This window comes from Loxodonta africana, chromosome 5 (assembly GCF_030014295.1).
Source record: "Loxodonta africana isolate mLoxAfr1 chromosome 5, mLoxAfr1.hap2, whole genome shotgun sequence".
Lineage (NCBI taxonomy): Eukaryota > Metazoa > Chordata > Mammalia > Proboscidea > Elephantidae > Loxodonta > Loxodonta africana.
Genome location: NC_087346.1, coordinates 70,471,319 through 70,601,039, shown reverse-complemented (window position 1 = coordinate 70,601,039; position 129,721 = coordinate 70,471,319). Strand labels below are relative to the sequence as shown.

The window sequence follows — 129,721 nt, the reverse complement described above, 5'->3', positions numbered from 1 at the left end:
GATGTGGTTTCATTGCTTGAGCAAATTAAGACATCTCCTGGTACCTGGTATGCAGCTATTGATCTGGCTAATGCCTTTTTCTCCATACTTGTTTTGAAGGACCATCAGAAGCAGTTTGCTGTCAACTGGCAAGGCCAGCAATATACCTTCAGTTGCCTACCTCAGGGCTACATCAACTCTCCAGCCCTATGTCATAATTTAGTTTGCAGAGACCTTGATCGCCTTTCCCTTCCACAAGACATCACACTGGTCCATTACATTGATGACATTATGTGGACTGGACCTAGTAAGGAAGAAGTGTCCCTGACTCTGAACTTATTGATAAAACATTTTCATGCTAGTGATTGGGAAATTAATCCCACAAAAACTCAGGTGTCTTCTGCCTCAGTGAAATTTCTTGGGGTTCAGTGGTGTGGAGCATGTTCAGATATTCCTTCTAAAGTGAGGGGTAAGTTATTGTATCTTGTTGCTCCCGCAATTAAAAAGGGGGCACCATGCCTAGTGGGCCTCTGGATTTTTAAGGCAGCATATCCCTAATTTAGGTGTGCACTGTGGCCTATTTATCAAGTGACTTGAAAATATGCTAGTTTTGAATTGTAGCCAGACCAAGAGAAGGCTCTGCAACAGGTTCAGGCTGCTGTGCAAGCCACTCTGCCACTTGGGCCATATGATCCAGCTGACCCAATGGTGCTTGAAGTGTCAGTGGAAGGTATAGATGCTGTCTGGAGTCTTTGGCGGGTCCCTATTGGTGAATCAGAATGCAGACCTTTAGGATTTTGCAGCAAAGCCCTGCCATCTTCTGCAGATAACTATTCTCCTTTCGTGAAACAGTTTTTGGCTTGTTACTGGGTCTTAGAAGAGACTGAATGCTTAATAATGTGCCACCAAGTCATGATGCAGCCTGAACTGCCCATTAGGAACTATCTGTTGTCTGACCCATAGAGTCATAAAGTTGGATTGCACAACAGCACTCCATCATTAAATGGAAGTGGTATATACAAGATTAAGCTTGAGCAGGACTTGAAAGATAAAGTAAGTTGCACGAAGAAGTAGCTCAAATGCCCATGGTGCCCTAGCCCAAGTATGCACCTTTGGCCTCATGGAGCGTTCCTTAAGGTCACTTGACTGAGGAAGAGAAAACTCATGCATGGTTTACAGATGGCTCTGTGCAATATGCCAGCACCACTTGAAACTGGACAGCAGCAGCACTACAACACCTTTCTGGGACCTCCTTGAACAACAGTAATGGATGGAAATCCCCCCAATGGGCAGAACTTAGAGCAGTGCACCTGATTGTCCACTTTGCTTGGAAGGAGAAATGGTCACATGTGTGATTGTATACAGATTCATGGGCTGTGGCCAATGGTTTTGGCTGGATGGTCAGGGACTTGGAAGGAATATGACTGGAAAATTGGTAACAAGGAGGTATGGGGAAGAGGTATGTGGATAGACCTCTCTGAACTGGTCAAAAAAGTGAAGATATTTGTGTCTCATGTGAATGCTCATCAAAGCGTGTCCTCAAGGAGGATTTTGACAATCAAGTGAACAGGATAATGCCTTCTGTGGAAGTCAGTCATCCTCTGTCTCCAGCCACTCCCATCATCACCCTATGGCTCATGAATAGTATCCACAATGGCAGGGATTGAGGTTATGCATGGTGTCTTAGTCATCTAGTGCTCCTATTACAGAAATACCACAAGTGGATGGCTTCAACAAACAGAATTTTATTCTCTCACAGTCTTGTAGGCTAGAAGTCCAAATTCAGGGCACCTGCTCCAGGCATAAAGCTTTTCTCTCTCTGTCAACCCTGGAGGAATGTCCTTGTCATCAATCTTCTGTGGTCTAGGAGCTTCTCTGCATGGGAACCTTGGGTCCAAAAGACATGCTCTGCTCCTAGGACTGCTTTTGTGGTGGTATGAGGTCCCCATGTCTCTCTGCTCACATCTGCCTTTTATATCTCAAAAGAGATTGGTTTAAGACACTCTAATCTTGTAGATATCATCAATATAACTGCCACTAATCCATCTCATTACATCATAGTGATGGGATTTCCAATGCATAGGGAAATCTCATCAGATAACAAAATGGTAGACAATCATACAATACTGGGAATCATGGCCTAGCCAAGTTGACAGATATTTTGGGGGGGCACAATACCATCTATGACCCATGGGTTCAGCAACATGAACTTCCACTCACCAAGGACTACTTGGCTACAGCCACTGATAACTGCCCAATCTGCCAGCAGCAGAGACCAATATTGAGTCTCTAATACAGCACCATTACTCAAGGTGATCAGCCAGCTACCTGGTGGTAGGTTGATTACACTGAACCCTTTCCATCATGGAAAGGGCAGTGTTTTGTTCTTACTGGAATAGACACTTACTCTGGATAAGGATTTTACTTCCCTGAATGCAATGTTTCTGCCAAAACTACCATGCATGGGCTTAAAGAATGCCTCATCCATCATCATGGTATCCCACACAGCATTGCTTTGGATCAAGGAATTCACTTCACATCAAATGAAGTGCAGAAATGGGCCCGTGCTCATGGAATTCAGTGGTCTTATCATATTCCCCATCACCCTGAAGCAGCTGGCTTGATAGAACGATGGAATGGCCTTCTAAAGATACAATTATGGCACCAGCTAGGTGGCCATACCTTGTTGTGTTGGGGCAGTGTTCTCCTAGGCTGTATATACTCTAAACCAGCCTCCGATATATGGTGCTGTTTCCCTCATAATCAGGATTCATGGATGGGGCCAGGAATCAAGGGATGGAAATGGGAGTGGCACCACTCACTATTACCCCTAGTGTCCCATTCACAAAATTTTTCTTCCTGTCCCCACAACCCTATGCTATGTGGCTGTAGAGGCCTTAGTTCCACCGGGAAGAATGCTTCCACCAGGAGACACAACACTGATACCATTGAACTGAAAGTTAAGAATGCCACCTGGCTACTTTGGGCTCTTCATGCCTCTGTATCCATGGGCAAAGAAGGGAGTTACTGTATTGGTTGGTGTGATTGATCCTGATTACTTAGAGGAAATAAGATTGATATTACATAATGGAGGTAGAGAAGAATATGTCTGAAATACAGGAGATCTCTTAGGACATTTCTTAGTACTACCATACCCTGTGATTAAAGTCAATGGAAAACTACAGCAACCCAATTTTGACATGACTACTAATGTTTTATGCTCTTCAGGAATGGAGGTTTGGGTCACCCCACCAGGCAAAAACCATGACCAGCTAATGTGCTTGCTGAGGGTAAAGGGCATATGGAATGAGTGGTGGAAGAAGGTAGTTCTAAATACCAACTACAACCACATGAGCAGTTGCAGAAATGAGAAGTATAATTGTTATGAATATTTCTTCCTTGTGTGTGTGAATCAAATATTTTTGTTTTCTTCACTTTTAATATATAAGATTTAAACAGGGCTAGAGCATTTTTGGTTGCATGTTAGTTGTATCATGTTAGGCACAAGTATGACTTTATAATTGTCTTTATTTAGAGATGTGTATGGTTTTTTTTTTTAAAGTTGCCAAGTTGACAAGGGGTAGACTGCAATGGTTAAGGTCATGTGAATTTGGTTGGGCTGTGATTCCCAGTGGTTTGGCAGTTTTGATGCATTTTGGCAACTTTGTAGTGAAGAACCACCTCCACCTCCATGATGAGATCTGTTATAAGCAGTGAATCAGTTGAAAAGGAGTTTCCTTGGGGGTGTGGCCTGCATCCAATATAGGTGGACTTTCTGGGGAAGCTCATGGGCTCTTGCTCACTCTGGATCCTCTGTCTGGCTCCTGTTCATCTCAACCCTGGTTCTTGGGTCTTGAGTAGCAGCTTACCTGACAGTTTTGGAATTTGTCAGCCTTAGCACCCTGTGAGCCAGTGGCCTAGCAGCTTACCTTCTGATCTTGGGGTTATCAGACTTCCACCACCTGTGAGCCAGCAGCCTGCCAACTTACCTGCTGATCTTGGGTTTGTCAGCCGCTGCAGCTACAGCTACGTGAGACAGGAGAAGCCTCCAGACTGACCCATGAACTTGGAACTTTCCATCCACTAGAAGCACATGAGCCATTTCCTTGATATAAATCTCTCTCTGTCTCTACATATGTGCTTCAATGGTTTTGTTTCTCTAGAAAACCCAGTGTAAGACAATGTATAATCTCAAATATCTTTGTTTTCTTCTCTCTCTTATAGTATAACGTAAGATGTATTAACTTTATATCATATTATTTAAGCAGTTTTAACTTTATATCATAGTATTTAAGTTACAGTATATCAAAGGCAAAGAGTGAACGTCACCCAAGGACTCTGTAGCCTTTTATGGGGAAAGGGTTAGTGCATTTCAGTTGTATGCAAAATGGATGTATCATGTTAGGTGGAAGTATAACTTTTGTTATTGACTTTATTTGGAGATTAAGTATGGTTTAAGAAGACGTGAATGGGTGCCAAGTTGACAAGGGTGAACTGTGGTGGTTAATTTTATGTGTCAGCTTGGCTAGGCTATGGTGCCCAACTGTTTGTTTAAGCACTGGTCTAGATGTTGCTGTGAATGTATTTCGTTGATGTGATTAACGTTTATAATCAATAGACTCTAAGTAACGGAGATTACCCTTAATATGTGAATGGGTCTGATCCAATCAGTTGAAGGCCTTAAGAGCAAAAATGGAGGTTTCTGAGAGGAGAAGGATTCTACTTTAAGACTGTAGCATAGGTATTCTGCTGGAGTTTCCAGGCTGCCTGGCCCACAGATTTTGGATTTGCCAGATTCTACAATTGTGTGAGTCAATTTCTTCAAATCTTTCTCTCTCTGTCTCTCTCTCCTGTTGGTTCTATTTCTGTGGATAATCCTGACTAATAAACTTGCCAAATATAAAAAAATAAGAAGAAGAAAAATGAGAAAAGAAGGATAAAAGAAAGCAAGGGAGATATAAATCGCTGGCATTGGACTTCTCATGTGCAGTCCTGGAAGCTAGAAAAGTGTGAAGTAATATTTACAGGTCGCAGAGAGAAAAGAACAGCAGCTCAGTTAAAATCCCATTAAACTGTAAGAGTGATAGAAAAATGTTTGTGGAGATGTGCAGATTCACAAATGTTGCCTGTGTATAGCATCTGAAGTATCACTTGAGAGCAAATCCTACCAAACAATAAACTAATCAAAAGAAAGACCTCATATCAAAACAGGGAAAATGAAGATAAGATGAATTTGTGGTGAGTAATGAATCTTGAATTTATATGAATCTTGAATTTATATAGTTATGTAAATGAATAATGGTAATGTAACTAGGGATGAATGTGTAATGCAAACAGTAAATAAAGGTTCTCAAAATAGAAGAGACATACTGCAAAGGGAAGCCAAATTATTACTGGAATGGAACAAAAAGTACCAATTATCTCAGTGAAACCTATGAATTAGGGTAGAAGGAGCAGAAGTAAATATATTCTAAATGTTTTAATTGGGGGTGAAGAGTTCGAAGTAGAAATATTTTAAATGTCTCATTTATTGAGATGGAATAAAGAAATGGTGAGGGAGTAAAGTGTTCAGAAGGGAGGAAATAATTGATCACTTATTCCCATGTAACAGAGGAAAGTGTTTAATAATGAATGTTAGAAAAAGAAAGGTGATCAATATTTAAGTAGAACACTAGTTAAAGTGAAAAGAAAAGTATACAGAGGAGTGACAGGACTCAGGAATGACTTAGGAATAAAAATATCACTTTAGAAATGAAGACTAAACTAGAAGGAAACCAAGGGTGAATAAGATAATATCTTAGATGAAATAGGAGGGAAAAAGTAGAAATTTTTTAAAATCAAAAAGAAATAAAAGAATGTTGAGGACAAGTGACTAATATTGAAGTTAGGCAAAGAAGATCTAACATATAGATAACAGTAATCTCTGATGAAGAAAACCAAAGGAATAGAATACATATGAAAAATTATAAAGAAAATGTTATTGAAAACATTGAAGCTACATACTGTAAAAGAACACTAAACTATATACTTGAGAATATTGACCCAGAATGACCAACATCAACTTGAGAATATTGACCCAGAATGACCAGCATCAACACATAGTCTAGTAAAATTATTGGACTTTAAAGAAAAAGAATCTTTTGAGCATCTTGGCCAGAAGAGTGAATGACTTATAAGGGAAAAAAATTAGACTATCATTAGATATTTTTCAGCAATGCTTCATGCCACAAGAAATTGCAGTAACAAACTTGATTCTCAAAAAAAATGAATCGAGAGTTATTACATGTAACAAGACTGATTTTCTACACATAAAAGTCACAATCTGTTACCAACATACATGTACGCAGAGAATATTATTTCCATGACCTTCCTGAGAAAATGTATAAAGAACTAGCTTCAGACAACGAAAACTACTACAGAGATATCAGTATAAGAACTAATTGTTATTGTTATTGTTGTTGTTAGATGTTGTTGAGTCAGTTCCAACTTATAGTGACCCTATAGGACAGAGCAGAACTGCCCAATAGGATTTCCAAGGAGTGGCTGGTGGATTTGAACTGCTGACCTTTCGGTTGGCAGCCAAGCTCTTAACCACTATGCTACCAGGGCTCCATAAGAACTAATGGTGATAAAGGGACAACATACCAGGAGGATATAACCATATTAAATAATTACGCACCTCATGACAGGGCTTCAAGATAACATAAAACAAACTCTAACAGCATTGAAAAGTGAGATAGACAGCTCCACAATAACAGTAGGAGACTTCCAGACACCACTTTCGGTGAAGGACTGAACATCCAGAAAGAAGCTCGATAAAGACACAGAAGGTCTAAATGCCACAATCAACCAACTTGACCTCATAGACATATACAGAACACACCATCCAACAGTAGCCAAGTATACTTTTTTTTCTAGCGCACATGAAACATTCTCTAGAATAGACCACATATTAGGTCATGAAGCAAGCCTTAACAGAATCCAAAAACATCGAAATATTACAAAGAACTAATGGTGAGCATTAAATATTACTTGTAGAACTAAAACTAAATGAGAACCAAAAGGGAGAAAGTATAGCTTGTAAGGGCTATATGTGCTGACAATATATAGAACAATTATAAAAAACGAGGGACAGTGGGGAGAGGAAATGCAGAAAAATATTCCGCTGTTTTCATTAATCATATCAGGGTGTTAGTATGGTTATTCTGAGGCTGTTGTGTGTGTCATGTGGGATGAAGAAAATGAGTAATTCGGGATACTGTCATTCTATCATCCCCTATGTACCTGTGAACCAGAATTCTGAATGAGGAAATACATAGATAAAGATGTAATATAGAAAATGTTAAGTAAAACCACTCTAGTCCTAAACTGGAATTGGAATGATCAGTATGAACTCATGAAGTATTTGATCCTTAAAATATGTATATATTTTCTGGCTCTCTCCTTTGAAGAGGCCCCAGTATGACTGATACGGTAGGAATGTACATGACTATCACTCAGATTATGGTCTTTAAATATCATTCCTCACTACAAGGAACTAGAGCTTCTCGGAGAAATGGCTTATTTGTTGTCTAGTTCAGAAAACACTCAAGATGAACCCACAGCCAATTGCCACCTAGCTCTAGCAACATAGAGTGTGTTAGTTTCCTTGGTTGCTGTAACAAAGTACCAAAACTGGGTGGCTTAAAACAGAAATTTATTCTCTCAGAGATCTGGAGGATAGAAGTCCAAAATCAGCAGGGTTATGCTCTCGCTGAAGGCTCTTGGAGAGAGAGAAATCCTTGCTTGCCTATTCTACCTTCTGGTGACCCCAGATATTCCTTGGCTTATGGCCGCGTTGACGCCAATCTCTGCTTTCATCTTTACATGGCCAGCTTTACATCTGTCTCTGCATCTGTGGCTCTTCTCCCTTTATAAGGACACAAGTCCTATTGGATTAGTGTCCGCCCTACTCCAGTACAACTTCGTGTTAACCGGTTACATCTACAAACACCCTATTTTCAAGTAAGGTCACGTTCACATGGTGAGGGCAGCTAGGACTTCTATATATATTTTTTGGAGATAAAATTCAACTCATAACTTGAAGAAAAATGTAGAGTAAGGATTTGTTGACAATGAAACAGCAGAATATGTACAATCACCCATGCTCTTCTTCCCGCACAGGGATATATTTGGGCTGGGCATAGGGGACAAAAGTGGAAGATGCTCCAGCAAAAGACCACATGATGACTTCTTATGGGGAAGTTGTGAGGAGACAGGCGCCATCTAGTTGAGTATGTAACAGCAGGAAAATCCCTAGTCAGGGAAATGGCCTTATTAGACCAGAGTTTAGGTGTTGTTGGGTGCCATCAAGTCAATTCTGACTCACAGCGTCCCCATGTGACAGAGTAGAGCTGACCTATAGGGTTTTCTAGGCTGTAATCTTCACAGAAGCAGATCACAAGGTCTTCCTCCAGGGCAGCCACTAGGTGGGTGTGAACTGCCCACCTTTCAATTAGTAGCCTTTGTGCCACCAGGAGTCCTTAGAATTTAGCTAAAGGAGTTAATATACCAATGGGGTTGGCATCTGCTGGAACAATGCTTCTTAAACAAAATTACTTGGGGATTTTTTTAACATACAGATTTTGATCCAGTAGGTCTGGGCTGGGGCCAAAGGTTTTGCATAGTAAAAATTAGCTAGAATTTGTGCATTTTCTTTAAATTTATTCAGATGTGCCTAGATAAGTCCTTGTTAAATAACTCAAAGGAGGGAGATAATAATCCTCCACTGCCTTCAGGTTTGTTTTTCCTCACTGCTATAACTAAAACCTAAAAATATGTGGTATTCTCTTAGAGGTTGGGCAGCGGGAATGAGCAGGCTAGAAAGAGGAAGCCTTGTTAAAATTGCTGCCTACGAAAACTAGGAGGGCAGAAAGCCTTCCTCTTTAGCTTGTAGCACTAGTGCAATTATCTGGAAAGAGCTAGTTTGTATGTGTGACTGCTTTTTGCTGCTTTTAGCAAGGTATTATAAGTCAAGTTTGAAGTCAGGGTGAGATGGAAATAAAATATCCAGAAAATCTAGGGCTTCACCAAATTGAAAAAGCCACCTGCTTGTACAATCTTTTTTTTTTTTTTTTTAAATTTTGTTGTGCTTTAGGTGAAAGTTTACAGCTCAAGTTAATTTCTCATTCAAAAATTTATACATCTATTGTTTTGTGAAATTGGTTGCAATCCCTACAATAATGACAGCACGTTCCCCTTTTCCATCCCGGGTTGCCTGTGTCCATTTGTCCAGTTCCTGTCCCTTCCTGCCTTCTCCTCTTGCTTTTGGGCAGGAGCTGCCCATTTGGTCTTGTGTATTTGATTGAACTAAGAAGTACATTCCTCATGTGTGTTATTTTTTATTTAATCTTTTGTCTAATCTTTGTCTGAAAAGTGGGCTTTGGGAATGGTTTCAGTTCTGGGTTAGCAGAGTGTCTGGGGGCCACGGTCTTGGGGGTTCCTCCAGTCTCTGTCAGACCAGTTAGTCTTGTCTTTTTTCGTGAATTAGAATTCTGCTCCACATTTTTCTCCCATTCTCTCTGGAACTCTCTGTTGTGATCCCTGTCAGAGCAGTCATTGGTAGTAGCCAGGCACCATCTAGTTTCTCTGGTCTCAGCCTGGTGGAGTCTCTGGTTCATGTGGTCCCTTAGTCCTTTGGGTTAATATTTGCCTTGTGTCTTTGGTTTTCCTCATTCTCCTTTGCTCTGGACTTAATGAGACCAATAGATGTATCTTAGATGGTCACTTGCAAGCTCTTAAGACCCAAACGCTACTCACCAAAGTGGGATGTAGAACATCTTTATGAACTATGTTATGCCAATTGATCTAGGTATCTCCTAAGACTATGGTCCCCAACCCCCGACCCCAGCTACTTGGTCCCTCAAAGTATTAGGATATGTCCAGGAAACTTCTATGCTTTTGCTTTGGTCCAGTTGTGCTGACTTCCCTACATTGCATGTTGTCCTTCCCTTCACTGAGGTTGACACTTGTCTATTATCTAGTTAGTGGTTTCCCTTCCACATCCTCTCCACCCCTGTAACCATCAAAGAATGTTTTTTTCTGTGTGTAAACCTTTTCTTGAGCTCTTATAATAGTGGCCTCATACAATATTTGACTGACTTTTTTCAGTCAGCATAAGCCTCTCCAGATTCATCTGTGTTGTGAGATGTTCCCCAGATTCATTGTTGTTCTTTACCATTGCATAACATTTCATGTATGTGTATGTACCAAATTTATTTATCCATTCATCTGTTGATGGGCATTCAGGTTGTTTTCATCTTTTTGCTATTGTGAATAGTGCTGCAATGAACATTGGTATGCGTATGTCTATTCACACTGTGGCTCTTATTTCTCTAGAGTATATTCCTAGGAGTGGGATTGCTGGATCGTATGGGAAAAATTTTTGACTACGACATATCTGACAAGGGTCTAATCTCTAAAATCTACAAAATGCTTCAAAGGTTATGAACAGACACTCACCAAAGAAGACATTCAGGTAGCCAACAGATACATGAGGAAACGCTCGTGATCATTAATCATTAAACCAAAAAACCAAACCCATTGCCATCGAGTCGATTCTGATTCATAGAGGCCCTAAAAGACAGAGTAGAACTGCCCCATAGAGTTTCCAAGGAGCACTTGGTGAATTTGAACTACTGACCTTTTGGTTAGCAGCTGTAGCTCTTAACCATTATGCACCAGGGTTTCCCAGTAGCCATTAGAGAGATGCAAATCAAAACTACAATGAGATACCATCTCACCCCAACAATACTGGCAATAATAGAAAAAATAAAATAAATAAATGTTGGTGAGGTTTCAGGGAAATTGAAACTTTTTTTTCCCCCAAAAATTCTATAATCTGTGTTGTCTAGTAAAATAGCCACTAATCACATGTGGCTGTAAACACTTGAAATGTGGCTAGTATGACTGAGGAAGTACATTTTTTAAATTGTACTTTAGATGAAGGTTTACAGAACAAACCAGCCTCTCATTAAACAACTAGTACACATATTGCTCTGTGACATTGGTTGCCAACCCCACGACATGTCAACACTCTCCCCCTCTCAGCCTTGGGCTTCCCAATCCCAGCTTTCCTGTCCCCACCTGCCCCTGCCCCTAGGCTGATGTCCCCCTTCAGTCTCTCTTTTTTTTTTTTATTTTTTATTGTGCTTTGAATGAAAGTTTACGAATCAAGTCAGTCCCTCATATAAAAACTTATACACAATTTGCTATCTTCTTGTAGTGAGACAGCACACTCCTCCTCTCCACCCTGTATTCCCCATGTCCATTCAACCAGCTCTTGTCCCACTCTGGCTTCTCATCTCGCCTCCAGACAGGAGCTGCTCACATAGACTCATGTGTCTACTTGAGCCAAAAACCTCACTCCTTACCAGTATCATTTTCTGTCTTATAGTCCAGTTCAATCCCTGTCTGAAGAGTTGGCTTTGGGAATGGTTCCAATCTTGGGCTAACAGAGGGTCTGGGGACCGTGACCTCCGGGGTCCCTCTAGTCTCATTCAGACCATTAAGTCTAGTCTTTTAATGAGAATTTGAGATCTGTATCCCGCTGTTCCCCTGCTCCATCAGGGATTCACTGTTGTGTTCCCTGTCATGACAGTCACCCATTGTAGCCAGGCACCATCTAGTTCTTCTGGTCTCAGGCTGGTGTAGTCTCTGGTTTATGTGGCTCTTTCTGTCTCTTAGGGTCATCTTTACCTTACGTCTTTGGTGTTCTTCATTCTCTTTTGCTCCAGGTGAGTTGAGACCAATTGATGCATCTTAAATGGCTGCTTGCTAGTGTTTAAGACCCCAGATGCCATTCACCAAAGGGGGATGCAGAACGTTTTGTTAATACATTGAGAAAGTACATTTTAATTTTAATTAAAATTAAATGATCATGTGCCTAGTGGCTACTGTACTGAATGGCACAGCTATGGAAACTTGGTTTTAGGTATTGTTTGGGTGTGTCTGTTTGGGTTTTGCCCTAATTCCTAGGGTATAGCCTTTCGTCCTGGAATGTGGTCCTTACTGCAGCGTTGGCTGCTGATCTTGGTATTCATCGATCTTTGAAGCCTATGAGCAAAAGCCCTGCTCTCTGGCCTGCAGATCTTGGGTTTGCCAGCCTCTGCTGCTTTGTGAATCAGGAGAAGCCTCTATGATAATCCACAGACTTGGGACATTCTAGCCTCTACATCTGTGTGAGCTATTTCCTTGATATAAATCTCTCTCTCTTTTTTTTTTTTATATATATTTATACACTTTACTGGTTTTGCTTCTCTAGGGAACCCGGCCTAAGACATTTACAAATTTGAATGCCCTTTATTTCTTTTTCTTGCCTATTGCTCTAGCTGGAAACCCTGGTGGTGTAGTGGTTAAGTGTTACGGCTGCTAACCAAAAGGTCAACAGTTTGAGTCCACCAGGCGCTCCTTGGAAACTCTCTAGGGCAGTTCTACTCTGTCCTATAGGGTCGCTATGAGTCAGAATTGACTCAACAGCAATGGGGTTTTTTTATTGCTCTGGCTAGGACTTCTAGCACAATGTTGATAAGAGTGGTGATAAAGGGAATGCTTGTCTGGTTCCCATTCTCAAGGGGAATGCTTTCAGTCTCTCTCCCTTTAGAATGATGTTGGCTGTTGGTTTTGTATAAATGCCCTTTACTATATCATGGAATTTCCCTTCTATTCTGATTTTGCTGAGAGTTTTTGTCAGGAATGGGTACTAGACTTTGTCAAATGCCTTTTCTGTGTCGATTCATAAGATCATGTGGTTCTTTTCTTTTGTTTTATTTATGTGATGGATTATGATGATTGATTTTCTAATGTTGAACCATCCCTGCATACCTGGTATGAATCCCACTTGGTCTTGATGTATTTTTTTTTTTTTTGATGTGTTGGACTCTACTGGCTAGAATTTTGTTAAGAGTTTTTGCACCTATGTTCATGAGGGTTATTGTGATGTCTTTGCCTGACTTTGGTATCAGGTTATGCTGGCTTCATAGAATGAGTTCAGGAGTATTCCTTCCTTTTCTACACTCTGAAATAGCTTGAGTAGTACTGGTGTTAGCTCTTCTCTGAAAGTTTGGTAGAATTCTCCAGTGGAGCCATCTGGACCAGGGCTTTTTTTGGGGGGGGGGGAGTTTATTAAACTACTTCTTCAATCTCTTCGTTATGACTCTGTTTAATTTTTCTACCTCATTTGTGTTAGTTAGGTAGGTAGTGTGTTTCTAGAAATTTGTCCATTTCCTCAGGGTTTTCAAATTTGTTGGAGTACAGTTTTTCATAGTATTCTGTTATGATCCGTTTTATTTCAGTTGAGTCTGTTTATGCAGTCTTAAGCAGCAGGAGAGAAGGCTTAGTTTAAACCATTTCTCATGGCCCATTAAGACTTCTGTAACCACAAACAAAAAATAATAGAAAACAAAGATAAGCAAGCTTGCAGCAAAAATAAAATTAATAAAGTTCTCAGAAGCCTCTCGTTTTAGATGGTTCAAGGTTTCCTCCATTAAAACGAGAGCAATAAGGATAGGTTGAGCTATGGAAGCAAAGAAATTCCACAGGTTGAAGAACTATACCTAGAAAGAACTTCAGTGTGGTTACTGGCACATGAAACTATCTGGAAGCAAACAGTCAGATCATACTACATGTTCAATGGAATAGTATTAAAACACAACAAAAAATGGACAAGCCTGGCTTACAACATTCCTCAGTTGATCAAGTTCTAAGGCATTACCCAAAGAGGGCATACTCTGCAACATACAGCTAACTTGTAAAAGGAAAGCAAAGCTTGAGCCCACAGAATAAAATGGGCAATGGAGATCTTCAGAGAGCAAAACCAGGGACTAACCAAAGAATTTATTCCACTACCAGGGCACTGTTGTTGTTAGGTGCCATCAAGTTGATTTCGACTCATAGCAACGCCGTATGACAGAGTAGAGCTGCTGGGTAGGGTTTTCTAGGCTGTAATCTTTATGGTAACAGGTTAGTATTCTACCACTGCTATGGACCAGTAACTACCATGTTTCTCATTCAGTAACTGTGGTTATCCTCTTCCTACCCCACTATTGTATTATATTGTGTTGTATGTGTGTGGGCATGGGGCAGACAGCTTTTTTTTTTTTTTAGTGTACAAGTCTCTAGACCATGAAAAAGTCATAACACAACTTCATAGAAAGGATTGTGCATCACCAGATATCCTAGATTTTAAGCTGGATATAGAAACCGAATAGGAAATTGAGCATCTTTCCTTAGTCAGGGAGAATAAGGATGTTCTGCTGTGAGAAGGATATACACAGATACTTGTCAGAGGGAAGATTGTGGTAGAGACTGCAGATTGTCCATCCAAATTCACTCATTCTTTCCTTCTTGGGCACAAGGCTGCCCAATTGGAAGCTAAATTTCCAGTTTTACTGTTGCTTGGCATAGTGATGTGACTAAATTCTTGCCAACAGAATGTGACCTGAATTGGTATGTGCAGTCTCCCCATTACTTGCTTAAAAGGAAATCCTTGTTTCGGTCAAGCAATGCATTGCATTGGGCAAATCTGCTGCAAGAGACCTGTTTAAAGGGTTAAAAAGCAAAGATGTCACCTTGAGGACTAAGGTGCGCCTAACCCAATCCGTGGTACTTTTCAGTCGCCTCATACGCGTGTGAAAACTGGACAATGAATAAGGAAGTCTGATGAAGGATTGATGCCTTTGAATTATGGTGTTGGCAAAGAATATTGCATATACCATGGACTGACAGAAGAACAAATAAATCTGTCTTGGAGGAAGTACTATCAGAATGCTCCTTAAAAAGGAGGATGGCAAGACTTGGTCTTATGTACTTTAGACATGTTATTAGGAGGGACCAGTCCCTGGAGAAAGACATCATATTCGGTAAAGTAAAGGGTCAGCGAAAAATACGAAGACCCTCGACAAAATGCACTGACACACTGGCTACAATAATGGGCTCAAACAGCAGCGATTCTGAGGATGGCGCAAGACTGGGCAGTGTTCTGGTATACATAGGTCGGTATGAGTCGAATTGACTCCAGGGCGCCTAACAGCAACAAAAGTAGCAGTCTGCGATGAATTTTAAACAAAAATAACTCGTTCTTTACCAGAAGTGGTTTAAGAATCGCTGCCTTAAAGACCAAGGAACAGTAAATCACAGATACAAAGACACAGAATTTAGCGATGCGGGCACTCGGTGAGTTGCACAAGCGGCACACTCCTTTGGAGTTCATCAGCCAATCCGAAGTCGAGGAGGACGGCGTCGCCCGGGTCTGTGGGCGAGGCCTGGGCGGGTCCCTACCGTGAGGCTTGGAGTTTCGCTTTACTCAACTCTGAGGGCTAAGCTAGCGCAGGCTGCCGCACGCATTCACTTCCGGCGCTCTGGCCGACTCGCGCGCTACTCTGTGGCCTCTCGGGTTCCCTCTAGCTGCATTCTGGAGGACCGCGCTCGGTTTCTTTTTGGCGGCGGGAGGCCCCGCAGCCGCGGCTGAGCTGGAGGAAAGATGGCGGCAGCGGTGCGGCAGGATTTGGCCCAGCTCATGAATTCGAGTGGCTCTCATAAAGATCTGGCGGGCAAGTGAGTGTTTCCCAGGGGCACGGGAGTAGAGGTGGCAAGGGAAGCCACACGACTTGTTGTCCTTGTACTGACGGCGGCTCTTGAGTGTCAGGCTAGGAGCCGGCCTGAAGACCGAGGGGGCGGGCCTGAGGTCGGTTAGAGAGGCAAATGTTGGGAGCAGCAGAAAGCTGGAGGGGACCTTGTGCAGGAGCCCTCGGGGCCGTAGTCCTGGGGTGATTGTCAATTTATTCAGTCCTTGATAGCACCGTTACAGGCCTCTTGGAATCCTGGAAGCCTGGTCTGCAGAACGGTTACTTCCAAGGCCTTCTCAGCCTCTTCTTTTCGCTGGCCGGCCTCTCACACCGAATTCTGGCTTCTCTTTGGAACTCCCCCCACCCCCCCTTTTTTTTTAAATTGAGGAAAATTCGTATTTTGGAGCCTTGCTTAAGAATTTCTCGGGGAAATAGCTTCTTCGGGTTGACTGAGGCTGAGGAGGTATGGCCGCTATCATGTCGCCCAAAATCACTCGGAACATCTGTGAGTTCTTGTATTTTTGGTGCTCTCTCTGCCACCAGCTCTGAAGAAGAGGGAATATATTTCTGTCACATAGGCGGAGTGCCCTCATAACGTGGGTCTGGATGTCTAGTGTAGTGATATTTGCGGGAATCTGGATTGTTAGAATTCTGTCGGAATTTGTGTAGAAGGCTTTGGTCCACTCCAAGTTAGAATATAAAAATTGTGACAGGTGTTTGCCCCTCACTGCCCTACAGTCAGTTGTTAAACAGTATACATATATCTACTCATTCCCTGTTTCCCTTGTGGATTTCACAGTACTGCTCTTCTGTAATAAACACGCATTCTGTAAGAAGTATGCCTCTCAAGTTGACCCTAAAATTTACATCCTGACAACTGAGATCACTTCGATTTATATTAATGATATACACCTGCCCTAACCTGGATATTGAGATCTTTTTTATGTACCTAGTCTGTGCTGCCTTTCCTCTGGTGGTAAATACCTGCTTTTATCAGTAGAAACTTAGCTGTGTATCTTGGGCTTAACTACTTTGTGCCCCTATTTTCCCATCAGGGAAATGGAGATAATTATAGGACTTATTCATAGGATTGTTGGAGGATAAAGTGAGTGTGTGTGTATCACTTAAAATCAGTACCTGACAGAAAGCGCCATAAGATTAGTACTATTGTTAATTAAGCAATCAGTACATACATACTGACTTACTCTGTAGGTTGGAAATATGTTGAATATTGTCTTCATGGCTCAATCCTTTTCGAACGTAATTTTTATAGATTCAGATAAAAGTAAAACTAGCTTATATTTTTCTCCATGCTTGCTTGGTTTTTATTTTGTTGAAGAAAAATATGTGCACTAGTTATCAAAAGAGATACTGCTTTTCAAGAATTTGCAGATTTCTTGAATTAAGCATTTACTTCCAAAGCTTTGAAATGGAGGTAACAACAGTACTGATCTCATTAGGGTACTTCAGTTATTTATTGCTTTGTAGCAAGCCAAAATGTACTAGTATAAGGCAACTATTTAATATTTCTCAGGATTCTGTGGGCTGAATAAGTGTTCTGGTCTCTGCTGGACTCATATAGATGCAGTCAGTTGGCAGCTCAGCTGGGGCTTGGAGGGTCTAAAATGGACTGATATCTGGCTGTTGACTGGGTCATTGTGTATGTGTCTCTCTCTTTTCTTCTTCTCCTCTTTACATGTTCTGTCCTTTAGTGATTTAACTGAGACTTTCTTACACGGCCAAGGTAGCATTCCTAGAGGATGAGTGGGAGCTGCAAGATCTTAAGGCTAGCCTTGGAAGTTTTACATCAGTTCTCCAGTAGTGGTCAAAGTAAGTCACAAGACCAGCCTAGATTCAAGAGGAGGAGAAATGGAGTCTGCCTCTTCTGGTAGGAGCAGCAGGGTTACTTTGCAAAAGAGCATGAACAGAAGGAGACGTTTTGAAGGCCATTACTGTAACAATTTACCATGTGGGGTTATTGTGCAGATTAAATAAAATAATGCATATAGAGCTTTTAGCCCTTTCGTTGTTGTTATTTGCTGCCAGTCACATAAGTGCTTGGTAACTGGTAGTGCACTGCTAGCTAGCAACTCCTTCAGAGTTTCTTTATTTTCAGCAGGTACATATTCTGTCCACCTTCCAGCAGGAATGAAATGTCTTCCTATTTGAGCAAGAATGTGTCAAGATCTTTATCTTTGTAACAGAACAGTTTTGTGGGATACATGCTTTATGAGAGAAACACTTTTGAAATAGAACAGTTGTTTTAGGGTTTATGCTAGGAGCTAGACAGCAAAGGATTCTGTATTAGTGAATAATAGAGTAAGTTGGTTTTCTACTTCTCTGCTGGGTTCAATAATTCATTGCAGTGGCTGTATAGAACTCACAGACCATACTTAAATTAATGGGGCTTGTTAGGGAAGTGACATGTTACAGTTCAGGATCAGGATAAACTTAGAGGTAACAGGAGCATTGCTCCAGCCGGGCCCTGTTTGGCTTCTTTTTGGCTGTGCCTGCAGGCAGGCCTCTGGCCATCTCCAGTGTTACGCTGTCTGTCTCCTGGGGCTAGGAGGTTCTCAGTGCAGGGACCCAGTTCCAAAGGACATGCTCTGCTCCTAGCTCTTCATCTTGATGGTAGTGAGGTCCCCCTCAACCTCTGGGATTGGTTCTTTTTAAGCCTAGAGGGATGACAAAACTGACCAATCCCCTTGGTGAGTGGCAGGCACCTTATTTGCATATGAAGCCAATCCCAGCAAGAGTTTTACATACCTTATTTGCATAGCTCCACCCAGTCATTTTGGGGGAGTTATAAGACCATGGCCAGAAAGGCCGTACAAAAAGAGAAACTCATTGCCCTGCAGAAAGAATTTGAGTATTTTTAAAAGGGAGTTATATTAGGTTGAACCATATGAATATTAGGATTTTTTCCATAGTTCAACCTAATAGAATATAGAAAACTTATTTACCTAAGGTAATACACTAATGTTGTTTAGAAAAGTAGAATTCATAGATAAGATTAAGTATGGTTTCCAAAAACCAAACCCAGTGCTGTTGAATCAATTCTGACTCATAGTGACCCTATAGGACAGAATAGAACTGCCACCCAGAGTTTTCCAAGGAGTGCATGGCAGATTTGAACTGCCGACCCTTTGGTTAGCAGCCGTAGCACTTAACCACTACGCCACCAGGGTTTCCTAAGTATGGTTTATTCACCCTTTTTTTCCCCCTAAATTTTATTGTGGTCAAATATACATAACATAAAATTTGCAATTTTAAACATTTTTAAGTGTACAATTCAGTGGCATTAATTAAATTCACAATGTTTTCATTTATTTACCTTTTGATGATTATCTTATTATTTTTTTAAACCATAGTTTTCTAGAATTAACTTTCATGACTTTTTTTTTTTTGTTTTAATGGTAGGGAATTTTGTCATTGCTGCAGCCTCAGATTCAGATTCACTTCTCTCTTGGTAGGCTGCTTTAGTTGGTAGAAAGCAAATTGCCTACTATTGCTTAAAGAGGCACACTTCATTTATAGCTTATGGTAGCCACTAGGGAACCCTGGTGGCACAGTGATTTAAGAGCCCGGCTGCTAACCAAAAGGTCAGCAGCTCGAATCTACCAGCTGCTCCTTAGAAACCCTATGGAGTGGTTCTGCTCTGTCCTAAGGGGTCACTGTGAGTTGGAATCTACTCGATGGCAGTGGGTTTGGTTTGGTAGCTACTAGGAAATGATCTCTGATCCTCTTACTTACTTTGAAACGTGCAAGCAGAGTCTCTGCAGAGCACAGGCTGGCCATCAAGTGAACCCTGTGGAAAACCCCACTCTTCAGGCTTAATTTAATTTTCCTGCTTCCCTATTCTCCCAGATTGCTAAGGACAAGTAACCAAGATTAATTATTAGCCCTACGCAAGTGCTTTACCTGAAGAGGAATGGGATAGTAGAAAACCAGAATTCTTTACATAGCAGTCCTCTTATGTAGGAAGCTCTAGCCACTTTAGAAGGAGAGATCTGTTATCTTTATTAATTTTTAATAAATTGGAGTCAGCGAGGAATGGGACTGGTGGTGGAGCTAGTGTTTGGAAACCAATATATTTCCACTGGGGAGAAGATGGTAGCTGGAAATTAGCTCCAGTGTGTGTCTTTTTTTCACTCTTTGCCATACTTCTGGAAGTATCTGTAAGACATAGAGAAGCTAGAGGCATGTAATATTCTCCGGCCACTTTTCCTTTTCCACTTGGAATATTCTTACCTCAGGAGAATTGCTGGGTGAAAAAAGGCTGTAAAGTTTTTAAAGGCTTGTGCAGTGCAATGAATTGCTTAATATGGCCTTTTTAGCCATAGTATTTGTAACTCCCACCAAGTGACTGGGTGGGACTATGCAATTGAGGTGTTCGTGGCCCACCACTGGGATTGGATAGCTATCTAATAATGTAAATAAGGTGCATGGCACCCTTGTGGGGGTGGGTCCATGCCAACGAGGTATTTGGAACCCTATCAAGGGGATTGGCCAGTTTTGCCATCCTGCTAGGCTTAAAATGAGCCATTCCAGAAGTGGGAAGAGAGGATCTCAACACCACCAAGAAGGAAGAGCCAGGGGTGGAGTATGTCCTTTGAACCCAGAACCTTATGTTGAGAACCTCCTAGATCCAGAAGGCAGAGAGAAGAGCTGTAACACAGAAGACAGCAAGAGATGGCATCATGAGATGGCAGGAATCAGGAGATCAGCACCAGACAGCTGTGGTGGGGCTTCCTGGCACACAGAGTGTGAAAATCGAGTGCCTTCAGGTTTGCGGCTTAGTGGTAGAGTGGGATGCCTTGGGGCACTTATTGGCAGAGCCAAAAGACTGTTGTAACACTTGCTTGAGCAGGACAGAGGCCGGGCCGAGGGGCCAGAAAGAGGTGTGCCTGAGGGCACAGCTGAGAACATGCTGTCCTGATTGAAGAAGTGTATCCTGAGCATTCTTGAACCTGAATTATAACCTGTTCCTGCCCCAGTAAACTCCATAATCGTGAGTGTGGTATGTGAGTCTTGTGTGGCCATTGTAGCAAATTATTGAACACGGTAAAGAATTAGAGAGTGCCATCGGAGGGATGGTTGGTGTCAGAATTGGTAAAAAAGATTGGAGATTGGAGGCATGCCTGATCTCTACCACTTAAGAATCATCTTTGGGCTGTTGCTGATGATTCTCTCCTTCCTTGTGAAGTTAGAGGAAGTCAGATGCACCCACCACACCACTTTTGTAGCTTGGTACGTATTGCCGTATTGCATGTCTTGTGTCATCACACTGTAGCCAGTATCAAGTCTTATTTAAAAAGGAAGAAAAAAAGCTTTGTCATTATGGAAGGCAATGAATAAATAAACAAGGATATCTTATTCCTAAATAAATAATTTTTAAAACTAAATTACTCCTTCCTGTGGTATAGGAGTAGAGTTCCTTGAGAAAAGAACTTTGTTTAAACAATAAACATTGAAGTATGAAAATAAACTGTTTTCTGTAGTTACTATAGGAAATCAAATATATTGTGCTATTAGCAAACTGGTAGGAAATTCCACTAGCTTTTAAAAAGTAGAGGTAACTGAAAATAGGTAATGTACTTTGGTGAAGCATGAAGAAATAAAATACTAAGATGGTTGATTATTTGCGTATTTATTAAAATTCTTAAGGTTTACATTTAGATCTGACCGGTTAAGATAATATAGATATAAGAAAACATAGGTAGGTCAGGATGATGTCATATAATGTATGTGTAGAAGTTTCTGGTAATTTCTTGTAGTTATCATCGGCTGAATCATTGCTCCTGAATAGAATCTTAAAATACTTGAAAGAGCCTTTCGAAGCCTGCCTTAAAACATCAGGAGAGGAGAAGAGCCTTGAGAGGGAGGATTTGTGTAGATAGCTGTAGTGATAGCCTGTCTATTTACCTGGTGAAAACCTACTTGGTTCTTCAGAACTTCAGTTCAGATATTTGTTTTTCCAGAAAGCCTTCTCTGAATAACCTCCAGTACACACCCACCAACACAAGACCTGATTAGTTTGTACTTCTCAGGCCAATGATGGCCTGTATTTACCTCTGTCATAGCACTTAATTGTTAACTTGTCACCTCCAACTAGAATGTGATCTCTCTGAGGACAGGTACTGACTAGGTCATGGATAATAGGTCTTTGATGAGTTAATCTTATGAAAATATAACCTTTTTTTTCCTTTATCTTTCAGTTCTAGGGTATGGAGGGTACCAAGAGGAGGGAGGCCCTTAGAGTCTTGACAAGACTCTGTTATCCTGGAGAAAAGAGAGTGATAGATTCCTCTTAGCTGCCTTTGAATATCAGAAAAGCTGTTTTGTAGAAAAGGAAATAGACTCTTCTCTGTTCCACACAGAAAGATTTTGGATTGTTGTTGTTGTTGATAGGTGCCATCAGGTTGGTTCCAACTTATAGCAACCCTGTGTACAACAGAACGAAACACTGCCCACTCCTGTGCCATCCTCACAATTGGTGGAACGTTTGAGCTCATTGTTGCAGCCACTGTGTCAATCCATCCCATTGAGGGTCTTCCTCTTTTTTGATGACCCTCTACTTTAGCAAGCATGATGTCCTCTAGGGGCTAGTCCCTCCTGATAATGTGTCCAAAGTACATGAGACAAGGTGTCACCACTTGTGTTTCTAAAGAGCATTTTGGCTGTACTTCTTTCAAGACAGATTTGTTCATTCTTCTGGCAGTCCATGGTGTATTTAATATTCTTCACCAACACCATAATCCAAAAGCATCAATTCGTCTTCAGCCTTCCTTATTCATTGTCCCGCTTTCGCATGTATATGAGGCAGTTGAAAATACCATGGCTTGGGTCAGGTGCACCTTAGTCCTCAAAGTGACATCTTTGCTTTTTAACACTTTAAACAGGTCTTTTGCAGCAGATTTGCTCAGTGCAGTGCATCGCTTGATTTCTTGACTGCTGCTTCCATGGATGTTGATTGTGGGTGCAAGTAAAATGAAATCCTTGACAACTTCAATATTTTCTCTTTGTATCCTGATGTTGCTTATTGGTCCAGTTGTGAGGATTTTTGTTTTCTTTGTTTTGAGGTGTAAGCCATACTAAAGGCTGTAATCTTTGGCCTTCATCAGTAAGTGCTTCAAGTTCTCTTTGCTTTTAGCAAACAAGGTTGTGACATCTGTATATTACAGCTTGTCTTCCTCCAACCCTGATGCCATGTTTTTCTTCATATAGTTCAGCTTCTCAGATAATTTGCTCAGCTTACAGATTGAATAAGTATGGTGAAAGGATACAAACCTGATGCACACCTTTCCTGATTTTAAAACACGCAGTATCCCCTTGTTCTGTTTGAACGACTACTTCTTGGTCTATGTACAGTTTCCTCATGAACACAATTAGCTGTTCGGGAATTCTCATTCTTTGCAGTGTTATCCATAACTTGTTAGGAACCACACAGTTGAATACCTTTGCATAGTCAATAAAACATAGGTAAACATCTTATATTCTCTGGGTTAGACATTCTCATAATAGAGTGGAATGTTGTTAGGTGTTGGTGAATTGGTTCCCACTCACAGGAACCCCATGTGACAGAATAGAACTGCTCCATAGGGTTTTCTTGCCTGTAATGTTTATGGAAGCAGATCACCAGGTCTTTCTCCTGCATAGCTGCTGGTTAAGCTATAGCAGTTAAACCGCTGCTACACCATAGATCCTTAATAGAGTGAAAATAGAGCTGTCCAAAAACTGAATGGGCTGTTGATTAGGTATGGAGCTCCATCTCTTTGCTCATTAGTCAAGTAGATGGTTACCAGTTAGAGATGTTATAACAGGGATTCCTCTCTTTAATAGGAGGCTAGACCATATAACCTCAAAAAGCCATTGTAACTGAAATTCTCTGATTCTCTGTTAACCCTGCAAGCAACAGTTTTAGTGGTTTCTGTCTCTCGAGTACGGGTAGATAGCATAATGTAACATAAATTACATTTAAAAATCCTAAGCAGGTAGATAATATTATTTCCACTGCATATGAGAAAACTGAAGTGCAGAAGTGAAATACCTTGCCCTTAGGTCACCCAACTAGTGGCAAGCCAAAATACAGCATGTGTGTGCTTGAATTAGAGCCTTAAACTCTAAACAAATATACCTTTTTGGCCTTAGATTATTTTCTCCAAACTGAACTACATTTCAGATAGTAATTTTTTTGCCTAGAATGTCTGTCTTCCCCCATTCTTTCCTACTTTCCCCAAATTGACATATTTACCATGCTTAAAGGTCAACTTCATTTGGAAATTATTTCTCTCCTACACATTATAGTAGTATTTACCTGCTTTTAAGATTTTCACTGTCTTTAATTTTCTGCAGCTTCATTAAGATGTATCTTTTTTTTTTTTAACTTATCTGTATCAGTTAGTTTTTTTGCTGTGAAACAAACCACCCCAAAACATGTTGTTAGGTGCTCTTGAGTTGATTCTGACTCATAGTAACTTCATATGACAGAGTAGAATTGCCCCATGAGGTTTTCTTGGCTATAATCTTTACAGCCTGTGAAGCCACTGGGTGGGTTTGAGCTGCCAACTTTTCGGTTAGCAGCTGAGTGCTTAACTGTTGTGCCACCAGGGCTCCTTTAAAACAACAGTCATTTATTTACCTCAAAATTATGTTGGTTGGCAGTTTGGTCTGGGATCAGCAGGATGGTTTTTCTCTACTACACATGGTTTTGGCTTCGTGTGGGCTCCCATATGTGTCCATAGTCAGCTCTGATTCTGTGGGTTGGTTGGTTGTGGGCTGGGGCTGTGAAAATGACTGGCCTACATAGCCCGTTATCCAGCAGGTTCGCCTGGGCTTGTTCATGTGGCAGCAGCAGGGTTCCAAGAGACAGAGAAGAAGCATACAAGTGCTGTTGAGGTCTAGGCTTAGGACTGGTACTTCACTTTCACTGCTTCCTGTTGGTCAAATCAAGCCCAGATTCAGGGCGTAGGGAAATAAACTATTTTTTTTTTGTACTTTAGATGGTTTACAGAACAAATTAGTTTCTCATTAAACAATGCACATACTGTTTTGTGAAATTGGTTGCCGGCCTTGCGTTATGTCAGCACTCTCCGCTTCATGATCTTGAGTTCCCCGTTACCATCTTTCCTGTCCCCTCCTGCCTTCTTGTCCTTGCCCCTGGGCTCATTTTGTTTTATGGGCCTGTCTAATCTTTGGCTGAAGGGTGAACCTCAGGAGTGACTTCAGTACTGAGTTAAAAGGTTGTCTGGGGACCATACTCCCAAGTTTTCTCTAGTCTTTGTCAGGCCAGTAAATCTGGTATTTTTTTTTTTTGTGAGTTAAAATTTTGTCCTACATTTTTCTCCTGCTTTGTCTGGGACCCTCGATTGTGATCACTGTCAGAGTAGTCAGTGGTAGTAGCCGGCTACCATCTAGTTGTGCTGGACTCAGTCTGGTGGAGGCTGTGGTAGTCGTGGTCCGTTAGTCCTTTGGACTAATCTTTCCCTTGTGTCTTGGTTTTCTTCATTCTCCCTTACTCCAGACAGGGTGGGACCGGCAAAGTATTTTAGATGGCCGCGCAAGCTTTTAAGACCCCAGACGCTACTCACCGAAGTATAAATTCTACTTCTTGATTTGAGGAGCTACAAAGTCACATTGCAAAGGGATGTAGATATAGGGAATGAAAAAATGGTTCATTTTTTGTAAATAGCCTACCACATTTTCCTAGTTGAGCTTCACTGGAATGCTTGAATCAATGGATTGGATTCCTTCATCTGTGCTGAGAAGTTATCTTCAGACGTTACCTCTGTCTCATTCTATTTTCTATTCTACAACTCCAGTTTTAGGCCCTGTTACTGTCTCCTCTGTGTCTCTTACCTCTTTCCTGAACTTTCTATTTCAATGCTTTATTCTCTATAGGTTTTTTGGACCTATTTTCTAGTTTACATTTTTTTTTAATTTTAATTTTGGTGACAGTATATATAACAAAATATATGCCCTTTCAACAGTTTTTACATACATAGTTCATTGACAGTGGTTATATACTTCATATTGTGTCATTATTTTTCTGTCCATATTATTTTTAGTACCCTTAACTTAGACTCTCTGTCCCTTAAGTTTCCATCTGTGTTTTAGAGTTACCATTGTCCGTTTAATCTCAGATATTTTTTTGAAAGAGTGCAGTGCTCAAGGTGACCATTCCTTATTAAATGAAGTAAATTGTCGTTTAGTTTAAAGATGACATTATGCGTTAGTTTCTGTTCAAGACTCAGAAGTTGTTTCCAGGCAGTACATTCATGGGTTCCTCCAGTCTCAGTGTATCCAGTAAGTCTGGTTTCCAAATAGAATTTGAAGTTCTGTTACACATTTTTTCCTTCTTGATCAAAATCCAGCTGTTGGGTCCTTGAGCAAAACATTCAGTAATGTTTTCCACTTCTTCTGGTCTCATGACAAAGGAGGTTGTAATTCTTGAAGGCAATTAGACCTGCAGTCTATTTGCTTCTTAGAGGCTGTGGTCTATTGAATAGAGACCAATTGTTGTATGTTGGGTGGCTGCTCACAAGCTTTTAAGACCCTCTTCCCCAGGCACTACTCACTGAACTAGGAGGTAGAGCAGATAGTTCATCATTTCTGTAACTGTGTCTAATCTGCTGTTGGAGCTGTGGTGGTGCAGTGGTTAAGAGCCTAGCTGCTGTCTTATTTATCCAGTGCTGCTATAGCAGAAATACCACAAATGGATGGCTTTAACAAAGAGAAATTTATTCTCTCACAGTCTAGGAGGCTAGAAGTCTGATTTCAGGGTACCAGCTACAGGGAAAGCCTTTCTGTTTCTATCGGCTCTGGGGGAAGTCCTTGTCATCAATCTTCCCTGGTCGAGGAGCTTCTCAGTGCAGGGTCCCTGGGTCCAAAGGATGTGCTATTCTCCTAGCTCTTGTTTCTTGATTGTATGAGGTCCCCATGTCACTCTGCTTGCATCTCTCTTTTATATTTCAAAAGAGATTGGGTCAAGACACAATCCAGTCTTGTAGATTGAGTCCTGCCTCATTAGCATAACTGTCTCTAATCCCACCTCATCAACATCCTAGAGATAGGTTTTATAACACATAGGAAAATCACCAGATGACGAAATGGTGGACAATCACACAATACTGGGAGTCATGGCCTAGCCAAATTGACGCACATTTTTGGCGGACACAACTCAATCCATGACAGCTGCTAACCAAAAGGCTGGCAGTTTGAATCCACCAGCCACTTCTTGGAAACCCTATGTGGGCAGTTCTACTCTGTCCTATAGGGTCACTGTAAGTCGGAATCAGCTTGACAGCGATGGGTTAATCTGCTTTTAAAAACTCTACTGAGTTTTTAAGTTTGGTTTTATTAATTTTTAGTTTTATAATTTTTTTTCCCCCAAAATGCTACTTTTCAGTTCCTTGCTGAAACTTTAAAACTTGTCTTTATCGCCATGAATATGTAAATATAATTGTGTTACAGTCTGTTTGTGATAACTCCAGTATCTGGAGTCTCTCTGTTTTTGTCAGCTTTTGCTTTTGTTGATTCTAGCTCATACTGTCACATGCCTTCTAATCTTTGTTGAGAAAATTATTTGAAAATGTGTATTTAGGAACAATTGGATACTCAGAATGTTATCTTTCGGAGAAGATTTTTATTTCCATCTGCCAGGCACTTGAGGGTGCTAGCAGCCTAGGGTTATGGCTTCAGAACTTTTAAATTTACGTAGACGATCCTTGGATTGTAACCCTACTTCCAAAGTGCTAGTGTTTCCTCCCTGGCAAGCAAGAAACTTGGATCCTCATTCTAATAGCTTTCAGTTGGCCAGAAATTGCAGCTTGCCTCTCAGTGTTTCCGGCCAATTGGCAGAGTGCCCCAGGGCAGAGCCTACTCCCTCCTCCCCACCAGAAGTGCCAGTCTACCTCCCAGCTGTCTTTCCAAGTCAGCAAATGCCCTCAGACACAGCTGTGATTTAAAACCTTCGTGCTTTTATTCTCTTTTTCTTGTTAGGATGTTATGCTATTTAAATTTTTATTTTTGTTACATTTCTTTCAGCTCTTTATGTTGTTTTTGGAGGGACAGTTGGTCCAATCATCTAGTTCACCATTACTGTAAGTGGACTAACACCATTCATTCTGATCCTAAATAGTGACTGTGGTATGTCTTCTAAAGTATGTTGTACTTACCTCCATATTCCCTTCAGGTGCTGATATTAGGAATCAACATACTAAACTTTGGTTCATATATAGCTGATGGTCCTTTTCGAAGTAGACATGTTCTATAAAGTCACTGTGAACAATGAATTAATGAATACTGAGCCGATAGCACAGGGTTTTTACAGGAGCCATTGTTTCGAGAGGAAATACAGGGTTAGGTTTCTGTGAGCCTCATAAAATTTTCATCAACCGATCAATATATAACCTTGTTTTACGTGTGTTTTGTTTAAAAACACCTTTTAAAATATGTATTGCTGATTCATTAAGGTCAGATTCATGGCCAATAGCACCATAACTCATACCTGAACAAAGCTTATCTAATACACAATTTTCTCCGTAAAACACATCACAGCCTTACTGTGCTTAGAAACGCTAGATAGCACTTCAGCATTATGCTTCGGAGACATTTAAAGTGTTGAAATCACCAACAAAAGTCCCAAAAATGTGGCACTAAGTAGACTGAGAAAAAGACATTTGTTTATAGTATGAGCATTAAAACCAGAAGGCAGCATATCGCCTTGTTTGATCTCAGCTGGAAACATGGGTCTCAGATGACTCAGATTTTTGCTGCTCTGTCCATATCTGCCAATGACCACAAAAGCATCTCGAGTATCGATTTTGGGGTTAGAAATAAATTTTAACAAATAGGCATTCATTTGCAAGATGGAATCCACAAATAATGAGGCTCAAGTGTGTGTAGTAGGTGCTCAATAAACATTTGATGATAAAGCATGGGACAGATGCAAGGTGCCTTAATGTTAATTGATAAGAAATGAATTGTGTCCCCCCAAAACATGTATGGGGGTCCTGACCCTTGTACCTGTGGATGTAATCCTGTTTGGAAATTGGGCTTTTTGTTATGTTAATGAGCTCATAACAGTGTAGGGTGGATCCTAAACCTGATCACTTCTGAGTTTTAAAAAGACCAGCATAGACACAGAGGCACACACAGGGGAAGACAGACCCCATGTGAGAATGGTCTGTAAGCTGAGGAACACCAAGAAACCAAGGAACAAGCTACTGAGAAAGAAGGAATAGACACAGCTGAGACCCTCATTTGGACTTTTTAGCCTCCAGAACTGTGAGAAAATAACCTTCTGTTCTCGAAAGCCACCCACTTGTGGTATTTGTGTTATGGCAGCAGTAGGTAACTAAGACATTAATGATGTTTATCTTCCTCTAATGTAAGGAAAAAAATATTTGGTCCTTGTCATGTTCTCCACATAAATCACTGGTCCATCTTTTCCATTGAATGTTTATCAATTGCTCATTAAAAAGCTATTATTATCCGTGAACCCTTCTTTGACCAGTCTAACCCATTTTGGTCTAAGCCTTCTCTCAATTAATATATTATCTCTTCACTTTTGATACCTTCTGTGTTGTTTGGTTTTGCAATTTTTGTTCTTGACTTCTTGCAATTAATACTTGATATATTATTTAATTTTTTAAAAAAGCTTTCCCAGGTATACAGTCTTCAAAGGCCAAGGTCATTTTCAAATATTTTAGTATCATACACAGAACTTTATACAGCATTTTATAAAGCTTAACTGCTTAACATTTGGGGATGAATTTCTATGGCAATATTTATTAAATTACTATTTAAATTCCAGATTAAAATAAGCTTATTAGTCATACTGTTATTGTGAAAAAGTAAGTTCTTATTCTTAGATATTAGAATTTATACACTGGAGAAGGAATAAGGCAGCATCTAGTTCAAAACTACACTTTACTTTCTTCGTCTGTAAAGTTGAGTGTTTGAGGAGGCATTTCTAAGGCTCCTGCAAGGTATATAATTTGGTTAGTATAAAACTTTTATCATTTTTTAGGACTTTTTGTGTTCCCAGTACAGATTAGTTTATTTATACGTTATGCAATTGTTTGCTAAAACTTAGTTATCAACAAATTTATATGTGAGATACTGCATGTTTGAATATAATATTATTAGTTTGAAGTAATCTATGGGGATGTAAAGGTCCCTGGTGGTGCAAATGGTTTGTACTCAATGACCTGAAGGTTGGCAGTTTGAAGCCACCCAGCTATTCCACAGAAGAAAGGTCTGATGTCCTGCTTCCATGAAGATTACAGTCAAGGACATGATGGAACAGTTCTACTGTGTAACGCGTGGAGTCACCATGAGTTGGAATTGACTTGACAGCAAGGGGTTTATCCATAAGCCTTGATTTAATAAATATAGAAAATAAACTAATAATAAAAAAAAGAAATGATAATCCAGTGAGTGTATTAACTTTTCTGAAGGCACCTAGGGCAATAAAGAACATGTTTAGTTGCAGATTCAGGGAAAATGTTAATTTGTTTGTACGCATGTGTGTGTATGTGTAGAGAGAGGGAAATTCCGCATAAATATATTTCCAGATAACTGAATTTTATCCCTTTAAGAATCCCCAAATGTAGCAATTTTAAAAATATTTTTTAAAAAGCTTTAAAAATATTTCCTTGCTTTCTTAGAATTGTTTGCTCTTTGCTTTGAGTTTGTTATCTTTTCTGTTAGTATACCTGTTTTCTTAAAGTTAGTTTGAGTCACTGTGGTTTTGTGAAATCATGTAACCAAGGCTGTGAAAATTTTGTATGATTTGAGAATCAATAAGTGCTGAATGATAGCTTGAGGGTGTATCCTACAAAATGTAAGCCATAAAATTAAATGAGTTTGGGCCCTATTTGTGTATTTCTATTTCTTGAATATATTCTGGATGACTTTCTGAATAACTGTGATGTTATTAGGTTTGTAAAATGCATTTAAATAATGCTTTCAAAAAGTATTATGATTATGACAAACAGAAGGGATAAAGAATAGTATAGTAAACACTCATGTAGCTGCTGTTCAACTTAAGAAATAAAATGTTACTGATACTGTTGAATATTTGAGTGCTCATGATGTGCCAAGTACTGTTCTAGGCATTGTGTACATAGCAGTGAACAAAACAGACAAGAATTGCTGTCCTCATGGATTTACATTCTAGGGGAGAATTTGTCATTGTCTAATAATTGTTGTTCCTGTTTTAAGCATTCCTCTGTTCATTTTAGATGTTGATTTGAATCTTACGTGGGCATGGATATTAGGTAAAATAGGTTTCATTAGAATTGAATGCAAATAAAGAATTAATAGGCTCTGACGGCATGAAGGTTATTCCATCAGTGCGTTTGGCTTGGTGGTGTTTATTTAGTGTACACATTCAATTTCTAATGTTTAGCTTCACTGTCTAGTCCACATTATCTTATTGTTGGTGACCCTAGATTCATTAGATCCACAAGAGGGAAAGATTCTGGGTGACCTCAAATAATTTTCTTGTCTATAAAAATGGTGTGGTAGGGCGTCTGACCTCCTCTAACTCCTTGAAGGTAGAGAGTCACTTCAGCATCAGCCCAAGACGGATTCTTATGAGGTGAAAGTAAACATACCTTCACCCTCCAACCTTTTTACCAATTCTGACACCAGCCGTCCATCCAATGGCACTCTCTACTTCTCTGCTGTGTTTAATAATTTGTTGCAGTGACCACACAGAACTCACAGACAACACACATGATTATGGTGTTTATTGGAAACCCAGGTGGCATAGTGGTCAAGTGCTACGGCTGCTAACCAAAGAGTCGGCAGTTCAAATCCGCCAGGCTCTGCTTGGAAATTGTGGGGCAGTTCTACTCTGTCTTATAGGGCCGCTATGAGTTGGAATCGACTCGACGGCAATGGGTTTATGGTGTTTATTACGGAAGTAACAGGAACAGCTGTTCCTGTCAGGATCCGGAATGACTTGGGATAGTTCTTCAGTCAGGACAGATTTTGGCCATGCCTGCAGGCAGGCCTCTCCCTCAGCCCGTGGGCCCCTTCACCTGGCCTCTGCCCTGCTTGGGAAAGTGTTACAAAGCTCTTTAGCTCTGCCAGTAAGTGCCCAGAGGCACCCCACTCGCAGGGAAGTCTCCTGCCTGAAGGCATTCGGGTCTTTGATCCATGAATCAGCAAGCCTAGCTCCACAGACAAGTGCCTGGAGGTACCCCACTCTACCAGGAAGCCTCCTGCCCAAAGATTCTCAGCTATCTTGCTTCGTGGATCAGCATGCCCACACCCTGTTTTCCTGCCTTGCTTCCTGGACCTAGAAGCCCACCACGCTGTCTTGTGCTGTTCCCCAGGTTCTGCTGCTGCCGTTTCTCTGCTACTGCTTCTCACTGTCTCACACTGTTTCTGGTGTTACAGCTCTCTCTCTCTCTGTCTCCTGGGTCTAGGAGGTTCTCAGCGCAAGGACCCTGGGTCCAAAGGATATGCTTCACTCCTGAATCTTCGTTCTTGATGATAGTGAGGTCCCTCTTTTCCTGCCTCTGGGATGGCTCATTTTAAGCCCAGTGGGATGGCAAAACTGATCAATCCCCTTGTTAAGGTTCCATACACCTTATTTACATGACCTCACCTCCTCAAGTGTGCTGTGCAACTTATTTGCATTATTAGCAAGCTGTCCAATCCCCTTCATGTGTCGCGAGCACCTTATTTGCATAGTCCCTCCCCATCACTATATAGGGAGTTAACAAGACCATGCATAGCTTAAAGGGCCATATTAAGTAAATTACCTTACCGTAAGTATATTACAAAGAAAATCACAGACTAGAAGAATAGGCATGTTAGATTCAGTGACTTAGAGTTATAGATTTAGTATTTCTTGTGGGCTGGAAACAGAGAAAAAAAATCTGTGGTGTACTATAAAAAAACCACAAGCTAGAGCATGGTGAAAAATCAGGTTAAATAGAAATGAATAAACATACATGGACGTTAGCATTAGAAAATATAATGGCCCTCTGAACATTATTTTTATTTGGTATTATTTCAGATATCGTCAGATCCTGGAAAAAGCCATTCAGTTATCTGGGGTAGAACAACTTGAAGCTTTGAAAGCCTTTGTGGAAGCAAGTAAGTGAAATGGAAATTCCATGTTTGCTTTGTATTACTCAGCTAGGACTTTAAAGCTTGCTCAAGCCTTTTTTTTTTTTTTTTAATATCAAATTATCAGTGTTAAATAAACATTGAGATTTATTTATTTTAAAATAAAATATGTTTTAAGTTAGTTACATCTTTATTATTTTTTTCAGTGAATTATCTTTAGAGTTACTTTCCCAGTTAAAGTTTTGTATAGTTATTGATGGAGCCCTGGTTGCAGAGTGGTTAAAGCATTCAACTGCCAACCAAAAGATGAGTGGTTTGAAATGACCAGTGGCTCCGGGAGAGAAAGATGTGGCAGTCTGCTTTCGTACATATTTTACAGCCTTGAAAATCCTGTGGGGTCATTATGAGCTGGACTCAATTCGACAGCAGTGGGTTTTTTTTTTTATAGTTATCGATGACAGGCAGTCTAACAGAATAGTAAAAAGAATAGTCTCTCTGGTTTCATACCCTGGTTTGCTATTTTATTAGCTATGTGATCTTAGGGAAGTCATTTAACCTCTCTGTATCTCCTTTTCTCATCTACAAAATGTGGATAATGGTCCCTATCCTATAGGATTGTTAGGGGCTTACATGAGTTAATATATATAATAAAGTGGTTAGGATAGAACCTGGCATATAATAAGTGTTGTGTAAGCATTACCTATTTATTAATTTTAAGAACATTCTTTTTTAATTGGAGACTAGAAATTTCCAAAGGAGCCCTGGTGGCACAGTGGTGAAGTGCATGGCTGCTAACCTAAAGGTTGGCTATTTGAACCCACCTGCGGATCCATAGGAGAAAAGACCTGGCAATCTGCTCCTGTAAGGATTACAGCATAGTAAACCCTATGGGGCAGTTCTGCCCTGTCATATAGGGTCACTGTAAGTTGGAATCAACTAGACGGCACCCAAATACAACAACAGAAATTTCCATTCATCAGGACACAATCCCTCAACCCCAACTTCAAACACAGCTATATTGAAAATTACTCAGTGTTCAGGCTGGATTTTATACTGAGTTAACAATATTAATGACATTTGTTGGTGCTTTATAGTTTATAGAGTACTTTCACACCCATTATCCATCATATTTACTCCTTTTTAATAATACTGTGATTAGACAATACAAGTATAGGTATTCCTGTGTAATATTTTGTAAAATGAGTCTTAGAGTATTGTTACTTTTATTCAAGGACATTTAGCTAGTCAGGTGCAGATCCCAGACTGGAAGCTAGGTTTCCTGATTTATAGTTCTCATGTACTTGTGTTTCCCTAAGAAATACTAGTTTGTATAGTAATTTCTTTCCAACAGTTATAACTGCCTATTGGCACTTGTAGTGAAAATGTTTTCTCAAGCACATTCAGTATTATCCAGTAATGAATTCCAATTAATATTTTATCAACTGATTAGTTACTAGAAGTGTAAGTTATTACTTCAAAAAATTCATGGCTTGCAGTGTGAGAAGAACTGCTGATGCTCTCAGAAAAACTGTTAGGAACATTGCAGTGTAGTAGTAAAAAACGCTTTTTGTAAACTTTGAACTTTATATAAGCTTTGAATCCAATGAATCACCAAGAAAAGCAGTCCGCTGCTAAAATCATTAAATCAACCAGATAGTAAGTAAATAGTAAAATATAGTAAGTGCTGATCTAAGACTTAAATAATTTATCTAAGCAGTGGTTCACAGCATGATGCATTTTTAAAATTGTAATGATAGTGAAGATAATGACATTTGTTGAGTGCCGTGTGCCATATACTCTCTAAAGTGCTTTATGTGTACTGCATTTAAGCATCACAGCAACCTTATGTGATATCTACATTTTACAGATGAGGAAGCAAACACAGAGAAGTTGTTTCTTGTCTGAGGCCATAGAATTGAAGTGGTGGAAGAGTGTGTCTCTAGAGCTTGCATCCTTCATTGCTATACAATGATAGCAATTGTGTAAATATATAATAGTATTATATAATGACATAAAATGTATCTATACAGTGTCATAAAATAATGTCAATACATCTAGTGCAGAATTGAGTTCTTATTTGTTATTTTTGTTGGGTAAGTATAAGTGGCAGTAACTATCACTACTTTATTTAAATTTTGTGAAAAGTGTTTTACTGTGTACTTCCTTAACTCTTTTTTGGAGTTAGGAGAGAAGAAATACAGAAATTAAAATACGATGTTTTGGTACCTCTACTCTGTAGAAAAATAAAGATGAGAAAGGAAGAGTGTAAAATTCTCAACTGTTTAAACAGAACTTTTTTTCAACCATTTCTATTCCTTAGAAAGGTTATGATATTTTTACTGTTTTAGTGTAGTCATTATGTAATCAAATAATTCAGCCTAAGGAAAAATTGGTTCTGTAGTATAAAGTCAGGTGTATGGGTATCCTTGAATAATTTATTAAAACAAGGATGTATTAATATAGATTGTGTTTAATATTAATTTTAGGTAAAGATTGACTACTTAACGAAAATTTATAAAATTACTCATATTTTCTGGAGCCCTGGTGGCACAGTCATTAGGAGCTTGGCTGCTCACCAAAAGATTGGTAGTTTGAATCCACTGGCCGCTTCTTGGAAACCCTATGGGACAGTTTTACTCGTTCTTATAGGGTCACTATGAGTCAGATTCCACTTGATAGCAACAGGTTTGTTTTTGGTTTACTCATATTTTCTTGTCTCCTTTTTTTTTTGACCAAGTGGTAAATGAGAATGTCAGCCTCGTGATCTCTCGACAGTTGCTGACTGACTTCTGCACACATCTCCCTAACCTGCCAGACAGCACAGCCAAAGAAATCTATCATTTCACCTTGGAAAAGATCCAGCCTAGAGTAATTTCATTTGAGGAGCAGGTAAAGAGAAGGGAACAGTCCCAGTGTAATAAAACCTAGAGCAGTGGTATTTGAACTTGAGATAGCAGCAGTTATTTTTAGAGGTGTTATTAAATTCTTGAAGCCCTGGTGGTGCAATGGTTAAAGCACTTTGCTGTTAACCAGAAGGTCGGCGGCTCAAACTCACCAGCTGCTGCATAGGAGAAAGATGTGGCAATCTGCTTCTGTAGAGGTTATTGCCTTGGAAACGATTTGGGGCAGTTCTACTCTGTCCTGTAAGTTCACTCTGAGTTAGAATTGACACAGTAGCACTGGGTTTTTTAAATCCTTTAAGGAAAATATCATTCAGTTTTATTTTGACAAAATTGTGTACCAAATAACATTTTGCAGTGTAAAAAAAAAAAGTATTAGGATGTTGCAGCCCCAACTGACAGTTGCTCATATATTGCAATATGAACTTACAAACCAAATATACTTGATACAATTTTGAAAAACCAGAAAGACTGTTAATCAGGCTAAAACATAGAAAAACTCCGGTATTTTGTATATAATGATATAAAAGCAAAATTTAATGTTTAAACTAAAATATGCCATAATCCACATTATACTATTGTTATTTCAGTTCACTCTTTCGGTATTCTGTGAATGTAAAAATTCATTAAAAAAATGTGGGTGGTCTGGATAAGCCAGGTTAATATTTTGAATGAGAGCATTGTCACAAGAGTTATACTTACTTAGTTACTAATGTCAGTTGAAATAATTAAACATTTATACATATTATTCCAGGTTGCTTCAATAAGACAGCATCTTGCATCCATATATGAGAAAGAAGAAGATTGGAGAAATGCAGCCCAAGTGTTGGTGGGAATTCCTTTGGAAACAGGACAAAAGTATAGTAAATAGTAGATATTGGATGGATAAATAGAATTGTTTTTCTACATTTTTCTTACATTCTAGTGGGGAAAACAGCTAATGAACAGTGAATTTAATAAATAAAATTTGTAATATGTTAAAAGGCTATAAGTGCTATGGAGAAAAGAAAAGTGAGTAATGGAGCAAAGTGAGAGGCAGGTTGTATCATTAAACAGAGTGGTTGGGGTGCTCCTCATTGTTCTAGTGTTACCTTATAGACTTGAAGGAGGTAAGAAAGTATCTGTGCAGCTATTTGAAGGAAGAGTATCAGAGATAGAGGGTATGGCTAATGCAAGGGCCCTAAGGCAGGAGCATGCCCGATATGTTTGAAAAAGAATAAGGAGGTCAGTGTGTGTGGAATGGAATGAGCAAAGAGGAGAGAGGTAGGGGGTGTGATAGAGGAGCAGTGGGGACCAGATCATGTAGGTTATTATAAGCCATTGTAAGGACTTTGGCTTTTCTCCAGGTAAAATGAGGGAAAGCCATTGGAGAACTTTTGAACAGAAGAGTGACATGAACTAACTTATATTTTAAAGAATCACTTTGACTACTGGGTTGAGAATAAACTTTAGGTAAGCAGTGATAGAAGTAGTAACATTCGGCATGAGATTTATGCACTGCTGTAGATGAAAGCATATATAGGGTCGCTATGAGTCTGAATTGACTCGACGGCAATGGGTAGATGAAAGCGGCAACAGTGGAGGTTGTAAGAGGCGTTGGATCCTGAGTATGTTTTGAAGGTAGATTCCTGATGATTGGATGTGGAATGTGAAAAAAAGAGCTGAGTGAGATAAGCCCTGATTTTTGGCCTGTGCCACTGGAAAGATGGAGTTGCCACCTGAGTGGGGAAGAGCAGTATTTTGGGGAAGAATTAAGAGTGCAGTTTTGGGCATGTGTTAACCAAATGGAGCTATCCAGTAAGGAGTAAGGAGTTGGAGTTGAATACATTAGTCTGGAGTTGGGGAAAGAGGACTGAGCTGGAGATACACATTTGGGAGTCACTACATAAAGATGAAATTTAAAGCCATTAGATTGGACGAGATGTCTGAGAGAGTGAATAGAGAGGAGGACCTTAAGAGGTCAGGAGGACCTAGCAAGAGACTGAGAAGGATTGTCCATGAGGTAAGAGGAAAATCAGGAGTGTGGTGTCCTAGATGCCAAATGAGAGGAGCGTATCAAGAAGTGAGTGATCACCTATCATGTTGATAGGTCAAGTAAGATGAGTGAGAGTTAGGCATCAGAATTAGTAATGTGGAGGTTTGATGACCTGGACAGGAGTCAAGTAAAATGATAGAAGTGGAACCCTGGTTCGAGAAGATTTAAGAGAAAATGAGAAGAGAAGAATTGGAGACAGTGAATATGACCAACTCTTTTGGGGAGTTTTCCCAAAAGGGCGCAAACAAATGGAGTGGAAGATGATAGGCAAGGCTAGGGTAAGAGATCATTTTTTCTTTTGAGTTGGGGAGAAGATTCTTAGAGAAGAGATATCCTTTAGTAGATAAAAGAGGAAAGAATCTAGTGAAAGTATAGGCTTTAAATAGGGGAATAGATAGTCTATCTGTGGAAGGATTTCTCAACTTCGGCACTATTGACATTTTAGACTGGGTCATTGTTTATTTGGGGGGCTGTGCTGTGCGTTGTAGGATTTTAGCAGCATCCCTGGTCTCTATCCACTAGATGCCAGTAGATGCCTTTTCTCAGTTGTGGCAGTCAAAATGTCTCTAGACGTTGGCAAATGTCCCTTGAGGGGCAAAATTGCCCCTAAAGAGCTATGGTAACAGCCAACGGCATAGAGTATGTGGATGCAGATATTAATAAGTAAGTTAATGCAGTGGTGAAATCTGTGTAAGTATTGTTGATTTCTTCATTATTCCTAGTGAAGACAGAGCAGAGTCATCAGCTGAAAGTATGGCTAGGGTGGGAGTTGGGAGGTCGAGGAAAGACAAGAATGGAAGAAATGATCCTCTAGGAGAGTCAGTCATTAACCTTGAATTATGTGAGTTTTGAATTATACAAGGTCATTGGTTATGCGTTCCTTGCATAAATTATGACCACTGTAATAAAGAAGTGAAAAATCACCTATAATTGTACCACCCAGATAGAGATAATTGCTATTACTATCTTGAAATGTGTATAGAGATATATTTTAATGATTTTTAAAAAAATTTTTGTTGAGAATATGCACAGCAAAACATATATCAATTCAACAGTTTATACATGTACAATTTAGTTACATTTATTACATTCAATTTGTGTAACCATTCTCATCCTCTTTTTCTGAGTTGTTCCCCTCTCATTAACATAGACTCACTGCCCCCGAATTATTGTTGCCAATTTGATCCCATATAGATAGTTGTTAAAAGATAATGCTCAAGACCAACCTTTTTTACTAGTTAAGCTAAACTGTTGTTCGATTTTAAGATGACTTCAGCGGGTATTTTTGGTTTAAGGTTTAATGAACAGTGTTCTACCCAGTTCTCATCATTTCCGACTCATGGTGACCCCGTGGTGTTTTACATACTGTTCTATCCAGTTTTTTCACTTAGCAGAAATATATGATGATTGTTACCCCATGGAGGAGCCCTGGTTGTGTAGTGGCTAAGAGCTTGGCTGCTAACCAAAAGATCAGCAATTCAAGTCTACCAGCCATTCCTTGGAAACCCTATGGGGCAGTTCTGCTCTGTCCCATAGGGCCACTATGAGTCAGAATCCACCTGATGGCACCTAACAACAACATTATCTCATGGGGAGCCCTGGTGGCATAATATTAAGAGCTTGGCTGCTAACCAAAAAGTGGGCAGTTTGAATCCACCCATAGGCACCTCAGAAGACAGTCCTTTCCATCTACCTACGAAAGGTCACAGCCATTGAAAATCCTGTGGAGTGCAGTTCTGCTCTGACATATATGGGGTTGCTGTGAGTTGGAATCAACTCGATGGCAGCTGGTTTTTAAAAAAATTTTTTTAATTCCACTGTTGTGATTACAAATAACTGCATAACATTTTACCATAGATTATAAATAACTGCATAGTATTTTACCATCAAGGAGCCCTGGTTGGACAATAGTTAAGCGCTCAGCTGTTAACCAAGCAGTTAGCAGTTTAAACCCACCCAGCCGCTCCATGGGACAAAAGGCCTGGCAATCTGTTCTTGTAAAGATTAGAGCCTAGGAAACCCTATGGGGCAGTCCTGCTCTGTCATATACGGTCACTGATGAGTCTGTACTGACTTGGAGGCACACAACAACATTATACAATTGTGCTATATCTTAATTGACAAGCTAAATGACCATAATGGGAAATTAACCAGTTTTTTTTCCTATTATAGATATTTATTTAAAATGAATATCTTTGTATAGGAAACCCTGGTGGCGTAGTAGTTAAGTGCTATGGCTGCTAACCAAGAGATCAGCAGCTCTAATCTACCAGGTGCTCCTTGGAAACTCTGTCGGGCAGTTCTACTCTGTCCTATAGGGTTGCTATGAGTCAGAATCAACTTGACAGCAGTAGGTTTGGCTTTCTGGTTTTTTATCCTTGTGTATACATCTTTTTTTTTAAAAACATCTGTGTACACATCCCAGATTATTTTCTCAGGATTTAATTTCTAGAGGTGAAGTATATAAATTACAAGTCTATGCATTTTAAAGGATACAAAGGATGGTGGGAGAGTATATTGCCAAATCGTTCTCCAGGAAGAATATATGAGTGTATAGCCCCACCAGTAGTGTATGATATGCTCCTGAACTGGGCATTTTTTTCTTTTATGATTTTTAGCTTATGATATTATCTGAGGAGTGGAAGTTATGTGAACAAAAATAGTAAACATTAAATAAAACTTACTTTGGAAATATTATTTTTTAGTTTGTCCATAATCAGTTAAAAGAATTAAATCTCTTATATTAACAATATATTTATGTAAGCAATAAGTTGCTTATTTTCTACCACTCAGAATCATTTTGTGTTTTTCTGTTACACCCTAGACAATACAATGTAGATTATAAACTGGAGACTTACCTGAAGATTGCTAGGCTATATCTAGAGGATGATGATCCAGTCCAGGCAGAAGCTTACATAAATCGAGCATCGTTACTTCAGAATGAATCAACCAATGAACAGTTACAGATACATTATAAGGTAACAGATGAGCTGATTTGGAATTAATTTTGTATTAATAGTACTAAGGTGATCCAGAACATCTGATAAATGCTGCTATAGATTAGATATTCTCTCTATCTTTTTTCTTTTGCTTTTTTGTTTGACCCCTAATTGAAACATTTTCCTTCTTTAGGTATGCTATGCACGTGTTCTTGATTATAGAAGAAAATTCATTGAAGCTGCTCAAAGATACAATGAGCTCTCTTATAAGACGATAGTCCATGAAAGTGAAAGACTAGAGGCCTTAAAACATGCTTTGCACTGTACCATCTTAGCATCAGCAGGTAAACATGTAATTTATACTTTAATGAATAGTCAGTTATCTTCACTTTATTACTTCCAGTTGATTGCAATTGGAATGTTTAGATAGGAACTGTTCTTTAAATGATGTCTTACTATTAGTGGTAAATTTATTTTAAGCTTTTAACAGTTAAAACCAACAATAAAATGAATTGTTAACTTGGAAAAAATTTTAAAACCCATGTTACTAACATGTTAAGAATAGTTAAGGTATGTAGTTCTCTTGAAATAGCACTGTGAAAAATAAATATCAAATTAAGTGAGAATTACACAGGGAAACTAAAATTAAAATCTAGAGATTGGTTATAAAATAATGTACTGCTTTTAGAATTTTTTTTTAACCCTTAAGCCTCAGTTTTAAAGCTGGCAATTCATCTTTTTCCTCAATAAGTATTAAAAAATAAGCTATCCTTAGAGAATTCTTTTTACTAAAGTATAGCATGTAAATCACTTAATCTATAAAGCAAAAAGGGCATTGAGAGGAAATGCTGATAGTTCTAAGTCATGACTTTTCTAAATCACTGTAGAATCTTCCTTCTTGAACTGTCTTTGAAAGTCTAATAGCATTCAGATTACACATTTCATTCTTTATGCAGCAGTAATCTTATTTATTTTTTGTTACTGAAAAGGCAGTACGTAAACATTGTACTGCCTCCTATTCTAGAGGATTATTACTGATTTCTTGTATTTCCTTCAGTATAAAAGTATGTACGTGTGTGTATCCTCCCCTTTTTTATACACAAACGGTAGGGTGATAGTTCCTTCAACTTTTTTTTTTTCCATGTAGCTACATATGGTACTGTTTTCATATCAGTACATATAACTCATTCTTTTTTATTTACTTTTGTCTGCCTTTATTATAATTTATTTAATCAATTACAAGCAATGCTGTAGTGATTATACACATGTGTGAATATATGTATAGGTTAAATCCTGAGTCTTAGGGTAAAATTGTGATAAACCAAAAACCAAACCTGTTGCCATCAAGTTGATTCTGACTCATAGCGACCCTATAGGTCAGAGTAGAACTGCCCGATAGGATTTTCAAGGAGCGGCTGATGAACTCAAACTGCTGACCTCTTGGTTAACAGCTGAGCTTTTAACTACTGCGCCACCAGGACTAGAAATTTTAAATTATTCTTTCATATTAAACTCCAAATAACAATGTCCATGAGTACCTGACTTCTTACACACGTATTACCAGATTGTTTGATCTTTGTTGATCTGGTAGATGAAAAATGGTGTCTTACTCTAGTTTTAATTTGTATTTCATTTATTTTGCATGCATATCCTTGAGCATCTTCATATGTTTAGAAATTATTGTTAAAAAACTTGTTTTGGTTTCCTAGGGCCACGGTAACAGATTATCACAAGCTGCATGGCTTAAAATTGCAGAAATTTATGGTCTCACAATTCTGTAGGCCAGAAGCCTGGATTCAGGATGTCGATTGCCCTATGCTTTCTCTGAAGGCTCTAGGGCAAAAAACTTCCTTGTCTTTCTCAGCTTCTGGTAGCCCTGGGCATTTCTTGGCTTGTGGCAGCTTAACTCCAATATCTGCCTTCCTCTGCACATGGTTGCTGTCTTCACTGTGTCTCTCTGTGTTTCTTTTCTTATTATAGAGACACCAGACATGTTGGATTAAGGCCCACCCTACTCCAGTATGACCTCATGTTAACTATTTACATCTGCAAAGACCCTATTTCTAAATAAGGTCGCATTCATAGGTACCGGAGGTTAGGACTTCTGTGCATCTTTTTGGCGGACACAATTCAGCCCATAAACCCTGTGTTTTTTTTCGAGTGAATTATCTGTTTAGGTCCATTGGCCATTTTTTAGTTGTTTGTCCTTTTCTTGGTGACTTAATAAAACTCTTTATATATAAGAAAATTATTAAGATTTTTTTCCAAGTTGTCGCCCTATTTGATTTTGCTCTACACAAACTTAGTTTTTAAAAAGTTAAATTTCTTAGTCTTTGTTTTATAGCTTCTGAGTTTTATTTGCTTAGGGAGGAAGATCTTCCCTACTCTGAAATTGTATTTTTAAAAAATTCTGTTTTCTTCCAATATACCTTAGTATATTGGCTCTCAGACTCTTTGGTCTTAGGACCTTTTACTTTGAGAAATTATTGAAAACCCTAGAGAGTTTTGGTTTATGTAAATTATCGATGTTTACTATATCAGAAATTTAAAAAATATTAATTTTTGAAAGTAACAATTTAAAACATTTAAGAGTAGCAATAGTGGACCCATTCCATATCAACATAAATGACCATATTTTAATGAAAAATAACTTTTCCAGCACAAAAAAATTAGTGAGTAGAATTATGTTTTTCAAAACTCTTCAGTGTGTAGCTTAATAGAAAACAGATGAATTCTTGTAACTAGTTTTGCATTCAGTCTGTTGTGATATATGAAGTTGAAGTATATGAGGAAAATCTGCCCTCACACATTAGGTAGTTGCAAAAGGAAAGAGTATTTTAATAGCTTTTTCAGATTTTCATACTGCATTTAACTTGACAAGTGATGCAGCTTCTTATAGGTTAGTTGCATTGTGAAATTTAAACCCTATCAGTGAGCTTTGTTGTGTACTGTTACGTTAAAATCCGTTGGTTGGTCTTGCAGCTTGAATGGATCTTAAACCTGTGCAGGTATAAACCATTGTGTATTGATGTTTGAAAATATTGGCTCACTGAGTTATGTAGAACTTCCAAATATTGACATATCTTATTATATAATATAAAAAAAATTACATTTGAAGATATTAACACTGAGCAGCAGAAAAGCCTTTACGTATTAAGGAACAGTCAAAGGTCATAGTGACATAGCAAAGTTTTCTAAAATTCTGATTTTTGCTGGAAAACTCAGATTTTATCAGGGGGCAACAAATACTGGTTATTTTTCTTGTAGTAAGAGTTTCACTTTGTTCATTTTGGGGAAAATTTGGTCTGCCAAATATCTAAGCCTGAATAATCCTAAATGGTATTTCATGAAAAAAGTGGTGTTTCTTCAGGACAACCATAGTAGTTTATATGCAACAGAGGGACTTTATAGTGTACACCCCATTTTGTCCTACCAGACATTAAAAAGACTTTTTCTTCAGTGTCAAGAGTGAAAATAGCTCTTTACTGCATCTTCAAGGACATTCTTAAGTAAAATTGGTTTTTATTATTTTTGTTGCTGCAAGTGTGTGGCACAGTGAAGCTTCATGCCACTGCGCTGATTTATGCTGTAGTGCCAGTAGTTTTACCCACAATTGTTTTTGCTACAATAGTGCAAATGTCAGTGCCGTGAAAAAGGCCAGTAATGTGTTTGTTATTATAAAAATAGTGTTGACTTCACTGAACCCTTGAAAAGGTCTTTGAGAACCTTCTTTGAGAATCTCTGTGTTAGGGTTTCATGTCTTACCGGTAAACCTTAACCCACTTGAATTTATTTTAATGTAAGGAATGAGATAGGGATTTAACCTTTTTGTTTTTTTCTAAATTGTTAGTCACTTGACCCTGCGTCCTTCGTTGAGTAATCCACCTTTTTTCCTCATTGACTTGAAACACGTTCTAGTGGATTTCTGGAGACAGTATTCTGTTCCATTAATTAGCCTGTCTGTTTAAAAACACAGGAGCCCTAGTGGTGCAATGGTTAAGTGCTCAGCTGGTGACTGAAGTGTTGGTGGTTTGAACCCACCCACTGGCTCCAGGTGAGCAAGACCTGGCGATCTACTCCTGTAAACATTATGGGCAGTTCTACAGTGTCACACGGGGCCGCTATAAGTCAAAAATTGACTCAACAGCGCACAGTGACAACAACATTTAAAAATAAACTAAACTTTTCGAGTTATTATAAGGAGCCCTGGTGGCATAGTGGTTAAAGTGCTCAACTGGTAATTGACTATGGTTTAAACTCACCAGCCACCCTGCAATATAAAGATGTAGCAGTCAGCTTCTGTAAAGATTACAGCCTTGGAAACCCTATGGGGTGGTTCTGCTCTGTCCTATAGGATCTCTATGAGTTGGAATTGACGTGACAGCAATGTTTTTTTGTTTGTTTGAGTTATTATAGCTTTGTAATATGTTTTATTATCTAGTAGGGCTACTCTCCACCCCCTGCTTCCCCACCATTATATGTTTTATTTGAAAGTAAGTTGTAGGCCATCATGACACGTCCTTCTTATATATCATCGTCTTGGTTAGCTAGTGCTGCCGTAACAGAAATACCTTTAAAAAACAGAAATTTGTTTTCTCACAGTTCTGGAGGCTAAAAGTCCAAATCAGGGTCTTGGCTGTATTGATTCCTTCTTTGTCAGTAGCCTCCCGAGTTTCTTGGTTCTTGGTGATCTTCACATGGCATCTCTCTTCCCCAGTATGTGCTTGTCCCTGTGTCTGATGTACTCTTCTTATGATTCAGAAGTGATTAGGTGTAGGACAGACCCTGCACTGGTATACCCTCATTAACATAGCATTAGATTGCATTATGGAAAGTGATTATATTATATTACATTACAATCCACAGGTATAGGAGTTAGGATTCCAATACATTTTGGGAGACACAATGCAATCTATAACAATCATATCTCTTAAGAACAAAGACATTTTCCTACATAACCTTGGACCATTATCATCCCTAAAAAAATTAACAATGATTCCACTCTAGAGTCTAGCATCTATCTGTCCATATTTTCATTGCCCCGGTTGTCCCAAGGATGTCTTTTATAGCTATTTTTTTCCTCTGAACTGGGAACAAATTTAAACATGGCATTTGGTGATTATATCTATTTGGACTCTTTTAGTCTAGAATAATTTCCCCATATCTAAAAAAAAAATAATACTGATATTTTGAAGAGTTCAAGGAAATTGTAGAATGGCCGTCATTGTTCGATATACATTGTTTACTCATTATCCCATCTGTTTCCATAAACTGGAAGCTAACCAAAGGCTAGATTAAATTCAGGTTAAAATTTTTCTAGTAAGAATACTTCACAGTGATGCTGTGTGCTTGCTGTTGCATCACATCAGTGGACACATGATGCCAGATTGTCCCATTGTTAGTGGTGCTGAGTTTGCTCATTTGGCTAAGTAGGGATTCCAAATGCAAAGGAAATTCTTTGCATTTATTGAGTAATCAGTGGGGTACTGCTTTGACACTATTCAAAAGCCCTGTTCCTCGGCAGCTTCCTTTCACATAATAATTTAGTGTTCAGTAATGGTTATCACCTGGAACATTCATTGCATTGTGTGTGCAAAATGGTGATTTATTTATCCTGTTCTTCTGCATTTATTAGCTGTGATTCTTCGGTAAGAGTTTTCCTTTTTCTCCTTTTTATTTTTCTTAATATCACTATGGACTTTTTCTCTGCTTATTTTTCTGTGTATACGGTATGTACGCAAAAAAGTGTACATATCAGAAGTATACAGCTTGGTGAGTTTTCACAAACTGAGTTTTCCCGTTAACATGCAGAACAAGAAACAAAATATTACAGTATTCCAAAAGCCTGCCTCATGCTTCTTTCTGATCACTAGCCCTGACCTTCCTCCCCCAAGAGTAATGACTAGTATAGATTAGTTTTGCCTGCTTCTTATTTTTTTATAGATGAAATCGTATAGTATATACTCTTTTCTCTTGTTTCTTTTAATCAACTTTATATTGGTGAAATTTATCCGTATGTTGAGTATTTTTATAGTTTTTCATTTTCATTGATATGTGGTACTCCGTGTTATGAATATACCATAGTTTATTTATCCTACTGCCTTTGGGTAGTTTCTTATTGGTTATTAAGAATAGTTTAAAAAAAAAAAAAACCTGTTGCTGTCGAGTGGATCCGGACTCATAGAGACCCTATGGGATAGTAGAACTGCCCTGTAGGGTTTCCGAGGAGTAGCTGGTATATTTGAACTGCTCACCTTTTGGTAAACAGCCAAAAGCCTAACCATTGTGCCACCAGGGCACCATTAATTAAGAATAGTACTGCTCTGAAATTCTTGTATGTTTAACTTAGCTTTTCATTTATTCAGTGTATTAGAATAAATTAAAATTGTTATTCTTTTTGATGTTCGTACTGTTTTAAATTTGACCAGGTCATGTCTTTTTCACATGACCCCATTAGTCTTTGACTATTGCCCTGCATTCCAGCATAAACAGATGTCTTAGGCTCATCTTGTGTTTTTCCTGCCCCACACTTGAAATCAGCTATTTTTAAAAAATTACCCATTCTTTTTAATGGAGAATAGTATTTAGAAACCATGGTCTGAATGCTAGGTATGATCATTGCTACTGGGTGTCATTGCTTTTAGGTTCTTTCAGCATACAGAGCTGAAAAGAAAAATCACCTTCATATTGTTTCCATTATTCTGTTTTTTTAAATATCATGAATTGTCATGTAATTTGTACTATTTAAAGATCCTTGAAAGTATAAATTGAAACCATGACCATTGTTTCCCATCTGAGAAATATTTATTCACTTTTTATAATTTTTTATGATTACTGAAGTTAATGTATGTTCATTGTGGAAAATACAGATAAGAAGAAGAAAATAAAAATTACCTGTAATTCCAAGTATATATAACATTTTGGTACCGTTCCTAGTCATCGAATGAATATATATTTCAGTGTATAGGCAAAAATGAAGACCTAAAATAAATTGTTTTCATTTAAGAAATAGATTACGAGAATATCTGATGCTCATTTGTTTCTCTTAGGACAGCAGCGTTCTCGAATGCTTGCTACTCTCTTTAAGGATGAAAGGTGCCAGCAACTTGCTGCATATGGGATCCTAGAGAAAATGTACCTAGATAGGATCATCAGAGGAAATCAACTTCAAGAATTTGCTGCCATGCTGATGCCTCACCAAAAAGCAACTACAGCAGATGGTAATGGTCATGTGTTATAATTAAATTAGGTGGTGGTAAATATTTAGGTGCAGACTAGTGGAATGTATGTTAAATTTGAAGCACCTACATGTCTTTCTGTACTATTCCTATGTAACACTTGCTGATATTTAATTTTTCAAAAAGAGACATAATAGATTGAAGATGGGTGTGATGGTTAACGTTGTGTGTCAGCTTGGCTGGGTCATGACTCTCAGTGGCTTGGCATTTATGGAATGATGTAGTTTGGCAGTTAGGTAGTGATATAATTTGGCAGTTATGTAATGGAATAGTCATCCTCCGTGATGTGATCTGATTCAATCAGCCAATCAGTTTTAAGGGGCGTTTCCTCGGGGGTATGGCCTGCATCCAATGTATATTTGGACGTTCTGGCAAAGCTTGCTTTCTTGCTGTGGATCCTGCATCTGGCTCGTCATCCTCTGACCTCCTGTTCTTGGGACTTGAGCCAATGGCCCGCTGTACTGCCTGCTAATCTTGGGATTCGTCAGCCTTCACAGCCTGGGAGCCAGCAGCTGGCTGTCTTATCTGCTGGTCTTGGGTTCGTCCCCCTCTGCAGCCTGTGAGCCAGAGACCTGCCGTCTGACCTGACGATTTTGGGTTCATCACACTCAGCAGCTACGTGAGTCAGGAGAAGCCTCCAGCCTGATATCTGACCCACGGACTTGGGACTTGCCAGCCTCTACAACCGTGTGAGCCATTTCCTTGAGATATACATGTACACACGCTTCACTGATTTTGCTTCTTTAGAGAACCTAGCCTATGGTAGTGGTTTTGGAGGGTGAATTATTTTAAGGCATCTTTTGGAATAATACATTTTTTAAAAAACTGTAAGGGGACAAAAATTATAGGCTATTTTAAAAACTGAAACTAATAAATATCTTAATTAATCTTAAGCATCGGTTTGTAACAGAGCATAATTATGCAGTCCTGTTTTAGACAGAGTAAAATTCTGCAGAGTAGTTTGCCCAGAGTTACTCAGGGTGAGACTGTTGCCAATAAGAATAGAATTTCTTGTCATGTTTCCTAGTTAAGGGATAAATTTGCTTAAGTGAAACTGCCTTTGCCAGGAAAGAAGTTTTTAATAGTGGCTTATCCATAATATCAGAAGCTGTGCTTTTTGTATGTATTATTATTTTGTTTTTTTTTTTAACTTTTATTGAGCTTCAAGTGAACGTTTACAGATCAAGTCAGTCTGTCACATATAAGTTTATATACACCTTACTCCGTACTCCCACTTGCTCTCCCCCTAATGAGTCAGCCCTTCCAGTCTCTCTTTTCATGACAATTTTGCCAGCTTCCAACTCTCTATCCTCTCATCCCCCCTCCAGACGGGAGATGCCAACACAGACTCAAGTGTCCACCTGATATAATTAGCTCACTCTTCATCAGCATCTCTCTCCTACCCACTGTCCAGTCCCTTTCATGTCTGATGAGTTGTCGTCGGGAATGGTTCCTGTCCTGGGCCAACAGAAGGTTTCGGGACCATGACTGCCGGGATTCCTCTAGTCTCAGTCAGACCATTAAGTATGGTCTTTTATTTTATGTATTATTATCTACAGTAGTTTTAAAGTAGCTTATGACACATGATAATAAAAATGTAGGTGAAGGCAATCAGAAATTTGGAAAAGATTAAGATAAACATGCAGATCTGTTAGACTCATTGCCTTGGGTTCACTGCCATCCTATATCTATGAGAATTTGTCTGTAAAGAGTCATTTATGTAGGGTTAACTAAAAGACCAAACACTGGACAAGTTGTGGGATGATATCAGGACATCATACATGAAGAAAGCAAAAGGTCATTAAAAGGCAGAAAAGAAATAAAAGACCAAAATGTATGTCAGAAGAGACTCTGAAACTTGGTCTTGAGTATGGAGTAGCTAAAGTGAACAGAAGAAATGATGAAGTAAAAGAACTGAATAGATTTCAAAGGGCAGCTCGAGAGGACAAAGTATTATTATGAAATGTGCAAAAACTTGGAGTTAAAAAACCAAAAGGGAAAAACATGCTTGGGTTTTCTCAAGCTGAAAGAACTGAAGAAAAAATTCAAGCCTTGAGTTGTAATATTGAAGGATTCTGTGGGCAAAATAGTGAACGATGCAGAATACAAAAAGCCACTGCACCAAAAAGAATTGTTTGACATTCAACCATTTCAGGAGGTAGCATGTGATCCAGAACTGATAGTACTGAAGGAAGAAGTCCAAGCTGCACTGAAGGCATTGGTGAAAAAACCAGTCTCCGGGAATTGACAGAATACCAATTGAGATGTTTCAACAAATGGATCCGAACCTGGAGACTCATCTATGCCGAGAAATTTGGAAGATGGCTGTCCTGCCAACCAACTGGAAGAGAGCTTTATTTGTGCCCATTCCAAAGAAAGGTGATCCAAGAGGATGTGGAAATGATTGAACAGTATTATTAATATCACATGCAAGTAAAATTTTGCTGAAAGTAGTTCTAAAATGATTGCAGCAGTATATCAGTAGGAACGGCCTGAGTGGATTTAGAAGTGAACTTGGAACGAGGGATATCATTGCTGATATTGGATGGACCTTGGTTGAAAGCAGAGAACACCAGAAAGATGTTTACCTGCATTTTATTGACTATGCAAAGGCATTCAACTGTGCAGATCATAACAAATTATAGATAACATTGTAAAGAATGGAAATTCCAGAATAATTAATTGTGCTCATGTGGAACCTGTACATAGACCAAGAGGCAGTCGTTTGAACAGAACAAGGGGATACTGCATGTTTTAAAATCAGGAAAGGTGTGCGTCAGGGTTGTATCCTTTCACCATGCTTATTTATTCTGTGTATGCAGAGCAGATAATCCCAAATAACTGAACTACATGAAGAAGGCAGCATCAGGATTGTAGGAAGACTCATTAACAACCTGCGATATACAGATGATACAACCTTGCTTGCTGAAAGTGAAGAGAACTTGAAGGCACTTACTGATGAAGATCAAAGACTACACCCTTCAGTGTGGATTATACCTCAACATAAAGAAAACAAAAATCCTCAGAACTGGACCAGTAAGCAACATCATGATAAATGGAGAAGATTGAAGTTGTAAAGGATTTCATTTTACTTGGATCCGCAATCAACACCCATAGAAGCAGCAGTCAGGAAATCAAACAACACATTACTTTGGGCACATCTGCTGCGAAGACCTCTTTAAGTGTTAAAAAGCAAAGATGTCACCTTGAAGACCCCAGGCCATGGTATTTTCAGTTGCCTCATATGCATGTGAAAGCTGGACAGTGCATAAGGAAGACCAAAGAAGAACTGACGCCTTGCAATTGTGGTATCGAATTATGCCTTCAAATTATGGTGTTGGTGAAGGATAAATATACCATGGACTGCCAAAAGAATGAACAAATCTGTCTTGGAAAAAGTACAGCCAAAATATTCCTTAGAAGTGAATATGGTGAGACTTCGTCTTATATACTTTGGATGTGTTTTCAGGAGGGACCAGTTCCTGGAAAAGGGCATCATGTTTGGTGAGGTAGAGGGTCAGCAAAAAAGAAGAAAACGCTTAACAAGATGGATTGACAACAGTTGCTGCAATAATGGGCTCAAACATAGTAACTATTATGAGAATGGCAGAGGATGGCGCAGTGTTTTGTTCCGTTGTCCATAGGGTCCCTATGAATCGGAACCCATTCGACAGCATCTAACAATAGCAGGCTGAAACGTGTGCTTCACTCACCCCTAGTACCGTGAGTTAAACCAGATCAGTGAAGGATGTCTTTCATTTAATTGCACTCTTAAGTGCAACTCATGTTTCTGTGCAAAGGAGATTTTTTTTTCTGTAGGACGTTTTTTTTGTTTTCAGTGTTTTTATTGTAGAGAAAATATATACACCAAAAAATTCACCCGTACAGCAATTTCTACATTTATAATTCAGTGACATTGATTACATTCTTTATGATGTGCAAGCTTTATAGTTATCCTTTTCCGAAATATTCCACCACTATTAACATAAACTCAGTACCCCCCCCCAAGCAAAAACTTCCCCTTCCCCCCACCGTGCCACCCCTGGTAACCATTACTGATCATTGTTTTCTATATATTTGCTTTTTTCATATTAGTGAGATCATACAGTACTTGTCCTTTCACGACTGACTTATTTCGCTCAGCATAACATTTCATGGTTCATCCATGTTGTGGCATGCATTAAGACTCCATGTCTCTTTGCAACCGAGTAATATTCCATTGTATGTATATACTATGTTTTGTTTATCTGTTGATAGACATCTTGGCCGTTTGTACCTTTAGGCTATTGTGAAAAGTGCTGCAATGAACATTGGTGTACAGGTCCATGGAATATTCTTCATGTAGATCTTTGGGAAAAATTCCTTTATGTTCATAATACTGGGTTTAATTGTGGTTCTTCTGAACAATTGACTTTTATCTTATTTAAGCACACTGTGAATTGATAAGCTAATTGGTTTTTCCGTTTTGGTTGGCTGCTAGAAAGCTTAAAACTAAATTTGTAGCCCACCTCTAGTAAGTGCATAGGATTCTGTTGTATGTGTTTTGGTTGTTGGTATACTTCTTTTTTACTTTTAAGTTCTCGTCTTCTGTTTTGTGTATTCCTCTGAGCAGCTTTAAATCTTTCTTGTAAGAACATGTCTTACAAACAAGTTTGAAAACTAGATGAATAAGCCTGAGTTTCCAGAGTTGATGTAATTGAGCTTCAGATTTGACTTTAAGCTTTGACTTTCCCCAGTTTTCCTGGCTTTCTTATTGAAAGGAAAATAAAAATGAAAAGATACAATCAGATAATTCTTTGTTAAGAAATGGGCCACTCACCAGGGTTTCAGAGGAAGCAAACAATTCTCAAAGTTCTCGTACAGGACTGTGTATAGAAGGTGGATGTTTTGTCTTCCTCTTCTTCCACTTTAGACCTTATTGCTTTCTTTATCTTTTTCTGAAATATTTTTATTTATTGGTATTACAACCCTAAGCTAGCAATCTGGAGACATAGGTCATTTTCATTTCTTTTAAGTGACTGGTTTTTAGTGTATTCCCAGAGTTTTTCAACCATCTTTGCTAATGTACTTTTTGTAAGACAGATTTAACTATTCTGGACATTACATACAAATAGAATCATGCAGTATATGGCTTTTTGGGACTGGCTTCTTTCACTTAACATGTTTTCAAGTTTCATCCATTTTGTGGCATGTTTCAGTATATTTTTATTGCTACATAATGTTCCATTGTATGTGTATATCACATTTTATTTACTCATTCATCAGTTGATGAACATTTGGGTTTTTCTACTTCTATTATGAGTAATGCTGCTGTGATCATTTGTGTACAAGATTTTGGTAGATAAATATTTTCACTTGGGAATATACCTACTAGCGAAATTGCTGGGTCATACGGTAATTCTAAGCTTAACCTTTTTTTTTTTAATTATTTTATTTATTTGTTGTTGAGAATATACACAGCAAAAACATACACCGATCTCAAGTTTCTACATGTACAGTTCAGTGGCACTGATTACATATTTTGAGCTGTGCAACCATCCTTACCCTCCTTTACTGAGTTCCCCTGCCATTAACATAAACTCAACTCCCTCCTGAGTTCTTATCCTATGTTTCGAGTTGCTGTTGTCAATTTGATCTCGTATAAATAGAGCTTAACAGAGCATAGTGCTCAAGGCAGACATTCTTTACTTGTTATTGCTAAGTGCCTTCCATTCGGCTCCGACTCACATGTACAACAGAATGAAATGCTGCCTGGTCCCACACCATTCTCACAGTCATTGCTTTGTTCAAGCCCACTGTTAAAGCCACTGTGTCAGCCTGCCTCGTTGAGGGTGTTCTTGTTTTTCACCGACCCTCTGCCTCACCAAGCGTGATGTCGTTTTCCAGGAGCTGGTCCCTCCTGATAACATGTCCAAAGTACGTGAGACGAAGTCTCGCCACCGTTGCTTCTAAGGAGCATTTTGGCTATACTTCTTCCAAGATAGATTTGTTCATTCTTCTGGCAGCCCATGGTATATTTATTATCCTTCGTCAACATCGTAATTCAAAGGGATAATTCAATACCATAATTCAAAGGCATCCATTTTTCTTCGGTTTCCCTTATTCATTGTTCAGCTTTCACATACATACGAAGTCATTGAAAATACTATGGCTTATTGGCATAGCGTAGTTTATAAAGAAAAAATTCTACATCCTACTTTGGTGAGTAGTGTCTGGGGTCTTAAAAGCCTGTGAGTGGCCATCTAGGATACTCCACTGGTCTCACCCCTTCAGGAGCAAGGAAGAATGAAGAAACTAAAGATACGAGACATAGATTAGTCCAGAGGATTAATGGACCACATCTACCATGCCCTCCATCAGACTGAGTCTGGTACAACTAGATGGTGCCCGGCTACCACCACTGACTGTTCTGACAGGGATCACAATAGAAGGTCCCAGACACAGCTGGAGAAAAATGTAGAACAAAATTCCAACTCAAAAAGAAAGACCAGACTTGCTGGCCTGACAGAGACTGGAGAAACCCTGAGAGTATAGCCCCCAGACACTCTTTCAGCTCAATAATGAAGTCACTCCTGAGGCTTACCCACCCTTCAGCTAAAGGTTGGACAGGCCCATAAAACAAAACGAGACTAAAGGGTCATTCCAGCCTGGGGCAAGGACGAGAAGGCAGGAGGGGACAGGAAAGCTGGTAATAGGGAACCCAAGTTTGAGAAGGGAGAATGTGGGCATGTCGTGGGGAGTTGTTAACCAATGTTATAAAACAATATGTGTACTAACTGTTTAATGAGAAACTAGTTTGTTGTGTAAACTTTCATCTAAAGTACATTAAAAAAATAAAAAGAAAATACCATGGCTTGGGTCAGGCACACCTTAGTTCTCAAAATGACATCTTTGCTTTTTAACACTTTAAAAAGATCTTTGCAGCTGATTTGTCCAAAGCAGTATGTTGTTTGATTTCTTGATTGCTGCTTCGCTGGGTGTTGATTGCCCACCATGCGTTTGTCAGTTTGTTGTACTATGGTGGCTTGAGTGTTGCTGTGGTGCTGGAAGCTATGCCACTGGTATTTCAAATACCAGAAAGGTCACCCATGGTGGACAGGTTTCAGCAGAGCTTTCAGACGAAGACAGACTAGGAAAAAAGACCTGGTGGTCTACTTCTGAAAAAATTGGCCAGTAAAAACCTTTTGAATAGCAGTGGAACATTCTTACTACTTAAGGTAAGCTATTGTTTGGTTTTAAGAAGACTTCAGGGAATATTTTTGGTTTAAGGTTTAAAGATATGTTAGGGCAGTAACTTTTGGGTTCATCCAGCTTCTGTGGCTCCCTAAAGTCTGGATTCCATGAGCAATTGAAAGTCTGTTCTGCATTTTTCCCCTATGCTTAACCTTTCGAGAAACTACCAGACTGTTTTCCCGAGAGGCTGCACTATTTTATATTAACACCAGCAGTGTATGAAGGTTCCAATTTCTGGACATCCTCAACACTTGTTAGCATCTATCTTTTTTATTACATATATCTTAGCGTGTTCGAGGGGTCCCTCAGTTACACAAATGGTTAAGTTGCTGACTGCTAACTGAAAGAAAGGTTGGCAGTTTGAACCTACCCAGAGGTACCTCGAAAGAAAGGCCTGGCTGTCTTCTCCCGAAAGGTCACAGCTATGAAAACCCTATGGAGCACAGTACTACTGTGAAACACATGGGGTTGCCATGGGTTTTAACTGAATGAAGGGTGACTGGTTTTGGTTTTTCATAGGTATAAAGTGGAACCTCGTTTTGTTTTGCTTTGTTTATCATGGTGATATATATAAATACATTTGCCATTTTAACCATTTTTATGTGTAAAATTCAGTGACATTAATTCAGCGTCCAACCTTCAACACTATCATTTCTAAATGTTTTCATTGCCCTTAATAGAAACTCAGTGCCCCTTAGGCAGTGCTTTCTCATTTCCCCCTCTTGCCTGCCCCTGGTAACCACTGTCATGGATTGAATTATGTCCCCCCAAAAATGCATTTATCAATTTGGCTGGACCATGATTCCCAGTATTGTGTGGTTCACCTCCATTTTGTGATTGTAATTTTATATTAAAGAGGATTAGGGTGGGATTGTAACACCCTTACTAAGGTCACATCCCTGATCCAATGTAAAGGGAGTTTCCCTGGGGTGTGGCCTGCACCACCTTTTATCTTACAAGAGATAAAAGGAAAAGGAAGCAAGCAGAGAGTTGGGGACCTCATACGACCAAGAAAGCAATGCTATGAGCCAAGCATGTCCTTTGGACCTGGGGTTCCTGTGCTGAGATGCTCTTAGTCCAGGGGAAGATTGATGACAAGGATCTTCCTCCAGAGCTGACAAAGAGAGAAAGCCTTCCCCTGGAGCTGATGCCCTGAATTTGGACTTCTAGCCTACTAGACTGTGAGAAAATAAATTTCTCTTTGTTAAAGCCATCCACTTATGGTATTTCTGTTACAGCAGCACTTGATGACTAAGACCACCACTAATAAACTTTGTTCTCTATTCAGTTGCCTATTCTGGATATTTCATATAGGTGAGGTCATAAAATATTTGTCCTTTTGTGTCTGACTTATTTTATTCAGCATAATATTTCTCAAGATTCATCCATGTTGTAGCATGTATCAGAACTTCTCTTTATGGCTGAATAATATTCCATTGTACGTATATGTCACATTTCACTTATTCATTCATTTGTTGATGGACACCTTTTGGCTATTGTGAGTAATGACGCAATGAACATTGGTGTACAAATACCTGTTTGAGTCCCTGTTTTCATTTCTCTTGGGTATATACCTAGGAGTGGAATTACTGGCTCATATGGTAGTTCTATTAATATTGTTTATTAATAAAAAAATATTTTTTTATGGTAGTTCTGTGTTTACCTTTTTGAGGAACCGTGGTACTGTTTTCCACTGTGGCTGTACCATTTTCCAATCCCACAAGCATTAGATGATGGTTCCAGTTTTCTCCACATCCTCACCAACTTTTTCTGATAGTACCTGTGCTTGTGGGTATGAAGTATGGTACATCATTGTGGTTTTGATTTGCATTTTCCTGATGGCTAATGATGTTGAACACTTTTTCTTGTGCTTATTAGCCATTTATGTATTTTCTCTGGAGATCAGTCTATCAGATCCTTTGCCTGTTTTTAAATTAGGTTATTTGTCTTTTTTATTATTGAGTTGTAAGAATTCTTTATGCTAGGTAGAAGTCCCTTATCAAATATATGATTTGCAAATATATTCTCCCACTCTGTGGGTTATATTTTCAACATAGTACCTTTTGAAGCAGAAAAATGTTTAATTTTGATGAAGTCTAATTTATCTGTTTATCTTTGGCTACTTGTGCCTAATTCGAGTCATGGAGATTTACTTTGTTTTCTTCTAAGAGTTTCATAGTTTTAGCCCTTATATTTGGTCTTTGATCTATTTTGAGTCAATTTTTTATGGTGTGAGTTAGGGTTCCAACTGTACCTTTCACATGTGGCTATCTAGTCCTAGCACCATTTGTTGAAAAGACTTTTTCTCCCAGTGTTCTTAGCATTTTTGTAAAAAATCAATTGACTGTAAGTATAAAGGTTTATTTTTAGAATCTTAATTCTGTTAATCAATCTGCCTGTCCTTATGCTAGTACTCTACTGACTTGGTTACTGTAGCTTTGTAGTAAGTTTTGAAGCCAGAAAGTGTGAAATCATCCAGCTTTATTCTTTTTTCAATATTGTTTTGACTATTCTGGGTACCGTGAATTTCCATATGAATTTTAGGACCAGTTTGTCAATTTCTGCAAAGAAGCCGGCTGGAATTTTGAGAGGGATTGCATTGAATCTGTAGACCAATTTGGAGAGTATTGTTATCTTAACAATATTGACTCTTATGTTTTTCCATTTATTTAGTTTTTCTTTAATTTCTTTAAACAATGTTTCATAGTTCTCAAGCTAAATTTTACATTTCTTTTGTTAAATTTATTCCAAAGTATTTTTTTTGATATTATAAGTGGAATTATTTTCTTAATTTCAGTTTTTGTTTTTTCATTGATAGTAATTGAAATACAATTAATATTTATAAATACATAATTTTTTATAACTTTCAGCTTTAGGGAGTTTCAGCTCTGCCACTACTAAGCACTGTTCCTATATCTAAGCTGTTAAATTAGTGCAATAATAATTTTCCACATATCACACGGGTAACTTCTTACATATAAGATTTTTAAAAAATAACATTTTTCCTTCATCTAAAGATACTATTTATTGAGATGTGGTAGACTGGGAGAGGAATGGATTTGAGAAGAAAAGTCAAGAATTCCTTTTTTAAGTATGCTAAATCTGAGATGTTTGTGAAACTTCCAAGTGGAGATGTTTTTAGATAGTTGGATACATGAATCTGAGATCAGAAGAGAGATTTGGACCTGAGATTAACATCTGATAGTTATCAGCATATTGGTGGTATTAAGATAATCTAGGAGGAAAGAAGAGATGAGAATGCAAAATTGAGTCCTCTAATATTAAGAAGTAAGGGACAGTAGGAGGAACTAGCAAGGGGGACTGAGAATGACCAGTGATGTGAGAAGTAGGAGCTAAGAGAAAAATAAGAATATGGATGAAATTCAAGAAAAGGGGCTAGGCTGTCATAAGAAAGAGGGGTTCTAAGCTTTGTTGAATGTACTGGAAAGGACAGCACTTTCCTCAAAGGCTATTAATTTATTTTATCCCCTCAACCTATCATAGTTTCTTGTCTGTAGTATATGCTCAACAGAAATAATCATATAAGAATTGGGTCTAACACCAGCAGTCTAACACCTTGAGGGCTGGGCCTTATAGCCCTAACATCTTCAGGTTCCTTATTACCCAGTTTACAGGAAGAAGATCCCATACCTGATCTCTCAGGAAGATTAGCTGATCCCCCCTTCAGGACATTTCTCCCAGTCACCTCAGAATAAGGTACTTGTGGAGTGCCCAGAAGAATCGAGATCCAGGGACTTTATTAAGCTAGCAGAATAGATGGCATGCCTGTTATATGGATGCTGGTGCTGTTTGCTGGTAAAAGTTTGTGCTTATAGCAGGAAAAGAAAAGTTAGTGAATCTGATAGTTTGCCTAAGAAATAAAACACAAAAGCAAAGGTTTGAATCCCTTCAGCTACTTAATAACTACTTGTCAAATCACTCATTATCTAAATTGTTATTTTTATTTAATTGTACTTTATTCCAGCTGTATCAAGTAAGTCATTTTGGTTATTTTAAAAATTTTGATAGGTGGATAAAGACAATAATTATGAGTTATTACAGGCCTAAAATTTTTTAGGAAAAAAAATGACACATTTTTTTAGAGCACAAAACTAGATTCAAACTTTTAACCACCTTGTTTATATTTATTTAAGGTTCCAGTATTTTGGACAGAGCTGTTATTGAACATAATTTGTTGTCTGCAAGCAAATTATATAATAATATTACCTTTGAAGAACTTGGAGCTCTTTTAGAGATCCCTGCAGCTAAGGTATTTTCTTGTTCTAACACATAAAAATAAAGTTAAGAGACGAAACTATTGAAGTATGAGAAAATAAAATGTATGATTGGTAAGTATTAGAAACTGCACGAAAAAAGTATACGTAAAGTCTCAAGTAAATGGGAATAAATTTTTTAAAAGTTAAAATGGTACTGTAATGGATTTGTCTTAGCTTTTTGGGTTTTTAAATTGTGTTTTATAATTTATAAATTGTGACCCAGATTGGAAATCTTAAATGTGTCCCAGATTAGGACACACGTTTTGTGAGGATACCTACTTCCTAGTGGTTGTTGTCTTCTGAGTAACTTAAGGCTTTGGTAAATGCTCTGTTTATCTTTTCTACATAGGTTGACTCAAATTTAAATATTTTATTTCTTCGAGAGAACGGTAATATTCCATTTGAGATATAATAGGTAGATTTACAGATTGGCTTTTTTAATAAATGGCTCAGAGGAACCCATACATAAAGCTCCACGATAGCTAAACCAAAAGCTTTTCTTATGTGAATAACTGTTAGATATAATTAAATGTTCAAGTTTCTGAGCATTTGTTGTTTTGTTTTTTCAAAGGCAGAAAAGATAGCATCTCAAATGATAACAGAAGGACGGATGAATGGATTTATTGATCAGATTGATGGAATAGTTCATTTTGAAAGTAAGAGTTTTTGTTTTTTCTTGTCATAATACAATAATAGCACATTGTTACATATTTATCATTAAGATATGTTGAGCAACTTCCTTTGACCCAGAACATCACTACTGGAATGAGCTTATTTCCCAAAGAAATAATTTAAAATATTTTTTTAAGAAGTTATATGCATGAATATATGTACTGTAGCATTTTCTTCGCTAAGGAAAAATTTGAGGAATTGTTACATAAGTCCATTATCTCGTCAAACATTATTGATGATGTGCCATGTATTGGGCATATAGAAATGATAGTTGCAGTTTCGGTTCTTAAGCAGCTACTTAAGCTAATGGAGGCACACAGGTAAATAGATCCCTTGACTTTCTCGTTGTCTAACTCCTCCTTAGCCCCTTATTCCCACTTCAGTTATGTGCTAGAGCTTGCTATACCTAGAACTGTTCCACTTGTAAAATTTTAATTTGAAATACCCTACTCTGACCACAGCTTTCTGTCTATCTGACTTGGGTTCCATGATTCATTATTTCAGTTACCTTTTTACACCAACCTCAGAACACTTGCCTTTTGACTTTTATTCCAGTAAAACTCCCACTTTGAATGAACTCGTTCTCCATCTTTTCCGTGCCAGACTTGGGTAGCTAGCTAATGTTGCTGGAGAAGAGTCAGAGAACAAGATGGAAGGTACCACTGTAAACTCAAGGTCATAGGTCCTCAGCACTACCTAGAATTCTTGATAAAATTCTCTAGTCTACTTTTTGCTTACTCTGCAATAACTATTTCAGATTTTTTCCTCTTAAATTTCTGACTTGCCTCCTCCTTCACTCTCACAGCAGAAAACCTTGTTTCTTGTTTTATTTAAAAAAAAAAAAAAAATAGCCCTTGGTCTGAAATTATGTTAACTTTATCAGATTTATAAATCTCTAAATTTAGCTATCTTAAATCTCTCTTTTTCTTGCTTTTTTTTTATAGTAGAGATGGTATCCATCTCCCTATCCAGTCCTTCCACTTGCGTTTTGGATCCCTTTTCTGACCCCCATCCACCCCCAAAGAAAAAGCAAAACAAAACTTATTTGGGAAGTTTAGGTTAGGAGTTATTTTCTCTGTCTTCTTTCTTTCTCTGTTAGCTTCTTTCTATCGATATTTAAACATACTCACTTCTTTCTCATTTTAACAAAAATCCGTTCTGGATCTTTTATCTCCTGCAGATAACACTGTGTTTCTACTAGAAATGGTTGATGACTCTTTTACAAAGTTATTTTATGATTACTGTCTCCATTTCTTCACCTTTTACTCACTTCTTAATTGACTTCAGTGTTGTTTCCATTACTTGACTATTTTTGCCAAGGTCACCAGTGATCTACTTGTTAACAAATCCAGTGGATGCTTTTCAGGCCTCATCTTGACTTTAAAGCATATCAAATGTTGGAAAGTAGGTCACTCACTTTTTTTTTTTGACACCCATTCCCCTTTGCCTTCTGTGATATCCCCCCCCACACCACCCATCCTCCTGCTTTCCCCCCTACTTTTTCAGATATTCTTCCCAGTCATCTTTGCAGGCTCTCTCTCTTCTGTAGTGCCTTTAAATTTAAATACTGGAGTTATTTGGGCTTAATACTAGGCCTTTTTCCCCTCCCTTTACTGAGTCGTGCAGTAATCTTATTTACTCCAGTTGTTTCAGTTATTGTCTCTATACAGACAATACCTAAATTTACTTATTTAATGCAGATCTCTCCTTTGAGTCCCAGACCCATGGCTCTAATTTACTAGATATCTTCCACCTGATGGCTTTGTAGGCATCTCAGAACTAGCATATCTAAAACTGAATTCATTATCTTCCAACCCTGACTTCCCCACACAGATAACCAACCAACCATCCAAAAACTGCATTGTTCACTTCTTCCAGCATTCTTATTCTTGACACCTCCCTCCTTCACTGCCAAGAATCCTGTCAATTTTACTTACTAGGTACATCTGGAATTCACCTACTTTTCATTTCTTACTGTCACTAGCCTATTCTGAGCCCCCATAATCCTCCTGGCTTTAGAAATAGCCTATTAATGTTTTTTCTCACATCGACAATTGCACCTTTCTAGCCCAGTTGCTCTGGTACAGCCAGAGTGATCATTAGGTTTTAACAATGCAAACATAAGGAAAAAAAAGGGATTAAATCATTTCACTCTCTTGCTTGACACATGTTAATTAATGGCTTCCCCATTGCTTATAGTACAAAGTTCAGATCTTTAAATGGTCTCCAAAAAGGCTTGATCCTTTATAGCTTTCTCTTGCTACTCCAGTCACACTGATTTTCTAATCTTTTGTTTTCTCCAGCATTATAAATTCCTTTCCACATCAAATGTTCTGAAATACCCACCGCTACCCAGCCGTCTTCTATTTGTTCCATGTCTCAGTTGAATGATGTTTAATTGGTAATGATTTTCCTGACTCCTCAGGTTTAGGATATGGCTTTAGGAGACATGTTCTTGTGTTATCCTGAATTTCTTCCTAGCATTAATCATCATTATTTTAAATTGCATAACTATTTGTCTAGGGGGAGCCCTGGTGGTGCAGTGGTTAAGAGCTCGCTTGCTAACCAAAAGGACGGCAGTTTGAACCCACCAGCCGCTCCTTGGAAACCCTATGAGGCAGTTTTCCTCTGTTCTGTAGGGTCGCTATGAGTTGGATTAGACTCAACAGCAACGATTTTTTTTTTTTTTTGATACTTTCTAACGTTAATTCTCCCATAAAAAATATTAACTTTAAATCATTTTTACCTGTTTAGAAAGTGAAACAAAAGAAGGGAATTGTCTTTAGAAGTTTTAAAAAACTATGTATTAAGTAGGGAAGAACTGATATTTCTCTGATACTGTTTCTCCATCTGGGAATATAATTGTGTCTATTCAAGTTATTTTACGTCCTTTATTTAAGATTTTATGGGTTTTTTCCCTGTTCTATGCCTTTTCTGTAAATTTTGATGCTATTTTGAATGGCATTTTTTCTCCAGTTTTCATTTCTAACTAAAAATTTGTGGTAGAAAGAAAATAGTGGATTCAAAGATGATTTTTTGAGAGAAAGGGAGTTTTAAGTGTTAAAATAATCTATCCTATAGGGTCGCTCTGAGTCGAAATCGACTTGACGGCACTGGGTTTTTTTTTTTTTTTTTTTACAGAATTCAAGAGTCAGCCTTGAAGATATAAATCAATTTACTTTCCCCAGTAGATGGCAGTACCTTCTAACTCAGTAAACATTGTCTGGTGACTGCTTCAGTGGGCTGTCTTTTGTGGTTGTGGCTGAGGTTGGAGGGTTGGTTTGTTTTTTATGCTTTTACGAGTAATAGTATGTTTCTCTCTGTGTGTGGTTTTTTTGTTTGTTTAGTTTTATATTATGTGCTTTGGGTACTTCCCTTTTTTTTTTCTTCTTAGTTCTCAAAGTGATATCTTTACTTTTTAACACTTTAAAGAGGCCTTTTGCAGCAGATTTGCCCAATGCAGTATGTAGTTTGAGTTCTTTTTTTTTTTTTTTTTTTAATACTTTTGATGAAGGTTTACAGAACAAACAAGTTTCTCATTAAACAATACACATATTGTTTTGTGAATTGGTTGCCAACCCTATGACATGTCAACACACTTCCCTTTTTGACCTTGGGTTCCCTATTACTAGCTTTCCTGTCTCCTCCTGCCATCTTGTCCATGGGTACTTTCCTTAATTATTGCTTAATTAGCTTAATTTGATTAGCCAGGAGTTTTGGCATAAACTGTTAAAAATTAATACTTCTGCATTTATTTTGTAGCTCACATTTGCTATGAATGCAAAGGAGTAATTCCAATTTTGTACACTATTCCCTTTTTCTTTAGCACGAGAAGCCTTGCCAACCTGGGACAAACAGATTCAATCACTTTGTTTCCAAGTGAATAACCTTTTGGAGAAAATCAGTCAGACAGCACCAGAATGGACAGCACAAGCCATGGAAGCCCAGATGGCTCAGTGAGCCCTTACAGAACTCTGTGCACACTACTTCCTTTTCCATGTTGTACAGATTAATTTCACTTGTCTCCAGAGCATTTGCATCATGACCTTACACATTTCAATCCCTTTTATTCTGGATTCTACTTAAGGAAGACATTGTTAGAGCAAGAAGTGCAAGCATTTAAAAATAATGTAGTTCCCATATATTTAGGGTCTCTGTGTATCAAGCTAACTCAGATGTTTTGAAAGCTTTTTTCTTTAAATGGAGTAAGTGAAATATCTGTGACTAAAAAGTTTGGAATTTGTGATAACTTTGTAGTCATGTAAAACTTAATTGCTTTGTGCCTCTCCAAATGTGGTTATTCTAATAAATGGAGAATTGAGCCAAATAAAAATAGTACTTTGTTTTTAATTAGCGAGCAATATTTTTTCACTTTTAAATCAGCAGGCATTGATTTATACTGTATTCTGGAAATACAGAGGTAAAAAATTTGTTCACCAGGCATTCAGAGCTAATAGACAGTAGGTGTAATACTTGAAGTTGCACAAAGTACTAGAACACATGGGGAGGAGCTTTTCATTTAGTGGAGAGAAGTCAGGTAAGACTACTCTCCAGCTTTATAGAGAAAGTGGGAAAAGATTAAAAAGAGTATGTGAGTAACTGCTGGTTTCAGTTCCAACATGTAAAGAGCTTGGAAGTCATCACTCCTGTCCTCATAACGAGACAAAAGCTGAACAAAAGGAAAATGAAGAACTATTCTTAGATCCATCAGAGAATTGAAGTCACAGGTCAAACCACAAATCATTAAAACTAGAGAAACAAGTGAATCCAGAGAATCACAGCCTAGATCATCTTCCCAGGAGCAGAACCTGCTGTAGCTAGTAACTTGTAAGAACACTTAAATTGTAACTGATGAATTGCTAGAGACTGAGTTCCTGGTTGCTGGGAACTATTAACATGCTCAGCTGCTGAGAGGTTGAAGGTTCGGGTCCATCCAGAGGCTCCTTGGAGGAAAGTCCTGGTGAGTTGCCTCTGAAAAATCAGCCATTGAAAATCCTGTGGAGCATAGTTCTTCTCTGAGATGCATGGACTTACCCTGAGTCAGGAGTCCTCTTGATAGCAACTGGTTTTTTTTAGTCTTAAGCCCTGGTGTTCCAATGGTTGAGTGCTCTGCTGCTAATGGAAAAACTGACCATTTAAACCCAGCCAGTGGCTACTCCTGTGAAGATCACAGCCCAGAAAACCCTGTGGGGCAGTTCTACTTTGTCGCATTGAGTCTTTATGAGTCGAAAATTGGCTGAGGGCACCTAGCAACGACAGTCATAGAGAAAAATTCTGTTGTGTTATGGTCAGTGAGAGGGAAAAATTGAATCATTTTGAACTGTGTCCAAGGGGATGTAACCATTTCAAATCATGCCAAGAGCTTTGTCTGTAACAAAGGTAATCTATTTTATCAGAGTAGTTTCTAAGGGACTACCAGGAAAAAAACAAAAACCAAACCAGTTAACATAGAGTTGATTTTGACTTATGGTGACCTCTGTATCTTGGTAGAACTGCAATTCATAGAGTTTTCAATGACTGTGATCTTTCAGAAGTAGATCTACAGGCCTTTCTTCTGAGGTACCTCGAGGTGAATTTGAACAGCCAACCTTTTGGTTAGTAGCCAAGTGCTTAACTGTTTTGAACTAAATGAAAATGAAAATACAATCTGAAAATTTGTAGGATGCAGCAAAAGCAGTGCTTAGAGGTAAATTTGTAGCATTGAATGCATATATTAGAAAACTTGAAATCAATAATATAAGCTTTCACCTTAGGAAACTAGAGAAAGAAGACCAATATAAACCTGAATCAAGCAGAAGAAAAATAAAAATTAGATCAGAAATCATTGAAACTGAAAACAGGAAATTAACAGAGAAAATCCATGAAACCAAAAACTGGGTCTTTATCAATAAAATTCGTAAACCTATAGCTAGGCTAGCCAAGAAAAAAAAGAAGGAAAACACAAATTACTGAAATCAGAAATCAAAGAGTGGTTATCACTACTGATCCCGTGGACAATGAATAATAAAGGAAGACTATGAATAATTCTGTGCCCACATACTTGATACAGGAGATGGACCAATTCCTTGAAAGACAAAATACTCCAACAGAAATAAGCCTACAGCTATTAAATTGAATCCGTAATTAATCTTCCAAAAAAGAAAGCACCAGGCCCAGATGATTCCTCTCTTGAATCTACCAAACATTTAAGGTGAAATAATACTAATTCTCTATAATGTCTTCCAGAAAATAGAAGCAGAAAAAACACTTCCTAACTCATTCTATGAGGGCAGCATTACCATAATACCAAAGCCAGATAAAGACATTACAAGAAAGAGGAACTACAGACCAACAACTAATGACTGTCGACAAAAATCCTCAGCAAAATATTTGCAAATTGAATCTAACAAAGTATATTAAGAGTTATGCACCACAACCAAGTGGGATTTATGCAAGGCTGGTTTAACACTCAAAAATCAATTAATGTAATCTAGTGATTAAAAAAAAAAAAAAAATTTTTTTTTTTTTATCACATAAGCAAGAAACCCTGGTGGCGTAGTGGTTAAGTGCTACGGCTGGTAACCAAAAGGTCGGCAGTTCCAATGTGCCCGGTGCTTCTTGGAAACTGTGGGGCAGTTGTACTCTGCCCTATAGGGTCGCTATGAGTCGGAATCGACAGCAGTGGGTTTGGTTTTGTTGTTGTTGTTGTTGTTTTTATCACATAAGCAAGCTAAAGAAGAAAATCATATAATCAATCAGTAGAGAAAAGCATTTGACACAACTCAAACCCATTCCTGAAAAAAATCCTAAACAAAGGAGGAATAGAGGGGAACTTCCTCAACTTAATGAAGAATATCCACAGCTAATACCTAATGGTGAGAAACTAGATGCTTTCTGCTTAAGATTAGGAACAAGGCAAGGATGAGTCCTCTCACCACTCCTATTCAATATCACACTGGAAGTCCTAGCTAATACAAAAGACCAGGAAAAAAACAAAAAAGATATACAAATTGGGAAGGAAGAAATAAAACTGACTTTGTTCATAGATGACTATATAGGAAATTCCAAAGAATTGACCTAAAAATTCCTGAGTGTAATAAGCTATTACATCAAGGTTGCAGGACACAAGGTTAATATACAAAAGTCGATTGCTTTCCTATATACCAGCAATGAACAACTGGAATCTGAAATGTAAAAAAAGTACATGTGTTGAAGCCTGAGAAAGTTGGGAATTTTGAGAGGAAAGAAGTGGTAGAAGATTAAGCAAAAGAGGTAAATTGAGACTACATTATAAAGGACCAGAAAAAATGTTAGGGTCTGTGTTTTAGAAAGCTCACAGTCTCATTTCAATTTAACTTATGAGAGGCACTGTACAGTATAGATTGGAGAGAAAGCAAGGGGAGCTTGAGTGACTAGAGGCAGAGAGACTAGTTCAGGGGCTATGAACATGATCCCCCCAAAGAGATAATGAGGTTTTGGACTACATCCACGATGGTGGAGTTGAAAACGAAGGGACAGATTAATTCACTCAATACATATCTTAAGCAGGTTCCTACTAGGTGTCAGGCACAGTTCTAGGCAATGGGGATATGGCAGCAAACAAAATAGATCATCTAGTGGAGGTTTCAAGTGGAATTTAGGTGGCAGAAGTTGGCGTCTGGATGTGGGGGGAAGAGAAGGTTTGATGAAACAATTCAGGGATGATTGATATCTGTAAGAACTGAGTAGTGGTGATATCATTTGACCTGTTGGGTAGAAAGGTATAGGGGGGACCCAGGTAGACTTGTCTACTAGGCAAAGACACGTTCTGGAGATCAGGAGTGAGGGAGAACAGGAAGTACAGATTTGGAGTTCTCCTTGGCAGTTGAAGTCAAGAGAGTAGATGGCATTATCTAAGGAGAAAATAGTTGTGAAAGAAATGGATCCAGGATAGGATCCTGCAAAAGCACCCACATCTATAGAGTAAGTATATGAAGGGGCAGGCTGCCCAAGTTTGTTAACTACCTACTAAGTTCTGGGTGGTTTTACATTTTATCTCACTGAAGCAACACGGTGAACCTGTGTTATGGATTGAATTGTGTCCACCCAAAGGATATGTTGAATCCTAACCCCTGTACCTGTAAATGTAACCTTGTTTGGAAATAGTTTCTTTTGTTATCAGTTAAATTGAACAAGGTCATATCAGAGGAGGGTGAGTCCCAATCCAAATCTTTCCTGACAGGTGTTTTATAAAAGGAGAAAATGATGCACAGGGGAAGACAGTATATGAGGGTCCTTCTAGAAGAAGTGCCCTGAAGGGGCTAAAGAGGGACGTTCCCCTAGAGCTGACAAGGAAGAGCATTTTCCTGCCAATACCCTGAATTCAACTTCTACCATCGATAAATGAAATGGGCTTGGAAATGGGGGAGGAGAACTAAGGGAATTGGGAAGAGTGTCATCAATGAAAAATGTTGCAGATGAGTCACAGGATAAGAAATGTGAAAAAAAAAAGTGTTATTTCACACATTTATCCTTCAATATTTAACCAAAATTGAGCCATACTGAATTTGATAATTGAATTTTTATTACCTGCTCTGACTCCCCATAAGCAAAACGGAAAGAAAATAACAACCCAACAAACAGTTTGGAAGCAGGGCATAGTGTGTCGTTTGCATAAAGTCTTGTTTTCTCAGCACGAACAGTAATTATAGATAACATGAAAAGGAGCAAAAGTATTGGCTGAATATCCCATAGTTGTCCTGGAATAAGTCATCTGTAGTCTTTTTCTTTCCCTTAACAATCTTACATAAGAGCGAGATAGTTGGTTTATGAACCTAGGTCCTCAGCTAAGAAATCAAATTATGAGATTATGAGACTGACCCGTGAAGTTAACTAATGACACAAAGCCATTCTAATGAGAGCAAAGAAGCATGAAGAATCTTGTTAGCAAAATCTTTTATTTGGTTTATATTTCAAATGTAATCTTCAAAACTTACAAGCTAGAAAATTTGATAGCATGAAAGTGAGGGAAAGCAAAGGTGGACCATTTAGCACAACTAAGGGACAGCATTCATTTAAAATAAGTAAAAATGTGATTTTTCTCCCAACAATTGTGATGACACTTGTTCATCATATTTCAGTTGCAAGAGGTGGAGATGTGCTCAAGCTGAAGAGGTGTTTGCTGATTTTAGTTGCTTCATAGGACCTTTCTGCCTGTTAGGGATACACAAACATAGGTATGAATTTTATCAACATATGCTTTTATATTTTATAAACTTAATTTCAGAATCATTTTAGAGTTGGAGAAAAGTTGCAAAGGTAGCATAGAGTTCTCATATACCCTGCTCCCCGTCTCCCCTATTGTTAACGTCTCACTGTGGTAAGTTTGTCATACTAATGAACCAATGTTGATACATTATTACTAATTAAAGTCCATACTTTATACAGATTTCTTCAGTTTTTACCAAATGTCCTTTATCCATCCAGGATACCATAATACATTTAGTTGTGTGTTTCCTTACAGTTCTAAGAAATTATGAGTTTCTCAGACTTCCCTTGTTTTTGATGCCCTTGACAGTTTTGAGGAGTGCTGGTGAGGCAGTTTGTAGCGTGTACCTCACTTTGGGTTTGTCTGATGTTTTTCTCATGGTTAGAATGGAATTAGTGAGGTTTTTGGAGGAAGACTACAAAGGTCAAGTGCCATTCTCATCACATCTTATCAAGGTATATGCTAACAACATGAGTTATCATGGATGATGTCAGCTCTGATCACCTGGCTGAGGTAGGTTTGTCAGCTTTCTCCACTGTAAAGTCACTCTTTTTTTCCCCCCTTTCCCTGCTGTACTCTTTGGAAGGAAGTCACTGTGCATAGCACACGCTCAAGCAGTGAGGATTCATGTTCCTCCTCCTTGAGGGTGGAGTATCTCCATAAATTATTTGAAATTTTCCTGTACAAGAGATGTGTTTATTCTCATTTATTGATTTGGTCATTTATTTATGTCAGTATGAACTCAAGGATGTTGATTGCATGCTTTGGATCATAATTCAATACTATATTATTTTGTTGTGCAAATTGTTCCAGTTCGGGCTGTTGGGAACTTTTTCAGATGGCTCCTGCGTCACTTTGTCTCAATCTATTTTTTAACATAAATCACGTTGTTATTCTTTGTCTCTTGATTCTGCCATTCCAGGTATTTGTATATTTAAAGTTTTATTGTCAGTAAATAATGTAGGGCCCAAGTTGATTTGAGGAGTTGGGACCACCAGGACATTTTACATCAAATCCATTAGAAGATTTAGTGAGATAATTTCCCTGAGGTTAAAAAAAAAAAAAAAAAATTAGATGTCAGGACTCATTATTATGTAAGTGTGGGAAGATATTTTGTCCATACTGTTTCATGTATTTATTTAAATGAGAATTATTATAGCAGTCTAATTCCACCCCTTTGCTTCTGGCTTTACCCTATTCAGTCTGTGCTGTATACCATTATCAGAATAATTTTTCTAGAGTGTAGCTCTATCCATGTTTCTATCTTACTTAAATCCTTCAATAACTTCCCTTTACTTACCAAATAATTAGCCTATTATTCACAACATTGCATGCCAAGGCTCCAACTCATTTTTTTTTTTTTAACTTTATTTACTGTGCTTTATGTGAAAGTTTACGAGTCAAGTCAGTCTGTCATACAAAAACTCCTAGATGGTCTCCCCCAATGAGACAGCACACTCTTCCTCTCTACCCTGTATTCCCCGTGTCCATTCAACCAGCTCCTGTCCCACTCTGCCTTCTCATCTCCCCTCCAGGCAGGAGCTGCACACATAGTCTCATGTGTCTACTTGAGCCAAGAAGCTCACTCCTCACCAGTATCATTTTCTGTCCTACAGCCCAGTCCAATCCCTGTCTGAAGAGTTGGCTTTGGGAATGTTTCCAGTCTTGGGCTAATAGAAGGCCTGGGGACCATGACCTCCAGGGTCCATCTAGTCTCAGACCATTAAGTCTGGTCTTTTTATGAGATTTTGAGGTCTCCATCCCACTGTTCTCCTGTTCCATCAGGAATTCTCTGTTCTGTTGCCTCTCAGGGCAGTCATCGGTTACAGCAGGGCACCATCCAGTTCTTCTGGTATCAGGCTGATGTAGTCTGTGGTTTATGTGGCCTTTTTGTCTCTTAGGCTCATATTTACCTTGTGTCTTTGGTGTTCTTCATTCTCCTTTGTTCTACGTGGGTTGAGACCAATGGATACATCTTAGATGGCCACTTTCTAGCCAACTCATTTTTTAAAATCTTTTGTTTCTCATCATTTTCCTGCTTTAACCATATGTTCCAGCCAAGTTGGACTTAAGCTTATAAAAATGTTTTTATTTTTGCTTTCTTTCTTATTTCCTCTATGATTTCCCTGATGTTCCTGATTAGAAGCAACGTTCCATTTCTATTAAAATCACATCTTGCGCTCGAGATCTTCTGTTTGCTCATTTGACCACTTCCAGCCTTGTCTGCTCTCTGTCCTAGGAGGAGGGTGGCTTGTGATCTATAGCAATGCTTCCCTGCCCTTGGGTTTGGCTGAGGGGAAGCCCAGCAGAGAGTAAGGTCAGAATATTTTTTCCCTGTAGCTCCTTCTGTGGGGTCACCTCAGGCTGCCTATGTCTCTCTATTGAGAGGTTATTGCTCCTTTCAGGGCACCCTTCTTTACATAACTCTTTCCTTTGAGGTTTTGGAAACTGCTCCCTCCTTCCCTCCCTTGGGCCTTAGAGGTAGTAACCACTTTGCTGTTACTTTCCAAGTTACTTCACCAGCCCTTGTAATATCCCTTCACCTACCACCCACACCTTTGTAAGTAGTCTTTATGAAGTCCTTGAATTATCATAATTTGTGTGTCCCCTATTTTTTCTTGGGGTCCTGATGTACTTGTAATTCTTTAGAATTACAAGTTATATCTTTCAAGGAAATTTCATTTATGCATGTCACAGGATGTAATCTTTTCCATCTCTGAACATAACATAGCATTTTGTCTAAAGGCATTAGTGAAACCCTACACTTTTTTAGGGACTTGTGTAATTCCCTCTTTTTTGAGTTTAAAGACTTCAAGGGCAAGGAGACCTGTTGCTTATTTTTGTTCCTCACAGCACAGCACAGTGTCTTGCCTAATACTAGATATTTGGTACACTATTTGCTAAACAATTTTTTTTTTTTAAACATATCTTCCAAGAGTTATTGCTCTTAACCTATACAGAGCCCTCACTGACTTAAGAAAGGAAGTGGGATAATGGAAAGAATGGAAAAAATAATGTTTTTTCCCTGGACTCAACAGGTATTCTCTAGAGAACTGCCTATATATCATGTTGATTTCCACTTTACTACATTTCCAATAGCTAATCCTGAGAATCTTGGAACAATTAGTTGAAAATGACTTGATTGAATTTCAGATTATGAAATTCTATATATTTCTAAATATTTTAAATCTATCTCCAGCTCTTTCTAAGTTCACCTTCTCTAATAGGACTTTTCGGTTTAACCTCACCTCACTATGATAGATGCTTTATGCCACAATTAATCCAAATATTATGCAATATGTAATTTTCATTTGCTCTACTATTTTGTTGTTATTTGCCAATATCCTGTGTAAATTTGTTTGTATCAATAGAGGGCATGCTTTCTATCTTTTTGTATCTTATCATAGTATTTAGTATTTTACAATTGATAAAGTCTTAATCAGTAGACCAACAGAATTCTGAAAAGTCTAGAAAATTCATTATTCCTAAAATATCATTTCAACATGTAAAGCTGTCTTTGTAAGAAGAAATCAAAACCAATCTTTATATTAAGATAACATTTTGGGTGACTTAAGGAATTGTTATTACTGAATTGTTATCCGAAACAATGAATAATATACAAACCCCTTAACTGTATTTCTAAAAATCCACAGATTCTGGGAAGAATGTTTGCACCAACTCACCATTAGCTGTTTAGAAAGTACGCATGGCTATCCTTCTTTTGATGTCTCTCTTTATTTGGCAAAGAGAACACTGAAGACAGCAACTGGTCACCAAATAGTCATTACAGAGGGATCCCTATTTAAAGATATAAAAGAAAGAGAAATGTTCAAATCATCTATTTTGAACTGAAGATTTGTGGCTTTTCAGTCGCCTGAAGAGGAGCAGAAGGGGCTGATCCTTGGGATTCAGAGTTTGGGTGTTTACATTTAAGAAAATGTTAGTTGATTTTTCCATGTAACTATTGCTTTTTTTTGTGACATAAAATATTTTCCTATATAGTATGAAAAATATATATTCAAACAAACTCTCAGTCAAGCATAAGAGTAGAATAAAGAGTTTCAGGAACTAAAGTTTCAAAATTCTTTTCTCCACATAGCCTCCCTGTGCTCCACCAAAATGAGGGAGTAAACCAAGAAACAGGATGATACGGGCTATAAGAAACAGGAATCTGACACAGAAGCGAGGTCAGTGAAATCTCCAGGATGATGGTGAAGGAAGATCCCAAGATGAGAACTGGATAGTTCAAAGGATAGCAAGCCAGGAGGATCAGGGAGAGATTTCATCAAGAAGATGAAAGTGGTAGAATATTTGATGCAGTGAATGGGTTGGGAAGAGAGTTAGAAAACTGGCAAAGAATTTAGCATTGACTTCAAGCATAGTAAATGGAAAATTACTAATGAAAAAATCAACAATTATTAATCCCAGGAAAAAGAAAATTTAGCAAAACATTGTGTTAAGTGGAATAGGTCAGACTCAAAAGGACAAATACTGTGTGATCCCAGGTATATGAAATATCTGGAATAGGCAAATGCATAAAGACAAAAGTTTATTAGTGGTTACCAGGGGCTAGATGAGTGGGAAATGGGGAATTATTGCTGAAGGGGCACTGAGTTTCTCCTTGGGATGATGAAAATCTTGGAAATGGATAGTGGTGATGGCTGTACCATGTGGTGAATGTAATTAGTGTCACTGAATCACACACTTAAAAATGGTTAAAATGACAATGATTTTGTTACACATATTTTACCACAATAAAATAAAAAACAAACTGGGAAAAGCAATCAGTTTACTACATGATTCGATTCTGAAGAGCAAACATAGGTTTCATAATATAAACACTGAATATAGATTTGATCAAAACTACATATGACTACGTTGGAAGGAGAGGGGTGGGAAAGCATGCCTGCATGTGATGGGAGCAGGAGGATAGGGCAGGACTGGATTCTCCTCTTCCCTAGTGGGAGGTCAATAGCTGATGCCTCAATGTAAAAAGTCAAGAAGTAGCAATGCAAGGGTATGATTTGGAGATAGGGTAGAAAGCACCCAAAGAATCAGCTCTGTGTAAGAGGGAATAGGGGAGAGAAGTTTGGGAACCACTGTTTTTCCTAACAAGTCTTGTAAAATTAGAAAATTTAAGAAACTACTTGCTTCTAGAGCTTTGATTAAAAACAAACATAAAACACAGCACAAAATATATAGATGGAATTTTAATTTAATGTGATGGCTTGAGCCCATGCATTTATTTCTTGTCCTCCAATGAAATAACTAAAAATATAAACTATGACAAGAATATTGAATATATCACGGACTGCCAAAAGAACGAACAAATTTGTCTTGGAAGATGTACGTCCAGAATGCTCCTTGGAAGCAAGAATGGTGAGACAGCGTCTCACATACTTTGGACATGTTATCAGGAGGGATCAGTTCCTGGAGAAGGACATCATGCTTGGTAAAGTAGAGGGTCAGAGAAGAAGAGGAAGACCCTTAATAAGATGAATTGACATAGCGTCTGCAACAATGGGCTTAAGCATAACAGCAATTGTGAGGATGGTGCAGGACTGGGCAGTGTTTAGTTCTGTTGTACATGGAGCCCTAGTGAGTTTGAATGGATTCCACAACACCTAACAACGACAATGACAAGGAGAAAAAAATTGAAGCTACATATAAAACAGTAAATAGCGAAAATGAGGAACACCATCAATGAGATGGACTGACAGTGGTTGGGACAATGAGCTTAGCCATAATAATGATTGTGAGCCTGGTGCAGGACTGGGCAGTGTTTCCTTGTGTTATACATAGGGTCGCTATGAATCAGAATGGACTCGATGGCACCTAACAACAACAACAGAAGACAGTTAATGATGCTATTTAGAGGGCCAGGCATTTTAAAGGAATTTTTTTGAAATATGAAGCAGACAGGATTATACTGATGAAGCAAAACAGAGCCAAGGAACCTGAAACCTAACGCAGCTGTGGGAAGGGAACTGGAAAAAATGTGAGATCAAAATCTGGAGCTCAGAGAGGATAAAGAACAGGCTGAAAAATGGAAGACGGGAAGGTTAACTGAAGGATTACCTGAGCATCTGGGCCAGCCAAGAGCTGCTGGTTGTGGCTTTTGCCCTAGGAGACTGCAGGCCAGGATAGAGCTCGTATTAAGAGGATCCCAATGTGGCCTGGTGGCATAGTGGTTAAGAGCTATGGCTGCTAACCGAAAGGTCGGCAGTTTGAATCCACCAGGCACTCTTTGGAAACTGTATGGGGCAATTCTCTCTGTTCTATAGGGTCACTATGAGTTGGAATTGATAGCAACAGGTTTGGCTTATTTTTGGTTAATGTGGCCTTTGTGGGCTCAGGAGAGAAGTGAGATTAAGTAGGTCAGTTCTTTGCCTATCTCATAAGATCACCGTAAATACATGGAAAGAAAGAATAAAAGGTAAAAACATTTCAGCACATCAGAGATGTCTAAGTCACTCCCACGCATGGGATAGCCAAATTGCTATATGTTTGATATTCAATTAGTGTTTTTTTTCTTCTTTTTGCTGAATAGATTTTTCCTGATTCCTTTTGTTCCCTTTAAACAGTTTTAGATGTTCCACAAACTATTTTTATTCTTTAAGTGATTACCCTTAAATTTTTATCCACTATTTACATTTATGGAGCCTGGTGGCACAGTGGTTAAGCATTCAGCTGCTCACGGAAAGGTCGGCAGTTCGAGTCTACCAACTTCTCCTTCGAAACCCTATGGAACTGTTCTACTCTGTCCTATAGGGTTGCTATGAGTCGAAATCAACTCGATGGCAATTTTTTTTTTTTTAACTTAAATTTATATTTACCTATCAATGTCAGGCAAATTCTTTAGAATGCTTTTATTTCTTCCTCTGCCTTCCAATCTCCCAAATTTTCTTAAAACCAACTTAATTTTTACCTACAGCCTAATCGTAATTTTTCATACCTCAACAGAACACTTATAAAATTGATTATGTACTGGGCCTTTAAAAGACATGATAGCTTTCATATTAAATAATAATATTATAATTAATAAAAAGTTCCCACAAATCAATAACAACCCCATAAAACAATGAACAAAGGAAATGTACAGAAAATTTACAGACAAAATACAAAGGACAATAACTTTGCAGAAAGTTCCTTGATGTAACTAATAAAAATTAAAACAATAAAAGCCATTTTTGCTTCTCCATCTGGCAAAATGATATCCAATACTGACATATATATTGCTAATAGATCATAAATCGGTAATTTATTCTCCTTTCTGCAGGGCACTTTAGCAATATCTATCAACATTTTCAGTGTGTGTACCCCATGATTAATCTAATATCTAGGAAACTATTCTGCAGAAATGCTAGTGCACATGTATAATCACTTACGTACAACTGTTTACATTGCAACATTATTTAGCCTCTCATAAAAAGAAAAATGACGAAGTAAATTATCTATATGATAAAACCAGAGACTACATCAGCCTGAGACCAGAAGAACTAGACGGTGCCTGGCTACAACCAAAGAGTGCCCTGACAGGGAACACAACAGAGAACCCCTGAGGGAGCAGGAGAGCAGTGGGATGCAGACCGCAAATTCTCGTAAAAAGACCAGACTTAACGGTTTGACTGAGACTAGAAGGACCCTGGTAGTCATGGTCCCCAGACCTTCTGTTAGCCCAAGACAGGAACCATTCCCAAAGCCAGCTCTTCAGACAGGGATTGGACTGGACAATTGGATAGAAAATGATACTGGTGAAGAATGAGCTTCTTGGATCAAGTAGACACATGAGACTATGTTGGCATCTCCTGTCTGTAGGGGAGATAAGAGGCCAGAGGGGTTGGAAGCTGGCGGAATGGACACGAAAAAAGAGTGGAGGGAAGGAGTGTGCTCTCTCAGCAGGGGGAGAGCAATTAGGAGTACATAGCAAGGAGTATTTAAATTTTCGTATGAGAGACTGACTTGATTTGTAAACATTCACTTAAACACAATAAAAAATTTTAAAAAATATGATAGAATTATTCAGACATTAAAAAGAATAGGTATTACTGACATGAAAGGGGGTCTACCGTATGTTAAGGAGAAAAAAAACCCAAGTAACATTGTACTGTGACCCCAGATTTAAATAAAAACAAAGCCCCCAAAACCCAAAACCTTATATACCTAGCTCGCTAGGTCTACAGATAATCTATATTTACATGCCTGTAAAAAAAAAAAAAAGGGAAAAGATGCACACCAAATTATTAATAATCTTTATCACTGGGAAGTGGAATTGGATGTAGACAGGTTAGATTTTTACTTTTTATACTTCTGTATATTTGAATTTGTCAATATATTATGTGTATCATTTACTGGAGACCTGGCGGTACAGTGGTTAAGAGTTACGGCAGCTAAGCAAAAGGTTAGAATCCACCAGCCGCTCCTTAGAAACCCTATGTAGTAGTTCTACTCTGTCCTACAGGGTCACCATGAGTCAGAATTGTCGTGAAGGCAGTGGGTTTTGGGTATATCATGTATTATTCCTTTATAATTAAAAAACTAATGAAGATTTTTACATGAAAAAATAAAATAAATTCAATGGAATAAAATAAGTTCTTCCAAAAAAAATTCTGCATATTCATTTGTTCCCCTACTACATAAGGTGAAGCTTAGGGTGTAAGTGACGGTGTGCGTATGGTAAGTTAGAGTGAAAATCCACTCTCTCTACTCCTAGTGTATATCTTTGGGAGAGATACTCCTCCTCTTAAAATGTTAGTGTCTTCATATGTAAAATATGTTGAACATACCCATTTTACAGGAATGGTGTGAGGACTAAGAGAGGTAACATATGAAATTCATGCAGGACATGATAGATTCTGAATAACCCTTTTCATTGTATGATATACATTTCAAATGAGAGTTGCTTATGTTCTAGTGTTTTAACATAAACCTAGGGGGATGTAGTATAGCCAGAGAGTCTGTTGCTACAGCAATTGAATACAAGATTGCACATCCTAGGAAATAACAATCAAACTCAAATAAAGGACACTATTAAGTGAAGTTCATGTTTATAACAGCTATTTTGACTGTGGTTACACATTTGAATGCTACAATGTCGGAAATGACTCACAGGAATGCCATATCGGGTCCGGTAGAGGGTCCTCATTGCAACTGTTGTTCCACACAGACAGCATTCATTCATGTCACTTGCAATTTGACTTGCAAGGAACGAGGTGCAAAATGTGCCACAAAGACCTGGACACAAGAAAAAACAGGTACCAGTTACTCCACTCTGCACCCACCAGAGCTGAAAGTTAATTTGGTTCATGAATGGCAGTCCATATCATGGGGCCTTTGTCACATAACCTACTGCCAAGTCCATCTTTCACTGTTTTTTATTCAGCTTTGCATCAGCTTTACCCTTCTCCCCACCAATCACCTCAGGAGTGAATGAACCTTGCAAAGTATGTCATTCTGTTCATAACACTGCCTTCATCCATCTATTAAATGATTCACTGAACTGTGGCCATGTTCCAGAGATTATCCTAGGTACTGACAATACCCTTGCCTGAAAACTAGTGGGAAAGACATATAACATGAAAAGTTATCCAACAGAAACCTGCCCAAGATGCCAAGGGGTCACCCACAGAATAGGGCCTCCAACGTTCCAACTAGGACAGGTTGCTTGAGCTGAATATTGAAGGATGATTAGGCATTTTACAGGTGGACAAAAGGGAATAGAGCCTATGTGTGATAGATTAGCAAGTCCAGGCAATGGCTAGTGTTCAGTAGGGTTGGAGGCCCTAGATGGGATGGAGGTGAAGCTTCTCTATCTTTTGGAAGAGTTTAAATAGTATTGGTGTCAATTCCTCTCTAAATGTTTGGTAGAATTCCCCAGTGAGGCCATCTAGTCCAGGAATTTTTTTTGGTGGGAGGTTTTTGATTACCGATTTGATCTCTTCACTCGTTATGGGTCTGTTGAGACTTTCTATTTCCTCTTGAGTCAGTTTGGGCAATGCCTTTAGAATTCTTTATCCTCTGGTGTGTAAAAAACCCAAACATGTAAATTCAAATATTTTTTTCTCTGAGCTCATGCTGAAGCCATGGAAGAAACTCTCCCTTTCGTACTTGGTGCAATGTAACTATAAAGTAATGAGTTTAATTTATTTGTAACAAGAACAGTCTTATTGGAAAAATTTTTAAAAAATCAAATTAAAGTTCAAATGTCTCTTAATTGAAGTCCTATTTATAAGCATTAGTCTTTCACTGTCATTTTAACTCTAAAAATTATTTTTGGAGTAAGGCTATCCTTGAAGGGCTGGTGAAATTCACTTGAAATCAGTACAGTACAGTATAGTAACAGCCTCTTTTGTTACAGATACCATTTTTAGCATACAGGGTACCTATCACAGGTTAGGAACTTTTACTACACAATGAGCGGAGCAAGGGGAAAGGACTTGGACATTGTAATTTCCCTGAATGTCAATTATGAGGGAACGTTTCCCATGCACTTACAGACTTCGCAGTCGGTGAAGCAATCACACAGGCCAGTGTGCCAGTTGGAGGTTTGGGCTGGAGGACCACACCCAGGTTGAGTTACAACGACCACTGATGGAGCTTGCATTTTTGAAGCAGGGCCTTAAAAGGCTATGGTTTGAAAAGAAAAAAGCTGCTATAAGTAACCCCTAGGCTGTTCTCGAAAGCCTGACTTTTGCGGCAGTAAGTTACACTGGGGGAGTGAAGAAGCATTTAGATCAAGTTGCTTGTTGATCTTTGAAGAACATAATTTCAAATAATGTCATTTCTAATTCTACCCAGCAGAGAACAGAGGACCCTGGGGGGAAGGACTTCACTGAATCGTTAAAATAAATAGGTGCTTCTCATGAGGCAAGGAGGTGGAACATTGTTGTTCACATCTTATTTTTAGACACTTACCTAACCCATTGCCGTGGAGTCAAGCCTGGACACCTGCTTCTGAGAGGTCACAGCCTTGAAAACCCTATGCAGCAGTTCTAGTCAGCACACACGGGGTCAGCATGAGTCAGAATTGACTCCAGCAACTAATTACAACAAGGCTTTTGTGTACATTCACTCCATTTCTCCTTGTTTATGCTCTCTTTTGTTTTGGGCAAGTTTTTGCTTAGAGCTCCTCCGCAACCTCCCTGCGTCCATGCTGGTCCTTCACTTCAGATTTACCCAGTGCCTGTACTCCTTTGTCAGTGCTGGCTTGAACGCCCCCTGCCACGTGTTAGGGACAAACCCAGCGGTATATTTCAGGGAAGTTTATTATGAAATAAATTTTGTTAGGTTAGTCCTAATTTCTCTCCATTTTATGAGAGGCAGTGTGGAGTCATGGAACATAGATTAGATCTGAAGTGAGAAAATATATGCCCAAATCCTGGTTTCCTAAACCACGTAATCTTGGACCAGTCATGTAACAGCCTGGTCATTTAAATTTCCGTTTGCTAATCTAAAATGAAATGGTTTCTGACCTACCCACTCACATGCTCAGTGAGAGTATTAAATGAGATATAGTCTGTGAATGATAAAAAATCAAGCAAGGTGGTTATAACGTATAATAGAGCCCTGATGGTGCAGTGGTTAATAGCTCAGGTTGCTAACCAGAAGTTTGGCAGGTCAAATCCATCAGCTGCTCCTTGGAAACCCTATGGGGCAGTTCTACTCTGTCCTATAGTGTTGCTACGAGTCAGAATTGACTCAGTGGCATTGGTTCTTTTTTTTTTTTTTAAATGGGTATAATATACAAAAATGTAGAAAGAAAAAGTCTTTTGATAATTCTCATAAACATTTATTGACAATAACTCAGCTGATAGTTATTGAAGTTCTACCCTATGACTACATTGTCCTACATAGACCTACATTGTCCCCTTAGTCTTCTCAACTGCCCTGCAAAATAGAAATTATTATTTTACTGAGTTAAGGTAGAAGGGATATTACTTATGACAGGATTCCAATTAATAAATGTAGAAGGAATGATGGAAATAAAAGATCACCACTTGGCAAGCACCATAGTAATAACTATTATAATCAAGATCCCGGATGGATTCCTAAATGAGTAGCCTTGGAAAGTACGGTGAGAAATAAGATATTTATCTGGCCTTAAAGTGTCTCCCCACAAGGTACTTACTTATTACAGAGAGGAAAATGGCAACTTTACAGTGGAGAAACCCGGAAGGCACTACCTGAACCAAATGATCAAACATTACCGGTTGCACAACATGGTGAATGTAATCAATGTCACTGAACTGTACATGTAAAAAATGTAAAGTTGCAAATACTTTGTTATATATATATTTGTACCACTACTAGAAAATAGTTAACATCACCAATAATGAGACATAATGATGTCATGTTCCTCTTTATTATCATGCACTGAAGGACATAACATCACTTTCGTGTTATGCTTGTCAAAAATGCATGCCTTAAGCTAATCACGAGAAAGCGTCATACAAACATGAATTGAGGGATAGTCTACAAAATAACTGACCTACCCTCTTTAAAAGTGTCAAGATCATGAAAGAAAATAAAGACTGAAAAAAAAAAAACCTTACAGATTGGATGAGACTAAGGAGACATGACAGCCAAATGTAATGTGGGACCCTGAGTTGGATCCTTGAATAGAAAAAGAACTGTCAGTGCTCTCCAGCCTAAAACTGCCAAAGACTCACATGTAGTTGAGCAAGTTGGGTTTGTTACACACTGTAACAGGGGCAAGGAGCCCTGGTGGTGCAGTGATTAAGTGCTCAGCTGCTAACCAGAAGGCTGGCAGTTTGAACCCACAAGCAGCTCCATGGAAGAAAGATGTGGCAGTCTGCTTCTGTAAAGATTGTTGTTGTTAGGTGCCCTGCAGTCAGTTCTGACTCATAGCAACCCTAGGTACAACAGAAAGAAACACTGCCTGGTCCTGGGCCATCCTCACAATCCTTGTTATGATTGAGCCCATTGTTGTAGCCACTGTGTCAATCCATGTCCTTGAGAGTCTTTCTCTTTTTCACTGACCTGACCCTGTGCTTTACCAAGCATGATTTCCTTCTCCAGTGAGAGTTAGCGGGTATGGCCTAGAGCCAGAGCACCTGCTCCAGGGTGTCAGGGATCTGAGGGCTCTAGGGCCAGGGTCAGCGCGCAGCTCGCTCCTCGGTATCCCGACCCTCTTTTCTGCTTGACCTGGCTATCCAGTCTCACCAGGCACTCATAAATTTAGCATTTATGAATTTAAAAAAGTTTTCATCTGATGGTGTGGGCTGAGGGGCATGCTGATGGTAACATCAGACAGAAACAATAGTGTGGGCTGTGTTCCCTGCTGAATTTCAAAAGCTTAGCACAGGGCCTGGCACAAAGTAACTGCTCAGTAACCCCACCACCACCTCGTTCTCTTCTCCCCATCTTGCTCAAGCAATGCCTGATGCCACGGATGGTGCATATCAAACACTGGCTAGTGTGGAGCTCCTAGAAACCACTCAAGGAGCAAGGCAGTTCTTCACATGACCCCTTTACCTCCCTGACATCCTAGGACCCAGTTCTCCCCTGTCTCCCAAACTCCAGTGCTGAATAAGACACCGTGTTTTTGGGCGATGGCTTCCCATATTTGGGGCCAAAGAGGTGAGAATTACAGGAAGTGCTAAGAACATATATATAAAATTTCCAATAAACTTCTATTTTAAACAAATTTAATTTATTAAGCAAATTTAATAATCAAATACCAGGAAACAATATGAAAGGATGTACAATAACATGTTGGGTGGTTGTCTCTGAATATAGTGGTGGTCACCTCTGGGTCTGAGTAATCTTTGACGAATGGGTATTTGTAACTTTTATCTTTATAATTTTCAGTACTGTCTGAAAAAATTGTTTTTATAATTAACATTTATTTCTTTATAGTCAAAACAAAAAATTTCTATTTAGTGAACCAAAAACAAACCCAGTGACTTAAAAAATATTTAAGGGGGGCATGCTGATTATTCCATAAATGTTTGTTCTTGACTGGCACAGAGTTGACATCATTCAATAAATATGAGCTGAGTAGATATCCTTTCCATGATCTCTTTCAGAGGAAAAACATGCTCTTTCACTTATTTTTCAAGAAGCATATACTGTGACTTTTAATATAATAACAATCTGAATATTTCAGAATAAAAATGTACCTGTACTATAATCATCTAATTTTCCTTTCCTTAACCAGACTCTCCCCGCTCAGTGTACAGCATGTGTATTTGTGTGTTCACATGTGCTACTTTTAGCCTTTGTAGCAACTTGAGACCTGAACATGCCTGAGTCCTGCTGAAACCCAATCAAAATAATTCACCTACTCTGTAGCCAGCAGCCTCATCCAAAATATCCCTGTGCTGGCAGTTAGTTCGCATGGAAGTTTCCCTCCTCAGTGTACTAGCATGAAGAGTCTTCCGTCCAACAGTAAAAACCTAAGTTTCTATTTCTTGCACTGCTTTTTTACTTTCCCTTTTAATTACAGGATATTGTGGGACCCCAGGTGCTTCCTTGTACTTTAGCACAGAGAACTGAAGCAGAATGTGGGACCCCAGGAGGCAACTCATGTTACTACTAGAAGCTCCTCTCTAGTGAATGCCACCTAAAAAAAAAAAAAAAAGAAATAACAAACCCACTGCAATGCAATCAGTTTCAACTTACAGCAATCCCATAGAGTTTCCAAGGCTGTAAATCTGTACAATGCTGTAAATTTCTACTGTGGAAGCCAATTGCCACATCTTTCTCCCACAGACCCACTGGTGGTTTTGAACCACCCACATTTATGGTTAGCAGTGAATGGGTTGAACTTCCGCGCCACCAGGGCTCCTTAGTGAATGCTACATACAGCTCTGCCCAGCCCAGTTCAGCCAGGAGGGCTACCCTAGGAAGAAATAACATCCACAATTTCTGTTTGATACCTTTAGCTTATTCTAAAGAGTCTTGTAACTTTAGGAAAAGCCTCCTATTAGTTATAAGACTGAAATGAGAAAGCAAACACACTCTTATGCAACTCCGTGGTTTAAATATCATTTTGAAATTCTAGGTGTCCTTTAACTAGTTGCCATTGAGTTGATTCTGACTCACGGTGACTCTGTGTGTCACAAGGGTTTTCAAAATTAACAAAATACAAAACCAGGAACAAATGAAAACTTCCCAACTGCAATTCTCTTTTCTGTAGCCATTAAGTATCAGTGGTCTTTAACCTTAGCCATTCAAGTTGAAAGGTCAATATTAGGAGGAGCTGGAGGTCAGTGTTGGGGGAGAACTTCCCTGAAATCCCCTCAGTGCTGAGTGACATCTTTAACCTTATCTTCTGAGACCTTATCTACAAGTCTGATCATCAAGGTTTACCGCGCATAAAAACTGTTTGGAGAACTTGCTTATGATGTAGATTCCTGGGCATTAAGAGATTGTCGTGGCACAGTGGATAAGAGTTCAGCTGTTAACCAAAAGGTCAGCAGTTCGAATCCACCAGTTGCTTCTTGGAAAACCTATGGGGCGGTTCTGCTGCGTCCTTTAGGGTCACTATGAGTCGGAATCGACTCGACACAACAGTTAGTTTTTCGGTAAGAGATTGTGACTTAGGTGGCATGAACTGGGATCCAGTGATCTGAAATGAGCATTTGCAGAACTGCAGTGCCTATGCTGTAGGGTGCTGTTCTGTGAAGTAGAAAAAGGCACCCTTCTGGGTAGACACACATGGTGAGCATGTGGATGCTCTAGTGAGAATGAAAAAAATGGTGTTCCTTTCTCCAGGTGGGTACAGCCCATGCCAGCACCTCTAGCTTGCCCAAGGATCACAGGCTTAACTGTAGCCCTGCGTGTCCCTTGGCTGTGCACCTGTGCAGAAGTTTTGGCGTCCCAGGGGAGTCCAGTGCCAGCTGACTTGTAGAGTACACTTCCATCCCCAAGGCTCCGGGCTTTGTCGTTTCTCATCTGTTACTGATAACTGTAGGACCAATTCAATTCAGCAACTGTTTATTGAGCACTCAGTGTGTGTAAAAGCCTTGTGCTAGATTTGGTAGACCCTAAGATGTCTCTTGTTCCCTCTCCATGGCCAGCAGTTCTGCCCACCATTCTATGTGACCACAGGCTATTTTGTTTAACACCATCTTGGATTTCAAAGAAGCAGAACAGATGATGGAAAAAGCCACTGCAGAAAAACAAAAATGGAAACAGTGGGAACTGAAACAAGAATCTTAGAGGACAACTGTTAAAGAATGAGACTACGACCACTTCCTTTAGAAGGCTCTTTCCATGGAATGTTCTCCACGTCAGAAAACCTTGCCATATTAAGTTCACATTTTAAATGTCCTAATTGTATCCATTAGCCTTAGTTACAACCAAGTTTGTACCTGTGTGCCTGGCTTATGAACACCTTGCCCTTGAGAAGCACAGCCCACCATCTTATTAATATCTTTACACAGGTATTAAGTTATAACAAATATAAAACAGATTTTTCCTCTTTTTTCTATTGTTTATTGATGTCAAAGTTCATTTTTAGTTGCCTTGATTGAGGCGTTTCCATTTGATAATCTCTCGTCTCATAAACTAACACATGTGAGACGAGGTAACATCTCTCTTTGCATATTAAATAAAATCAAGAAAACCAAAACCATTGCCGTCTAGTTGATTCCGACTCAGAGCAACACTATAGGGCAGAGTAGAACTGCTCCATAGGGTTTCCAAGGAGTGGCTGGTGGATTTGAACTCTGATCCTTTGGTTAGCAGCCTGAGCTCTTAACCACTGCATCACAAGGGCTATTAAATGAAGCACCTTAATTCAGTTTTGAAGCAATCTATTTTGCTTTTCTTACTTCATACTTAAATTCAGTGATTCTCATGATCTTTGCTAAATCTATAAAATCCATCCCTGTTTCTAAATATTTTGAATGGATAAAGTATTTTTGAAGCACAGAGAAATTAGGCAAGCACATTTAATTATGCATATGAATCGAACTAAAGCTACAATATGTAAAATGGAGTTCCTCCTGAAAACACTATTTGATGCGGATTCACTGCTGAGATCACACACTGCTTTGAAAAGCATGGCATCTGTCTGTCTTAGCACCTAGCACATGGTTGGCACATCATTATTGTTGAATTTGACTAAGTTTCCTCTTCAACCAATTAAATAAGAAAACATTGGTCTTTTATTTTGAATTTTAAAATATGGCATGTTAGAAAAAACCAAGAAAATCAAATTAGTTTAAAGAAAACCTATTTCTGTACTAAGATAAGCTTTTAAACAGGTAGTTAATTTAAAAGTACTTACAGTTTAGAAACAGGCTTTGAGCAGGAAATGTTCTGTGGCTTGGGCAAGAATCTCACCAGAAGTGAAAGCTGTTTTGAGATGGGAGAGCCACCAGTGTTCCCATTGCTGTATGTAGTACAAAGAATATATGTAGAGGTTCTTATTGGCTGATGTAATCTGGGCAGAAGTTTTTTTCAGGGTGTGTTTCTGTTATTTTGAAAAAGAACAGATTTCCTGTCAAAAATGTGGGTTCTGCTTTGCACATCGTGTTAGGCACACCTATGTATCTTTTTGGGAGGAATGTATTTCATTTAGTATGCAGTTTGATTGACTTCATATACCTGGCAGAGCTTACCATTTTTAAATTTTACTTTCCCCCTTTAGTATAATAAATTAATACCCTTTAGTATTAATTAAGCTTGTAGATTTTATGTGGGAGAGAGCAGGGTATCTGGAATTCCATACCTGATCAGATGTTTTTTGTTTTCTTTCTCCTTCCTTGAACTCCTTTTTTTTTTTCTCCTTATTGTGATTAAATGCTTACTATTTGTTAGGCACTGTTTGAAATGCTTTGCATATAATTATTGAATTCTTCCCACAATTCTGTGTGGTGGGTGCAATTATTCCTCCCATTGACTGACAAGGAAACTGAGGCACAGAAATGGTAAGGGGCTAGTAGGTGGCAGTTAGAAATTGGCTGAAATAAGACTAATCTGTGGACTCCAAACTCTACACTCTTAAACAGGTCACATACAGCCACACATTCTTACTGTACAATTTAAGCAATCAAACACAACAGCATTCTTCAAGGGGGTACAACATACCATCTGTCTTAGTTATCTAGTGCTGTTATAACAGCAATACCACAAGTGGATGGCTTTAATAAACAGAAATTTATTCTCTCACAGTCTAGGAATTTAGAAGTCTGAATTCAGGGTGCCAGCTCCTGGGGAAGGTTTTATATCTCTGTCAGTTCTGGGGAAAGTTTGTTGTTATCAATCTTTCCCTGGTCTAGGAGCTTTTCAGCACAAGGTCCCTGGGTCCAAAGAGACAAATGTTCCACTCTCAGTGCTTCCTTCTGGGTGATCTGTGGTCCTTCTCCTCTCTGCTCCATTCTCTGTTTTGTAACCTAATTTCGTAGAGTGAGTCAAAAACATAACTGCTTCATTAACGTCGTAGAGGTTAAGACTGACAATACATAGGATAATCACATCAGATCACAAAATGGTGCACAACCACACAATACTGGGTTCATGGCCTAGCCAAGTTGATACATATTTTTGGGGAATGCAATTCAATTCATAACACCATCTAAACAACCTCAGAGTGAGGGATAAGAAGGCTGACACCTTTCATTTTTGAAAAGTTTCAATTATGGTATCAGAAATTCAAAGTTGATGAACAAGTATTTCAAAAGGAAGAAATATAAATAATAAATAAGCACATGGTACAAACTGCACAGGACTTAATAAAAAGAGCAGTAGTTTGTAGCTGAGCTGACCTGAGCTCAAACGCTCATTGTGCCACTTATTAGCTATCTAGCCTGTGAAAATCAAGTCGAGAAACATTGGTTTCCCCACTAGAATGGAAACTGTAAGCCCTACCTTGAAAGTCACTAATGAGTCATGGATAATGCTTGGCTGATTTTAATGCTGATATCATTGAGATACCAATTACAACCTGAAACAATAATGATTTTTTTTTTTCACAAACATGACATTCAGTCTTGACAAAGTTTTGCAAAACTGAAAGGTTTGTTGATTGTTGGTGGCATTATAGGTTGGTACTATGTTTTTAGAAGATGACATTGGGTATAGAAGACATAAACCCATTGCTGAGGAGTTGGTTCTGACTCATAGGAATATGAACAGAGTAGAACTGCCCAGAAGGGTTTTCAAGGAGCGGGTGGTGGATTCAAACCACCATTCTTTTGGTTAGCAGCTGTAGCTCATCGAGTCGATTCCGACTCATAGCGACCGTATAGGACAGAGTAGAACTGCCCCATAGAGTTTCCATGGAGTGCCTAGTAGATTTGAACTGCCAACTCTTGGTTAGCAGCCATAGCACTTAATCACTATGCCACCAGGGTTTCCATAAAGTACTGTGTGTGTGTGTGTGTGTGTGTATAAAGTACATAGGAGAGTTAAAAAAAAAAATAACCTTATCCTTTGGCCCAACAATCTTGCTAAGAGTGTCTACTTAAATTTTGCTCACATAGGCACCTCCTTTGCCTCACCCTAGCACCAGCCGTGAGTGAATAGAGGATAGAGGTTAAATCTCATGAAGTCTGTATTTAGCATTATGCTACCTAAAGGTTGGCAGTTCTAACTCATCCAGGGTGCTGCAGAAGAAAGGGTTGGCAATCTGCTTCCATAAAGATTACAGACAAGAAAACTGTATCAAGCAGTTCTACTCTGTAATACATGGGTTCACTGTGAGTTGGAATCAACTTGATGGCAAATAATTTGGCCTTTTTTTCTCTGGTGCCTGGAGGGGTGAAGGAAAGAACTTGACTCTACAGTTTATCTCTCCAAGATATACTAAGAGCAGTTGGACAACAACACAAAATGAAAGATTGTAGACAGTTAGTAATGATGGACAGAATAAAATATCATAGGAATTAACTATGCTAAAAGTTGTTGTTGTTTAGAAAAGTAAATGAGTTCTTTTTATACAAAGTAAATTTCAAAGGATAGGGTTTGAATTGGTGATATTGCAGAGAAGGAATTTGTCATGGGTTGAATTGTGTCCCCCCAAAATATGTGTCAACTGGTTAGGCCATGATTCCCAGTGCTGTGCAGTTGTCCTCCATTTTGTAATGTAGTTTTCCTATGTGTTGTAAATCCTAATCTCTGCCTGTGGTTAATGAGGGAAGATTCAATTATGTTAAAGAGGATTAGGGTGGGATGTAACACCTTTACTTACGTCCCTGACCCAATGTAAAAGGAGTTTCCCTGGGGTGTGGCCTGTACCACCTTTTTTCTTACAAGACATAAAAGGAAAGGGAAGCAAGTAAAAAGTTGGGGACCTCTAACCACCAAGAAAGCAGTGCTGGCAGCAGAGCATACCCTTTGGACCTGGGTTTCCTGCTCTGAAAAGCACCTAGACCTTGGGAAGATTGATGACAAGGACATTCCTCCAACGCAGACATAGAGAGAGAAAGCCTTCCTGTGGAGCTGACGACCTCAATTTGGACCTCCAGCCTACTAGACTGTGAGAGAATGAACTTCGGTTTGTTAAAGCCACCCACTTGTGGTATTTCTGTTAAAATAACACTAGATGACTAAGACAAAAATGAATGAGCCAGGCAGGGCCAAGATGGCGGACTAGGTGGACCCTACCGCGGATCCCTCTTCCAACAAAGATTCGGAAAAACAAGTGAATTGATCACATACATAACAATCTACGAACTCTGAACAACAAACACAGATTTAGAGATGGAGAACGAACAAATACGGGGAAGCAGCGATTGTTTCCAGAGCCTGGAGCCAGCGTACCAGTCAGGTGACCTTTGGAGCCCGATTTGGGGCAGAGCCCGGGGGGCAGACGGCACAGACAAGGGGCCCAGGCCTAGCCCTTGAACTCATTCCGGGAGGGGGCCCAGCCAGTTCACGCAGGCGGCGTGGCGGTGCAGCAGGTGGGAGAAGTCCCTGGGAGGCAGTGACTGGTCTTGGAGCAGGGAGAGCAGCGTCCCAGCTGGGGAGCTGTACCGCCGGGATTTTGGCGGGACACGGGCATGGCGTGAGCATGGGGAGCAGCTCCCTCCCCCTGAATTGACCGTGGGGGGGGTCCAGCCGGTTCTCGGGGGCGGCGCGGCGACAGGGCTGGCAGACGGGGAGTCCCTGGGAGGCAGTGACTGATTTTGGAGTCGGGAGTACACCGTCCTAGTAGGGGAACCTTAACCTTGGGTGTGGGGCTGACAGCGGAGGATCTGACCGTGACTCCAGCGGGCCAGACCCCCCGGGGTAAATCTCCACACAGCCAGCACACATAGGCGACGCGCCCCACGGAAATCTCAGATAGAATAGTCATTCCAAGCAAGACAAGCAACTCTGGCTATATTCTGAGGTGCTACTCTTCTAGCTCTCTGATCCCTCCCACATCCTCCCCAGGAGGCTCCATTAACATCCGAATAGCCTGAGCCAGAGGGAGAACTCTGATAGGGATCTGACTGCATTTTTTTTTAGTGGATTTTCTGGAAAAACTAGTTTCCCAGTGATGGCACGGAGAAAGCAGTCCATATCAAACCACATAAAGAAGCAGACCATGACAGCTTCTACAACCCCCCAAACAAAAGAATCAAAATCTTTCCCAAATGAAGACACAATCCTGGAATTATTAGATACAGAATATAAAAAACTAATTTACAGAATGCTTAAAGACATCACAAACGAAATAAGGCAAACTGCTGAAAAAGCCAAGGAACACACTGATAAAACAGTTGAAGAACTCAAAAAGATTATTCAAGAACATAGTGGAAAAATTAATAAGTTGCAAGAATCCATAGAGAGACAGCATGTAGAAATCCAAAAGATTAACAATAAAATTACAGAATTAGACAACGCAATAGGAAGTCAGAGGAGTAGACTCGAGCAATTAGAATGCAGAATGGGACATCTGGAGGACCAGGGAATCAACACCAACATAGCTGAAAAAAAATCAGGTAAAAGAATTAAAAAAAATGAAGAAACCCTAAGAATCATGTGGGACTCTATCAAGAAGGATAACTCGCGAGTGATTGGAGTCCCAGAACAGGGAGAGGGGACAGAAAACACAGAGAAAATAGTTGAAGAACTCCTGACACAAAACTTCCCTGACATCATGAAAGACTAAAGGATATCTATCCAAGATGCTCATCGAACCCCATTTAAGATTGATCCAAAAAGAAAAACACCAAGACATATTATCATTAAATTTGCCAAAACCAAAGATAAACAGAAAATTTTAAAAGCAGCAGGGAGAAAAGAAAGGTTTCCTTCAAGGGAGAATCAATAAGAATAAGTTCAGACTACTCAGCAGAAACCATGCAGGCAAGAAGGGAATGGGACGACATATACAGAGCACTGAAGGAGAAAAACTGCCAGCCAAGGGTCATATATCCAGCAAAACTCTCTCTGAAATATGAAGGCGAAATTAGATATTTACAGATAAACATAAGTTTAGAGAATTTGCAAACACCAAACCAAAGCTACAAGAAATGCTAAAGGAGATTGTTTGGTCAGAAAACCAACAATATCAGGTACCAGCACAATACAAGGTCACAAAAGAGAACGTCCTGATATCAACTCAAATAGGGAAATCACAAAAACAAACAAATTAAGATTAATTAAAATAAATAAATAAAATAATACACATAACAGGGAATCATGGAAGTCAATAGGTAAAAGATCACAATAATCAAAAAGAGGGACTAAATACAGAAGGCATTGAACTGCCAGATGGAAAGTGATACAAGGCGATATAGAACGATACAAGTTAGGTTTTTACTTAGAATAATAGGGGTAAATAATAGGGTAACCACAAAAAGGAATATCAACTCCATAACTCAAGATAAAAGCCAAGAAAAACGTAACGACTCAACTAACATAAAGTCAAACACTACGAAAATGAGGATCTCACAATCTACTAAGAAAAACGTCTCAGCACAAAAAAGTATGTGGAAAAATGAAATGGCCAAGAACACACATGAAAAGGCATCAAAATGACAGCACTAAAAACTTATTTATCTAAAATTACGCTGAATGTAAATGGACTAAATGCACCAATAAAGAGACAGAGAGTCTCGGACTGGATAAAGAAACACGATCCATCTATATGCTGCCTACAAGAGACACACCTTAGACTTAGAGACACAAACAAACTAAAACTCAAAGGATGGAAAAAAATATATCAAGCAAACAATAAGCAAAAAAGAAGAGGAGTAGCAATATTAATTTCTGACAAAATAGACTTTAGACTTAAATCCACCACAAAGGATAAAGAAGGACACTACATAATGATAAAAGGGACAATTGACCAGGAAGGCATAACCATATTAAATATTTATGCACCCAGTGACAGGGCTGCAAGATACATAAATCAAATTTTAACAGAATTGAAAAGTGAGATAGACACCTCCACAATTATAGTAGGAGACTTCAACACACCACTTTCGGAGAAGGACAGGACATCCAGTAAGAAGCTCAATAGAGACACGGAAGACCTACTTACAACAATCAACCAACTTGACCTCATTGACTGATACAGAACTCTCCACCCAACTGCTGCAAAGTATACTTTTTTTTCTAGCGCACATGGAACATTCTCTAGAATAGACCACATATTAGGTCATAAAACAAACCTTTCCAGAGTCCAAAACATCGAATATTACAAAGCATCTTCTCAGACCACAAGGCAATGAAACTAGAAATCAGTAACAGAAAAACTAGGGAAAAGAAATCAAATACTTGGAAAATGAACAATACCCTCCTGAAAAAAGACTGGGTTATAGAAGACATCAAGGAGGGAATAAGGAAATTCATAGAATGCAACGAGAATGAAAATACTTTCTATCAAAACCTCTGGGACACAGCAAAAGCAGAGCTCAGAGGCCAATTTATATCGATAAATGCACACATACAAAAAGAAGAAAGAGACAAAATCAGAGAATTGTCCCGACAACTTGAACAAATAGAAAGTGAGCAACAAAAGAACCCATCAGGCACCAGAAGAAAACAAATAATAAAAATTAGAGCTGAACTAAATGAATTAAAATAGAGAACAGAAAAACAATTGAAAGAATTAACAAAGCCAAAAGCTGGTTCTTGGAAAAAATTAACAAAATTGATAAACCGTTGGCTAGACTGACTAAAGAAATACAGGAAAGGAAACAAATAACCCGAATAAGAAACGAGAAGGACCACATCACAACAGAGCCAAATGAAATTAAAACAATCATTTCAGATTACTACGAAAAATTGTACTCTAACAAATTTGAAAACCTAGAAGAAATGGATGAATTCTTGGAAAAACACTACCTACCTAAACTAACACATTCAGAAGTAGAACAACTAAATAGACCCATAACAAAAAAAGAGATTGAAACGGTAATCAAAAAACTTCCAACAAAAAAAAGCCCTGGCCCGGACGGCTTCACTGCAGAGTTCTACCAAACTTTCAGAGAAGACTTAACACCACTACTACTGAAGGTATTTCAAAGCATAGAAAATGACGGAATACTACCCAACTCATTCTAGGAAGCCACCATCTCCCTGATACCAAAACCAGGTAAAGACATTACAAAAAAAGAAAATTATAGACCTATATCCCTCATGAACATAGATGCAAAAATCCTCAACAAAATTCTAGCCAATAGAATCCAACAACACATCAAAAAAGATAATTCACCCTGATCAAGTGGGATTTATACCAGGTATGCAAGGCTGGTTTAATATCAGAAAAACCATCAATGTGATCCATCACATAAATAAAACAAAAGATGAAAACCACATGATCTTATCAATTGATGCAGAAAAGGCATTTGACAAAGTTCAACACCCATTTATGATAAAAACTCTTACCAAAATAGGAATTGAAGGAAAATTCCTCAACATAATAAAGGGCATCTATGCAAAGCCAACAGCCAATATCACTCTAAATGGAGAGAACTTGAAAGCATTTCCCTTGAGAACGGGAACCAGACAAGGATGCCCTTTATCACCGCTCTTATTCAACATCGTACTTGAAGTCCTAGCCAGGGCAATTAGGCTAGACAAAGAAATAAAGGGTATCCGGATTGGCAAGGAGGAAGTAAAGCTATCACTATTTGCAGATGACATGATCTTATACACAGAAAACCCTAAGGAATCCTCCAGAAAACTACTGAAACTAATAGAAGAGTTTGGCAGAGTCTCAGGTTATAAGATAAACATACACTTGGATTCCTCTACATCAACAAAAAGAACACCGAAGAGGAAATAACCAAATCAATACCATTCACAGTAGCCCCCAAGAAGATAAAATACTTAGGAATAAATCTCACCAAGGATGTAAAAGACCTATACAAAGAAAACTATAAAACTCTGCTACAAGAAATTCAAAAGGACATACTTAAGTGGAAAAACATACCCTGCTCATGGATAGGAAGACTTAACATAGTAAAAATGTCTATTCTACCAAAAGCCATCTATACATATAACGCACTTCCAATCCAAATACCAATGTCATATTTTAAGGGGATAGAGAAACAAATCACTAATTTCATATGGAAGGGAAAGAAGTCCCGGATAAGCAAAGCATTACTGAAAAAGCAGAAGAAAGTGGGAGGCCTCACTCTACCTGATTTCAGAACCTATCATACAGCCACAGTAGTCAAAACAGCCTGGTACTGGTACAACAACAGGCACATAGACCAATGGAACAGAATTGAGAACCCAGATATAAATCCATCCACATATGAGCAGCTGATATTTGACAAAGGCCCAGTGTCAGTTAATTGGGGAAAAGATAGTCTTTTTAACAAATGGTGCTGGCATAACTGGATATCCATCTGCAAAAAAATGAAACAGGACCCATACCTCACACCATGCACAAAAACTAACTCCAAGTGGATCAAAGACCTAAACATAAAGACTAAAACGATAAAGATCATGGAAGAAAAAATAGGGACAACCCTAGGAGCCCTAATACAAGGCATAAACAGAATACAAAACATTACCAAAAATGATGAAGAGAAACCAGATAACTGGGAGCTCCTAAAAATCAAACACCTATGCTCATCTAAAGACTTCACCAAAAGAGTAAAAAGACCACCTACAGACTGGGAAAGAATTTTCAGCTATGACATCTCAGACCAGCGCCTGATCTCTAAAATCTACATGATTCTGTCAAAACTCAACCACAAAAAGACAAACAACCCAATCAAGAAGTGGGCAAAGGATAGGAACACACATTTCACTAAAGAAGATATTCAGGCAGCCAACAGATACATGAGAAAATGCTCTCGATCATTAGCCATTAGAGAAATGCAAATTAAAACTACGATGAGATTCCATCTCACACCAACTAGACTGGCATTAATCCAAAAAACACAAAATAATAAATGTTGGAGAGGCTGCGGAGAGATTGGAACTCTCATACACTGCTGGTGGGAATGTAAAATGGTACAACCACTTTGGAAATCCATCTGGCGTTATGTTAAACAGTTAGAAATAGAACTACCATACAACCCAGAAATCCCACTCCTTGGAATATACCCTAGAGATACAAGAGCCTTCACACAAACAGATATATACACACCCATGTTCATTGCAGCTCTGTTTACAATAGCAAAAAGCTGGAAGCAACCAAGGTGTCCATCAACGGATGAATGGGTAAATAAATTGTGGTATATTCACACAATGGAATACTACGCATCAATAAAGAACAGTGATGAATCTGTGAAACATTTCATAATATGGAGGAACCTGGAAGGCATTATGCTGAGCAAAATGAGTCAGAGGCAAAAGGACAAATATTGTATAAGACCACGATTATAAGATCTTGAGAAATAGTAAAAACTGAGAAGAACACATACTTTTGTGGTTACAAGGTGGGGGGCGGGAGGGAGGGAGAGGGTTTTTTATTGATTAATCAGTAGATAAGAACTGCTTTGGGTGAAGGGAAAGGCAACACTCAATACATGGAAGGTCAGCTCAATTGGACTGGACCAAAAGCAAAGAAGTTTCCAGGATAAAATGAATGCTTCAAAGGTCAGCGGAGCAGGGGCGGGGGTCTGGGGAACATGGTTTGAGGGGACTTCTAAGTCAATTGGCAAAATAATTCTATTTTGAAAACATTCTGCATCCCACTTTGAAACGTGGCATTTGGGGTCTTAAATGCTAACAAGCGGCCATCTAAGATGCATCAATTGGTCTCAACCCACCTGGATCAAAGGAGAATGAAGAACACCAAGGTCACACGACAACTAAGAGCCCAAGAGACAGAAAGGGCCACATGAACCAGAGACCTACATCATCCTGAGACCAGAAGAACTAGTTGGTGTCCGGCCACAATCGATGACTGCCCTGACAGGGAGCACAACAGAGAACTCCTGAGGGAGCAGGAGATCAGTGGGATGCAGACCCCAAATTCTCATAAAAAGACCATACTTAATGGTCTGACTGCGACTAGAGGGATCCTGGCGGCCATGCTCCCCAGACCTTCTGTTGGCACAGGACAGGAACCATCCCCGAAGGCAACTCATCAGACATGAAAGGGACTGGTCAGCGGGGGGGGGGGGGGAGAGAGATGCTGATGAAGAGTGAGCTAATTAAATCAGGTGGACACTTGAGAGTGTGTTGGCAACTCTTGTCTGGAGGGGGGATGGGAGGATAGAGAGAGAGGGAAGCTGGCAAAATTGTCACGAATTGGGAGACTGAAAGGGCTGACTCAATAGGGGGAGAGCAAGTGGGAGAAGGGAGTAAGATGTATGTAAACTTACATGTGACAGACTGATTGGATTTGTAAATGTTCACTTGAAGCTTAATAAAAGTTAAAAAAAAAAGAATGAGCCAAGACGGGAATCAGCAGGAAAGTCAGGCGACTTCTTTGCTGACCCAAAACCTTGACTTATGGGGATAATAGGATAAATTTGTAATAGGGACCATAACAGAAAAACTATTCCTTTACATATCCTTTGAATTTCTAATACTCGTCTCAAGCTTACCATGTCCCTGTTGAATGATTCTCATCTGCCGTCACACACACCTCCTAAACTTGTCCGTTTCAGTAATTGACAACCATTTATTATTTAAGCCAGAAGCCTAAGAGTCATCTTACTCCACCCATGCATTCTATCAGCAAGAGCTATTGGTTTTACCCCTGAGTATAGGCTGCTAACCAAAGGTTGGCAGTTCGAATCTGCCAGGGGCTCCTTGGAAGCTCTAAGTGGCAGTTCTACTCTGTCCTATAGGGTTGCTCTGAGTCGGAATCTACTTGACAGCAGTGGGTTTGGTTTGGTTTTGGTTTATAGGCTTAATCCATACACTTTTCCCCATTTCCACTGTAGCAGCCTACAGCTCTCATCTGGATTCCTGCATCATCTCCCTCTTTGTCTCCCTGCTTTCACTCTTGCCCTCCTACAATATGTTTCCCACACAGCAGCCACAGTGATCTTTTAAAAATGTAAATGAAATTGTGTCACTTTTTGACAAAAATACTCCAGTGGCTTTCCATTGCACTTGGAATAAAACCTAGAAACTACCATGGCCATTCTTCATTCATACTGGTCTTCTTTCTGTTCCTGAAACTAAGCTCTTTTCTTCTCAGGGCCTTTGCACTTCCTGTTTTCTCTGCCTTGTCTCTTGTTCAAGTCTTGGTTCTAAAATGACCTGCTCAAAGAGGTCATTCCTACCTGAAGTAGCTCTCCATTACCCTTTATTACATCATTTTTTTTTTTTTTTGTAGCAGTTGTCACAATCTAAATTATTTTGTTTGCTTTCTTATTTATTTTATTAATTTTCCACTTAGGAGGCAACTTGACATAATTTTTTTGGTGACTTAAGATTAAGTCATATTTTTTTGGTGTTGCTAAGATTAACTCATATTTTGCATGTAGCTGTACATCATTCATTTGGTGCATATGGAACTCATTGCTTCCGTCAAGAGAACTCCCTTAGAGCTGGGTGCTCTAGCCAGGAAGGAGGTGGACAATGAGATGGTCATTGATTGGACTTTATCTGTGCTTCATAGACTATGACAGAGAGAAGGTTCTATACAGCTCTTGTTGATTTTCAGATATTATTAAAGTCATTGTATTTAAGGTTACAATTAAATTGAGAAAGTTGAATAATGGATACCAATGAATCCATAGACCAGGTTCAACACGATCCGCTCATGGCTGATGTTTTTTTATCAACACTCCCGCCCAATTACAACATCTGCCTCCCCCAGATTATTTTGAAGCAAATTCCAGACATCATATAATTTCATCAATATTTTAATGTGTATGCCTAAGAGATAAAGACTCATTCAAAAAATAACCACAATACCACATTATACCTAAACCCCTTGAGACAGATAGGGTTAACTGTGCAGGCGGAACAAAAGAGCTGTTAAAAAATTACCATCTAGAAGTTGGGTAAACAGGAACCCACGCTGTCAACATGAGATAAGATTGAAACAACCATGAATTACTATCTCCTTCTTAGAGTTTTTCTAGTCCCTTCTCCCTTTACACGCTCTGCATGCACAGAAGAATAAAGCGTGACTGCTGTTTAACCTTCCTTAGCCCCCCAAAGATGTCAATGTAGTGCCGGAAAATCAAGTGCGCTTGTGCTATATCCTGTAATAAGTGATGCCAAGGGCTGCGAGAGGACTCCATCTTGAATATCAGCGGGTTACGTCTTAGATTCCTGATGCCCTTGTGACCTAATTAGCATACACTGGCATTCTGAGAAGTACCCGCCCCCTAAAAGAAGCTCACTAAATAGTCATTACTCTATTGTCTCCACTGAACCCATATAAGACCTAGCCTTGCTTCCCTTTTCGAGTCAGTCTTTTGGAGAAGCTTAGATCCCTGCTGACTCAAGCAAAATAAAGCTTGCTGAAGATAAAGTTTGTCTTTCACACGTATTCTAACTCAGGAAAAGACGAGGACCCTTTGTGTCAGATTGGCAATTGGTAACACTCTCACAATTTCTTAATGTCATCAGATATAATAATCAGTGTTCAAATTGTCCTAATTGTTCCATACATTTGATTTTTTAAATAATTTGTTTGAATCAAGATCCAAATAAAGTCTATACGCTGCCATTGGTTGATATATCTCTTAAACCCACCCACTGCTGTGGAGTCGATTCTGACTCATAGCGACCCTATAGGACAGAGTAGAACTGCCTGATAGAGTTTCCAAGGAGAGCCCGGCGGATTCGAACTGCCAACCTCTTGAGTTGGAATTGACTATGAGTTGGAATTGACTCAACGGCGAAAGGTTAGACCTATAACTAGACTTAAGACAGTCCCAGTGAGCCCCAAAAGGTGACCTACAAAATGTGACTCAGGAGGAGGTAGACTATACTCCAAAAGAACTGCTTGACTTTTCTAATATGTACAAACAGAAACCCGAGGAATATGTGTGGGAATGGCTATTAAAGATGTGGGATAATGGTTCAACGAACATAAAGATGACTCAGTTTGAGTCTATTGAGAAGGGTCCACTAAGCACAGATTCTTCAATGTTTCAGCTCAAGAAGTTAGGAAAGAATCTAATAGTTTATTTGGTTGGATTGCTGAAGCATGGATTATGAAGTGGCCTACATTAAATCAAGCTGAGTACCAGACCTGCCTTGGTATACTGCAGAAGAAGATATACAAAGGCTTAGGGAAATTGGCATGCTAGAGTGGATTTAACAGGTTAGACCCACAGACCCATACATGGCGTGATCAGAGGACACACCTTTTACCACAACTGTGAGGAGTAAATTTGTGAGTGGAGCTCCAGCATCCTTAAAGACTGCTGTGATTGCTATTTAATATAAATCACATTTGACAGTGGGAACTACCCTAATTGAATTAAGACACCTAACTGCAATGGGGAAACCCTGATGGCATAGTGGTTAAGAGCCATAGCTGCTTATCAAAAGGTCAGCAGTTCGAACCCTCGAGGATCTCCTTGGAAAACCTGTGGAGCAGCTCTACTCTGTCGTATAGGGTCGCTATGAGTCAGAATCACCTCGACAGCAACAGGTTTGGTTTGTAATTTAACTACAATGGGGCTGATTTTACCCCATGGTAGCAGGGTCCAAGGAGCTGCACTCAATCAACCAAAGACAAGGTGGATGTGGTTACAGTAATGGACAGTGGAGTCAAAGGAGTAATCAGAATCATCTGACTTTTATGGACTTACGGCTTTGGCTACTTAGTCATGGCATCCTTAGGAGTGAAATATATAGGAAATCTACTAAATATTTACCTGATATGTACAAACAGATGAATTCTAGGTCAGATGAACAGCAGTCTAACTTGAATCATCAGACTAGAGAGTCACGGTCCCTCAATCAATTCCCAGATTTGAGCAAGTTTAAAGACCCACAACACTTTGAGTGAAGGTGAGGCCAGGTCCCCTTGAGGAAGGACTCCAATACACTGCCAAAAATTTTTACTGTTAATCTTTCTCCCAGCCTTTCCCAAAGGAATCTATGGCCTTTTACGAGAGTAATTGTTCATTGGGAAAAAGGAAATAATCAGACTTTGGGGATTACTGGATACTGGTTCTGAACTGACACTAACTTCAGGAGACCCAAAACATCACTGAGGCGTACTAGTCAGAGTGGGGACATATGGAGATCAGGTTATTAGTGGAGTCTTGGCTCATGTCCATCTCACAGTAGGTCCAGTGGGTCCCAGACCCCATCCTGTAGTGATTGTTCCAGCTCCAGAATGAGTAATTGGAATAGATATACTCAACAACTGGCAGAACCTCCATATTGGATCTCTGAAAAATAGAGTCAAGGCTATTATGGTAGGAGAAGCCAAGTGGAAGCCATTAGAACTGCCCCTACCTAGGAAAATAGTAAATCAAGAGCAATACCATATTCCTGGAGGGATTGCAGAGATTACTGCCACCATCAAGGTCTTGAAGGATGCAGAGGTGGTGATTCTCACCACATCCCCATTCAACTTGCCGAATTCTCTTGTGTGAAAAGCAGATGGATCTTGGAGAATGACAGTAGATTATTGGAAACTTAACCAGGTGATGACTCCAATTGCAGCTGCTGTTCCAAATGTAATTTCATTGCTTGAGCAAATTAAGACATCTCCTGGTACCTGGTATGCAACTACTGATCTGGCTAATGCCTTTTTCTTCATATCTGTTTTGAGGGGCCATTAGAAGCAGTTCGCCTTCAGCTAGCAATGCCAGCAATACCCCTTCAGTTGCCTACCTCAGAGCTACATCAACTCTCCAGCCCTATGTCACAATTTAGTCTGCAGGGACCTTGATCACCTTTCCCTTCCACAAGACATCACACTGGTCCATTACATTGAAGACATTAGGCTCATTGGATCTAGTAAAGAAGAAGTGTCAATGACTCTGGACTTATTGGTAAAAGATTTTTGTGCTAGAGGGTGGGAAATTAATCCCACAAAAATTCAGGCACCTTTCACCTCAGTGAATTTTTAGAAGTCCAGTGGCGTGGAGCATGTTGAGATATTCCTTCTAAAGTGAAGGATAAGTTATTGAATCTGGTTTCTCCCACAACTAAAAAGGAGGCACAATGCCTAGTGGGCCTCTTTGGATTTTGGAGGCGACATATCCCTCATTTGGGTGGTTGCTACTATGGCCTGTTCATCAAGTGACTTGAAAAGCTCCTAGTTTTGAGTGGGGCTCAGAAGAGAAGGCTCTGCAACAGGTTCAGGCTGCTGTGCAAGCCACTCTGCCACTTAGGCCATATGATCCAGCTGATTTAATGGTGCTTGAAGTGTCAGTGGCAGGTAGAGATGCTGTTTGGAGTCTTTGGCAGGCCCCTATTGATGAATCAAAGAGAAGACCCTTAGAATTTTGGAGCAAAGCCCTGCCACCCTCTGCAGATAACTACTCCCCTTTTGAGAAACAGCTTTTGACTTGTTACTGGGCCTTAGTAGAGACTGAATGCTTAACCATGGGACACTAAGTTACCATGTGGACTGAACTGCCCATCATGACCTGGGTGTTGTCTGACCCACAGAGTCATAAAGTTGGACATGCACAGCAGTGCTCCATCATTAAATAGAAGTGGTATATATGAGATTGGCCCAAGCAGGACCTGAAGGCACAAGTAAGTTCCATGAGGAAGTGGCACAAATGCCCACGGTCCCCACTCCTGTCACATTACCTTATATCTCTCAGTCTGCACCCATGGCCTCATGGGGAGTTTTTTATGATTCGTTGACTGAAGAAGAGAAAATTTGTGCCGGTTTATGGATGGTTCTGCACAATTTGTGGGCACCACTCGAAAGTGGGCAATGGCAGCACTACAGCTCCTTTCTGAGACCTCCCTGAAGGAGAGTTGCGAAGGGAAATCCTCTCAATGGGCAGAACTTTGAGCAGGGCAGCTGGCTGTTTGCTTTGCTTGGAAGGAGAAATGGCCAGATGTGCGATTGTATACTGATTCATGGGCTGTGACCAATAGTTTGGCTGGATGGTCAGGGACATGGAAGGAACATGATGGGAAAATTGGAGACAAGGATTTTTGGGGTAGGTGAAGTTTTTTTTTTTTTTTTTTTTTTATGTAGATAGACCTCTCTGAATGGAACAAATAAGTGAAGATATTCATGTCTCATGTGAATGTTCACCAAAGCGTGACCTCGGCAGAAGACGTTTTTAACAATCAAGTGGATAGGACGATGCATTCTGTGGAAACCAGTCATCCTCTTTCCCCTGCCACTCGTGTCATTGCTCAATGGGCTCATGAACAAAGTAGCCATGGTGGCAGGGATGGAGATTATGCATGGGCCTAGCAACATGGACTTCCACTCCCCAAGACTGAGTTGGTTACAGCCACTGCTAAGTGCCCAGTCTGCCAGCAGCAGAAACCAACACTGAGTCCCTGATATGGCACCATACCTTAAGGTGATCAGCCAGCAACCTGGTGGCAAGCTGAATACATTATACAACTTCAGTCATGGAAAGGGCAGCTTTTTGTCCTTATTGGGATAGACACTTACTCTGGATATGGATTTGCCTTCCCTGCCTGCAATGCTTCTGCCAAAACTAGTATCTGTGGACTTACAGAATGCCTTATCCACTGTCATGCTATCCTGCACAACATTGCCTCAGATCAAGGGACTCACTTCACAGCAAATGAAGTGTGGTAGTAGGCTCATGCTCATGGTCTTACCATGTTCCCCATCATTCTGAAGCAGCTGGCTTGGTAGAATTATGGAATGACCTTCTAAAGACACAATTACAGTGCCAGCTAGGTGGTAATACCTTGCAGGGTTGGGGCAATGTTCTCCAGGAGGCTGTATATGCTCTAAATCAGCCTCCAATGTATGGTGCTGTTTCTCTCATAGCCAGGATACATGCACCCAGGGATCAAGGGATGGAAATGGTAATGGCGCTGCTCACTATTACCTCCAGTGACCCACTCATAAGATTTTTGCTTTCTGTCCCTGTGACCTTATGGTATGCAGGTCTAGAGGTCTTAGTTCCAAAGGGAGGAATGGTCCTATCTAGAGACACATCAAAGATTCCATTGAACTGGAAGCTAAGAATGCTACCTGGCCACTTTGGGCTCCTTATGCCCCTGGATTGACAGGCAAAGAAAGGAGTTACCATACTGGCTGATGTGATTGATCCTGATTACCAAGAGGAAATCAAACTGATATTTACATAATGGAGGTAAAGAAGAGTATGTCTGGAATGCAGGAGATTCTCTAAGGCTTCTCTTACTATTACCATGCCCTGTGATTAAAGTCAATGGAAAACTACAGCAACCCATGTCCAACATGACTACTAATGACCCAGACCCTTGAGAAATGAAGGTTTGGATCATCCTAGCAGGCAAAGAACCACAACCAGCTGAGGTACTTGCTGAGGGCAAAGGGAATACAGAATGGGAGGTGGAAGAAGGCAGTTCTAAATATGAGTTATGGCCACATGACCAGTTGCAGAAATGAGGACTGTAATTGTTGTGAATATTTCTGCTTTATATCTGCATCAAGTTTTTTTTTTTCGTCACATAAAATATAAGATGTAAATGGGCTAGTGTGTTTTTGGTTGTACCCATGTTAGTTGTATCATGTTAGATGCACGTATGACTTTATAATTGTCTTTATTCAGCAACTATATATGGTTTAAGGAGATGTGTACACCTGCCAAGTTGACAAGGGGTGGACTGTGATGGTTAAGATTGTGTGTCAACTTGGTTGGTCCATGAATCTCGGTGTTTACATGTGATCACTCCCATGATGGAATCTGCTGTGAGTAGCCAATCAGTTGAAGGGGAGTTTCCTTGGGGGTGTGGCCTGCATTCAAATATAAGCAGAGATTCTGGCTTTTTGCTCCCTCTGGATCCTGCGACTGTCTCCTGTTCATCTGACCTTTGGTTCCTGGGACTTGAGCTATCAGCTTATCTGCCGATCTTGGGTTTTGTCCATCTTCACAGCCTGTGAGTGGGAGCCCTGCCCTCTGACCTGCTGCTCTTGGGTTCACCATCCCCTTCAGCTACATGAATCAGGAGAAATCTTGCAGTCTTGTCTGCCAATCTTAGGATTCATCAATCTTCACAGCCTGTGAGCAAGAGCTCTGCTTTCCAACCTGCCGATCTTGGGTTCTCCAGCCTCTGCGGCTATGTGACTTGAGAGAAGCGTCTATCCACAGACTTGGGACTTTTCAGCCTCTAAAATCTCGTGAACCATTTCCTTGACTTAAATCTCTCTACATACATATTTATACACTTTACTGGTTTTGCTTCTCTAGGGAACCCAGCCTAAGACACTGTCTAAGAAGGCAGCCAAATGCTTAGGGAAACTGGCATCTTAGAGTGGATTTATCAGTTGGTACCACAGACCCACCCTTGAAGTGCCCAGAAGACACATCTTTCACCACAATGGTGAGGAGCAAATTTGTGAAGGGACACCCAGCATCCTTGAAGACTGCTGTGATTGCTTTTTTTTTTTTTTATTAACTTTTATTGAGCTTCAAGTGAACGTTTACAAATCAAGTCAGTCTGTCACATATAAGTTTACATACATCTTACTCCGTACTCCCACTTGCTCTCCCCCTAATGAGTCAGCCCTTCCAGTCTCTCCTTTCGTGACAATTTTGCCAGCTTCCCACTCTCTCTACCCTCCCATCCCCCCTCCAGACATGAGATGCCAACACAATGTCAAGTGTCCACCTGATATAATTAGCTCACTCTTCATCAGCATCTCTCTTCCCTCCACTGTCCAGTTCCTTTCATGTCTGATGAGTTGTCTTCGGGGATGGTTCCTGTCCTGTGCCAACAGAAGGCCTGGGGAGCATGGCCGCCAGGATTCCTCTGGTCGCAGTCATACCATTAAGTATGGTCTTTTTATGAGAATTTGGGGTCTGCATCCCACTGATCTCCTGCTCCCTCAGGAGTTCTCTGTTGTGCTCCCTGTCAGGGCAGTCATCGATTGTGGCCGGGCACCAACTAGTTCTTCTGGTCTCAGGATGATGTAGGTCTCTGGTTCATGTGGCCCTTTCTGTCTCTTGGGCTCTTAGTTGTCGTGTGACCTTGGTGTTCTTCATTCTCCTTTGATCCAGGTGGGTTGAGACCAATTGATGCATCTTAGATGGCTGCTTGTCAGCATTTAAGACCCCAGACGCCACATTTCAAAGTGGGATGCAGAATGTTTTCAAAATAGAATTATTTTGCCAATTGACTTAGAAGCCCCCTCAAACCATGGTCCCCGAACCCCCGCCCTTGCTCTGCTGACCTTTGAAGCATTCATTTTATCCGGGAAACTTCTTTGCTTTTGGTCCAGTCCAATTGAGCTGACCTTCCATGTATTGAGTGTTGTCTTTCCCTTCACCTAAAGCACTTCTTATCTACTAATTAATCAATAAAAAACCCTCTCCCTCCCTCCCTCCATCCCCTCCTCGTAACCACAAAAGTATGTGTTCTTCTCAGTTTTTACTATTTCTCAAGATCTTATAATCGTGGTCTTGTACAATATTTGTCCTTTTGCCTCTGACCCATTTTGCTCAGCATAATGCCTTCCAGGTTCCTCCATGTTATGAAATATTTCACAGATTCATCACTGTTCTTTATCGATGCATAGTATTCCATTGTGTGAATATACCACAATTTATTTACCCATTCATCCGTAAATGGACACCTTGGTTGCTTCCAGCTTTTTTTTTTTTTTAATTAATTTTTATTAAGCTTCAAGTGTACATTTACCATTCCAATCAGACTGTCACATGTAAGTTTACATACATCTTACTTGCTTTCCCCCTATTGAGTCAGCCCTTTCAGTCTCTCGTTTCGTGCCAATTTTGCCAGCTTCCCTCTCTATCTTCCCATCCCCCCTCCAGTCAAGAGTTGCCAACACACTCTCCAGTGTCCACCTGATTTAATTAGCTCACTCTTCATCAGCGTCTCTCTCCCCCCTGCTGACCAGTCCTTTTCATGCCTGATGAGTTGTCTTCGGGGATGGTTCCTGTCCTGCGCCATCAGAGGGTCTGGGGAGCATTGCCTCCGGGATTCCTCTGGTCGCAGTCATACCATTAAGTATGGTCTTTTTATGAGAATTTGGGGTCTGTATCCCACTGGTCTCCTGCTCCCGCAGGAGTTCTCTGTTGTGCTCCCTGACAGGGCAGACATCGATTGTGGCCGGGCACCAACTAGTTCTTCTGATCTCAGGATGATGTAGGTCTCTGGTTCATGTGTCCCTTTCTGTCTCTTGGGTTCTTAGTTGTCGTGTGACCTTGGTGTTCTTCCTTTGCCTTTGCTCCAGGTGGGTTGAGACCAACTGATGTATCTTAGATGGCTGCTTGTTGGCATTTAGGACCCCAGACACCACATTTCAAAGTGGGATGCAGAATGTTTTCATAATAGAATTATTTTGCCCATTGACTTAGAAGTCCCCTCAAACCATGTTCCCCGGACCCCAGCCCCTGCTCCGCTGACCTTTGAAGCTTTCATTTTATCCCGGAAACCTCTTTGCTTTTAGTCCAGTCCAATTAGGCTGACCTTCCTTGTATTGAGTGTTGTCTTTCCCTTCACCCAAAGCAGTTCTTATCTAGTAATTGATCAATAAAAAACCCTCTCCCTCCCTCCCTCCCTCCCCCCCTTGTAACCACAAAAGTATGTGTTCTTCTCAGTTTTTTCTATTTCTCAAGATCTTATAATAGTGGTCTTATACAATATTTGTCCTTTTGCCTCTGACTCATTTCTCTCAGCATAATGCCTTCCAGATTCCTCCATGTTATGAAATGTTTCACAGATTCATCACTGTTCTTTATTGATGCGTAGTATTCCATTGTGTGAATATACCACAATTTATTTACCCATTCATCCGTTGACGGACATCTTGGGCTGCAATAAACATGGGTGTGCATATATCTGTTTGTGTGAAGGCTCTTGTATCTCTAGGGTATATTCCGAGGATTGGGATTTCTGGGTTTTTTTTTTTTTTTATGGTAGTTCTATTTCTAACTGTTTGAGATAACGCCAGATGGATTTCCAAAGTGGTTGTACCATTTTACAATCCCACCAGCAGTGTATGAGGGTTCCAATCTCTCTGCAGCCTCTCCAGCATTTATTATTTTGTGTTTTTTGGATTAATGCCAGTCTAGTTGGTGTGAGATGGAATCTCATCGTAGTTTTAATTTGCATTTCTCTAATGGCTAATGATCGAGAGCATTTTCTCATGTATCTATTGGCTGCCTGAATATCTTCTTTAGTGAAATGTGTGTTCCTATCCTTTGCCCACTTCTTGATTGGGTTGTTTGTCTTTTTGTGGTTGAGTTTTGACAGAATCATGTAGATTTTAGAGATCAGGCGCTGGTCTGAGGTGTCATAGCTGAATATTCTTTCCCAGTCTGTAGGTAGTCTTTTTACTCTTTTGGTGAAGTCTTTAGATGAGCATAGGTGTTTGATTTTTAGGAGCTCCCAGTTATCTGGTTTCTCTTCATCATTTTTGGTAATGTTTTGTATTCTGTTTATGCCTTGTATTAGGGCTCCTAGGGTTGTCCCTATTTTTTCTTCCATGATCTTCATCGTTTTAGTCTTTATGTTCAGGTCTTTGATCCACTTGGAGTTAGTTTTTGTGCATGGTGTGAGGTATGGGTCCTGTTTCATTCTTTTGCAAATGGATATCCAGTTATGCCAGCACCATTTGTTAAAAAGACTATCATTTCCCCAAAGGACTGACACTGGTCCTTTGTCAAATATCAGCTGCTCATATGTGGATGGATTTATATCTGGGTTCTCAATTCTGTTCCATTGGTCTATGTGCCTGTTGTTGTACCAGTACCAGGCTGTTTTGACTACTGTGGCTGTATGATAGGTTCTGAAATCAGGTAGAGTGAGGCCTCCCACTTTCTTCTTCTTTTTCAGTAATGCTTTGCTTATCCGGGACTTCTTTCCCTTCCATATGAAATTAGTGATTTGTTTCTCTATCCCCTTAAAATATGACATTGGTATTTGGATTGGAAGTGCGTTATATGTATAGATGGCTTTTGGTAGAATAGACATTTTTACTATGTTAAGTCTTCCTATCCATGAGCAGGGTATGTTTTTCCACTTAAGTATGTCCTTTTGAATTTCTTGTAGCAGAGTTTTATAGTTTTCTTTGTATAGGTCTTTTACATCCTTGGTAAGATTTATTCCTAAGTATTTTATCTTCTTGGGGGCTACTGTGAATGGTATTGATTTGGTTATTTCCTCTTCGGTGTTCTTTTTGTTGATGTAGAGGAATCCAAGTGATTTTTGTATGTTTATTTTATAACCTGAGACTCTGCCAAACTCTTCTATTAGTTTCAGTAGTTTTCTGGAGGATTCCTTAGGGTTTTCTGTGTATAAGATCATGTCATCTGCAAATAGTGATAGCTTTACTTCCTCCTTGCCAATCCGGATACCCTTTATTTCTTTGTCTAGCCTAATTGCCCTGGCTAGGACTTCAAGTACGATGTTGAATAAGAGCGGTGATAAAGGGCATCCTTGTCTGGTTCCCGTTCTCAGGGGAAATGCTTTCAGGTTCTCTCCATTTAGAGTGATATTGGCTGTTGGCTTTGCATAGATGCCCTTTATTATGTTGAGGAATTTTCCTTCAATTCCTATTTTGGTAAGAGTTTTTATCATAAATGGGTGTTGAACTTTGTCAAATGCCTTTTCTGCATCAATTGATAAGATCATGTGGTTTTCATCTTTTGTTTTATTTATGTGATGGATTACATTGATGGTTTTTCTGATATTAAACCAGCCTTGCATACCTGGTATAAATCCCACTTGATCAGGGTGAATTATCTTTTTTGATGTGTTGTTGGATTCTATTGGCTAGAATTTTGTTGAGGATTTTTGCATCTATGTTCATGAGGGATATAGGTCTAAAATTTTCTTTTTTTGTAATGTCTTTACCTGGTTTTGGTATCAGGGAGATGGTGGCTTCCTAGAATGAGTTGGGTAGTATTCCGTCATTTTCTATGCTTTGAAATACCTTCAGTAGTAGTGGTGTTAAGTCTTCTCTGAAGATTTGGTAGAACTCTGCAGTGAAGCCGTCTGAGCCAGGACTTTTTTTTGTTGGAAGTTTTTTGATTACCATTTCAATCTCTTTTTTTGTTATGGGTCTATTTAGTTGTTCTACTTCTGAATGTGTTAGTTTAGGTAGGTAGTATTTTTCCAAGAATTCATCCATTTCTTCTAGGTTTTCAAATTTGTTAGAGTACAATTTTTCGTAGTAATCTGAAATGATTGTTTTAATTTCATTTGGCTCTGTTGTGATGTGGTCCTTCTCGTTTCTTATTCGGGTTATTTGTTTCCTTTCCTGTATTTCTTTAGTCAGTCTAGCCAACGGTTTATCAATTTTGTTAATTTTTTCCAAGAACCAGCTTTTGGCTTTGTTAATTCTTTCAATTGTTTTTCTGTTCTCTATTTTAATTCATTTAGTTCAGCTCTAATTTTTATTATTTGTTTTCTTCTGGTGCCTGATGGGTTCTTTTGTTGCTCACTTTCTATTTGTTCAAGTTGTCGGGACAATTCTCTGATTTTGTCTCTTTCTTCTTTTTGTATGTGTGCATTTATCGATATAAATTGGCCTCTGAGCTCTGCTTTTGCTGTGTCCCAGAGATTTTGATAGGAAGTATTTTCATTCTCGTTGCTTTCTAAGAATTTCCTTATTCCCTCCTTGATGTCTTCTATAACCCAGTCTTTTTTCAGGAGGGTATTGTTCATTTTCCAAGTATTTGATTTCTTTTCCGTAGTTTTTGTGTTATTGATTTCTAGTTTCATTGCCTTGTGGTGTGAGAAGATGCTTTGTAATATTTCGATGTTTTGGATTCTGCAAAGATTTGTTTTATGACCTAGTATGTGGTCTATTCTAGAGAATGTTCCATGTGCGCTAGAAAAAAAAGTATACTTTGCAGCAGTTGGGTGGAGAGTTCTGTATCAGTCAATGAGGTCAAGTTGGTTGATTGTTGTAAGTAGGTCTTCCGTGTCTCTATTGAGCTTCTTACTGGATGTCCTGTCCTTCTCCGAAAGTGGTGTGTTGAAGTCTCCTACTATAAATGTGGAGGTGTCTATCTCACTTTTCAATTCTGTTAAAATTTGATTTATGTATCTTGCAGCCCTGTCATTGGGTGCATAAATATTTAATATGGTTATGTCTTGCTGATCAATTGTCCCTTTTATCATTATGTAGTGTCCTTCTTTATCCTTTGTGGTGGATTTAAGTCTAAAGTCTATTTTGTCAGAAATTAATATTGCTACTGCTCTTCTTTTTTGCTTATTATTTGCTTGATATATTTTTTTCCATCCTTTGAGTTTTAGTTTGTTTGTGTCTCTAAGTCTAAGGTGTGTCTCTTGTAGGCAGCATATAGATGGATCATGTTTCTTTATCCAGTCCGTGACTCTCTGTCTCTTTATTGGTGCATTTAGTCCATTTACATTCAGCGTAATTATAGATAAATAAGTTTTTAGTGCTGTCATTTTGATGCCTTTTCATGTGAGTTGTTGGCCATTTCATTTTTCCACATACTTTTTTGTGCTGAGATGTTTGTCTTAGTAGATTGTGAAATCCTCATTTTCATAATGTTTAACTTTATGTTAGTTGAGTCATTACGTTTTTCTTGGCTTTTTTCTTGAGTTATGGAATTGATATTCCTTTTTGTGGTTACCTTATTATTTACCCTTATTTTTCTAAGTAGAAACCTAACTTGTATCGTTCTATATCGCCTTGTATCACTCTCCATCTGGCAGTTCAGTGCCTCCTGTATTTAGTCCCTCTTTTTGATTATTGTGATTGTTTATCTATTGTTTTCCATGATTCCCTGTTATGTGTATTATTTTGTTTATTTATTTTTTAGAATTGATCTTAATTTGTTTATTTTTGTGCTTTCCCTATTTGAGTTGTGTTGATATCAGGACGTTCTGTTTTGTGACCTTGTGTTGTGCTGGTACCTGATATTATTGGTCATCAGGCCAAACAATCTCCTTTAGCATTTCTTGCAGTTTGGTTTAGTTTTTGCGAACTCTCTAAACTTGTGTTTATCTGTAAATATCTTAATTTCGCCTTCATATTTCAGAGAGAATTTTGCTGGATATATGATCCTTGGTTGGCAGTTTTTCTCCTTCAGTGCTCTGTATACGTCGTCCCATTTCCTTCTTGCCTGCATGGTTTCTGCTGAGTAGTCTGAACTTATTCTTATTGATTCTCTCTTGAAGGAAACCTTTCTTTTCTCCCTGGCTGCTTTTAAAATTTTCTGTTTATCTTTGGTTTTGGCAAATTTAATGATAATATGTCTTGGTGTTTTTCTTTTTGGATCAATCTTAAATGGGGTTCGATGAGCATCTTGGATAGATATCCTTTCGTCTTTCATGATGTCAGGGAAGTTTTGTGTCAGGAGTTCTTCGACTATTTTCTCTGTGTTTTCTGACCCCCCTCCCTGTTCTGGGACTCCAATCACTCGCGAGTTATCCTTCTTGATAGAGTCCCACATGATTCTTAGGGTTTCTTCACTTTTTTTCATTCTTTTACCTGATTTTTTTTCAGCTATGTTGGTGTTGATTCCCTGGTCCTCCAGATCTCCCACTCTGCATTCTAATTGCTTGAGTCTGCTCCTCTGACTTCCTATTGCGTTGTCTAATTCTGTAATTTTATTGTTAATCTTTTGGATTTCTACATGCTGTCTCTCTATGGATTCTTGCAACTTATTAATTTTTCCACTATGTTCTTGAATAATCTTTTTGAGTTCTTCAACTGTTTTATCAGTGTGTTCCTTGGCTTTTTCTGCAGATTGCCTTATTTCATTTCTGAGGTCATCCCTGATGTCTTGAAGCATTCTGTAAATTAGTTTTTTATATTCTGTATCTGATAATTCCAGGATTGTATCTTCATTTGGGAAACATTTTGATTCTTTTGTTTGGGGTTTGGAGAGGTTGTCATGGCCTGTTTCTTTATGTGGTTTAATATGGACTGCTGTCTCTGAGCCATCCCTGGGAAACTAGTTTTTCCAGGTGATCAGCTAAAAAAAAATGCAGTGAGATCCCTATCTGAATTCTCCCTCTGGCTCAGGGTATTCGGATGTTAATGGAGCCACCTGGGGAGGGTGTGGGAGGGATCAGAGAGCTAGGAGTGTAGCACCTCAGAGTATATAGCTGATCTCCGTGTTCACGCTCCACCCGCGCCTGCCAAAATCCCAGTGTGAGGGCTCCCCGGCTGGGACACTGCTCTCCCCGCTCCAAGACCAGTCACTTCCTCCCGGGGACTTCTCCCTCCGGTGTGCCACACCGCTCGCGTGAACCGGGTGGGCGTCGCCCACACAAACGGCTGGGCCTGCCCCCGGGGTCAATTCAGGGGAATATAACTGGTTCCCACGCTCAGGCCCTGCCCGCGTCCGCCAAAATCCCAGCGGGACGGCTCCTCGGCTGGGACGCTGCTCTCCCCGCTCCAAGACCAGTCACTTCCTTCTGGGGACTTCTCCCTCCGGTGCGCCGCGTTGCACGTGCGAACTGGGTGGGCATCGCCCGCACGAACGTCTGGGCCTCCCCCCGGGGTCGCTTGAGGGAAATATAGCTGATCCCCATGCTTGCGCCATGCCCTCTTCCCGCGAAACTCCCGGCAGGACGGCTCCCCGGCTGGGACGCTGCTCTCCCCGCTCTAAGATCAGTCACTGCCTCCCGGGTGCTTCTCCCACTGGCTGCACTGCTACGCCGCCCGTGCCAACCGGCCAGGCTCCCTCACGGGATGAGTTCGGGGGGGTAGGCTGGGCCCCTTGTCTGTGCCGTCTGCCCCCCGGGCTCTGCCCCAGATCGGGCTCCGAAGGTCACCTGCTTGGTACGCTGGCTCCTGGTTCTGAAAACGATCGCTGTCTGCCCGTATTTGTTCATTCTCCATCTCTAAGTCTGTGTTTATTGTTCAGAGTTCGTAGATTGTTATGTATGTGATCGATTCACTTGTTTTTCCGAGTCTTTGTTGCAAGAGGGATCCGCGGTAGTGTCCACCTAGTCCGCCATCTTGGCCCCGCCTCTGCTTCCAGCTTTTTGTATTGTAAACAGAGCTGCAATAAACATGGGTGTGCATATATCTGTTTGTGTGTGATTGCTTTTTTATGTAAGTCATATTTGACTCTAACTGAACTAAGACATCTGATTACGATGGGGCTATTTGGACCCCATGGTAGTAGAGGCCAAGTCGTGGCACTAAGTCGACAAAGGCAAGGTGGGTGTGGTTAGTATCATGGACAGCAGAGTCAAAGCCCTAATCAGAATAGTCCTACTCATATGGACTTAGGGCTTTGGTTACTTAGTCATAGCGTCCCTAGGAGTGAAATAGATGGGAAATCTACTAAATATTTACTTGATCTGTACAAGGAGAATAATTCTAGGGCAAGTGAATGGCAGTCTAACTCAAATCACCAGAATAAAGAGTCACGGCCTCACAATCAATTTCAAAACTTGAGCTAGGGTCTTAGGCATCTAGTCCTCCTATACAGAAATACCACAAGTGGATGGCTTTAACAAAGAGAAGTTTATTCTCTCACAGACCCAGTAAGCTAGAAGTCTGAATTCAGGACACTGGCTCCAGAGGAAGGCTTTCTCTGTTGGCTCTGAAGGAAGGCCCTTGTGATGCATTATTTTTCCCTTGCTCTGGGAATATCTCAGCACAGGAACTTCAGGTTCAAAGGGCATGCTGTTCTCCTGCGACTTTTTTTTTGGTGGTATGTGGTCCCCAAGTCTCTCTGCTCACTTCTTTCTTTTATATCTCAAAAGAGATTGGCTTAAGACACTACCTAATCTTGTAGACCTCATCAATATAACTGCTGCTGATCCATCTTATTACATCATAGTGATAGGATTTATAGCATACAGGGAGATCACATCAGAAGATAAAATAGTAGACAACTATACAGGGGAATCGTGACCTAGCCAAGTTGACAGATATTTTGGGGGGACACAATTCAATCCATGACAGCTAGTTTAAAAACCCACAACTTTCGAAGAAGGTGAGGTTGGGTACCCTTGATGAAGGTTTCCACTATGCTGTCAAAAATTGTTACTGTTAATCTTTCTCCCAGCCTCCCCCAAGGGGATCTGCTACCTTTTATGAGAGTAATTGTTCATTGCATAAAAAGGAATAGTCAGACTTTTGGAAATTATTGGACACTGGCTCTGAACTTACACTAATTCCAGGCAGCCCAATATGTCACAGTGGCCCACCAGTCAGAGTAGGGAAGTATGGTGGTCAGGTTATTAATGGAGTCTTAGCTCAGGTCTGTCTCACAGGCCCTGAACCCATCCTGTAGTGATTTCCACTGTGCCAGAATGCACGATTGGAATAGACAAACTCAGAAACTGGCAGAACCCCTACATTACATCCCTAACATATGGAGTAAGGGCTATTATGGTAGCCAATTGAACTGCCCCTTTCTAGGAAAATGGCCAACCAAAAGCAATACCACATTACTGGAAGGATTGCAGAGATTACTGCCACCATCAAGGCCTTGAAGGATGCCGGGGTGGTGATTCCCACACATCCCCATTCAACTTGCCTATTTGGACTGGGCAAAAAACAGATGGATCTTGGAGAATGGCAATGAATTATTGGGAACTTCACCAGGTGGTGACTTCAATTGCAGCTGCTGTTCCAGATGTGGTTTCATTGCTTGAGCAAATTAATGTATCTCCTGGTACCTGATATGCATCTATTGATTTGGTTGATGGCCTTTTCTCCGTGTCTATTTTGAAGGACAACCAGAAGCAATTTGCCTTCAGCTTTCAAGGCCAGCAATATATGTTCACTGTTCTACCTCAGTTGTACAGCAACTCTCCAGCTCTATGTCACAATTTAGCCAGCAGAGACCTTGATCACCTTTCCCTTCTCCAAGACATCACACTGGTCCATTTCATTGATGACGTTATCCTTATCTGACCTGGTAATGAAGAAATGTCAGTGACTCTAGACTTCTTGTAAGAAATTTAAGTGGTAGAGGGTGGGAAATTAACCTGAGAAAAATTCAGGCACCTTTTGCCTGAGGGAAATTTCAAGGGATCCAGTGGTGGGGAACATGTTGAGATATTCTTTCTAAAGTGAAGGGCAAGTTGCTGCATCTGGCCCCTCCTACAACTAAAAAGGCAGCTCAGTGCCTGGTGTGACTCTTTGGATTTTGGAGGCAACATATCTTTCATCTGGGTGTGCTACTCTGGCCTCTTTAAAAAGTGACTTGAAAAGCTGCTAGTTTTGAGTGGACCCCAGAACAAGAGAAGGCTCTGCAACAGGTTTAGGCTTTTGTGGAAGCCACTCTGCCACTTAAGCTATATGATCCAGCTGATCCAATGATGCTTGAAGTGTCAGTGGCAGAGGGAGATGATGTTTGGAGCCTTTGACAGCCCCCTATTGGTAAATCACAGTGCAGACTCTTAGGATTTTGGAGCAAAGCCTTGCGATCCTCTGCAGATAACTACTCTCCTTTTGAGAAATAGCTTTTTGTTTGTTACTAGGTGTTAGTACAAACAGAAAGCTTAACCATGGGCCACTACATCACCATGTGGCTCAAGCTGTCCATCATGAACAGGATGTTTTCTGACCCACAGAATCATAAAGTCATACTTGCACAGCAGCACTCTGTCATTAAATGGAAGTAGTATATATGAGATTGGGCTTGAGAAGGACCTGAAGGCACAAGCAAGTTGCATGAGGAAGTAACCCAAATGTTCATGGTCTCCACTCCTGTCACATTACCTTCCCTCTTCCAGGGTGTGCCTATGGCCTCACAGGGAGTTTCTTATGATCAGTTGACTGAGGAAGAGAAAAGTTGTGACTGGTTTATGGATGTTTCTGTGTAATATGCAGGCAGTACTTGACAGTGGACAGTGACAGCACTGCAGCTGCTTTCTTGGACTTCTCTGAAGGACAGTGATGAAGGGAAATTCTTCCAATGGGCAGGATTTCGAGTAGTGCACCTGGTTGCTCACTTTGCTTGGAAGAACAAATGGCCGCATGTGTGACTGTATATTAATTCATGAACTCTGGCCAGTGGTTTGGCTGGATGGTCAGGGACTGGAAGGAACATGATTGGGAACTTGGTGACAAGGAGGTATGGGGAAGAAGCATGTGGATAGACCTTTCTGAATAGGCCAAAAAGTGAAAATATTTGTGTGCATTGTGAATGCTCACCAAAGGGTGACCTTGGCAGAGGAGGAGCTTAACAATCAAGTGAATAAAATGATGCATTGTCTGGATACCAGTCAGCCTCTTATCCCAGCCACTCCTGTCATTGCCCAATTGCACATGAACAAAGTGGCCATGATGGTAGGGATGGAGGTTATACATCAGCTCAGCAACATGGACTTTCACTTACCAAGGCTGAGGGCTACAGCCACTGCTGAGTGCCCAGTTTGCCAGCAGCAGAGACCAACATTGAGCCCCTGTGATGGCACCATTCATAGGGGCAATCAGCCAGCAACCTGGTGGCAGGTTGATTACATTGGACCACTTCCATCATGCAAATGGCAGCGTTTTATTCTTACTGGGATAGACATTTACTCTGAATATGAATTTGCCTTCCCTGCACACAATGCTTCTACCAAAACTGCCATCCGTGGATATATAGAATGCCTTATCCACCATCATGGTATCCCGCACAGTGCTGCCTCAGATAAAGGGATTCACTTCACAGCAAATGAAGTACAGCAATCAGCCCATGCTCATGGATTTCACTGGCCTTTCCATATTCCCATCATTTTTGTGTGAGAGACTGACTTGATTTGTAAACTTTCACTTAAAGCACAATAAAAAGTATATATATATATAAAAAAGATAGAATTACTGTGGCAGCTAGGTGGCAATACCATGAAGGATTGGGGCAATATTCTCCAGGAGGCTGTATATGCTCTAAACCAGTGTCCAATATATGGTGATGTTTCTCCCATAGCCATGATTCATGGGTCCAGGAATGAAGGGGTGGAAATGGGAGTGGCACCACTCACTATTACCTGCCAATGACCTACTCACAAAATTTGTTTCCTGTCCTCACTGCCCTATGATCTGAAGGTCTAGAGGCCTTAGTTCCAAAGGGAGGAATGCTCCCGCCTGGAGACCCAACACTAATTTATCTGGATGTTAAGAATGCCACCCAGCCACTTTGTGGTCTTCATCCCTGTGGATCAAAAGGAAAGAAGGGGGTTTCCATACTGGGTGGTGTGATTGATCCTGAATACCAAGGGAAAATTGGATTGATATTACATAATGGAAGTGAACCCCACATGTTTGTCAGTTTTTCATACTGGGGGGCTTGCATGTTGCTGTGATGCTGGAAGCTATACCACTGGTATTGAAATACTAGCAGGGTCACCCATGGCGAACAGGTTTCAGATGAACTTCCAGACTAAGTTAGACTAGGAAGAAGGGCCTGGTGTTCTACTTCTGAAAAGAATTAGCCAGTAAAAACCTTATGAATAGTACTAATGACTGAAGACCAGGCAAGTTGTGGAATGACATCAAGGACTTCATATATGAAGAAGGCAAGAAGTCATTAAAAAGATAGGAAAGAAAGAAAAGACCAAAATGAATGCTAGAAAAGACTCTGAAACTTGCTCTTGGCTGTCGAGTAGCTAAAACAAAAGGAAAAAATGATGAAGTAAAAGAGCTGAAAAGAAGATTTCAAAGGGCAGCTGGAGAAGACAAAGTAAAGTATTATAATGACATGTGCACAGACCTGGAGGTAGAAAACCAAAGGGGAAAAACACTGTGGGCATTTCTTAAGCTAAAAGAACTGAAAAAAAAAAAAAAATCAAGCCTCATGTTAAATATTTAAGGCTTTTACAGGGAAAATACTAAAAGGTGCAGGAAGCATCAAAAGATGGAAGGGATACACAGTCACTGTGCGAAAAAGAATTGGTTGCTGTTCAGCCATTTCAGGAGGTAGCATATGATCAGGAACCAATGGTGCTGAAGGAAGAGGTACAAGCTGCACTGAAGATATTGGTGAAAAACAAGGCTCCAGGAATTGTCAGAGTACCACCTGAGATGATTAAACAAACATATGCAAAGCTGGGAGCAGAGATGATAGAATAACATCCATATGCTTACAAGGAAGACCAGTTAATACAACTATTATTCAAATTTACCCACCAACCACTACGGCCAAAGGTAAAGACTCAAAGATGTTTTCCAACTTTTGCACTGTGAAATTGATCAAACATGCAATCAAGATGCATTGATAATTACTGGTGATTGGAATGCAAAAGTTGGAAATGGTGAAGGATCAGTAGTTGGTGATGGATCGGGCATTGGTGATAGAAATGATGCTGGAGATCGCATGATAGAATTTTGCAAGACCAACAACTTCTTCACTGCAAATACCTTTTTTCAACAATATAAAGGTGACTATATATATATTTTTTTATATACGTGGACCTCGTCAGATGGAATACACAGGAACCAAATTGACTGCATCTGTGGAAAGAGACAATGGAAAAGGTCAGTATCATCAGTCAGAACAAGGCCAGGGGCCGACTGTGGAACAGAGCATCAATTGCTCATATGTAAGTTCAAGTTGAAGCTGAAGAAAATTAGAACGAGTACACAAGAGCCAAATATGACCTTGAGCATACCATACCGGAATTTAGAGACCATCTCAGGAACTGATTTGATGCGTTGAGCACTAATGACTGAAGACCAGCAGAGTTGTGGAATAACATCAAGACATCTTGCATGAAGAAAGCAGGAGGTCATTAAAAAGACAGGAAAGAAAGAAAAGATCAAAATGAACGTCAGAAGAGACTCTAAAACTTGGTCTTGAAAGTCGAGTAGCTAAAGGAAATGGAAGAAATGATGAAGTGAAAAGAGTTGAACAGAAGATTTCAAAGGTAACTCAAGAAGACAAAGGAAAATATTATAATGAAATGTACAGAGACCTGGAGATAGAAAACCGAAACACTCAGCATTTCTCAAGCTGAAAGGACTGAAGAAAACATTCAAGCCTTGCGTTGCAATATTGAAGGATTCTACTGGGAAAATGTTAAATGATACAAGAAGCATCAAAATAGATGGAAGGAATACACAGAGTCACTGTATCAAAAAGAATTGGTGGACATTCAATCATTTCACAAGGTAACATATGATTAAGAACTGATGGTACTGAAGGAAGAAGTCCAAGCTGCCCTGAAGACATTGTCGAAAAACAAGGTTCCAGGAATTGACAGAATACCAGTTGAGATGTTTCAACTGGCAGATACAGTGCTGTAAGTGCTCACTTATCTATGCCAAGAAATTTGGAAGACAGCTACACGGCCAACCAACTGGAAAAGATCCATATTTACACCTATTCCAAAGAAAGGTGATTCAACCAAATGTAGAAATTATTGAACAATATCATTAATATCACACACAAGTAAAATTTTGCTGAAGATCATTCAAAACTGGTTGTAGCAGTACATGGACAAGAGACTGTCAAAAATTCAAGTCAGATTCAGAAAAGGATGTGGAACCAGGGATATCATTACTGATGTCGATGAATCCTGGTTGAAAGCAGAGAATATCAGAAAGATGTTTACCTGTGTTTGATTGACTATGCAAAGACATTCGACTATGTGGATCATAAGAAATTATGTATAACATTACGAAAAATGGGAATTTCAGAACAACTTAATTGTGCTCATTAGGACCCTGTACATAGATTAAGAGGCAGTTGTTTGAACAGAGCAAGGGGATACTGTGTGATTTAAAGTAAAAAAAGGTGTGTGTCAGAGTTACATCTTCTCACCATATTGATTCAGTGTGTATGCTGAGCAAATAATCTGAGAAGCTGGACTATATGAAGAAGAATGGGGCATCATGATTGGAGGAAGTCTCACTAACAACCTGTGTTATGCAGATTACACAACCTTGCTTGCTGAAATAGAGGAGGACCTGAAGCACTTACTGATGAAGATCAAAGACCACAGCCTTTAGTATGGATAACACCTCAACATAAAGAAAACAAAAATCCTCACAATTGGCCCAATAAGCAACATCCTGATAAATGGAGAAAAGATTGAAGTCAAGGATTTTATTTTGCTTGGATCCACAATCAACATCCGTGGAAGCAGGAGTCAAGAAATCAAACGAGACATTGCATTGGGCAAATCTGCTGCAAAAGATTTCTTTAAAGAGTTAAAAGGCAAAGATATCACTTTGAGGACTAAGGTGTGCCTGACCCAGGTCATGGTGTTTTCAATTGCTTGATATGCATGCGAAAGCTGGACAATGAATATGGAAGACCTAAAAAGAATTGGTGCCTTTGAGTTGTGGTTTTGGAGAAGAATATTGAATATACCATGGACAGCCAGAGAAAGAACAAATCTGTTTTGGAAGAAGTACAACCAGAATGCTCCTTAGAAGCAAGGATGATGAGACTTTCCCTCGCATACTTTCAACATGTTATCAGGAGAGACCAGTCCCTGGAGAAGGACATCATGCTTGGTGAGGTGGAGGGTCAGCAAAAAAGAGGAAGATCCTCAAAGATACGGATTGAACCGTGGCTGCAACGAAGGGCTCAAGTATAACAACGGCCATGAGGATGGCACAGGGCCGGACAGTGTTTAGTTCTATTGTACATACAGTCACTATGAGTTGGAACTGACTCAATGGCACCTAACCACCACAACAACATATAAGTGTTACCTGTTTTTATCTTAAGAACATTCTTTTTAATTGGGGGCTAGAAGTTTCCAAAGGAGCCCTGATTGCACAATTGTTAAGCACTTGGCTACTAACATAAGGGTTGGCAATTTGCACCCACTAGCAGATCCATGGAAACCCTGGTGGCATAGTTGTTAAGTGCTACGGCTGCTAACCAAAGAGTCAGCAGTTCGAATCCTCCAGGTGCTTCTTGGAAACTCTATGGGACAGTTCTACTCTGTCCTATACAGTTGCTAGGAGTCGGAATCGACTCGACGGCACTGGGTTTTTGGTTAGCGGATCCATGGGAAAAAAGACCTGGCTACCTGCTCCCATGAAGATTAAACCCACTAAAACCAAATCCACTGCTGTTAAGTCATTCTGACTCATAGAGACTCTATAGGACAGAGTAATTCTACTGGGAAACAGTAGGGTTTCCAAGGGGCTGCTGGTGTATTTGAAATTCTGACCTTTTGGGAAACCCTGCGGAGCAGTTCTACCCTGTCATATAGGGTGACTAAGAGTTGGAATCAACTCAAAGGCACCCAAGAACAGCAACAACAGAAATTCCCATTTTTCAAGACACAGTCCCTCACCACCCAAGTTCAAATGTATCCAGTTATATTGAAAATTACTCAGTATTCAGGCTGAATTTTATACTCAGCTAACAATATTAATGACATTTGTTGATGCTTTATAATGTACAGAGTGTTTCACACTCATTATCCATCACATTTGCTCCTTTTAGGACATTCAGCTAGTTAAGTGGAGAGCCCAGACTAGCAAGTAGGTTTCCTGATTTACAGTTCTCATGTACTTGTACTTCCCTAAGAAGTACTAGTTTGCATAGTTTTTTCCCAACAGTTAAAAGTGCCTAATGGCACTTAAAATGAAACTGTTTTTTCAAGCACATTCAGTGTTATCCAATAATGAATAAAATGTATTATCAACTGATTAATTACAAGAATTGTAAGTTACTATGGTACTTCAAAAAATCAGAGACTACAATGTGGGAAGATCTGCTGATGCGCTCAGAAAAACTGTTAGGAATGTTGTTTTGTAGTAGCAAAAGTAAAATGCTTTTTATAAACTTTAAACTTTATATAAACTTTGAATCCATTGACTTTCCAAGAAAAGCAGGCTGTTGCTAAAATCGTTAAATCATCCAGAATGTTTTTGAACCTATCATTTACTCTAACAATAAGTGTTGATTTAAGACTTGAAAAATTTATCTGAGCACTGGCTCACAAACATGATACATTTTTAAAATTGTAATAATAATGATGATAATGATATTTGCTGAATGCTGTGTACCAGGAACACTTTAAAGTTCTTTATCTGCATTATTGCATTTAAGCCTCACAGCAACCTTATGAGTTGGGTGATACCTACATTTTTTAGATGAGGAAACTGAAGCAGAGAGAAGCTGTTTCTTGTCTGAGGTCATATAATTGAAGTGGTAGAAGAGTGTGGCTCTAGAGCTTGCATCCTTCATTGCTATACTATAAAAGCTATTAAATAAATATATAATAGTATTAAGTCATATCATTAAATATATATAAATATATATACATAATGTCATAAGATAATGTCAATACATCTACTGCATTCTTGAGTTCTTTGTTATTTTCATCGGCAAAGTGTAAGTGGCAGTAACTATCACTAGTTGCTTTATTTAAATTTTGTGAAAATGTAGTTTACTGTGTACTTTTTTAACTCTTGTTTGGAGTCAGGAGAGAAGTTAGTACACAAATAAAAACATGATGTTTCTGGCCCTCTACTCGAGAAAAATAAAGATGAGAAAGGAAGTGTGCTGGTTAAGATCGTGTGTCAACTTGCCTGGGCCATAATTCTCAGTGGCTTGGCAGTCCTATGATATTGTGATCACTTCCATGTTGAGATTTGGTATAATATGATCACCCTCATGATGGGATCGGCCGTGAGTAGCTGATCAGTTGAAAGAGATTTTCCTTGGGTGTGTACCATGCATCGAATATAAGTGACATTCTGGCAAGGCTTGTGGGCTTTTGCTCGCTCTGAGTCCTGCAGCTGTCTGCTGTTCACCTGACCTCCAGTACTTGGAACTTGAGCTAGCAGCTTACCTGCGGTCTTACCTGAGGTCTTGCCTGCCGATCTAGGGAGCCTGTGAGCAAGAGCCCTGCTCTCTGACCTGCTGGTCATGAGTTCACCAGCCCTTGTGGCTATGTGAATCAGGAGAAGCCTCCAGCTTGACCCATGAACTTGGGACATTCCAGTCTCTACAACTTTGTGAGCCATTTCCTTGATATAAATCTCTCTATATACATACTTGGAAACCCTGGTGGCATAGTGGTTAATTGCTACAGCTCCTAACCAAAAGGCCGGTAGTTTGATTCCACCAGGAGCTCCTTGGAAACCATATGGGGCAGTTCCTCTCTGTCTTTTAGGGTCAGTATGAGTCAGAACCGACTCCATGGTGCTGGGTTATATATATACTTGTATATTTTACTGGTTTTGCTTCTTAGAGAACCCAGGAAGAGTATAAAATTCTTAACTATTTAAAAAACAACTTTTTTTCAAACATTTCTACTTCTTAGAAAAGTTATGATGTTTTTACTGTTTTAATGTAGTAATTATGTTTCTGTAATGTAAAGTCAGGGATATGGACATCCTTGAATAATTTATTGAAACAAGATTGCATTAATATAGATTGTTTTTAATATTAATTTTAGGTAAAGATAGACTACTTAAAGACAATTTTAAAGTTACTCATTTTTTTGTCTGAGTGGTAAGTGAGAATGTCAACCACATAATCTCTGGATAGTTGCTGACTGAGTTCTGCACACATCTCCCTATCCTGCCTGACAGCACAGCCAAAGAAATCTATCATTTCACCTTGAAAAGGATCCAGCCTAGAGTAATTCCATTTGAGAAGCAGGTAAAAAGAGGGGAATAGTCCCAGTGTTACAAAGCCTAGAGTAGTGGTATTTGAACTTGAGATAGCAGCAATTATTTTTAGAGACGTTATTAAGTTCTTAAAGGGAAATAATCATTCAGTTTTATTTTGGACAAAATTGTGTACCAAACAGCATTTTACAATGTAAAATAAAATAAATATTAGCACGTCGCAACTCCAACTGACAGTGGCTGGTATATTGCAATATGAACTTATAAACCAAATACTACTTAAATTTTTTTTTTTTTTTTTGCTTTAGATGAATGTTTACAGAGCAAATTAGTTTCCCATTAAACAATTAATACACATGCTGCTATGTGACATTGGCTGCCAACCCTGCAACATGTCAACACTCTCCTCTTCTTGACCTTGGGCTCCCCATTTCCATTCGTCGAGCTTTCCTGCCCCTCCTACCTTCTTGTCCTTTTCTCCTGGGCTGGTGGGCCCATTTTGTCTCATATATGTGGTTGAGCTACATATATTATTGTTTGTTTTATGGGCCTGTCTAATCTTTGGCTGAAGGGTGAACCTCAGGAGTGACTTCAGTGCTGAGTTAAAAGGGTGTTCAGGGGCCAAATAGTATGCTTGAGACAATTGTGAAAAACCGGTTGAACTGTTAATCAGGCTAAAAACATAGGAAAGCTCCAGCATTATGTATGCAATAATATAAAAGCAAAATTTAATATTTAAAATAAAATACTGCCATAAAAAAAAAATAATCCACATTAAACCACCAAACCCACTGCTGTTGTGTTGATTCTGAATCATAGCAACCGTATAGGACAGAGTAGAACTGCCCCATAGGGTTTCCAAGGAGCAATTGGTAGATTTGAACTGCTAGCCTTTTGGTTAGCAGCCAAATTCTTAACCATTGTGCCATAATTCACATTATAAAATTGTTATATCACTTCACTCTTTTGGTGTTCTGTGAATGAAAAAATTCATTAAAACCATTTGGGTGGTCTAGATAAGTTTTCACTATTTAATTGCCAAGTTCATATATTGAGAGCAGTATCACAATAGTTATACTTATTTATTTTAATTAGTTACTGTGATGGTTAAGTATGTGTGTCAATTTGGCTGGGCCATGATTGTCACTGTTTCTTTGTGTTTACCCCCATGATGGAATCTGCTGTGAGTAGCCAATCAGTTGAAAGGGAGTTTCCTTGGGTGTGTGGCCTGCATCCAAATATAAGCAGACATCCTGGCTTTTGCCTGCACTGGATCCTACAGCTGGCTGCTGTTCATCTGACTCCTATTCTTGGAACTTGAGCTAGCAGCTTACTTGCTGATCTTGGGATTCATTGATCTTCGCAGCCCATGAGCAAGAGCCCTGGTCTCAGACCTTGGGCTTGACAGCCCTTGCAGCTACATGGATCAGGAGCAGCTCTAATCTGATCCACAGACTTGGGACAGTCCAGCCTCTACAATCGCTTGAGCCATTTCCATGATATAAATCTCTGTCTCTATATATTTATATGCTCTACTGGGTTTGTTTCTCCAGAGAGCCTGGTCTAAGACAGTTACTAGTATCAATTGAAATAAGTGAACATTTATACACACTTTTCCAGGAGCCCTGGTTGCACAGTGGTTAAGCACTCAGCTGCTAACTGAAAGGTTGGTGTTTCCAACCCACCAACTGCTCCACAGGAGAAAGATTACAACCTTGGAAATACTATGGGGCAGTTCTACTCTGGTCATTATGAGTCAAAATCGTCTGGACAGAAGTGGGTTTGTTTTTTGTTTTTTTTTTATTCCAGGTCGCTTCAGTAAGACAGCATCTTGCATCCAGATATGAGATAGAAGAAGACTGAAGAAATGCAGCAAGTGTTGATGGGAATTCCTTTGGAAACAGGATGAAAGTATATTAAATAGTGGATGTTGAATGGATAAATAGAATTATTTTTCTATATTTTTTTCTTATATTCTAGTAGGGAAACCTGCTAATAAACAGTGAACATAATAAATGAAATTTATAATATGTTAAAAGGCTATGAGTGCTATGGAGAAAAAGAAAATGAGTAATGGGGAAAAGTGAGAGGCAGGGTATATCATTAAACGGAGTGGTTGGGGTAGTCCTCATTGCTCCTTGTCACCTTCTCATAGACTTTAAGGAGGTAAGGAAGTAGCCATGCAGCTGTCTGAGAGAAGAGTATCAGAGGTAGAGGGGATGGCTAATGCAAAGGCCCTAAGATAGGAGCATGCCTACATGTTTGAAGAAGAGCAGGGAGGTCAGCGTGGGTGGAATGGAATGAACAAAGGGAAGAGGGATAGGGGATGTCATAGAGGAGTAATGTAAGCCAGAAAGGACTTTGGCTTTTCTCTAAGTAAAATGAGGGAAAGCCATTGGAGAACTTTTGAACAGAAGAGTGACATGAACTAACATAATTTAAAGAATCACTCTGACTACTGGATTGAGGATAAACTTTAGGTAAGTGAAGACAGAAATAGGGACATTAGATATGAGATTTATGAACTGTTGCAGATGAAATTGGTAACAGTGGAGGCTGTGAGAAGTCTTGGATTCTGGGTATGCTTTGAAGGTAGAGCTAAGGATTTCCTGATGATTGGATGTGGAATATGAAAAAAGACCTAAATCCTGATTTTGGCCTGAGCATGTCCACGACAGCCAAAGCACCACCTTGAGTACATTCCTCCTGAATTTAGAGGCCACCTGAAGAATAGATTTGATGCACTGAACACTAAAGCCTGAAGACCAGAAGAGTTAAGGGCATCATACATGAAGAAGAAAAAGTCATTAAAAAGACAGGAAAGAAAGAAAAGATCAAAATGGATGTCAGAAGACTCTGAATCTTGCTCTTCAGCGTAGAGCAAGTAAAGCCAATGGAATAAATGATGAAGTAAAAGAGCTGAAGAGAATTTCAAAGGGCAGTTTGAGATGACAAAGCATTATAATGAAATGGGCAAAGACCTGAAGTTGGAAAACCAAAAGAGAACAAACTTGGCATTTCTCAAGCTAAAAGAACTGAAGAAAATATTTAAGCCTCAATTCGTAATATTGAAGGATTCTATGGCCAAAATATCAAATGATGCAGAAAGCATCAAAAGAAGATGTAAAGAATACATGGTCACTGTACCAAAAAGAATTGGCTGATTTCAACTGCTTCAGGAGATAGCATATGACAAGAACTGATGATATTGAAGGAAGAAATCCAAGTTTCTCTGAGGACTTTGGTGAAAAACAAGGCTCCAGGAACTGATGTAATACCAACTGAGATGTTTCAACTAATGGATGCAACACTGGAGGTGCTCACTTGTTTATGCCAAGAAATTTGAAAGACAGGTATCTAGGCTACCGATTTGAAGAGATCCATATTTGTGCCCATTCCAAAGAAAAGTGACCCAACAGAATGTGGAAATTATTGAACAATATCATTAATGTCACACACCCAAGTAAAATTTTATTGAAGATGATTCTAAAATGGTTGCAGCAATACATCTACAGGTAGCTGCTAGAAATTCAAACTGGATTCAAAAGAGGATGTGGAATAAGGGATATCATTGCTGATGTGAGATGAATCTTGGCTGAAAGCAGGAAATACCAGAAAGAGGTTTACTTGTGTTTTATTGACTTCGCAAAACCATTTGACCTTGTGTATCATAACAAATTATGGATAAGATTTTGAAGAACACTTAATGTGTTCATGCAGAACCTGTACATAGACTAAGAGGCAGTAGTTAGAACAGGACAATGGGATACCGTGTGGTTTGAAAACAGGAGATGTGTGCCAGAGTTGTATTCATTCATCGTACTTATTCAATCTGTATGCTGAGCAAATAATCCAAGAAGCTGGAATACATGAAGGAGAACATGGCATTAGGATTTGAGGAAGTCTTATTAAGAACCTGTGATAAGATTCATTAACAAACTTGCTTGCTGAAAGTGAAGAGGACTGAAGCACTTACTGATAAAGTCAAAGAGTAAAACCTTCAGTATGGATTTCACCTCAACATAAAGAAAACAAAAACCCTCACAACTGGACCAGTAAGTAATATCATGATAAACGGAGAAAATACTGATATTGTCAACAGAGGTTTCATTTTACTTGGATCCGCAATCAACACCCATGGAAGCGGCAGTCAAGAAATCAAATGATGTACTGTCTTGGGCAAATCTGCTGCAAAAGGCTTCTTTGAAGTGTTAAAAAGCAAAGATGTCACCTTGAGGGCTGAGGTGAGCCTGATTGAAGTCATTGTATTTTCAGTCACCTCATATGCATGCAAAATGTGAGCAATGAATAAGGAAGACTAAAGAAAATTGATGCCTTTCAATTATGGTGTTGATGAAGATCTCGAATATATCATGGACTGCCAGAAGAACAAACAAATCTGTCTTGGAAAAAGTACAGCCAGAATGGTCCTTAGAAGGAGGATGTCAAGACGGTCTCGTTTACTATGGACATGTTATCAGGAGAGACCAGTCCGGGGACAGGGACATCAAGCTTGGTAAAAAAAAAAACGGAGACCCTCAAGGAGATGAATTGACACAGTGGTGACAACAATGGGCTGAAACATAACAATGATTGTAAGGATGTTGCATGACTGGGCAATATTTCATTCTGTTGTTCGTAGATTTGCTGTGAGTCTGAACTGACTCAACAGCATCTAATAACAACAACAGTAGATTTAATTGTGTCCTCTGAAAGGATATGTTGAATCTTAATCTCTGTACCTGTAAATGTGAACTTGTTTAGAAATAGGGTGTTTCTTTTGTTTCGTTTAAATTAACGAAGTTCATAGTGTAGTAAACCTGTTCCTGCTGAGTTGATTCCGTCTCATAGTGAACCTATATGAGGAAGTAGAACTGCCCCATAGGGTTTTCAAGGAGCAGGTGGTAGATTCAAACTGATGACCTTTTGGTTAGCAGCTGAGCTCTTAGCTACTGCACCACCAGGGCTCCATTAGGATTTTAAAAAATACATATATATATATATATTTTTTAGGTGGGTCCTAATCCTAATCTCTCCTGAGTGGTGTATTATAAAAGGAGAAAGTGAAACACAGGGGGAGGTAATATGTGAGAATCCTTCTACAAGAAATGCCCAAGGCTATCAGAAACTGAAGGAGCTTAGGAAAGTTTTACCCTAGAGCTGAAAAGAAAGAGCACTGTGCTGCCAACACTCTGTATTCAAATTCTGGCCTGACAAACTGTGAGAAAATAAGCTTGATGTTCTTCTTTAAGACAACCCACTTTGTGGAATTTTGTTATGGTAGCCCTAGGAACCTAAGACAACCTATGAGGTAGATAATTTTCCATCAATAAATGAAATGGACTTGGAGTGGTAGGAGGAGAACTAAGGCGAAATTAAAGGGAGTTTCAATGGAAAATGTTGCAGATGTGTCACATAGGATAAGAAATGTGAAAAAAAAAGTGTTACTTCATGCATTTATTCTACAATATGTAACCAAAATTGAACCATACTGAATTTAATAATTGAATTTTTATACTTGACCTGACTCATCATATTCAAAGGAAAGAAAATAACACAACAAACCCTCGGTCTTGCAGTTTGGAAGCAAGGCATAGTGTGTTGTTTGCATAAAGTCTTGCT

General features: G+C 39.4%; 2 protein-coding genes and 1 pseudogene across 4 annotated transcripts; 2 read left to right on the top strand and 1 right to left on the bottom strand.

The window, feature by feature from the left end:
- Positions 1–15,359: 15,359 nt before the first annotated feature.
- On the top strand, positions 15,360–64,468 carry COPS4 (COP9 signalosome subunit 4). Of its 3 annotated transcripts, XM_064285650.1 has the most exons (11): positions 15,518–15,570; positions 27,627–27,682; positions 32,620–32,699; positions 35,410–35,561; positions 36,327–36,430; positions 40,432–40,585; positions 40,740–40,890; positions 47,596–47,766; positions 59,172–59,287; positions 59,866–59,950; positions 63,793–64,284. In XM_064285650.1, the coding sequence occupies exons 2-11, from the start codon at positions 27,633–27,635 to the stop codon at positions 63,924–63,926; spliced, it is 1,197 nt and encodes a 398-aa protein (XP_064141720.1). In that variant the 5' UTR covers positions 15,518–15,570; positions 27,627–27,632; the 3' UTR covers positions 63,927–64,284. The 3 variants fall into 3 exon arrangements, with proteins under 3 accessions (XP_010592396.1, XP_003414160.1, XP_064141720.1); XM_003414112.4 differs by lacking the exon at positions 27,627–27,682 and having other exon boundaries at positions 15,362–15,570; positions 63,793–64,283; XM_010594094.3 differs by lacking the exons at positions 27,627–27,682; positions 59,866–59,950 and having other exon boundaries at positions 15,360–15,570; positions 63,793–64,468.
- A 4,394-nt stretch (positions 64,469–68,862) lies between these two features.
- On the bottom strand, positions 68,863–86,581 carry LOC100654710 (placenta-specific gene 8 protein-like). Its single transcript, XM_003414199.3, has 5 exons — positions 86,450–86,581; positions 79,687–79,818; positions 78,302–78,426; positions 72,876–72,990; positions 68,863–69,137 (listed from the first exon to the last, which is right to left on the bottom strand). The coding sequence occupies exons 2-4, from the start codon at positions 79,793–79,795 to the stop codon at positions 72,886–72,888; spliced, it is 339 nt and encodes a 112-aa protein (XP_003414247.1). The 5' UTR covers positions 79,796–79,818; positions 86,450–86,581; the 3' UTR covers positions 68,863–69,137; positions 72,876–72,885.
- Positions 86,582–100,498: 13,917 nt separating this feature from the next.
- LOC135231481 (uncharacterized) lies at positions 100,499–104,053 on the top strand (annotated as a pseudogene).
- The last annotated feature ends 25,668 nt before the right edge of the window (positions 104,054–129,721 follow it).

Excerpts from the sequence above, each read along its gene's own strand:
- COPS4 (XM_003414112.4), top strand. The coding sequence starts at position 15,497 with ATGGCGGCAGCGGTGCGGCAGGATTTGGCCCAGCTCATGAATTCGAGT. Across the intron at positions 35,562-36,326 it reads TAATTTCATTTGAGGAGCAG|GTTGCTTCAATAAGACAGCA; the intron begins GTAAAGAGAAGG and ends ATATTATTCCAG. Across the intron at positions 40,891-47,595 it reads TACCATCTTAGCATCAGCAG|GACAGCAGCGTTCTCGAATG; the intron begins GTAAACATGTAA and ends TGTTTCTCTTAG.
- LOC100654710 (XM_003414199.3), bottom strand. The coding sequence starts at position 79,795 with ATGCAAGCTCCATCAGTGGTCGTTGTAACTCAACCTGGGTGTGGTCCT. Across the intron at positions 78,427-79,686 it reads CTTCACCGACTGCGAAGTCT|GTCTTTGTGGCACATTTTGC; the intron begins GTAAGTGCATGG and ends TCTTGTGTCCAG. Across the intron at positions 72,991-78,301 it reads GGACCCGATATGGCATTCCT|GGATCCCTCTGTAATGACTA; the intron begins GTGAGTCATTTC and ends ATCTTTAAATAG.